General features: G+C 40.5%; 2 protein-coding genes across 6 annotated transcripts; both read left to right on the plus strand.

Annotated features, from left to right (window-relative positions):
• Window positions 1–2213: 2213 nt before the first annotated feature.
• Window positions 2214–54744, plus strand: syt3 (synaptotagmin III). Its single transcript, XM_041816965.1, has 13 exons — window positions 2214–2378; window positions 9506–9861; window positions 12491–12908; window positions 17273–17665; window positions 22750–22858; window positions 25621–25794; window positions 32615–32741; window positions 38673–38891; window positions 42220–42340; window positions 45632–45803; window positions 46460–46589; window positions 48953–49046; window positions 49504–54744. The coding sequence occupies exons 3-12, from the start codon at window positions 12758–12760 to the stop codon at window positions 49040–49042; spliced, it is 1686 nt and encodes a 561-aa protein (XP_041672899.1). The 5' UTR covers window positions 2214–2378; window positions 9506–9861; window positions 12491–12757; the 3' UTR covers window positions 49043–49046; window positions 49504–54744.
• Window positions 54745–64304: 9560 nt separating this feature from the next.
• Window positions 64305–96470, plus strand: med25 (mediator complex subunit 25). 5 transcript variants are annotated; one of them, XM_041816704.1, is made up of 20 exons: window positions 64305–64440; window positions 66907–67056; window positions 67139–67184; window positions 67259–67383; window positions 67501–67599; window positions 68125–68245; window positions 68426–68582; window positions 71861–71979; window positions 72109–72184; window positions 72388–72650; window positions 74246–74347; window positions 79167–79249; window positions 79331–79388; window positions 79479–79586; window positions 80090–80266; window positions 88078–88194; window positions 88411–88482; window positions 92671–92841; window positions 92929–93049; window positions 95913–96470. In XM_041816704.1, exons 2-20 carry the CDS (start codon window positions 66932–66934, stop codon window positions 96014–96016), a joined length of 2244 nt encoding a protein of 747 aa, XP_041672638.1. In that variant the 5' UTR covers window positions 64305–64440; window positions 66907–66931; the 3' UTR covers window positions 96017–96470. The 5 variants fall into 5 exon arrangements, with proteins under 5 accessions (XP_041672638.1, XP_041672640.1, XP_041672639.1 ...); XM_041816706.1 differs by having other exon boundaries at window positions 88081–88194; XM_041816705.1 differs by having other exon boundaries at window positions 79170–79249.
• The last annotated feature ends 12853 nt before the right edge of the window (window positions 96471–109323 follow it).

Consider the following 109323-nt stretch of genomic DNA (forward strand, 5'->3'; position numbering starts at 1 on the left):
GCCTGAACCACCTCAACTGGCTCCTTTCGATGCCAAGATGCAGCGGCTCTACTCCTAGCTTCCTCTGGATGTCTGAACTCTTTATCCTATCTCTAAGGCTCAGCCCAGCCACCCTCCGCGGGAAACTCATCTCGGCTGCTTGTATCCACGATCTCATTCTTCCGGTCATTACCCAGAGTTCATGACCATAGGTGAGGGTTGGGAGATAGCTCAGCTTTGCCTCTCGGCTCAGCTCCCTCTTCACCACTACGGCCCGGCACAACGCCTGCACCAGTCTTCCTGTCAATCTCGCACTCCCTTTTACCCTCACTTGTGAGCAAGACCCCAAGATCTCCAGGAGTTTGGTTTCGGAGCCAGAGCTGTCTAGTCAGTATCACTCCACCTCCTGCTCTAGCTCTGGCTCTTTCCCCGCCAGAGAGGTCACATTCCATGAGTCCACTGCTAGTCGGTGCTACCGGGAGTCGGCCCGCCACGGCTGCCACCTTCACCTGCCATGTGCATTCATTCACCCTGCCACCTTGCCTACTCTTAACCAATTTTTCCTTTTTTTATCCCCCTTTGGCCACTCTTCAACTTCTTTTCAATACTTTATCCAGCTATTTTTGCTACATTTTTGCCTCTTTAACCCCTTTTCACTGTTTTTACTGCCAGATTTTGCCATTTCTAACCCATTTTTACAATTATTTTATTATTTATCTCTATTTTCTGGCATCTTTATGTTTGTGCACATCATGGCTCAGCTATGTAGTCTAATATTACAGTATGCCCATTTGCATTGTTAGCATAATTAAGAAAAGGTAGCTCTGTTTAAAAAAGGGAGTTTACATTTTGAATGATGCTATTGTACTACTGCAAAGCTAAAAAACAAAAACACTTTTGTTGCTGTGATAAGTGTTACAGTTTCAGTCAAAACTGTTGACGTTAATCTCAGATTAACTATAATAGACCTGGATTTTGCTGACCTCCATGGCCCCCCATTGGATGGGTCCCATAAAGCTCTCACCTTTATTCTGCCTTGTTGGTCAAACTGGTATGTATAGGTTGCAACCAACTCTTTATACACCATATGCTACGGCAAGTACTGGTTGTTACTCAACTGATTTGGAACCAATTTTTTAATATATAAAATGGTATTTCGCTGCAGCCATGCATTGGGATACACCAGATGGATCCTTCATTGGTCGGGGCATTTGTGTGACACAGCCTCTAAATTGGACAGCCTTAGCTCAGCCACTCTAGGATGTAATCGGTCTTTACTCCAAAGGATGCAGACCCTGAAATGGGGCATAGCTCATGTTCACTTAGGATTGAACTCTCACCTTTTGGTGAAACTCTGTGCTGTGTGTCTCAGTTGAATAGTCCTCATTATCCTACTGGTGACCATAAAACAGAGAAACATTTTTATGGGCCTAGTCTTTCCTTATATGAGACCTGCAGGAATATCATAATCCAATCATGGCTCCAGTAAGACTGTGTCTCCTCCTAACTAGATCACAGTCTCTGTATACCTCAGCTGCTCTTCTCATTGGGGTCTACACATACATACACTTACATCTCCCTCAAACATACAAACAGGCGAAGAGTCATATCCTTTTCTTGGCTCTGAGCCGAGCAACACTGGCCCTGATCTCTGCTCTTCCCCGCCTGGCATCCAAACAACACTTTCCCCAGCTCCACCTGCACTTCCTCCTCCTCTAATTCCAGGGATGCTACCATAAAAATAGCCACATTTTATGTGCCCCCAAACCCACCAATCAAGCGATCCACCCACAACCACCAGCGCCACTTCTCCAGGGGCATCTGCAGAAGTATCATTATCTAATCACTGCTCTAATAAGACCAAACCCACCCATGTACCCTCCAGGTTGAAAGTGGCCATTACCCTCGACACCCCCCCAGGACAGACTCACACTTACTCACTCACTCTCTCTCTCTCTCTCTCCACACCCCACATACATCAGTGTGTCTTTAGCACTGACCAGGCTGCTCAGGCAGTGAGAGGAGAGACAGAGTATTAGTATTCAGAGCACAAGGAGGAAAAAGGAGAGAGAGAGAGAGCGAGAGAGAGAGGGAGGGGATAGTGAAATAGAGAGGAGGAAAAAAAAAACACAAGGAGGGGGGGGGAAATATAAGAGAAGAAACCGGGAAACGGGAGGGAAAAGAGGGGAGGGCAGGGATATCATATTGTTCATTTCTCCCTCTCAGTCTGCCATCCCGTTTGCGGGGCTTCTATCTCGGTGCATCTTGAGAGAAGAGACAGAGAGGAGGGGGTGGACGAGCCAAAAAGAGGGCGGAATGCCCCTTTACAAGCGTCGCATCTAACTAAAACAGCGGAGCGGCTCGTAAATCGGAAATTGGGCAGAGAAGGAGACGCCAAGGTAGGAAGATATTCCCTTTGTAACAAACATGCATTCGGGTCTGTGCTACCTGCGATGTGCGCGTTCTTCACATCGCATCTCCTTTGATCCTGCATCCCGCACTGCTGAATATGCCCTAAATCTAGCAGCGTGTGTCTGTTTTCCATTAATATTTAATGGATATTATTTGTGCATCACCCTGCCGCTTCCATATTGCATTTCAGTGAGCGGAAGGTTTCTGTTTCGAGCCTATAGTGGGATGCATGTTGAGTGGAGGCAGTCTATACAGGCTATGTAGGCAGATAACAGGCTCGTATCTCCGGCAGGAGTGTTATAGTGCACACTCATGATGGTTATTTAAGTTTTTCAAAACGCTTTTGGATATATGAGGCGATCAGACAGAAGGGTGCGCGCACGAGCACGCAGGAAACACACAGAAGACAGGTTGACGTGCGTAAGACGTGCGTAATCCCCCCCTCCACCCACACCCCCGTACACCCCACCCCACCCCCACTCCCCCTCCATCACCATCAAAGGCACAGTTGCTCCGTCTTCCTTACCACAGAGAAACAAATTCTGCCAAAATACCAAATCAGTGTGACTCACTGAAATGGACATAGGCAGGTGAAAAATGAAGCAAGGGCTGCCCATGTCTTTGTGAGATAACACTCCCTGTCTGTAAATAGGTCCTGCTCTGCAGCTCCACTGGCTGTGCAAGAGACAGGAAGAGCAGCAGCGATATCCCAGGGTTACTGGCTGGCCACTTGCTTTCTATTTCCTGTCCCATGTTATAGATAATTTAGACACTTGCAGCTCCAACAGGCCTGGATCGGTGGGAAGCTGTGAAATCCTGAACAGCAACCTTTGATATGTGTGAATGTAGGCTAGAAATAGGTAGAGATAAAAGGAGACAGCGTCTGCTGGGTTGTGAAGGGGGTGTTTGATTGCATGTTTATAGAGATATATGGTCTTAAGCAGATATTAAGGCCCACTCTTTCCCACTTCATGTTATTTATTTGCTGAAAGGGTGTCCAGGAGCTATTATAGGACGGGTGAAATTGGAACAACCTCGAGGCTGAGGCTCAGGAAAGCTATTACCTCTAGTCAATAGACATTAATATCCCCACGCTCAATCTTGGCCTCATACGGCGCCGTGTCCATCCCAGCGAAACACAGAAGCGCCTCTCCCGGAGTAACCAAAAAGATGTGTTGTAGTAGCCCTATCTGTTTACCCCTGTGCATCAATCTGTCACAGCCCAATGAGCAGAGAGGAGCGATGATAGCATTGTCTCAGCCAGACACCGCTGTGGCCTCGAAAGGAAGTGATGCAAAACAAAAAGCAGGATGTGCCAGCGTCGCCAGAGAGGGGTCACAACCTCTATGAATCAGGGGGTGATCCTGACGAATGCCGGATGATCTTTGGGTACATGAGTACATCGATACGAGGTGGTGCACGACATGATACGACCCAGCGGGAGCAGGCAGGCATCAAAGTCTGGAGCCAGTTGCCTGTTTGATCGGACACCTTCTCTTCAATGGAAATGCAATGAATTCCATAAAAGATCAGACATGGGGAGTGTGAAATATGCTTAGCTAATTTGTAGACTTTTGAACAAAAAAGCAAGAGTGAAAGTTTCCAGGGCAGGGATGAAAAAGTCAATTTAAGATGACTTCCAGGTACAGATGAAAACAAAGAAGCATGGCAGCTGATAGGAAGACTTGAAAGCAGGTTGACTGAGATCTGACTGAAACATCCTATTAGGTATATCCAACTGATTAGTCTCCTTTGTGTGCAGAAGCTTTACGCTCTCACATGAAAAAAGGCTCTGACTGTTCTCAGTGAAATGTTGCTATTATGAATGTATTCATTTCTTTCTATGATGATAGCTGGACAATTAAGCAGCAGTCGCTTAATCTAATCAGTGCAATATAGGATGAGGGGGCTGAGAAGAAATGAGCAAAGATATGATCTTAAATAAGGAAAGGCAAACTGAAAATAACCCTTTCACTGCCACTTTCATTACCGTTATAAATAAAATTGATGGTTGAAAGTAAAAAAACAAAATCAGCAGGCTCACATTTGTCATATTTTACTCAACACAAAGCCAAATTTTTTATTGACCAGAAAATCAAATGCCAGATGATGATATGGAGCTGCAATAGATCACAGGTTTGTGGTAAAGCATCCGAACGTCTCCTGCTTCTTATTCAGCCGACAGCAGCGTTTCAAATGCCTTATCACTGTAATTCCCAGACCCAGCTGAGGTGTGTGATTCATCGCTGGGAGACAGATTGCACATACAGATTTCAGATTCAGATCCTTGTTACTGAAAAACCAGCCCCCCCTGGGTTTTATCAAATTCGCATCAGCCCAGCTCGAGGATTTCTTGTTTGTTTGCAGCTGGTTTTTTTGGTTCGGAATTTCTGGGCAAAGGCGAAAAACCCCAGGAATACTTGTATTAAGAGTGCTGAGCCAAGAAATCCAATACAACTGCTCAGATATGAGTGCATTCGATATTGGATAAATATTTATTGGCTCCTGCCTCTGCAGTACAGAATGATAGTACTGAGTGTCATGTTGTTTTTGGATGTGCTTCCTTACTCTAATTTGTATTGGATTTTCCCTACAAACCTCAGGGTGGCTCCAAATCTACCCTCTTCTGTGCAAATACAGGAATGATCCCTTCATTATAAGGGGATACAAGCATAAATGCCTCATCTGTTTCTTAGCCCAGAAGCTAGATTGAGGATACAATGTCTGAACAGCTGGAACGAACCATTTAAAACGGGACAAGTGGCCAATCCCTTGTAGTTAACAGGAGAGGGAAGCCTTGGAGAGTGCTCACGATTGGTCAAGGACACCAAAGTGTGGCCTTCCTCCGACTCACGAACCCTTGAATTTGGCTTTATTGAGAAGTACTGGATTACAAAGGGATACAGACATAATCACTCAATCTGCTTCGTCACCTTAAAGATAGATTGAGGATGCACAGTTGAAGTGTACAATGAAATGAAGACATTTAAGGATCAGAGTGCTGGGCAAGGGCCCAGAGTGTGGCCTTCGTTAAACTGATAAATCCTTGAATTTTTTTAAATTCAATTGACAAGCACACGATTCTAAAAGAGTGCAAACCTAGATGCATTTTTACTTCTTCACCAAAAGGCTGGATTAAGGGCGTGTAGTTTGATTAAAGCATTAGAAATAGGCTCATCCATAGTGACTCACAGGAAAAGGCCATTCTTTGAGAGGGCTCAGTCTTGGTCAAGGACCCCTAAGTGTGGCTTTTTTCTAGCTGGTATATGCTAAAATTAGTTTTTAAAAAAAGATAAAAGTTAACAGCTATTGGATTGCTTGAGCAATAGCATTAAAAGCTAAAATATTATTCAGTCAGCAGCTCTGACAGGTAGGGAAAGATTTTGAGAGGGCTCAGTCTTGGCCAAGGACCCATCAGAGTGGCTTCTTTTCAACTGATTTACCATTGAATGCAGTTTTATACCATTTGGCAAGATCCAAAATGACAAGAGGAATATGAACATAAATGCCTCCTCTGATTCCTAAAAGCAAGATAAAAGGTGTAAAATTTGGAGTGAAACACTAAAACTGAACAAGAAGCCTGTCCTTAGTCGATTAGAGAAGGAGAAATCCTTGGAGGGGGTTCTGAGTGTTGGTCAAAGACCCCTATGTGCTGTCTTTTCCCCAACCACTATGACTCTAAATATGGAGAGGGCTCAGTTTTGATCAAGCGCACCTAAGTGTGGCCTTTTTCCAACAGATACACCTTTGAATATGGTTTTATATCAACTGACAGTCCCTGAAGTGGACACACAAAAAAACACCTCATCAGATTCCCATCCTAAAAGCTAGGATGAAGATGAAACAGCTGGTCTTAAGCTTTAAAAAAGAGGCAAGTGGGTGATTTTTAGTATATAACTGGTCGGGCTAGCCTTGAAGAGGGCTCAGTCTTGGTTAAGGACACCTAAGTATGTCCCTTTTGAACAAACATAACTTTGAATATGGTTTAATACCAACCTGCAGGCTCTGAATAATAAGAGAACACAAAGCAAACCCCTTCCTTAAAAGCCTGAATTAAGATGAAACAGCTGGAGTGAACCACTAAAAAAAAAAGATTTCTTTGTGGTTTACAGGAAGGGCCAGCCTAGGAGTGGGCTCAGTTTTGGTGAAGGAGTCACAAGTGTTGCCTTTTCCCCCCACTGCTATAACTTTATATTTTATTTTAAAGAATTCCTGATGCTTTTCGCCCTTTATTTGAATAGGACAGCTGAAGAAAGACAGGAAATGTGTGGAGAATGTGCACCAAACAATGTGAGACCGGGAGTCGATCCTTGGACTATAAACTCGACTGTATGACTAGAGACCCTGCATGAAGGGGCCTGCTCTATCCGCTGAGCTAAACCAGCACCCTTACATATGGTTTTATACCATCTGACTGACCATGCGTTACACAAGGATACAAACATCTGTAGATTGGTAAAAGGAGAGGCCTGCCTTGGAGAGGGCTCAGTCTTGGTCAAGGACACACACATAAGTGTATCCTTTTCCCATCAGATAAACCTTTGAATATGGTTTTAATGCCAATTGACAGGCTCTGAAAATGACCCATCATATTTCATTCATGAAAGATGGGATGGTGATGAAACAGCTGGACTGAGCCTTCAAAATTGAGACAATTAGGTGAGTCTTTGTGGTTTACAGGAGAGGCCAGCCTTATAGAGAGCTCAGTTTTGGTCAGAGACACCTTCGTGTGACCTTTTTCCAAAAGACATACCCTTGAATATGGGTTAATACCGATGGACAGGCCTTGGATTACAAGAGAATACAAAGAAAACCCCTCACCTAAAAACTAGAATCAAGATGAAACAGCTGGAGCGAAACACTAAAAAAAAACAGACAGTTGGGTGGTTCTTTGTGGTTTACAAGAAGGGCCAGCTTTGAAGAAGGCTCAGTCTTGGTGAAGGACATTTAATTGTGGCCTGTTTCCAACTGAGACACCTTTGAAAATTGTTTTAGACCAATCAACAGGCCCTGAATTAAAAAAAAAATACAAGAAAAGAATGCCTCAATGGATTCTCCTATCTAAAAGCTAGATAGATAAAAACACTGGTGTTAACCATTAAAAAAGAGACAATTAGCTGATCCTAAGCGGTCAAGGTCCCTAAAATGTGGCTTTTTCTCCAACTGTAATACTTTTAAAAACAGCTTTCTGGTCAGACACAGATATACAAAGTAATCTCATGCTCTTACATCAAGCTTGATTGAGGATGCGACATCTTGAGCAAGGCACTAAAAATCAGATGTGTAACTAATCCTAAGGGGTTAATAAGAGAGGCAAGCTTTAAAAAGGGCTCAGTCTAGGTCAAGGGTGCCTAAGTGTGGCCTTCTTCCAGCTGATAAACCTTTGGAAATTGTTTGATACCAATTTACAGAAACTGACCACAATAATCTATTTCCCCTTTGGACTCCCCCTCATAATCAGCATGCTCTCCCACGACGCCCTCCAGAGGTTTCAGTTTCCAATTGGACAACACCTCTAATACTCATTTCTTCTTCTCCACAGTGTGATTAGACTGTGACCTTGCATGCTGTCCTGTCTCCCCTGCCCAATCGGACAGTGACCTTACTGGCCGACTGGTCGGTGTTGTGGTGTATCCATTCCCTGAGAGTATTGATCCGGGGCAGAACAGCAGTCAATGGAGTGTCTGTGGGAGGTTTAGTGTTGCTCCGTGCTCTACAGTAAGAATGTGCATTTCTAGGCATGGCGCTGTCAGAGCCGACTGACTCGTCGACATGTTTCTGAAGGCATCTTTATCCGTGGATAACCAGCTTCTGTAAATATTTTACTCTGCTAAATTGCATCCCCAAACCCTTTGATTACCGTTGTTGCTGTGTCACCCTTGCTGCCGGCTTCCTGTGCTTTTCTCTGCCCTTCTCTGCTCCGTTTTTTTCCCCCTCCCTCTTTATCTGTCTCGCCACCAATTTAATGTCAGCATCTCTTTTATCCCCCTCTCTCTCCGTCTCCCTCATCCACTTGCTACACAATCGTTCTGTCTGTCTGTCCGTCCCTTCCATTTCTTCTTCGCCTCTCCCTCCTTTTTCTGATGCTCTCGCTGGCATTTGAGGCAGCCAGTTTTGTGCCAGACAGCCATTCCTCAGATTGAGATATCCTGGGTTTTAAAGTCACTCAGACAGATTTACTATCTTAATGGGAAGAAAGTGGAAGGGGGGGCATAAAGGAGGGGCAGCATAGGATGTTGGGTCTGGATGACATTTTGATTCACTAATTTCAGATTCCTTTCTGCAATTGTCTGAGCTAAGATGGACAGATAAATAGAGTCTGCATTATCTGAATTTCCCTTAGACTGATGTGACAGTCTGCTTCTCAAAAGAGACAAACACAAAAGGCGGACAAGAGAGAAATGTGTCTTCAAGAGGGAGAGGGGGCAAGCTAGAAAGCTTTTCTTGTTTTGGATCTTGTTCTGAGTGATATACGTCTCAGTCTTATGCCGTGATTGATTGGCAGGTGGAAGACAGATGGACACATAAGGAGTACTTTGCCGGGGAGGTTCCACTCAATACACAAAGACTGGCGCTGATGTTTTACAGAACAACATACATCAAATGATCAATAGTCCTTCCGCTGTCCGACGAAGCACCTTGCTTGAGAAATTGGTTTGTGGCTTCACAAGGATGAAGCAGCTTTGACCTTTCACCATGAACATTTTTTTGATTGTAATTAATTTACAAACCCTGATAAGACTTTTGGCAAAGATAGACTCCAGGTTTCACAAAAAGGTCTGTATTATTAGGCACAACTTTGCATACATTCTCCAAAGTCAGAGTCCCCGGAGACTTGCAGGCTATGAGAAACTGGATTTTGGGTATTGACCTGCTTTATTTAGACAGAATGAGTTCAAAAATAAAGACGCTGTGTTAAAGGAGTCTGGTTTCTCCTCGATGAAAGGACAAGGAGCACACACAGAAAGTAGTCAGATTTAATACATCTAATTATACCACTGTCTGGTGTTTTCATAGCTTTATTCCTGAACACAGAGAGCATTTTTAGTCTCTTGATGTCCTTATTGCAGTGTCTTTTCACCTCATTGATCGATTGATTCTACTTGAATTTCAGGGGATGTTGGAGAGCTTCAAACAGCGTCTCTTCAGAGCTGACAACGAATTCCAATCCTGATGAGTTGGATGGACCGCAGATGTGTTCCACTGTTTCCTGTTGGACCTAGATGACCGAAAGCTCAATTCCACTCGCAGTGAAGGAAAAAAAAAAAAAAAAACGTGTCTGCAGGCAGCTGTTAGTGGTCTTGGAAACATTAAGAAAATAACAAGCTAAAGGTTATGCATGCACTGCAGGCATAACTGTGCATTTCTCAGCCAAATCTGTTTGCAGAGACAATTTCACATGTAGTGTGGCTCCGCTCAAGCTTCCAAATTCAACATGGACCACAACCTTGGCAGTCAAGGTTACTAAAGGTAAACACACAATACATGACTTCATGACATAATTGAAGGAAAGGAAACAGTTAATGTGATTTCATCCTGTAAGCTAAATCCATGACTGCATAAATATTCACCAACTTCAAGTCAGTATTTAGTAGATTCACCTTTGGCTGCAATCACAGCACTGAGTCTGTGTGGAAAGGTCTCAGCCAGGCTTGCACATCTAGACACTGCAATTTTACTTCTTCTTTGCAAAACCTGCTCTGTCAGGTTGCACAGAGATTGGGCACGAACAGCCCTTTTCAAGTCCAGCCACAAATCCTCCATTGGATTGAGGCCACTCCAGAACCTTCACCTTGGTGTCTTTAAACCATTTCTATGTAGTTTTCACTGTATGCTTGAGGTCAGTGTCTTGCTTGAAAATAAATCTCCTCAAAAGCAGTAGTTCTCTTGCAGACTGAAAATGGTTGTCCTCCAGGATTTTCCTTTTTCATTTTTCTGCATTTATTTTACCCTCTACAAGCCATCCAGGGCCAGCTGCTGAGAAGCATCCCCACGGCATGATGCTGCCACCACCTGTGCTTCACAGTGGGGATGGTGTGTTCGGGGTGATGTGCAGTGTTTGGTGTTTCTTCCACTTGACCATGGAGTCTCCCGCATACTTTTTGGCAAACTCTAGTCAAGATTTAAAGAGTATTCTTCAGCAGTGGCTTTCTCTTTGCCACTCTCCCATAACTGACTGGCAAAGAACCCATGCAACAGTTGCTGTATGCAGTCTCCCATCTCAGCTGCTGAAGCTTGTAACTCCTTCAGTGTAGTTCTTCCATTTCTTTATGATGGATTTAATTGCTCTCTGGGGGATGTTCAGTATCTTGGATTTTTTTTCTACCTATTCCCTGACTTACACTTTTCAACAACCTTTTTTTTGAGTTGCTTGGAGTGTTCCCTTGTCTTCATGGTGTAATTGTTGTCAGGAATACTGATTATCCCATGACTGGACCTTCCAGATACAAGTGTCTTTCTGCTACAATCACTGCACTCAGGTGATCTGCATTTCACTAATTGTGTGACTACTAGCACCAATTAGTTGAGGTTGAGGTTCCTCCTCTGTATTTAGGATGTCTTTCCACTCATCAGTTTAAGAAAAATATATATAAAAATATATTTTCATTCATTAAGCTTTACCAAAGTTCATTATTTTAATACTTACTTTATAGTTCTGGCTGTTAAAAATAACCAATAGGTACATGCACAGGATATCAGTATTTCCACTCTCAATCAGAAAATAACAAAAGACGATGAGTAGACACACTACTTAGTTCTGCCCACCTCCACCATTAACTCTTTGTTTTGCATAGACAAGTCTGTTCAGTGAAAAAAAATACACTACACTCCATAAGTTGTATTTACTTAATGGTAACCCACCTTTTTTGTTTCATGGATGCATTTCACTTGTTGAGGGGGGAAAAGCTGTTAAAAATGGCCTTCCTGGTTAATACTAAAAGCGATTCCAGGATGTTCTGCATGTAGATCACAGCACTAACCAGATTGACCTTTTTGACAGCTTTTCTTCCCCATTATTTGAAATACAACAATATAACAAAAATGGTGGTTCACTTTTTAGTAATACACCTTATGGAGTTTGCTTATTTTGTTGAACGTAGTCCTCAATTCAAAATAACAAAGCAAATGTTTTGGGTGGAGCTGACGTGTCTTGTATATAACTGGTTGAGCCATAGCATTAGGATGCACACCCAAAGGCAGAGAATAATAGAATGGCAGGGGCCGTTTACACTTTCTAATACATCAGTATTTCTAATACATCCAGTATTTTTAGGGCAGTAATTGACATGTCATGTCTGCCACAGCAGGTCTGTGACAGTGACCTCCTTGACATAATATGGACTGTTATAGCTATAAAATTACGTTTCAGCTCCTTAAACCCCCAAGGTTGAAGATAAATGTACATTTTACTTTGCTTTATTTCAAAACTTGGTCAATTTTATGGTTTAAATAAACTTGCTGTATATATGTAACTGTTTTTCATGTAAACATTTTCTAAAATTTCATGCAGTGAAGGATTGATCGTACTGCCAGTCAACGCTGCACGGCATTGTGATTCAAAATCCCTTTTTTCTCCTGTTCAATCGATTTAATTGAAAAGATTTTGTCCCTCAAGGTGTACATTAAGGCCCATTAACTAATTGGTAGAGCTATTTTGGCTTCTCACATACCATATGGGAATTTCTTTTGCCCCAGGAGCCTTCTACTGAAGTTTTTTGTTTTATTTATTTAGAGGCAGAGGGTTAAATGATGTAGCTTAGTGATAGATAAGTGAAAAATGTTTTTCAGAATATGGGTAGACCTTGATTGTTATTTTTGCCAATTTAAAACAAAAATAGTCAAGCTCTAGCTTTTCTGTGGCCTCTCGATACACATCTTTTTTCATCTCTTACATAACGGCAATTTTTTAGTACCACTCTTCACACTGTAAATGGGTATTATGTAGCACCAGAGCCAATGATCTATCAGGGACACACTGATGGTTTTGGCATCAGTGTTCTCACTTAATGGTTAAGGTGACCAAGCTGCCAAAATTTGATTTGTACACTTTTATGTCCTCACACTCACGTTGCCAATTTTTTCCTTTTATCTCCTTCAGGGAAAGTGAGAGGGGTGGGTGTCGCTCAGGCATACATGGGCGTATCAGTCTGGTCCTTGTGATCCAGACCAAGACACCCTGAAGAGCCTCTCATTTTCCTCCGTTATCACCACTGCCCCCCCCCAGCTTCCTCATCCTCCTCTTCCTCAGCTCACACCTTGAAAAAGGTGGACGGGCCAACACTCTACATACCTGAGCGCCGTCCGATCGGTGAGGGCTGAGCTGTCATCGGCTGACTTCTGGTGAGAGTGCGATGCGGATTGGAGGATGTCGGGGGACTGGGATGAAGACCTGTGTAAGAAGGCGCTGGTGTTGGTGGAGGAGCTTTGCTTCAACTCCCAGAGAGGCTACAGCCAGAGTGAGCGCTGTGAGGAGTTCAGCTACCTGCTGAGAGGTCGCAACAGACAGCTGGACACAGGTAAATGACACACCTGGAGGCAACACTTTCATCAGTCAAGAGTCTTCATATGCATACAAAGAAAGTTTTCTCATAGGAGTCAGCAGTTTAAACGAGAGTCTAAGGCCATGCTAACAGCTGTGTGAAGGTGTTCATTTTTTTTTTTGCAACAGAATATGACCTCATATATCGCTACTGTAAAAAGACTGGCAGTACTGTGCTGTGATTGGCTGCTTCTTGATGCTTCAGAGTTTGCCTACAGGTCTTTCTGCCAGGATGCTTTTCAACACAGAGCACAGATATTTGATGTATCACATTTTTATCCACATCACAATGGTTTAAACTAGTGGTAGGGTCCCAAAGTAGATCTTTCTAGTGGGTCGGGAATAATCCAAACAGCAACATTTTCCATTAAATTCATTTAAGTGGTTGAATTTAGAAAAATGTGGGAGTCAAGGTTTGGGTGCCTAACCCTAACCCTCTTTGGGTTTTTCCTTAGTTTGTCGTGTGTTATTGTTAACTTCACCCCCCCATAACCCTAACCCTAACCTTTAGGGTTCAAGTACCTACCCTTAACCCTCTTTAGGTTTTTCCTTAGTTTGTGGTGTGTTAAATTGAAATAAACCTCCTTCAGTAAATGTTAAGCAGAATGGTTACCAAGCATCTTATGGTGCATTTCCACCAAGTGGTCCAATTTCATTCAGCACAGTTTGACATAGTTTGATATGGTTAACTCTGATCATGCTTGCATTTCCACAGCCAACTGTACCCTTACTTGTTGGTATGCAGGGGTGTAAGCCAGTAAGTCCAGCTCTGCCCTTGAGGGTTGGACAGGGATGCTTGGTACCCCAAAGAAGAGTACCCAAAAAAGGACTACATGGATTGGTTATTTTGGTACCTTTTCCACTTTTTCCAGTGGAAATGCCAACAAACTGACCTTAACCGGATCACTTAGTGGAAACACATCATTAGTTTAGTGTGATAAAACACTAAAATTAGCCAGTCAACAAAAGATACGATGACTGAATGCAACTGATGGGACTGGCATTAGTTTTGCAGGTTTCTGGACATGCACGAAAGTGCTTGATATCGTTGTACTCTGACCTGCTGATAATGTTAGCTGAAAAGTTGTATCTGGCAGTGGCATGAATGTTGCATCAATACCCCCCAAGAAAACCTTCCCTAGAGCTATGCCTCTGGCATGGTTTGAGTCCAACAGTGAAACTTGCTTAACCTTGTCTGTGAGAAGGCAATGCTTCTGCCAAAAGGTACCATTGTACCATCACCCCCTGTACAGTAGTAAGGTTTGTACAAGCTGGGGGTGTTATCTTTCACACAGAGCAGAAGGCATTGGGAAACTTGATTAATATTGTTAATTTTATTGTGCTCAACAATCCACAACATATGCCATGAAAATCTAGAGAAAAAGAAGAGTTAATTTAGGTATAATGCTAAATGGTTTCTACCATTACACAGTACAAGAATTAGCATAGATTTCAACCTTTATGTGTCCAATCTGCTGAGGAAACTTAAGATAGACCTCTGTCTCACAGTGAATAAGTCCTGCTGCTTAAGAGAGATGGGAATCACTTTAAAGAACTGATCACCCACTCAAAAGAGAATCCTGCAGAAGGAAAAATTTCCGGTTTGGCTCCGTCATTTGGGGACAGGTACAGCAACGTGACAAATGTGAGAAGGAAAACGTTTAGAGAAGTGCTCGTGTTTAAAGATGGTTAGATGTACTGTGCACTCACAACAACAAACCATTAAATATTCATCTGCATGACTGAAATGGTTGAAATGTACAAGTCCATCCCATTTCTTTTACGAGTCCCAAAAGAGTCTCGGGAGAATTCTGGGATTGTTATCTTAGAACTGGATTATAAATATGCATTTATATGTTTTCCACCCAGTTGAGTAGATGTATACTGCTGCATTGTGTTCAGAGTATTGTGTGTGGGTTCTCAATGAAGCATTTGGAAGTGCAATGCACTGTTATGCAGATTAGCATGGATATCTGTGGCTCAGTGTAGATTAGCCTGGATTGGCTGCATGTTGCCTCTGGAGCTTTGGATGGCTCTGTTCAGAAATGTCACGCCATGGTTTAAGGCGTTGGCCTCCTCGCTTACAAGCTGTGATTTTTGGTGTGTGCTGACGGAAGCCCGCTAGCCCTCCCAGGACCGCCGCCGCCGAAAGCTGTCAGAGGAATGGCTTGTGTAAGCAGCCGAGATGTGTTTGATGTGGAGCGATGTAGGACTCCCAGTGGGCTTGCATCAGCTGCTGATTGACAAGAAGTCTCGGTCCCTCTTCACGGTGCACTTCAGAGGCCTCCTACCCACCTGCCTACTCGCCCGCTGACTCCCTTCTTTATGCTTTGTGGATTAGCCATGGATCTTTGGCAGGATCAGTGCTCGGGAAGGTGCAGTGGCTGCCCTAAAGAGAGACAAATGGAGGCGAGCGGTTTGGCCCCCGACCGTCCCCCGCACGTTTGATCACAGCCGTGTCTTATCAGTGCACCCTGATCTGCCAACCACACACTACCTACTCCTCTACCTCCTCGCTTTGTTTTTCCCCCTACAAATCAATACATTAACCTTTCCCATCCTTAAACCCCTCCTCTCTTTCGGTTTCCCTGTAAATCATTGTCAGCTTGTTTTCCTCCATCTTTCTCTTCCTTTTCTTTCTCTACAAATGCTTCTTTTGTTTCCACTATTTCACACATGCCACGGTGGCTGCATCGACTATATCAACCGTCCTCCCTGCCGCCTCTTCCTTTTTCTCCTCCTTTTTGAGGAAATAAAACCAAGTCAGCTTATGTGTCTATTTCAACACGTGCTCCAATCTGTAACAGCCATTCAGTGGTTTGGATCATTTTTCTCTGACACCATTCTCCTTCTTTGTGACGTTGTCTATCTCATCTTACCTTCCTTTGCCCTCCTTTCCTCCTCTCCCCTCCTGCTCCATCCCTTCATCCCCCGTCTCCTCTTCTCTGTCGTCACGTTCTCTCTTCTGCCCTTCCTATTTTCTCTCCATTTCCATCCCCTTATTCCTTGCTTCCCACCTTGTCCTGCTCTCTGTGGCGACAGATCGATGTCCTCTTGCCCATCCCCCAACCCTCCACGGCCCCCCAATCATATCTTTTGAACAAGTGCTGATTAATGACATACACAGACCGATGAATAATTCACCAAAGAGAGAACGAGGAGAGGCAGAGGAGGAAGGAGGAGGAAGGGGGTTGACGAACAAGGAGACAGCCAGTGAGGAGAGGAATAAAGTCAAAACGAGCCGAGGCAGAAAGCATGGGAAAAGAAATGACAGCGAGGAATCAGGGGTGTTTAAGGGGATTATATAGAGGAGAGAGTGAAAGAGAAAAGGAGGGCGGGTGGAGATAGAGCGACGGCGAGCCGAGCTCCAGAAGATGTACCCCAGGGCTGGAGGCTTGGCTGCTGTTTTCTTGTTTTCTCTCAGTCTTCTTGTTATCAGCCTGTTACAGATAAAATTTCAATCTTTTTTGTGTGATTTAACAGTGTTTATGTCTGTCTCATGCCCAGAAAGATGCTCTGAAGTGTTGTAAATTGAAGGAAATGTGGGTTGAAGAAAAGGAGGTCTTTGTGTCATTCCAATAGGGGGTCTAGGAAACGCTTTCCTTTCATTATAAAAAGGTTCTGCTCTGGACGAAAGACATGACTGGCCTCCCTGCAGACGGAAAGGGCTGTTAATTGGTGGCCTTTGGGTCTTAATGGAGCCCAAGATGGCGGGAATTTAGGCCTATCAGGGTGAAAAACTGTAAACAATTGCCAAATCTGCACACTCAGTCCTCTTGGTCTGCTTACAGCCCATGAATATTCATATCCAGGGCTCTGATTGGTCTTTTTGTCAAGGCAGCCTTCAGACTCAAACCGTGCTATTTATAACAAGACTTCAAATGGTTCTGGATAATTATAAATATTCATTGTATATTTAGACTATTTATTTATAAAGCCTCATGGAATATTTATAGAATAGTAACTAATTTATGACTTCATCATGAAGTTACGTATTATAAGATCTGACACGTGGAGTTCTGAACACAACTACAAAAGTTCCAGAGATCTGAATCTGACGACGACTCTGTTTAGTGAGGGCTGGAGCTGTCCAGCAATGTGGTGCTGAAATTGGGCTTTTTCTTCTATTCTGTGCACTTTGTCATCCGGATGAGTCATACTCTACCCCCCCATATCCTGACACAAGCCTACCCCTAAAATGCAATCCTCTATCTCACACTGATTAAAAAGCTAATAGCCATAAAGAAATGCTTGGTGACATTGCATAAAGACGTCACTTTTGGTGCTGTTTTTTTTTTTTAAGCGAATCTCCCTTTTTTTTCTCCTTTTCCTCATCTGTAGAGATCTCTGTGAGTCTGCTGTCGGTCATCGTGACATTCTGCGGCATTGTCCTGCTCTCTGTCTCCCTCTTCGTCTCCTGGAAGCTCTGCTGGCTGCCATGGCGGGACAAGGAGGGCGGAGGTCTGAGCCTTACGTCAGGGCTGCTGCCTGGAAGCGCCGGTGTCGGAGGCCTCGGAGGCGCCGGCGGATCTTCGCTTCTGCCCCCGCTGCTGCAGAGGAAGGATGGCCACTCTTCGTCCTCGCTCTACCCTACGTTGGGCCAGCAGGGCCAGCATCACCCACATTTCTCTGACCTAGTTGGGTTGGAGAGGGGGGAAGGGGGTGTGGTTGGGGGGCCACATGAGACCCAGGAGCACTCATACCTGGATATGGACTCGTACCCCAACAATGCAGGTAAGGACACAATTTGTCCTTGACACAGTATAGCGTCATCTGACTGTTTGAGCTATGTAGTGCTTTGGTCACTAAGGGTGCTTCTACATTAGGGGCCTGGTCCCGGATGCAAGTGCACTTGAGCCCAAAGTCCGGTTCGTTTTGGTTTTGTGAATGCAAACGAACCGCGCCTGGGCATCAGGTACCGGGCCCAGGCCCACTTGGGTAGGTGGTCTTGGGTGCGATTCAAGTCGACTCTGGCACGGTTTGGATGAGATGTAAATGCAACCACGCTCGGATACAGGACAAAGCAATATATCAGCTTTATGACGTCAGCGTAAAAACTAAACTTCTTTCAACAGCGTGGCAATTTAATCAAATTATTCCTCAATAAAAAGCGGAAATCATTAGAATCCAGTCAATAAACGGTCTGTTGTGACTCACCTTACGGATGAACACAAGTTGGAGTCAGTGAGAGGAGGTGCAAAGGCAATGAAAGTCTCTTGTCACCTCAAAAACCTCTGTATTTGCACAGCGCAATCCCATTTAGTCCTCTGAGATGTGTAGATACGAAGAGCAAAGTTGCTGGGTTCTTAAAAGTGATTTTAATCATACATGGCTGCAGGATGGACTTTTTGCCGGGTCAAAACAAAAATAATCTTCGCCCAGTGGATGCCATGGTAGCTTCTTCTTCATTTTTCTCCTCCTTCGCGGGGTTGTAAACCAGCTATGTGCATACCGCCACCTGCTGTTTCAGACTGAGTAAATACGCAAGTGCGCCCTGGCACGGTTCGATGTTGCTAGTGTGAAAGCAAGCCAGGGGGAAAGGGGGAGGGGGAGGATTTGCGCTGCACTGGGGTTCGAAACAACTGGGCCTAATGTGAAAACGCCCTGAGACTTTATCTTAATACTAATAAAATGCTACTCACTTTTATACTTAACTCTCAATATTGGATTTTCTACTGATACCCTACAGTATATGCAGATATTTCTTAAATCCTTTCAGCTGAACCAATATTGATGGACATTTTAATGCAGTCTAGACCTAAAAATGCAGTCCTTAAAGTACATCTCTATCTATAGCTGCTAAATCTGTTTATCAAGAATTGAATTTTTAAGCCCTTTGATTAATTCTAACAGTCATGGTCAATATAAGTTGGCTTTTTTTTTTTTTTTACAAAAAAAAAAACCCTTTATAATGTCAAAGTGAAAACAGATTTCTACAATGTAATGTCAATTAAACAAAAATATGTAATGTAAAATAAGAGACTGCATAAATATTCACTTCCTTTAAAGTCAGGTTTAGCCAACTGGTGCTAGTAGTCCAACAATCTGTGAAATGGGGATCACCTGAGTGACTGTTGTATAAAAACACCTGTGTCTGGAAGGTCCACTCACTGGTTAATCAGTATTCATGACTATCATTACACCAGGGTGACAAAAGAACACTACAAAAAACAGAGAAAAGTTTATTGAAAAGTATAAGTCAGGGGGTGGACACAGAAAGATCCCAAGGCCCTGAACATCCCCTGGAGTTTAGCTGAATCCATTGTCAAGAAGTGAAGGAAGAAATGACACATGTGTAAATCTGCTTAGATCAGGCTGTCCTCACAAACTAAGTGACCATGCAAATAGGAGACTAGTGAGAGAGGCCACTAAGACACCTATGACTACTCTGAAGGAGTTACAAGCTTCAGCAGCTGAGATGGGAGAGACTTTGCATACAACTGCTGCCTGGTTCTTGACCAGTCAAAGCTTTATGGGTGAGTGGCAAAGAGAAAGACACTGTTGAAGAAAACTTATTAAAGCTGGACTAGAGTTCACCAAAACACATGTGAGACTCCATGGTCAAGTGGAAGAAAAGTCTTTGGTCTGATGAGACCAAAATGCTCCTTTTTGGCCATCAGACAAGATGCTTTGTTTGGCAGACACCAAACACTGCACATCACCACAAACACACCATCCCCACTGTGGAGCACAGTGGTGGCAGCATCATGCTGTGGTGATGCTTCTCAGCAGCTGGCCCTAGAAGGGCTTATAAAGGTAGAGGGTAAAATAAATGCAGCAAAATAAAGGTAAATCCTGGAGGACAATCTTATTCAGTCTGCAAGAGAACCAGTAAGACAATGACCTGAAGCACACAGCGAAAGCTGAACAGAAACGGTGAATGTTCTGGAGTGGCCGAGTCGAAGCCCAGACCTCAGTTCAGAATCTGTGGATGGATTCGAGAAGGGCTATTGAAACCTGATCCCTGTGCAAGCTGTTAGAATTTGAGCAGTTTTGCAAGAAGAATGGAGTAAAATTTGCAATCCTGATTGAGACCCGTCCACACAAACTTAGTACAGTGAATGCAGCCAAAGGTGCATCTACTAAATCCTGACTTGGAAGGGGGCTGAATATTCATATTTATCCCTTATTTTACATTACCTATTTGTATTTAAGTGACATTACCTTATGGAAATCTGTTTTCACTTTAACATTAAAGAAGTATTTCTTGTCAAAAAAGTTAGAATTTATTTTTTGAACAGCTGTTTTTTTGTTTTTTTGTTTTTTTTTAAGATTTTTTAAAAAAGTAGTTTTTAAAATTGCTGCATAATATGGAACAGTGTTTTGGCCAGCATTAGGGAATTAGAAATGAATAAATAATAAGTACAGTCAGACTTTTGGTGCTCAACCATCTCTAAAGAAATGGAAATCCTGGTGTAATATATTCAGAATAAGAGAAAATGTAAAAGAAAAAGTTGAACTTTCATTGCCATTACCATTTTTAGAAACAGTAAAGCACAGAGGAATATAATTTTTTACATTATTTGTCACACATTCTTTTGGTAAGAACCAAGGTTAAATAAAAGTAACGTAACAAGTGAAACTAGAAGGTAAAAATTATTTTAGTTAACTGAAACTAAAATAAAAATCAAAGACTAACCCAAACTTAATTTGATGCTCACAAAACTTACAAAAATGCAATAATATTAGAAACAAAACCTCTTCAGTTTTAATCTTTGACAGCAGCAGACTGACTGACATGTACACCCAAGCCAAGAGTATAAAATGGCCTGATTTGATTGAAGACGATTTCAAGATATAGTGGGTAAAATTGAGAATATTAACAACATATGGCAGTAGATTCTAGATAGTGATGTTTACTTATTGTGGTAACTGGCAACCTGTAATGTTATATGTAAGGTTGGGTTTTATTTTTTTTTTAAGGTGCCAGTGCCTGAAAGTGCCTGAATCAATACTTAAGAGAAAAGATGGGTTTTAAAAGTCAGCAGCTGAATAAAAGCAGTATTTTAAATTACTTAGAAATAAGATGCCAGCATTTAAGTAAGGGAAACAGGTGTAACGTCTTCACGTAACATTTTTCCTGCCTTCCCTTTGGAATGATGGGAATACTGTTGGGATGGTGAGGTACCAAAATGAAGCACCAAAATGTTTCCTTTAATTTGATACAGTAGGTATCAGATGTGTTGACACTAGGAGTAAGTTGGTAACGGATTTCAATACTTATCCCTAGCTACCTGGCTCCTTATGTGGTGCTGTAGAAACATGCAAGATGTAGAAAACCAAGATGACAGAGTCAACAGTGTGGACCCTCCCTATGTATGAATAAAATGCTTGTTCTTAGTTAAAAGAAAAAAATATTTTTTAATATAAATATATGAAATTATATATCCAGGAGATCAAACACAGGCTTAGAGAGGCCTACTTATAATTGTAATGATTAATTTTTTACCAAGTTTGTTCTGCTAAATGCCAAACTAAATATTACACACTGCATCTTTCATAAAATGTAACTTTAGTTTGGTAGTTATATTTAATACAGAAATGAGAAATAAAGAGTGGTCTATCTAAATTATATTTTCTACATTGTAAGATTTTTGACAAGTATCTCATATTAGTGAGAAAGTTAACACTAAAAGTGATAAAAATTGAACCAAGGCATTTTTGGAAAATTAAAAACAGAACTAACCAAACAAACCAGCAGTAAAAACTTACTGAAACTAAACTGGACCTGAAAACAAAAACATTTTTCTAATGAAAAATTGAAACAACCTTGTGAGAACTTAAAGCTCCTGTTAGAATTTTTTGATTTGCATTGATTTTGGTGCCCCCTTTGGACAAAGTGGTACCTCTTATCTCTGCTGCTTACTGATCTTGTTTTGCACATTTTGATAATCAAAATCATTCTGTTGACTTGAACGCTCTAACATGTCACCGCTGCTGTGGCGTTTCTCCTGTGTTCTTTAACTCACTTCATCTGCTGCCTATCCCGTGTCACAGGTCACGAACGTTAAATATAGTCAGACTGAAGTAATCAATCTTGCTGCTGATGGTCTTGTTTGCTCATGTAGGTCACTCAGGGACATCAGTATTGATTTAAGTTTGTTTCATAGCAAGATAACAAGTTTGTATAGGAGCTTTAACCACTTCTGAATAGACTCTTGAAATGTTAGGTATTATACATGAGAACCAACAGCTTCTGATGGGCTTTTATTGTAGTTACTTTAGTTTGGGATTATTGATCAGATGCTTGAATTCACGCTGAGAAGTCAATTTTTGAATTGCATCTGTCACCTGTATCTATCATTCTTCTCTTGTATATGAACTACTATAGCTATATAGTTTTAATAAGTGTTGAAGGGTATTTAATGTACTGTAGCTTTAAAAGATCACTTCTAGAAATCATGAGCTTTAGTCAGAGAAGCTAACAAGGAACCAAATTAACTCAGGTAACAGCTATCGGCTAAATGCCGTCATATTAATGCTGTCTGTTGACATCTGTACAGGTTGTTTTTCATTTTTCAGAACCAAATGTTTCCCATCTGCCTTTGCTGCAGTGGAATGGACCTACTATTATATCTGCTTTCTTTATTCCTTTCATGCTGGTTCATGTTCTGCTTTCATAGATATATTGTCTCACCCTCTCTTTGCTGTTTTAAATTGTAAAATCAATGTAATCCAATCAATAGGATCAATACTGCCGACCCTGCACCACAGAAAAAAAAATAACATTGCTCTTAGCTGCTGCAACATCTCAGGCCACAATAGCACAAACAAAAGAGACATGAGTCATCAAGGATTGTGTTTTCTGTCTCTGTAAGGAACTCTGAAGCTGAGTACGACGTCTCCAGATGTTCCCAACTCAGAGGGGGGAGCCCATCCTCATAAAGACCTGCCCAACGCTCACTCTCAGCAGCAGGTCACCGCACGGTGAGTACTGGCCATCTGAGACCACTCCACTTGTGTCTATGTGTCCTTTAATAGGACCGAGTCCAGGTTTCATAAATCAGGTTTCATTAGGCAACAGGAGGCAACCATTACCTTCAGCAGTCCTTAGAGAAAAATAGAAAGAAAACAAATCAGTGAAAATTCAGAAATGGTGGATGCTACCGGCAGAACAAACAATACCGGCTTTGATCTTTGACCAACTTTTAACCTCTGTCTGGTCCACCTCCTTTTCAGACAGATGTCCATCCTTTATTATTCAAGCCAGGCCAGTTGCAACCATTTATTAAAGGCTATGCAAGCTCAGGCACCATTGAGATATTTTTGTCAACAACCAAGATGGCTGCCGCTGATGTGCAAAGCTCTGAATCTGCCGCCATATTATAATTAAAATAACTGGACTATGGCTCACATTTGATGCGTTTCCAATGGTTGTTGCTGGAAGTGGTACCTTGGGCTCTATTGTTGTTATTGCCAGTTGTAAAATAAAAAATAAAAAGATTCAAACCTAATTCACAATTTAAAAATGGCCAGGCAAGTTACAGATCTTAATTTTGTAAATTTCAACAGATATTAATTTTTACTGCAGACGATCACACTAGGCTGATTCACAGTGCCATTTCAGGGCATGACATTTACGTCCCCCTTCTCTATGAACGTTGCAGAGGTATGATGGGAAGATGGCACAATTCAGTACGATACAGACGTGCACTGAACAAATACATGTGGAGCAAAGCTCATAACACGGATGGGAAAACGGGAGCGCAACCCACAGCAAACGATAGCGACAGCCTGAATATCTCAAGCAAAAATGCCTCCTATTTGGGAACACTTTATTTCCCAGAGAAATAAAACAGCTGACAAAGACGAGGACAAAACAGAAGTAGTGCGGACATTCTTGAGCGGGTGCATTACTTGGAGCACGCCCATCGGGTCAATTAAAAATGCACCACACAGACATGAACGTCACAGCATGAGGAGAAAAATAGTGCAAACATGCTCTGTTTGAAAGTTTAACAGCCTCTTTCTGGCCATTTCTGGGAGGACAAAAGCATTGAAAATTAATTTTAAAGCAGCCGATCTACAACCATTTAAGCTGCTGAGAACAAAGGATTTAAAAACCCGTTAAAGTAAACTGAGCCAAAGTAAAGAAATTCTAATCCTCCACTTTTCAACAAAAAAGTCTCAACAGCCCTTTATGAACTTCCTGTAATCTAAGGTCCTTATTAAAAGCAGTGGTGCTCTGGTTTTGTGGTACCAATTAAACAGAAATGCGGTACCTTCTGCCTCGGTGGAGGGGAGGGACGGGGGGACTCTGTCATGTCAGCAGCTGTGTGGTTGTATTGGAAACAGTTATCCTCAGACTCCAGGCAGACTCCAGCCTCTTTATCAGCTCAGATGGGCTGTGAAAAATGCTCCCAAACTCTTAAGTAGGTCCCATTGGATAGAAAAGTAATCAAATGCAGAAGTAGGTGTAGAAATAGACAGGATAGATTTTAATTAGTGCACTTAATGAGCTAACTAACAGTTACAATATGATGTGGTCACGGTCAGCAGGGAAATTTAAAAACTAGAGGAAAGGGTGTCAATATGTCAAAATATCGATAAAAGTAAATATCCTAGTGTTTGCAAACTATATTTTAGTATTTTTATTGGTTTACTGAAGACCTTTTAGAATGAGGTAACAGCATTATTCCTAATTTAAATGTAATTTTTCTATCCTATTTATTTTGACATTTGTATACAGTGCTTAACAAATTTATTAGACCACCCTAACCCTAACCAAAGTAAGGTTTATGCCACAGCTGCCCTAAATTAACAGCATTGGTAATTACCAAAATCATTTTTTATGTTTCTGCAATGGTTAATACACCAATATGTAGAGGCTCTTTAACCCAAACGATATTTTTAATGCTAAAATATAATTATTATTGTCATCCATGAATTTTCAAATTTACTGATTTACAAAAAAACTAAAAAAAATAGTAAAGCACATTAATATTTCTTGATTAATATGTCAAATTATAGTCATATATTTGCATTCCTGAACAGAAAAATGAGTTTTAGTGGTTGAATGTTATGCTTGATTAATTTGGGACTTCTCAGAGAAGCCCAGTGAGCTGGCTGAAATTTGGATGAATTCAATTTGAAATCCCTCATTCCTGTTCAAAATGGTAAAACGGGGAGAGCTCACAGAAAATGAAAGAGTCCGCATTAAAGCACTTCATGATGCTGGATAGTCTTTGAGACAAATGTGACTGGTGGTCTAATAAATTTGTTAAGCACTGTATATTCTTTTCAGTAGAAAAAGCTAAGTAGGACTGAAAGCCTGAACTGTTCATGCTGCCATTTAGAAAATGTGTACAAGGGAAGTTTCAAAGTTCCTGATTAGAAATAGAAATTCTGTGTTGTGTTTGCTTTACTTACTGCACCGAAAATGTACCAAACTGAAATTTTTCTTTACTTTTACACACCTACTCTGTACGCTTACTAAAGAAAAGCTGCCAATATCTTAAGGCATGATAAAGATGGAGCTTTGTATTGGAAATGCAGTATGAAAACACCTACTGTATCACAAAAAAAAGGTAAATATTCTACATTTATATGGTTTACCTAGTTACATTACTCTAAAGAAGCTGAATCACACTGTTACATCGTGTGCTTTTGTTCTAAATGTGCATACGTGTGCTTATGAGCTGTGTTCCTTACTCAGTACTCACCCGCCGAGCTCTTATGTGTCTCTTCAGGCCCAAGCCCATGACTCACCAGCTTTCCAGTCCTGATTTCCACGAGGAGAAGGAGCAGGTTACCAGCATTGGGCAGATCAAACCGGAGCTCTACAGGCCCAAAGGCGACCAGGGTGAAGGCAAACAGGGCGACAACTGCGGCAAGATCAGCTTCCTCCTGCGCTACGCCTTCAAGTAAGTCAGCAAGTTTATGCTGGAGCATCCTACACGCTTTGTCAGTGTCCAGCGCCTGGAAAAAGTTTTGAATTTTAACTTTGCTGATGCATAGCTGCTGTAAATTTAAGACTCTCAGTTTGATTTCAGATCCTTGTGGGCTGGAGTTCACGAAAAAAAATGTCTTGATCAAATTTGAGAGCTAGCGCTGTTACTGTTTTGTGTCTTCAGTAAAAAATAAGGAGAAACGCTTTTAGGGTTGATAACAAACTATAAAAAGACCCTGTAAAGCCCTTAAAAAACACATTATGTGATGTAAACTAAAGTTGAAAGCCTGGCCAAAGGGTTGTTCACACCTGCATGTATCACATAGCTTCCAGGTCTCCACCTGACCACTCATATTCATACTAGTAGGTTGCTACCTTTTTCCCTTTGCCATGAAAGTCAAAAGAGTACACACAGGTTAAAAAAACCCAGCCTGCATTCAAATAGGTCCAAGATTTGTTTCAGCAGCTTGGAAGGCAGATATATTTACATCTAAGAATACAGAATGGGCCTTTGCTTGGCGACATTTGTGTCTTTAAAGTCATGATACATGACTTTAAAGAGTTTAGTGTAATAAAGTATTTTGCCTTTTTTACCGTGAAACCTTTGCAGAATTGTTGCTAAAATGTTCATGAAAGTAATTAAATGGAGAAAAGCCCACTTGGGTTTACACTTCATAAGACAAGTGGGTCAAATGTGTTTGAGACCACAAGGCAAATAGCAGCATGATGGAATCAAATATGTGTTGATGGCCATTTAGACTCATTATTTTAGCCCTTTTTATTATGATATAATCACCGAAGACACATTTTGTAAGTAGGGTCTAAAATACAACCTATACGGAGTGCTCTGTGAAGCTGTACCAGAGAACATCCATGCCTAAGCTGGACGCTAACACCACTATGCTGACAAGCTCATATTAATAACATAAAAACAATAAACATTACTAACATCATGCTAATACTCCAAAAAAATGTTAAAAATGTTAACCATATAATTTTTCATATTTATGAGCTCTAGCTGCGACTGAAACCCCAGCTTTGGAATAGATCATGCTAACAAAGATACTATACAGAGCTTCAAATAGACACTGTACATTTACATGCAGTTAGAAAAGTCAAATTATTGCCTGGCAAAAAATTGGTATACACATCAATCAGACCAGACTGGAGTTGGCGATCTCTACATGCTCCACAGTCTCTGTTCTGGACTTAGACCTGGAAATTGGGCAACATAAAAGCTGAGCGTAACTGTTAGAAAATTGTCCTCTGCCTTTGTATATTCCAGTTGCTAGAGGTATGGCTTTCATCTCATTTGTACCAAAAGTAAAGCAAAAACTGTGTGGGAAATTTATGGAGTTGTTAAATTAGTCAGTTTCTTCTCTGTTCAATATAACGCAGATTAGCTTCTTGCTATTTTGGTAGCACAGTCAACCATAATAAATGCATTTGATCATGCTATACAGTATTCCCTCAGAGCACCAATTAGCATAGAGGAAGTGGCTTAGTCTTCTGCCCTTGGATATTGCCATAGGCTAGGGATAGCATGCATTAAATTAATGTCAAAAGTACAGCGTTGAGTATGTACAGATTGCACAGAGCTGTTAAGTTGTCCATGCTTTCAACGTTCGACAAGTTGCAAGTTATCTGCTTGCTTACTTGTTAGCACATTCAACCAGAAAAAGGTCCTTCTAACCTTCTAAGGCAGATGGATTTGCCAGACTTTCCGTATCAGGCAAATAAATAGAACTTACAAGCTTATGTCTCCTCTTCTTGCAAAGCTCCAATCAACAAAGTTTATGCCGAACCCAAAAAAACGTTCAGACCAATCAGCGTAATTTTAGGAGAAGGAAGGGGTAGCTATGAGCAGGGTTTAGTCGTACTCAGTAGCAATGGCTGCCACCAGTGCAGGGATTAGCTCGGATAGTGTAATGGCAGTTTTATCTTTGTTTGGAACAAAGACCAAATAACAGCACTGAAACCTTGATGAAAAAAATGTTGTCGCTCTTTTGCCGACCTGCTTCAACATGAGTCTGTGAGAGTTATGGGGGTACAGGGTTAGTTGGAGTGTGAGTTTATAGCGACTGCTAGTGGAGTGATTAGCTTGGATGAAACCTCAAGGCCTGTTTTGCTACAAATGTTTTTGCTCCTCTCTTGGCCTGTTTCGACATGAGTTTGCTGTCGTTACAGATGGAGTTTGCCCGTGTATACAATGGTAGCTGCCATGGTAGCTCAGATGTAGGAAAGTGGCAGTTTAATTGGAACTGGACTGTGACTAAAACTAACTTACATTTAAATCTAAAGACTTAGGCTAAATTTAAGATAGATGCCAAAATGAACACTGGTTCAGAGAAGCTAACTGAAAGGAGGCAGATCACCCTCTAACGTTGCAGAGAGGGTGTACTCCTTCAAGGGCAATGACAACAGTTTCCTGTTATAATGATAGCTTCACTCAACTATATATGTACTGAGTGATTTTTCTGTTTTCTTTAATGTTCTTTTTTATGGCACAGAACAGAGGGATTCTGCCTCTGGGGGAAATATCTTGAAGCCTGTTTGGACACAAGTAGACACTAAAAGAGAGCCTCATTCAATAAAAGACAAGCTAACATACCATTAGCATGAGATATGAGCATTTACCCGTTGTCTCGACTGTGGTCTTGTTTGTTTATGTAACAAACACTGAAATATTCATGTGTAGATATCAGGATGATAGTAAACCATTACATTTTCATAACAATGATTGTTTTTTATGTGCTGTGCAGCAGCTTTCTGTACTTACTTTCATTTTACTCCTTTGACGATTCTCTGTTGAATATTCTCTGTCGACGTACATGATTTCAGATGTCTTGCTGTGAGGACTGGGAGATGAAGGGAGTGTGTATTTTACCGTGAGTGTGTGTTCTGTAACTAAGGCTTGATGTGGGTTGTGGCGAAAAGTGTGTGCGCGTCTGCGGGCTCAGCTGGCAGTCCCCCATTTCTTCGTGGCCCGACATGGAGAAACATAACAACAGGCGAAAGTGCTGATGATCAGAAAAGAAAGGGAGCGAGAGGCCGTTTCAGTCATGAATTATAAATGGCGAGTCACTTAAACAGCATCCCTGTCAACACATAATAACGCCGGATTGTGTTAGAGCTGCAGTTACAGAAACAGAGAATTAGCAGGGGAGCGGGACAGAGAGCAAGGTTTATGATTAAAACTGTTAGCGGGACCCTTTTTTAACATTTATAAGGTCACAAGATAATTTAGGCTCTGTCATGCTGTGGCTGCCCGCTACATTTGGAGGCAACTTTTTCGTACGCACCTTTCAACAACAAGCCAGTCACAGTGTCTTACATAAGAAAGGAAGGCATTAATTAGTTAAAAATAGTCCAGAGTGGGAGTGATGAAGAATTACAGAAGGTGAGAGCTGAGGCTGCAGAAAGGGTGTGCAAGCAGCATGTGGATGTGCACACTAAGGTAGAGGTGTGCTGTCACCGTGACTGTGATAAGATTTGTATGTTAATGCGTCAGCCCCCACTGTGGGGAGTGTAACAGTCGGAACAACAATGTCAATCTTCCTCAGATCCTCTGGGAAAGCCATTTCTATTGACAATCCCATTAAAAGCTGACACATTTCCACTGTGGGAATAACAGCTAGCTTTCGGGCATTGTCTGCCAGGAATAAGGCCGTGAATTTCGCTCTCTGCTCGAGCAGTAATAGGTATATTCTCGGCAGCATGCCTCACAGATTGTGTGAAAACCTTGGTTTCGGTTCACGTCGTGTTCAGTAATAAGACACGTGAAGAGGAGCAAACCTTCGACAGTGTCTGTAGGAATAACAAATGCAGAATGAGAGGCTTCCTGCTGTTTTTATTAGTGAATTTAACACAGATTTTTTTCAATTAAGATGTCTTAAATTTATACTAGATTAACAGTCATTAGATACATTCTGAAATTGGTCAAGGTTTTCTTGTTAAATATTTATCTGGTCGAGCTGGAAATGTAAATCCCTCCAGTAATTTGCCCGGTATATCATCTCCCTGATTCGATGTGATTGCAGAGTAGGCATGTTTATCCAATTGCCTTAATTGGATGTGATTCAGAGGTAAACACGTGTCTGGATTGGCCACGGTCGTATTGTCAACAAGAGCATCTTGTTTGTGATTGGTACACATGAACAATAGATGGTATAACTGCCGAGGTCACTATTGGCATTTGCCCTATGTGTCCTCTCTGTGCCCCAAAGTGCATGCTGCTCGCCTTTAGCAGCTAATGAAGTGCTGACACGCTGGTTAACAGGCAGAGACACAGTCTAACGAGGTCTGATTAAAGGCCTCCGAGCTGTCTTCATCTTCATCTGCTAATTAAATACATAATAAACGGTGCGTGAGAAGCAGCCATGGCTCTGGATGGCTCATTCTAATGTAAAGATACACAATTATGTGGATATTTTTGTGTTGTTAACAATGATCAGTCACTTTTACTTTTCTTAAAACAATTTTATCCTGATTAGAAAGAAGAACAAGAAAAATACAGCTGATGTGATTTTCTTTTCATTTTGATTTTTTATCCGTGTCAGTTAAAATTGAAATAATTAAACTGCTCTACAATGCCAAATCAGTATTTATTTGCCAGCTTGTATCATTCAATAACACATAACGAATGAGCTTGACTTATCATTAGGGCTGAAACCATAACTGGATTAATAAATAAGCTTCTTGCAAGAAAAAACAATCTGCAACAATTCAGATAATCATTTCTGCCTATTTTTAAGCAATATTCATTGGTTGCAGCTTCTGGCATTTCAATATTTTCTTCTTTGTTCTGTTTGACATCAGGTTAATCTCATAAATTTTGATGCAGGGTTAGATTCACCTTGGACTCAAGTTAGCTGCTATGGCTATCAGACTTTGGATATCTAATGTTTTCTATCATCCCAAATATTCTGGAGGAATTGATCTTCAGACTGCATTTGCTATAAAATGTTTAATTATGGTCATACATTAAACGGAAAATGTCTACCTGACTAATAATGCTCTGTATAAAAAGTAGGGATTAAAATAGGATCCAATCAAAGGTCTGGACTGCAGACTGGACAGTTCAGCACCCAGAATCTTTGCTGTGATAGATGCGGTATGTGGTTTGGCATTGTCTTGCTGAAATATGCAAGACCTATCCTTAAAGAGACATTTTCTTGATGGGAGCATATGTTGCTCTAAAACCTCCATATACTTTTGAGCAATGATAGGGCCTTTCCAGATGTGTAAGCTGCATACGCCATGGCTTTTGAAGTGTGCTCTGATAACAAGCTGGATGGTCCCTCTCATCTAAGAAGAATTCCAGATTTTGATGCCTCTAGCCACAGAATGTTTTATGTTTTCATCTTGGTCCATTTGAGATGAGTTTTGGCCCAGAGATGATGGTGGCATTTCTGGATTGTGTTCATATATGGCTACTTTTATGCTTAATACAGCTTTATCAGGCATTTGTGGATGGCTTGTTGAACTGTGTTGACAGACAATGATTTCTGAAAGTGCTCCTGAGTCCATGCACTGATTTCCAGTACAGAATCATGCCTGTTTTAATGCAGTGCTGCCTGCCTTTTAGACACAGTTTTCGGCAGATGGTGAACCTCTGCCCATCTTTACTTATAGGAGACTCTGCCTCTCTTAAATGCTCCCTTTATACCCATTCATGTAACTGATACGATTGCCAATCAAGCTAATTAGTTGCAAAATGCTCATCCAGCTGTTTTTCATTATGCATGCCTTTGGTTGCTTTGTTCCTACATTTTTGAGATGTGTTGCTGCCATCAAATCCAAAAGAAGTTGTTTATGTTCTATTGTGAATAAAATGTGGGTTCATAAATTTGCAAATCATTGCATTCTTCTACTTTTATTTACCTTTAACACAGGAATGGGGGTTGTATTTTAAATAGTGTAAGTGCTGAACTGAAAATGTACAAAGCAGTTGGCTGTTTTAACTTTTTTTTTTTTTACATCAGAACAAAAAAACCAAACTGTTTTAGCTTTTCATATTTAATATAATTTAGAGCCCAGACAGAAGAGATAGAACTTGTTAGTGTTTCAAGCAATTTCTTGGATTTTTTTTTTTTTTACTGTAATTGGAAATAAAAATAGAATGCACTGATTTGCAAACCTCATAAACCCATACTTTATTCACAGTAGAATTTAGACAACATATGCAGATGTTGGAACTGAGACTTCCTCAGTCCTAACCATCTAGTACCTGGTGTATTATTTTATTTAACATAACTCTGCTTCATTGCTTAAGGGCCCTGATGGGCTAATAACGTGCTAAACATAACCGATAATTGCACAAGACAAAGACATGAATGCTAGCGCAGCTTAAGTCTTTGTATATGTCTCTGCGTTGTGTTAGTAACTCAGAGTGAGTGTAGAATATGGAGAAATGTGTTAAAGATTATTCATGAGCTCAGCTCTGACCAGACTCTGTGCATCTGTGCTTACTGTGCTTACATTTAACATCGCTGATAGTGCAACCATAAAACAGCTGCACAGATGACACACACAAACTCCAGTTCACACTCACACATGCTATTCTGGCTCGTCTTTGCTTCAGAGACACGGAACCTCCCACGCTATTATGTGTGCACAAAGCCTGCAAAGGTGTGTGTTAATGTGTGTGTATGTGTGGGCTGATCCTGTCTGGGTCTCACAGGGTGTTTGTGTAAATTTGTGCGACCCCGGCCTTTAAAGCTTTTTTTTTTTTCTTTTTCTTTTTTTTATCAGCATGTGAAATTCTAATGGGGTTTGATGTGTGTGTGTTGCAGTACGGAGCAGCTCGTGGTGAAGATCTTAAAAGCTCTGGACCTGCCAGCCAAGGATGCCAACGGCTTCTCCGACCCCTACGTGAAGATCTACCTACTGCCAGACAGGAAGAAGAAATTCCAGACCAAGGTAATCCTGACATTCACCTGTTTCCTTGGTTACGGACTGCAACAGGAAACAGTTTTTTCTGCTTTGCTTCCTCATGGGAAATCATTACAGCTTCACTTATGTAATCTAATCTAATCTGGGGTGTAATTTATTCAAGATAATGTGCTTCACACCATAACAGAGCGCCACTTCTCCACTCTGGTGTTATTCTGCTGTTTGACGATGGTTAAGTCAATATTTAAGGTTCATTTCAGGATGTTCTATATGAGAAACTTACCCTTAGCCCTGCAAAAAATCCTCTTGTACTCTAGTTTAGTCTCTGAGGAGAATCTCAAGATTTACAAGCTCAGCGTCTTCACAAATGGGAGTTGTAGTTCTGAGTTTTTTATCCGTAAATATCACAGGTGCTCTTTGTCAGCGTTTGAAATTCCTCCCTTTTGGTTTCCCCCCCTTTTATGCGACTGTCTGCCGTTTCACAAAAGCCTCCTCGCTCATTGAGAAGCGTGAATACTTCAATCATTTGCATAATACAGCTCCTCTTTTGTTCTGAGTGTAGATGATTGTTTAATTTCAATCACTTTCTCATTAACATGGGATTTTTACAGCACACACATTTCGCCGCTTTTTATCCCTCAAACTCCATTTCCCAAAGGAAACAGATTCCACCTATTTGAGAAGATGTTTCACTCCTTGCACTTTTTTGGAGGGGGAGGGGTTTCTAAACCATCAATGGCATGTTTAATCCAAAGCTAACAAGTAATCATCAAGTGCTAATAAGCCGGAGTGACAGGCCCACTCATGCAGCCGCAAAAGTTGGATTCGGAAAAGCCAGAGTGTGTCACATTTTAATTATCTCTGGCTTTATTGCATGGCAGAGTTTATATCGAATGCTTTCATGGCAATTAAATCCCAGCAGCGAATCAACAAATAGTAGAAACTCTGTTTTTTTTTAGATTGAAGGCAAATAAGATTTTTTAAAATGTGACGAACAGGAAATTACTGCTCACTTTCTGTCAGAGTGCATCCTCTGATTTAAAATGATCCGTTTCGTTCAACTTGTGCGAGGAAAGCAGATGGAAAAAAGGAGAAAACAAAGTCAAAAAGTGGTGAAAATGTGTTTACGCCTTTTGAAATGTTTGAGAAGAGACATAAATCTTGCACCTTGTATTTGTTGTGGAAAGAAAATATTGACTTTTGAATTTACTTGTAGGGCTTTATTCGATTCCTTCGAGTTTTATTTGATTCCAGTTTCCCTAAGAAAAGGTGAAATTCACTTGTTTCCCCCTCAGGCGGAGGAACAAGGTCAGCATGTGTGGTTCGGCTTGATTATGTAGCTCAAGGACATGCCGGCATTTACAGCCACTCGATTTATCAAACCTGTCCGCATACGTCTTCTTTTGTTGGAATGTGGGCCCATTTGAAAGCATGACATTTACATGTTAGAATGTCAGCACAATTCAATTCAACCTACAGGGTGTTAATCAAAGCTTTTATATTCAAAACAAGTCAAGCTCTGAGAGGGAAGAAAGGCTTGGTTCACAGAAAGTGAGGCCTTTTATGTTTTCTTATTTGCTTTCTGGTTTAAAGAAGAAGTGGCTGGCACAGACAGCAGTGATAGAAGCAAAAGGCTAAAGATGTTGCCAGAAAGAAAAAAAAAAAAAACAGCTTATTTTCGATTATGTCTTCTAGATTTGGCTCCAGCTTTGTGCTGCTTACTTTCTTGATTTTCCTTTTGTTGTACATTTGTGCCTTTTTGGTTTTCAGTTAAAGGCAGAAGACAAAATCTAACAGCATTCACTCTGTTTCCAAAAACTGGTCCATGTCTATTTGGTTAAAGATAAAGAGAAGCACAGTGTAAACCAGGTAGAAAATGTACTTAACTTTGCAGTGCATAGAATATTTTTTTACTGGCAGAAATACACACACAAGTCTTTGAGGATTCTGGACTCATCTTCAAAACAGCATAAAGAGTTGTCAAACAAGCTGCTGGGCTTTTTCAAATCTGGCTTGAATTTATGTTTGAGTAAACCTTGTGTTGTGTCTGTGACGGGAATGCAGTCATCAATGTTAAAGTCTGAAATGTAAAAATGATGGTTACATGGAAAGCCCAGACTGGGGCCAAGCCAAGAAATAAATAAGCTTTAGACTACACACAAACACCAATTACAAAGAGCTATTCAAGTATGCAGAATAGACAGTGAATGCATAAGGGGGCTTTTTCACACCTGGATTGTTTGGAGAGCAGTGTTGGGTAGTGTTATTTTAGTAAGTTGTTATGTAACAGCATTACCTACCCAGAAAAGAAATGATATAGCGTACTTAACAAAAGTTGAACCCTTTAACCACGACTAATCATGTCTGCCTTTGAATGCATTGACTCTACCATCATTCAACAGCTACATTTGCAGCAGAAATCTGCTGTTTTGCTGTTTGATGACAAGATCAACAGATGTCACATGACCTGTACTGCTCTATAATATGCTCCCAATCTGAAAACAAACTGGTTATGCAGTATTACACACAGGCTGTGCATAATGAGCATACCCCATTGAAAAATACTATACAGCTCAAGGTTTTGAACCTCAATTTCCTCATCAGCTTGTTCAACTTGTTTAGTTCCAAGAAATTGTGCACAAGAATGGCACGGTATTGTTAATTTCATGGTATTGCACGAAGTGTCTCAGTACAGTTGTGGACGTCTTTCAAGCAACAGGTCTTCAGGGCAAAAAGTAGTGTTTTTTTTAGTGGAGCAGGCTGAAAAGAAATGGAAATCACTTTGTCAATAAACACATGATTTGCAGATAACAAATTATCTTTATAAATCAGCAGTTATTAATTTGCTGTCATTGCTGTTATTTACATATAGTGGCGTGCCTGTTCTGTGCCTGTAAGGAAAGCCTGAGGCAGGGAGAGAAGCAGCAACAAACCCAGATCAGAGCAGGCATCTATTACAACGGAATGACATTGATTAAAGCATGGAGGAGGAGCTAGGGTGGAGGAGGGTTACAAAAAGCAGCTTGTAGAGGGAGCAGCGAAACATAGCCAGGCTAAAGCAGTTCAAATATCGCAGCAGCGTGCAGTTAGCCAATAGCGTGCTTAGAGTGGATCAGCTGGCTGCCATCTGAGGTGGGCATGCATGAGATCAACTGATCTCAGTTATATGGCAGTGCTTGACCACATAGCCTGCCTGAACCGACCCTATATGCTCGATTTACCATCAGCCCTCGCCTACCCATCATCCTTTGATCCCCACTTGCTGGCTTGATCTAACAGCAGAAAGTTTGTGAGATCGTTGAGTCTCCAGCGGCTGTTCAATGTGACGCGTGGAAGCAATTTGGTTTCACTGTGTCAACAAATGAGAAAGGAGAAAAGGTGACGGACAAACAAAAAATACTGCAATACTGCTATAAAAACTGCACCATGGATTTGTTACCAAGGTATTATTGTAATGTGAGATTTTGATACCATTACATCCCTTCATATCACTTGAATCTCAACAAACTGTCTCTACTTTTACTGAAAACTGTAAGAGCTTCTCTGCCAACACTGCTAACAGATGTTACAGGTTAAAAAGACAACCGTAAACTGCCTGGTGTCTGTGTTTGCTGTAGTTACAGCAGGTGTTGGAGCTGGCAAGAATACTCAAGATGGCCTCTTTTTTCCTTCTTCCATTAAAAAAAAAAAGCTAGTTCATCATATTTGCTTGGAATGAAAACAAAGAAATATTAGTGAAGTACGCCAATTAGCATAGTCACATGATAACATTACACCAGCAGAGTGTTGAGAACCCCTGCTGTTCATGTGTTGAGTTTGTTAGCTTTATTGGTAGGTTAATTGGCTATAGCTTCCTAAAAATGCAGTTTGACTGGTCTGCTCGGCATTTGTTTACCTACACAGTGAGAAAAAGAAGCTGCAACGTAATAATGTGAAAAGAGCCCTCTGTTGGTGTGAGCTTTACAATATTTCACTGTGAACACAAGACAACCCATGGGAAACTTGCAACAATATTTAATTTTACCGTCTAAAAGAGAAAAGAGAAATGAGCTATAGAGGAGAAAGCACCCTAAAAGTACATACTGAGTATCTATACAGCTTAAGGCCTCCAAAGCCATAAATGATAACCTGTGTGTTATGACTGATGATGAAATAAGAGGGGAAAAGATTAGCTTTGGGATTCAGTGTTGACTTCATCTGATATCCAAATCTGATGTTACAGAAAAACAATTTGCACGTCAGGCTCAGAGCGTTACATTATCACACATCTGAACATTTCTTATCTCTATTCAGTAAATATTTTTTCTCTGCTTCTTACTGCGATGCTCTTATCTCTCCAGCTTTTAAATTCACTCACAAATACACCATTTTGAATAGGCTTTATTTCATCTTTTTTATTCTGTTTTTTGATGTTTGTCTCCTTACCTCTATATTCATTGAATCACACCAGTGATTAGTCCTGAAGAGAAAACAAGGGCTTGATGTAATCTAATTAAAAAATAAGCAGCTTCGTTTTCCCCTAATATGATTTTTAGCCATTAAAGAGCCACATGGAGATATTCTCAAAATGAGTCTGATTTAGTTATTTTTATTTTGTGGAAAAGAAACCAATTAAACATAGCTAAGAAATTAGGATTAATGTTATGATGGAAATAATGAGCCCACAGTGTTAACCATTTTTTTAAAAAGAAGACGTAGATGCAAATTAAAAGTATCTTTTAATATTGCCACAAGGAATATGATTATTAAAAGCAATTATCATTTGTGACTTTTTCCAGATAAAAGTTAGTTTTGCTGAAAGACACAGGTCTATGGTAGTTATCCTTGCTAATAACTTCATTGTAACTCAGATTTGCTTTTTTTATATTGATCTCAGGCTAAATGACAAATTGGAAAGATGTTGTAATGTTAGTGACCCTCAATGGATGTGAACCCACATGAAGTCTCTCCCTGGCAAATAATTAGCCCTGGTCCCACCCACTTAACTCCTACATGAGGACATTAAATCTTGGCTTTATGACAACATAGCAATTATTTCTGCCATTATATTTTTAGGACTGTCCAGGATGTCTTTTTAAGGTGAAGTACTTTACTGAAAATGTTGAGGGAATTTTCTGTTTGTATATTTTGGGGAAATGTCTTGGAAATTGGTGTCTTTTCAAAGAAGTTTAGGGGGCGTTTGTAGATTTTGGAGTTTCATCAGAAGATTTGGGGACGTTTGCTTTGATTTTTCCAAGGCATTTTGGTGGAATTTGGGAAAATCATTCGGATGTTTAGGGAAATTTGTTTTGAAATTTTTGTGCATTTTCATGGGAATTTGGGAAATGTACTGTACATTTTTTGGGAATTGAATCAGGAATTTGGGGAATGGGGGTTGTCCTTTGGGGTTTTTAATGTAAATTTCATGGCATTTGTCAGATGTTTCCTTTATTTTCATTGTATTTTGGGGAATGTTTTGGGAATTTGCAAAGATATATAAGGAGGAATTAGCTTGAAATTTGGCAAATTTGCTTGAAAATTTTGGGGATTTTTTTTAATGTTTGGGGTTTATGATAAAGTTCACAGAAAAATTTGAGGTGTATCTGAATAAATTTTTGGGTATGTTTTTAAAAATACGTTTAAGAATTTTCACTGAAATTTTAGGTAATTTCTTAGAATTTCTGGATTTTGTAAAGGAAAAGCTCCAATGAATTTCAGTTCAAAGACAAGGCTGATGTTTTAACTTATCCAAAAACTAAAAATGTGCTAAAAACAAAGGCTCATGTCTCAGGGGGTTAATCTAACTCTGAAAGCTGCATAGTAAGCATTTAAACAAAGTATTCCCTCCTCTTTTTACAGTATTATAGTGGCATTATAGGCTAGGTATGCTGTAAAATATTATGGTATATTATAATAGTAGTGCAGTAAGGTAGAATAGTACAGTAAAAGAGATCCTGACTGTGTATGTATCTCTTCTAGGTTCACAGAAAGACCTTAAATCCCGTGTTCAACGAGACCTTTCAGTTCGGCGTGCCGCTGAATGAGCTACATTCCAGGAAGCTGCATTTCTCCGTGTATGACTTCGACCGCTTCTCCAGACACGACCTGATTGGCCAGGTCGTGGTGGACAACCTGCTGGACTTCAGTGAGGGCAGCGGGGACAAACCCGTGTGGAGGGACATCGTGGAGGGTACAGCGGTAAGGATGAAGAAAGAATGCACATTTATGAGGAGTGGATGACTTCTTTAGAAAAGTTTGGATTAAATCTGCATGAGCCTTCTGGCAATATTTGGGCTGTTGCAGCAGGAAATTTTAGGCCAAGGCAAGGAGGGATGGATGCAGGAATTGATAATATCAGACTAGGGATGGAGTTAGTTAATCTTTGTTAATAATGATACCGTTACTGAAACTCATTATTGACCCAAGTCCTTATCAGTACTTTTCTATTGTTTGTTGGAAAGACAAAATAACAACATGTTTAACTGAACTGGTATAAGCTGAGTAGAGTTTGAGTTAAAAATCTATTTTATATTGCTGAAATAAAAAAACACATTCCAAGGTATTGCTTCGGGTTCAATGTCTTGCTGGAAAATATCTTCTCCAAAGGCATAGTTCTCTTGCAGACTGTATAAGATTGTCCACCAGGATTTTCCTTTATTTGCCGCATTCATTTTACCCTCTATCTTTAAGCCTTCCAGTGCTAGCTGCCAAGAAGCATCCCCACAACATGGTGCTGCCACCACTGTGCTACACAGTGGGGACTGTGTGTTTGTGGAGATGTAGTGATTGGTGTCAGCCAACCACTTAATGTGTTGTATGATGGCCAAAAGCACAGTTTTGGTCTCATCAGACCAAAGAACTTTCTTCCACTTGGCCATGGAGTCTCACACTTCCTTTTGGTGAACTCTAGTGGAGATTTATTGAGTTTTCTTAGACAGTGACTTTCTCTTTATCATTTTCCCATAAAGCTTTGACTGGTGAAGAACCAGGCAACAGTTGTTACATGCAGAGTCTCTCCCATGTCAGGTGTTGACGCTTGTAACTAATTCAGAGTAGTCATAAGTGTCTTGGTGGCCGGTCTCACTAGTCTCCTTCTTGCTGTCAGTTTATGAGGATGGCCTATTCCAGGCAGATTTACACATGTGCCATGTTCCTTCTATTTCTTGATACTGGATTTAACTGAACTCTGGGAGATGTTCAGTGCCTTGGAATGTTTCTTTGCCCATTCCCTGACTTATATTTTTTGATAACCTCTTCTTTAAGGTGCTTGGAGTGTTCCTTTGTCTTCATGGTGTAATGGTTGTCAGGAATACTGATTATACCATGACTTGACCTTACTGATACAAGTGTCCTTATGCTGCAATCACTTGGGAGACATTCACTACACTCATGTAATCCCTGTGTCACTAATTGTGAGATTACTAGTACCAATTGGCTGGACCTCTGTCGAATTAGGTCACTCACATTAAAGGGGGTAAATATTTATGCAGTTACTTATTTTACCTCACACATTTTTATTTCATTTATATTGCTTTGCAGAAATCTGTTTTCACTTTGACAGTAAAAAATGTTATCGGCAAAATATTTCTGTCAAAAAGCCTAATTCTATCAACCGTGATTGATTTTAAAATCAATCTGTTTGTTTTTGTACCAGTTTGTACCAGGACAAATAATGTTATGTCACAGAACCTATAATACTTGATAGCAATATAGATTAATTAAAACAGCTCTGATTTGTGGGTTTTGAAAAAACAAAACAAAACAAAAAAAAAAAAAAACAGAACTGGGATTTTAAGTACCCAGGTTTTGATCTCTATCCCTAAGGTGATGTTAGAGTTTCCAGAGTGATGACTATGATTTTTTTTATTCACCTCTTTAGAACTGATTGATTTCATGTTTACATTTAGGCTTTCAAATTTAGGTTAAGAAAGTGTTCAGTTCTTAAGAGCTTAATACCATACTGTATTCCAGTTTTATCTTCATGGAGCCTAACTTTATTCCATGTAGGACATGGTATTAGCAGCCAATCATACCACTTTCTCGCAGCACAGCAGTTTGTATAAATATGACATACTTCTCAATAATCCATGCTTGCATTAATGTTGCTGCTGGCAAAGCTTAACCTCCTCCACCCCAGCCTCCTCCTTTATAGCATAAAGCTTGTTGCACCCTCATGTTCAGATTCATGCTACTACGGATTAATTGCTTTGGAACTAATTGTATTCAGTACAGATTGTTATAAATGTATCCATCCATATGGGGGTTTCTGGCCATGCCCTCCCTGGAAATTCAAAGCATGCTGCTTGGCTAACCCAGGGGACAGAGCTTTCTCCGCCAAGTAAAACTGTGTATCTATTTTGCAATGGAATGTATGATGAGAGTGTTCCTGACTGAACTGTTTTTATGGATCAGGACAATTAAAACCAAATAAAAATATCCAATCGCTCAGACTGAAAGGGAGACAGACACTGGAATTCAAAATGGAAGTTTTAAACGGGCAACCAAGGATGATCAAATCAACCTTAATAGAAATCAATCACAGCTCTGAATGATTCAGATGAGTAGATGGGGAAACGCAAGAACAGCAAAACTTGATATGACCTTCAGTCAGTGACAGAAATTGGAATTCAAACAACTTAATTCACCTAGATGGTTTTAAAAATATTTCCCAGTGCCTTCACTTAGTTGTATTTCATTTCTTTTTGTAGAGCTTATTTTCTCTTTTCTTGCATGATTGCATGTCTCAAGGAAGCTTATGCATCACGGCTTGTTAAAAGATCTTATACTCTACTCACACTGAATGCACAAAATATCTTGCATGCTGGAAGTTTCTCTGCAGCACACAGATTCAGACTGCTTTAATGTAGAAATGCAGCAGAGGAGAGCTGGGATGGATTACTGGAAGGGCACCGCTGCCCATATCCAAACTTTTTATTACGCTGCGTCCGAGTAGATTTATATGAAATATTCATAGAGTGCTATTAGCAAATTAGACGGAGCAAAGTCTTAAAAAATTTGGCATGGATGTTTCATTTATTAAATAAGTTTAAAGCATTAGCCTCTTGGCGTTATTTCACTGTTTCACTCTGGGATGTATTGATTAGCAAGGCTCGAAGCCACTAAGGAGTCATCAGGCCACAGTGTGACCCGAATACCACTGGTGTCATTACAGGCAAGACCACAGACAGACAGAAGAAGATATAAAGTGTTTGGGGAGATATAAAAAGCCCTGAGAATCATCACCTCTTCTTAACACTTTCCCTCCACTGGGGGACACAGACAGATTGGCATATGATTCATTTACTGTGACGGCACTTCCCCTGTGCCTAAACACTCTGCCCGTCCACATTAGGACGTCTGCTGTCACTGCCGTCACTCAAAGACGTGGCTCTTTTTCCAGCCACAGACAAACCGTCAAACTGGAGGATATCTGTCTGTTAGTGTTTTTTTCCTGTCTGACTCAGAGAGTCCATGCTCTGTTTCTGATCCCTGTTCGTGTGTCTATGTGTGTGTGTTTGACCCACAGGAGAAGGCTGATCTCGGGGAGCTTAATTTCTCGCTGTGCTACCTGCCCACTGCAGGCAGGCTCACCGCTACAGTCATCAAGGCCACCAACCTCAAAGCCATGGACCTCACCGGCTTCTCAGGTAAAGGATTAACACATGCACACAAAGGGAACAAATCACACTGCTTTCAGAAACTTGTTAAAAGTAAAAATATAATATAAAACAGATTAAATGCTGAAAAAGCAACAGCTACTTGTGATGCATGTTGCCAGTTTGAATTCTTTTAGAGTTTCTCTTTCTTTGCCTGGAATGAACTGCAATAAGATTTGAAATCCCTGTAGAGTGAAATCAAAAATTTGTCTTAGTACACTAAATATGTTGAAAGGCAGACATGTGAAAACACTGAGATCTATGTGTGACTGAATTTTGGATTTAGACCGTTTGCCCCCCACTGCCCTTACAAGGATATAAAATCACAGAGCAGTTAATCTCAATACAGCTAGTGTTAGCCTATGTCATTTCCATCATTGAAAGTTAACATCCAATTGCATGCTGTGTTTTTGTTCATTATGAGGTAAATTTACTAAATCCACCAGTCAAAGTGGCCTACTGGTCATTAAAAGTAATAAAACAGAAAGATTTGTGCTGTGCTCTGGCCTTAGTTCACCATAAGGTCAGGGGGCAGGCTAATTGCTGGAGTGTCTGTTTTTTACTTGAACCAGCTGCAGCAGGAACAAACATCTTACCTCCTGAAAGTGTGCTTAAAACCATATTTCACTTGTCTTTAGTCCATCAGAATGTGGCTTTGTCTCTCTCAAAGCAGCACAGTTCAATCCCTGCTGTCTATTAGCATCACTAATCATCATTGACTACTTTTATTTTGAAGAGCAACATCAGAAAATTGAGAGTTTTCAGCTACAACTTAACATAGATGAACGGGAGAGAGAAACTTAACTTCACTTAACTCAGAAAATGAGATATAAGGAATACCTGATGTGTTAATTACAGGATGAGAAAATGAAACTGGGCCTTTTTGTCTCTAGACTGTCTGCCTTTTACAACATCAATATGATTGCTTCTCTTTTGGGTTAAAAAGAGAATCATAACATAGCAGCAGAGAAGACAGAAGATTCCTCCATTCAGCTTGAACCATTTTTAGGGGAGTGTATTTCTCCTAAGTGGGCGTGGCTTCAGCTCATTCAACTGACACGCCCACACATCCTAGAGCAGATAATACTGCCTCATTTTCCATGATTTTGAAGTTTAGTTTTATAAACTTACGGATGTTTCTCATGACTGATATTTGGCCTGGTGATTTCTAACAGTAGCCTGTCACGCACCAAACCTTAATTACAGATTTCATTTTATTACTTTAAACCTAAACCTTAATGGTCTGGTCTCATTGGGAGCTTTTAAGAAGAAATTAAATAACTTGTTTTTCTGAAACTTTGGTGCGTGTGCTGCTTGAAAAAGAGATTTTTAATCTCAAGAAGGTTTTTCCTGGTTTAATCAATAAAATGAAAAATATAAAACTACCAGTTTATCGGATATTGGCAAAAAATTCTATCCCTACTAGAGCCATTTTCTTGTTTTAAAATAATCACCTTAATGCCAAGGAGCACAAAGAATAGAGAGCAAGACTCTTTCACCGAAAACAGCCTTAGTTTACCAGAATGTTATGCAGCTGCATGTAGGGATGAAATGGTTCTAATGATAACCGTGATACAATATCTCCACAGTTATCAAACCATAATTGTCATCAAAAATGGTAGCAATAACCACGCTTTAATATCACAGTAAATAATGTCTGGACAGTGTGCTGCAAAGGCTTGGTTACCAAGGTAAATGGAAAAAAAAACGCAGGTTGGCTGGGGACAAAGAGTTAAAATAACAGAGTGGAGACAGTGCTGTTTTTCTCCACTGCTCTCTCGTCTGCAACACAGTACGTAGCCTACCCTCAACAATTGGCTTGATTTATCAGGGACAGTAAAAAGCACTCAGGCTGTGGGAATCACATGCACTCGCTGTCTTCAGCTACACCTCATCTGTTTAGAGAGGCAGTGATAGGTGCTCCCAATCTTTGTGGAAATCCATGTTAAAATTGGCAGAAAGAAGTTCATTAGTTCACTCAACAACTGCTGTTTAGTGACAGTTCTGCTGTGATGTGTTAATGTCAGCTCAATAATATGTCTTAGGCAAATGTAAATACACTATATGGACAAAAGTTCAGAACTCATTAGCTATGGGATCAGCAGAGTGTCTACGCACTATGCACCTTAGTTGACCCTGCGAGTTGCTGTTGTTCCTAAACTCCTCCAATTTGTAATAATATTACTGGCTATTGACTGTGGAATATCCAGCAGGGATGACATTTCTTAAACCATCTTATTGCAAAGGTGGCATCCTTCACAGTACCACACTTGAAGTCACTTAGCTCTTCAGAACTACACTTCTTTAACTTTCAGAAAATTATAGCAATGCATGGTAATACTGATAACCATGATGTTTTAGGTCACTCTAATTGTGGTATGAAGTTTTAATATCGTTAGATCTCTAGGTGCAAGATATTAAATGTTGCATCTTGTTTGCTTTTAGCTGCAAAGTCTCTCTCATCTCTTGTCATCATCATTCTGTTTCCCTTTCCTGCAAGCAAACCTGACAAGTTTGTACACGAAGATTTTGCAGAAACACATTTTTCAAAACCTAATAAATCACTGACACTGCACTTACTGACGCATGAAGTGCAAAAAAAGTAAGTAAACATTAATCTTTGCTAAATAATTCCTGAAGTTCATCAGACAGATTGATTGCTCCTAGCAGAGTTACAGCTTCCAGAGGTGGATTTTCCCCTTTAGGTGGTGAGTTTAAGTTTTAACATGATAAATATAGATCCCAAAGCAAAAACAGCTGTTACAGTGTGCTTTGTTGCAAACAGAACAAACTGCAGGTGTAGCAGGTGTAGCACCATTCATGTTTGAAAAGTTTTACCATCTTCAACATGACTTGTAGCGCGAACATCATTCCAACAATCAAACCCTACTGATTAAATGAGATCCCATATGGTGATGACCACTTGCCGTGATTATGACCACTGTAGTTTAAAGAAGATTGCAGTGCTGGAAGGACGTTTAAAAATGCAGCTTGAAAATAGAGCAGTGTCTGTGTGTGTGTTTTCCCTGGCGGCTGTCACCTTGCTGCACATGTTGAATGGATAACTGAAGTGATTCAACCAGTGCTGCTGTTCTCCCTTTGTGTTGCTAATCCAGCTTTGCCAAGGTGACTTGATTTTCATGCCTTTTATGTGTTACAGATGAGGAATACCTGTGAGCAATAACATCTGCAAGTCTCTGCTTACCTTTTTCTCTTTGCTTACCTCCCCTTTTATCTCTCCTCCTTCACTTTTTCCTCTTTTTCTCCACGCTTCTCCTTCAGACCCGTACGTGAAGGCCTCTCTGATCTGTGACGGGAGGAGGCTAAAAAAGAGGAAGACATCCATTAAGAAGAACACACTGAACCCCACGTACAACGAGGCTCTGGTGTTTGACATTCCCAATGAAAATATTGAAAACGTCTCTATCATCATCGCAGTGATGGACTATGACTGGTGAGCGGGCCGAGGTGTTGTTATGGAGTTGATAAAAGTGATAATTACTGTGAAGCGTGCTGCTTGTTGAATGCCTGTTTGAACATGTGGTGTGATGTTTGCTGTTGCTTTTGGGTTGTCACATTACAATGGTGTTGCTGCTGTGTTGAACACAACCAGGGCCTCTGTCCTGGTGGACACTCCCTGTTTTAAACTGACAGGCAGGCGCTTCATGAATAAACATGATTTATGCAAATGGTAAAAGAAGAAAAAGAAGAAATGTAACCCTGACAGTGTTCGTCTGTCTTCTGCTTGCAGCAACTCTTGGCTGCTTGACGTGTTTGTGTTTAGATGCACCGCCTCCCTATTATGTAGTCTGCCCTCCATTTGGCATCTCCATAGGTGTGTGCTTTTGTATGTTTGTGCATGTGTCTGCTCTCGCGCTGACATCACGCCTTTCTGTAGGCCTGTGTGTATTTGTAAGCTGCTATTCAATATCCTTCCTCAGCCGCTTTACTCTTCCCCCAGTCCTCAAGGTTGATAAATGAGATTCTCTCTGCCTGTTTCTTACAAGCCCTGTCTCCTTCTCTCCCTCCCTCTCTCTATGTGCTTTCATATATCCTCACTCTCTCTTTCTCTACCCCCTGTTCCTGCCTCCATCCCTTGCTGCGTGTCAGTATCGGTCATAACGAGGTTATAGGGATGTGTCATGTGGGCAGCGAGGCTGACGGTCCAGGGAGGGAGCACTGGGCAGCCATGCTGGCCAATCCACGCAAACCAATAGAGCACTGGCATCAGCTCGTGGAGGTAATGAGCGTGTGATCATGTGTGTTCATGTGTGAGCATGACTTTGTGTGTGAGCCCATGTTTCATAAGCTAATCTTATTCTACATACGTTAAGCGGAGCTCTTCAGTAAGTGGCTGATAACCAAAATGATTTTATCATATGAGGATTATCATAAACACTGGCAGTAGTAGCAGCAGTGCTGTATTAAGAATTGCTGTTGTAGTTGTGATAGAACCAGTATTACAAGTCTCTTCTGATGATATATTTTAAAAGGTTTTATATTCCACAAAATTTAAATAAATATGAAATATTCATATACAGAATGTATTTATAAATTAAAGTGCCAAAATGTTAAAATATCAGAATTTAATTTGCTAAACTGTCAAAACAGCTCATTATGCATTACAAATTTTAATTTCTCCTTATGCTGTTGGTTAATCAGTGAATAACAATGCATAATATTTTAAAAAGTAATTATGTTTTCTGAAAAAAATGAAAGAAAAATGATTCAAGTAAAGCTGCATTGGAGTTTAAATTCTGAAATATAAACAAAATATTTATATTTCTTATATAAGTATGATATTCCTATTTCTTATCTTTATAATACTTGCAATGCCACTGTTTCTGTGCAAGTACCAGTACTGTATGTACGGTTTTGATTCTGTGTGCCATATTTTAACCAAGTGTTCCCAGACCACTACTATTTCTTCGTTAAATATGTATTTACAAGTCTCGGGTAGAAAATGCTCAGAAAGCATCACTGTGTCAGTGAGTATACGATGTAAGCCCAGCTGAGAAGAATATGGCTAAAGTTAGCAGCTAGCTCTGCCAGCCGTTGTTACTTGTTGCACATTTCCATCATTCTTAATGTGGTTGCTCATCACTTTGGTTGAGTAGTACATGAGTCTAGCCCTGAAAAGCCTATACGCACTTTTATTTCCATTTTCTAGTTCAAAACAGTGCCATGACGTGATGATCCTATGACACGCTCAACACTAAACTTCTCATGCTTATTGGCCATTAACTGAAGCTATATTGACTACTAGTGGTAGGAGGCTTCATGAGTTTCAAAAAGAGCTTTTGACAGGCCCGTTTTTATAAACAAAAATGACAGATGATTCATTTAACTGACTTGTAAATCTAGCACTAGCTAGTTTGATGTCTGAATTCAACAGATAAACCAGATAACAGCACACATTCCTATTTTTAACCTTAGTTTTGTTACTTTTATATTTCAGTGTTTTATTGAGCTTTACTCATACAGTGCAATTACTATTTCATTGTATACACTTGTAAACAGACAATGCATATCTCTAAGTGTATACTTGTCAATCTTAAAAATGGTGCATGATTATAAAATGAATTCTATAAGGTAAATATAAAGCTAACCAAGGCAAACAGCTTAGTAGATTAGCTTACTTGTTTAATCACAACTCTGTGGTTAAAAAATCAAGCCTATAAGGAGATGCAAAAAACAACCAATTACAGTCATTTACTATGATGCAACAAGCTTGGAATTTGCCATTCTTCTCTGCAAAGCCTCCCACGCTCAGCCATGTTGGATGGTGGGTGTTGGTGGGCAGCCATTTACAGGTCTCTCCAGAGATAGGGTTCAGGTCAGGGCTCTAAGACATTCACAAAGTCGTCCCTAAGCCACTCCAGTGTTGTCTTGCCCTGTGTTGTCCTGACTAGTTCCCAAGCTCTGCTGCTGAAAAACACCCCCACAGCATGATGCTGCCACCACCATACTTCACTGTTGGAGTGGCACTGGGCAGGTGAAGAGTGGTGGCTGGTTTCCCCTGGACATAACATTTACAATTAAGGCCAAACAGTTGGTTTCATCAGATCAGATAATCATATTTCTTTGTTTAGCTTTTTAATAAATTTGCCAAAACTTCTAAGATTCTGTTTTCACATTATGGGTTACTGAGTATAGCTTAATGAGAGAAGAAATTACTTTAACAAATTGAAGCATCAGGCTGCAACACAACAAAATAAAAAATGAAGAGGATTTGAAAACTTCCTGAATGCAGTGTAAACGGTATGGCTCTGCAGTGGTACACCACTTAAGTGTTTAAATGAATAGTTGGGACATTTCCTGTGGACCTGTGTGCATCCTTATACAATTACCGTCACAAATGTCTGCAGGAAGTGACCTGGAGTAAACATACACCGTTGCTTTCCCACCTCTAGGGACACAGGTCGTATTTAAAGCACAGGTAATGGTGGCACTCTGGCTTAACAGTAGGCTTACAGAAGCAATTAGAGGAATGATGTGTGCATTTTGTGTCATTTTAAAATGTCATTTATTACATTTGAATGTATGAAAATGGTCTCATTTGTCTTCATGGATTAGAAGAAATAAAAGCATCTCTCCCTGCAGGAGAAAGCAATTGGTACATTTGTGTCGAAGACTCCAATAGCATCCTCCCCCAAACCCCACATCGTGGTGGACAGTCCTCACTCCGATTAAAACTGTGAGTCTTATTTCTTTATGTTATCAGTATGCTTACACCTTGGAGAGATTATTTCCCAGGCAACAGAGGGTTTTCTTTATCATTTTTCTGCATGTAGAACCCATATCTCCTCGATTCCACTTTCAAACAGAACACCCTGTTCTGGTATCTTAATGTTTAAATCCTCGGACGGTGCAGCAGATGCTCTCCTGTCAGATTTACACAAAAAAATGGAAGTCTTTAAAAGCATGTCTTAACTGTGAGTGTAAGATAAAGTGGAGGCTGTGGAGCTGTCAGATGTCGGAGCTCTAAGGCAGAAGCATCTGTATAATCTAGATGTTATGGGTTATGTAATGCATCTCCCCCCTCCTCCACCCTATCTTACAGTACTGCATACTGTTTATATATTCTCTTACCCCCCTACTGTCTCTCTCTCGCGTAATCTTGCCTCTTCTCCTTTATTCCCCTCTTTCCTCAGGTCATTATCATCTCTCCAGCTCCAGACTTTCCCTCCCTTCCTCTCATCTGTGAATAATTCTCTCCATCAGAAAGACAGAGAGACATGGAGACACTTCGAGTGTCCAACTGCTAGTGCTGTTTTGCTCCTGCTGATGAGTCCTCTGAGTTCTGTGCTGTCTTTACCGAGCCAGAGGAAAAAAAAAAAGAAAAAAAAACATCCATCATGAGCTACACTTTGAGCATCCAAATACACATTGACAAGCACTCCAAAAGGGACTGAAATCAGGTGTAAATTTAGGATCTAACAAGGGAAACATACATGCATACATACACATTGACACACAGGAATACACACAGAGTTTGTAGTATGTGCGTAGTTCATGTGTGCTTCAGAGTAGTGTAGTATTTCATCTAGGAGGAGTGTGATGTGACAAACTGTTCTCTCTCTGGAAAACAAAAAAAAAAAAAAAATAAAAAAGAAAGCCATCCTAGAATGGTCATTCCAACCAGGACCAAAGGTTCACGCCCTTGTACAGACTTTAAAAGAAGAAAATCACTATGTCGATATTTTTCTTTGCAACATTGGTGTACAGTATGTGCTGTACTGTATGGGAAGACATCTCATGTAGTACTTAGCAGGACAAAACATCCGAGGTGGATTCTTTTTTGGCCATTTTGGATGCCTCCTGCAGGCTCCGTACCCTCTTATTTGAGACGGAACTCGCTTATTTTTTCCCCAGAGGAAAGAGCGTCTTTATTGATGTCAGTAGAGCTGAAAATGAGGACGGACTCATTGGTTTAAGCATGTTACGCATCCTTGAAATGTGTCCCTCTTGCTCATGCTTTTTGTCACTGTCCTCATGGTGCTCATCAGTATCAAACTTTTATTTTTGGTTCTTTTTCTGTGTACTACTGTATACATTTAATCATCAGGAAAGGAGTTGCCAATTTGGACTGTCCACATGAGCATCTGAGAGGGATGGACTACAGACGGGACTACATAGGCTGATGAATCCTGCTTTAAGGATCAGACCAGCATTTGTTTGGATTGCACTCACTGGAGGATGACTTCCACAGGGAAAGGAAACCACCACTGTATTTTATTTTTATATCATTAAATACTTTTTCTTTTCTCAAGAAGTCACCGTCCAGCTTCAACTGAGAAAAATTCCACATCATGTCTCTGACAAGACTCAAGAAGGACACACGTCTGTGTTGCTTTTATCAGTGCGTGTTATTTCCGTGTTTGTGGGCGTGTTTGTTTTGTATTTGTGCGCGTCTGTGTGTATGCCTGTGCGTGTGTCACTGTGACCTTCTGTGTGACACGTCCCCGCCTTCCCTCTCGTTCTTTTTTTTTTTCTGTCTTTGCTTTCCTCACTTCCCCTGAATCCAAACCCTGGCATCCACTGACTGAAATGCTTGTCTCAGAGCCAAACGTGTCTTCTGTCCCATGTATTTACAAGGAGCCATTTTGTGTGCGTGTGATATGTGTGGGAAAGCGCGTGTGGACTATACGTGCCTCATTGCACTAGGTGGGGAAACACTGTCTTTCATAGGCATTAGTTTGTACTGTCTATGTCGTCTCTGAAATCAGCTGCCAATCATCCAGCCCTCCTCCTCTTCTCTAACCCTTTGCCTGATGTAAGTAACTGTGTTGATCGTGTACCTCTTTCAGTAATTTGTGCACTGTATGTCCGAGGGAAAAAAAAAACAGATGGCACAGTGACTGAAAACTAAACTGTTGGGTGTGTTTTAAATTCAATTTATGAGAAGGAACACAAAAACAAACAGAAAAAAAAGATGAAGAAAAAAAACATTCGAGGCTCATTTCTTATCAGTACAAATTTAGATCCCCCTCAGAGAAAGACAGCAGGGAGGAGGTGTTGCGAGAAAAACAAGCGCCTGGAATTTTCTGCACTTCCTCTGTAAGCCGATACAGACTTATAAAGCCATGTCTGTCACCGCTACTACAACTACTACGACTGTAACCTCAGCAAAAACAACAGTACAACACCTCACTACATTAACTCGTATTGCTATCGTTGCCATTTCTCTCTCTTCCTTACACACACATGCTTTTAAGAAGGTGTATGTGTTTCAGGGGAGGGCTCTAGTTTCTACCTTTTTACCTTTGGATCATGGAAGAGCATTGAGACTTTTAAGTGGGCTTGATAGGCAGGTTGCACTTCCTGCACAGTACCTTCTGTGAATTTTTTTTTTTTACACTATTCACAGGGTGGTCATTTTCCTCTGATGTCATGCTCAAAGTGGGCAGCTCACATACTATTAAAGTCTTACACTGGGTTCCAGGTTGTTAAGTCACACAAATGTGCAGTGACTCACTATTATCATTATTCCATTACTTTTTTTATTAATAAAAATAACTATATGATAAGAGGTTAAAATTAGGGGATGTGGCTAAGCTGCGGTTTCTAGTACACTAACTCTCAAGATAACATTAACAAGAAATGGCCTCTAAATTTCTATTTAACAGTAGATTGTTGGCAAGCTCCTATCTAATACACCATAACCCATTGCTAATACTTGTGGGTAAGTCCTATTTAACATTATGTTACCCATAGCTAATACTTATGGGAAAATTCCCAGCTAACATTATGTTACCAATAGCTTTTACCTGTGGGTAAACTCTTGCTAACAAATATCAACCATAGATAAACTTGTGGTTAAGTCCCTAGCTATAATTATGTCGTGCTTAAGTGATTCTTGTGGGCAAATTCCCAGCTAAAATCCATTACCTGTAGGTAGTGCTTCTGGGTAAGTTCCCAGCTAACATTATGTTATGTATAGCTAATAATTGTGGGTAAGTTCCTAGCTAATATCATATTACTCAAAGGTAATACTTTTGGTCAAGTTCCAGGCTCACATTATATTACCCATTGCTAAAATTTGTGGGTAAGTTCTTGCTAACACTACGAAACCCATAAGTAATGCTTGTTGGCAAGTTCCCAGCTATCATTATGATACCAATAGCTATTGCTTGGGGGAAATATTTTGCTAATATACATTACCCATACATAATACTTGCGTGTATGTCCCTTGTTAACATTATGTTACCCATAGGTAGTACTTGTGGGCAAGTTACCAGCTGGCATGTCACCCAAAGCTAATACACATAGACAAGTTCTCAGCTAACATTTTTACCCATAGGTAATAATTGTGAGGTAACTATTATTATATTATGAATAGCTAATACATGTCGGCAAATTCCCAGCTAACATTTTACCCAGCTTATAGCTTATAGTTACCCATAGCTTATATTTGTGGATAAGTTCCTGGCTAGCGTTATGCTACCATAGGTAATACTTGTAGGTAAGTTCCCAGCTAATATTGCTACTCATAGTAAATTCTTGTGGACGTGTTCCCAGCTAACATTATGTTACCCATTGATAATACTTGTTGATTACTTAACAGTTTTATGTTGCCCAAAGGTAACAGCTGTGGTATGTTCCTAGCTTATATTATGCTAACCTTAGGTAGTACTTGTGGGTAAGTCCATCTCCAACATTATGTTACCAGTAACTAATACATATGGGTAAGTTCTTGCTGACACTATGCAACGTATAGTTAATACTTATAGGCTAAATAATGCTGCCAAGAGCTAATACTTGTGGGCAAGTTCCCAGCTAACATTATGTTAGCCATAGGTAATACCTGTGGGTAAGTTCCTAGCTAATATTGTTACCCATAGCAAATGCTTGTTGGTAAGTCCCCAGCAAACATTATGTTACCCATTGATAATACTTTTGGTTAAGTAACCAGCTTTATGTTGCCCATAGGTAACAGTTGGGGTATGTTCCTAGCTAATATTATGTCACCCTAAAGTAATGCTTGTGGGTTAGTCCATCTCCAACATTACATTACCAATAACTAATACTTGTGACCTCGTTACTTACACTTGACCACACATTGCCAGTACTTGTGGGTAAGTTCCCACTAACATTACTTTACCCATAGGTATTACTATTAGGTTACTTTTGGTTGAAATGATGTCAATATAACATTAGGTAAAGCTAGTACATAACTTTTTAGCTAACATTAGTAATCACTGAAGTAGGCAACATTACAACAGCTAGTAAGTAAGTTCCAAGCTAGAATGATAAAGCTTCCAAATATCACTACATAGCTTATTTCCTGACCCATATTAGTAATGCTTTGCACTGGTTGACACTATCTACTAGGTGACTTGTAGCAGCTGCCATTAAGCCTTTCCTTTCTAATATTATCTGTAGGTAATGCTAACTCCAGCTATTATAAAATGTGTTGTTTTTACATGATATATGGCCCAATTCCCTCCACTTTCTTAAATGTTCCTTGTCTTCTTAAATGCTAATCAATCAAAAATGTTACATGGTCATTTCCATTATTCTTTGAACTCATTACCTAGAACAAGGACACTACAAAAGCATTTTCCTCACATTGAACATGCTGTCAGAGAAAAATGGTGGCAATGTGAATTTGCTCGATTTAACAAACTTTGTTGGTAGATATGGTATTGATCCATTGGTCTTGAGGCCTTGTTACTGTCTCTCTCTGCTTGTGTCTGCCTTATTTAGCGCTTGTGTTACAGCCTGGTGATGGATTACAAAACTCAGTCAAACCAGTACATTCCCTCATTCCCCTTCCCTTCTCTCTTTCTGTTTCTGTCTGTCTGATTACTGTCTGATTACTCATTCTCTCCTCCAGCAACTCTTACCTTTCCTCCCCCACCTCCTCCGTCTCCCCCTCACCTATCCACTCGTCGCTCTATTTTCCTCTCCAGCAATCCCTCCATCTTGTCCTCTTTCTTTTTCTGTGTACGACGACCCCCTTTCCTCCCCTCTCTATTCTCTCGCTGTCTTCTCGTGTTAGTGCAGTTCTGAATGGTCATGGGGAAACATGTTTGCATGCTTATATTTACATGAATGATGTCAACTTGATGCAATGAAAAATTATATAAGTGATGCTTTAAGCAAAAATCTGACAATGAACTTGATACTAATACTACTAATGACGACTAAATGGAGACCTAGCAATTGTTTATCTCTGTGGTCAAAAACAACGATGATGAAATAACATTGTTTATGCTGTATTTATCTTTCTCAAATTGGTATTCTTTTCAATTGTTTTTTTATATATAATTTATTCAAGAGGTTTACTTTTTTATTGGTTAAAGCTGAGAAACTGAGTGAGGGGTTCAGTCAGGACAGCAGGATATCGGTGAATGTGTAAGTAACAGTGTGGCTGAAGCAAATGATAAAGAAAATAAAGGATATGTATCATCCAGCGTTGTTTCTGACTTCTTTTAATCCAGCGGGTTGGGAGCTAGAAGAGGTGCTGAAGCTACTGTCACACATTTCAGGCTGAGTGCTAAATATAAAGTGCAGAGCCCTGGGCATTTCAGATGTACACAGTCTATATTTAACCCAGGCTTGGAAGGTAAGACACTTTACCTGGACAGAGGCGACTGAACTTTTTCATCACCAGCATCTCTGACTTTCTGCTGTGCATTAAATCGTGTGTAATTATTCAGCCACTTTGTCATGAATTCTTTATTGTGACCGCGTTTTCCCCAAATGCAAAATGGAGCACAGCTGCCTGCCCTCATGTATGTACTTCAATCCATCTGGCCTCCCTGCTTCTATATCTTCCCTTTTTGCATTTAAAAACCCTCATATAATTTGTCATGTGCTTATTATGTTGCGTTCAAGCAAAGATGCACGACACCGGTAGCAATCAGCAACTCCCGCGCTTCAGCAGAGAGCAGAGGGAGGAGGGAGGCCGAGCTCAGATGTGCAGGGGAATGACAGGGAAGGAGGAGTAGGAGAGGATTAAACAAACGAAGGAGGATGAAGAGCCGGAGAATGCCAGTGAAGAGGAGGAGGAAGAGGAGGAGGACACGAATTGGAGGAAAAAAAGAAACCTGGAGAGGAGAGGGGATAGCTGCATGCAGGATGTGTGGAGAAACAGAAGGTGGAGGAGGATAGCTCCGTATATAGCCACACTCATCATGGGGCACCTGCAGCATACTGACAGTGTTAACAGTTCAACCAGAGCGAAATACACACATACACACACGTGACGACACACCAGTTAGCACAGCTTTATCGCTGTAGACTGTTGAGAGAGGAAGGTGGAAGGAGGAGGGGCTGAGGGGGGGCTGTTGTCTCCATGGCAACGTTCCCACCGTGCAAAAAAAAAAAAAATCATTTAGTCGGAAAGACATTTCACTCAGTTCAGTGAGCTGAAAGAGGCAGAAAGGGAGGGGGAGCAAGTTAGACTGGGGGAGGTGTGCAATATAGAGCTGTTTGTATCACACTGGAGGGATTTAGCTAAAGTAAGCTGACACAAACACATTAGCTTAAAGTGCTAATATATCTCATTATTAAACATAATGAATTCTCCTGCATCATTTAAGATGAATGCAATCACTTTAAATGTCTCTATTATTACCGTTTCCTTGAGCATGTACATACTAGTACATGTTTATGCAATATTCTGAATTCTTCATTAGCTCCATTCACGAAACCTTGCGTGACTCCAAACTTTTTTTTCTGAAAAGTGCTGCACAAGATTATGCCACGTACACAGTTCTTAACATTTTATCCCAACACTATAAACAATACCCCAAACCTTTCAAAATAATGAATTCAATGAATGCATGCAAGTGGAAACCTCAAACAGCAGGAGTATTAAAGCAGCTCGACTCTGCAGGGGGAGAGAGTATTAAAACAGAAGCTGGGCTCCAGGCCCTGACCTTCTCCATAAATTCCTCTCATAATGATATTCACCTTACAAAGTGAAACTTTGGCGAAACATCCTTTGACATTATTTCTCTGCTTCAGATCAGGAATACTAAAGAGATAGTGTGCATTTCCTTACAAAATTTTGCCATTTAAGGAGCGGAAGTAAAAGTTCTGCACAGCACAGGCGTCACTCCCAATAAAGAGGTCCCTCCAGAGACTGTTAGGGGACTATCACAGCATCCCAAACACTCTTGGTAGCTCTGGTAGGCCATTTGTGTGGATGTCAGTGTATCAGCACGCTGGCTGTGATTACCTGTTGTGAACAGACCATCTGGCCCTCAGCGTCCCAGCTGGGTACCACAATCATGAGACGGATTGTCTTTACCAAACCACCTGGACCTCGCAGACACGGAGCACCCAGGGACCCTGCATACCTCTCATTCATATTTTATTATGTCATTCACTGACCAAACAAAAAAACAAAATGGAAAAAGGAAAACACTGTTTTTTTTTTCCAAAGGCAAACCCGAACAGAAGCCTTCCTGTAATTGCTTGGCAACCGCTAGCAACGCGTGTGTTGAAGTTCAAAGCAGCGAGACGTACCGTTATATCCCTCTGAGCCGCAGAAAGCCTCAGAGTTGCAAAGTAAAAGGGTGCCTACGCATGCACATTCTCACATAAACACTCACAATCCGGTCTGTCAGTTTAATTTGGCCACGTAGCTCAGTCAGAATAAAACGCTCTGTGAGGGGTTTATTATTTGCATCTTGGGGGCAGCCTAAGGCAGAATCCTGCTGATGAACTTTCCTTGGGTCACTAAAGACCGCTCTGCTCACCGACACCCAAATGGGAGAAAAGCTTCTTGTTGCCCTCCTCAGACTTTAGGTTAAATTGATATAGAGCATTTATTCAGTTGGAGGTATTTGAGTTTGATGAGCTGTGAAGCCCTTCGCTGAATGCTGCGCTGAGCTGGCTGGCTGGCGGGGCCACAGGGGACAAGATGCTATTGTTGGACCCACAGAAACAAGTGCTGTGATGTGCTACTAGTACAGGTTGGCCACTGGAGTATTGTACTGATTTGACAGCAGGGAACAACACTGATGGCTGCTCTGATGGTAATTAATATCATCTTGTTTTCATCCTTGGGATTATCAAGGGGAAAACCAGGATATAGAAAACATGAGCAGACAGCATGGTTCAGGATTTCAAGAACCAACATCTTAAATTTATTTTAACGTTGTTAAGAAAATGGTGAGAGGACATTCTTTTAGAGGAAAGACAGACAACTCCACACAACGGATATTGTCTCTGGAGCTTTCCTTTTATGTAACTTCACTCATTCTAAATATAGACCTACAATTGTACTGCAGATAGAGAATGTTAAGGCCTTTTACGTTTTAATCTGTAGCCTCGTCTCTCTGATGAAGGCCAGACATCTTCTACACTTACTGTAGAGAACTGCTGACATCTCCTGGAGACGAGCTTCAACAGCACTTACAAATCTCCACATTTGCTGCAGAAATTAATTTTTTGTGAAAAGAACCTGAACCATCCAGAATTTGTGTACAAGAAATGAGGATGAGGAGGAAGGAAAAGACTTCAGCTGACATAGCTCTGCTCTGCCTAAAACCCCCAAAAGTTATTTGTACCAGCAGGTATTTATCGTCAGCATAGGTCAACATTTACAGCTGATACAGAAAGTACTCAGACCCCCTTCGCTTTTTCTAATTTGTTACTTTACAACCTGATGCTACAGTTGAAAAAAAAAATCTCATCAATCTACACTCAGAACCCCATAATAACAAAGTGAAGACAGAATTTTAGAAATTTTTGCAAATTTATCGTAAACAAAAAAAAATAAAGAGAAACAAGATTCTCTGATCTGATGAAACCAAACTGGATGGTTTGGCTTCAATTCTAAGCATTATGTCTGGAAGGAACCCTGCCCAGTACCATCCCAGCAGTGAAGTATGGTGGTGGCAGCATCATGCTGTGGGGGTGTTTTTCATGATGAACAAGTGAAAACAGAATTTAACAAAAATGTGCAGCTCAGCTTCCTCCCGTTTCTCTTGATCCCTGCTGAGATGTTTCTACACCTTGATTGGAGTCCACCTGTGGTACATTAAATTGACCGGACAGGACTTGGAAAAGCACACACCTCTCTATGAAAGGCCTCACAGTTGACAATGCATATCAGAGCCACAACCAAGCCATGAGGTCAAAAGAACCCACAGAGTTCAGAGACAGGATTGTTGCAAGGCGCAGACATGGGGAAGGCTAAAAGAAGTTCTGCTGCACCAAAGTTTCCCAAGAGCATAGTGGCCTCAATAATTCCCAATGGAAGGCGTTTGGCTCAAGGATTCTTTTAAGAGCTGGTTGGCCTGCCAAACTGAGTGATCAGGGGAAAGGACCTTAGTAAGAGGTGACCAAAAGTTCACTGACTCAGCTCAGCAAGTTCCATAAGGACCTATTATATGTGGTTTTAAAATGCCAAATTATGATCTGGAGGTTAATTGTTTCTTATTTATGTGATCAGACAAAATAATAAACTTGAGAGCAAAACTTTCAAAGCAAGAGAGTAAAAATTGCAATCAATAAATGGATTCATGACCAAAACTTTCCAAACTGCAATAAAATACTTAATTGAATGCTATTAATTTAAGTGCTGCAGGATTTCTTAATAATGTACACTTGTATTTCCGATATAATACATAAATGGTACCATGAGTCTACTTGCTTGGTTATCAAGGAAAACACATAGAAAATGATGACAGTTTTGAAGTGTTGTTTTCTCAACTCAAAACATTCAAATATTAAGTAGAAAAAAAATACAAAAGCCTAAAGTTTTAATAGTTATATGTGTTCTGCGGTTATGTAATCCTGATGTCACCAATTGTGCAGTACTCATTAAAACTGAGATTTTCTTTTGTTTTTTTGTGTGTTTAAATACGACATACTTCTCACTAATCCCTGCTTGGATTAATGGTTATGCGCCATGTTGCTTCTCCTGTTGCTGGCACAGTTTAACCTCCTCCACCCCAGCCTCCTCCTTTATAGCATAAAGCTTGTTGCTCTCTCGTAATCAGATTCATGCTAGTATGGATTAATTGCTTTTGAACTAATAGCACTGAATTCAGTATGCATTGTCATAAATGTATCTATCCATATATATAAAAGGGGTGAGGGAAAAAAATCGATACAGCATAGTATCGTGATATTTTGAGTGGCGATATATATCGTATTGTATCTTCCGCCAAGTATAATTTTTTAAAATTAAATTGCTCATATGAACTGAAATCTATGATACTGGATAAATAGCATCAGTTGTAGTGTTGCCAACTTAACGACTTTGTTGCTATATTTAGCAAGTTTTCAGACCCCTCTAGTGACTCTTTTCAAAAAAGCGACTAGCAACAAATCTAGCGACTTTTTCTGGTGTTATTGGAGACTTTTGGAGACTCTGACGTGAAAGCACGTATCATTGTTGCTCCTCTCAGTGAGCAGCGGATGCTGCCGTGGGCACCTACCTGTCCCAAAGCACTCACAGGCAGCCCACTCCTCGTGCAGCAGTCCCTCTCAGCTGCAGTCGGAGCAGGAGATGCTCATGCCTCCATGTCCAGACTGCAGATTAACCTCGCTGTGAAGGCGCCTTCCCAGTTTTTTTCTATTGCATGTTTTTGGTCCATTTAGATTTTTAATGAAGACTCTATACAAAAAAAAAGAAAAAAAAAACCCATAAATGTTATGGATAAAAAGCCCAAGGAGAAGGGTTGGAATTGTGACGTTATAAAAACAAGAATCAACAGAAGCAAGTTCATTTGTAGTTCTACACGTCTTAAGGGTCTTTTTACTCACTTTTTGTTTCTCTCATGATGTTTTCCCTCTCTCCAACAGCGTCCATTACAATTAAATGCATACAGACAATTATGAATATTAGGTGATGACATCATTTAGCGACTTCTGGCGACTTTTAGGACAGCCAATAGCTACTTTGTTTACTGAGGAGTTGGCAACACTGATCAGTTGTTTTTCTGTCCACTTGATGATGCTGTTGCACCGTTACTAACAATGTGCTTTTAAACATTTTTGTTTCGTCTTGTCTCTTTGTTCGGTATGATTTTCTTTTATTTAGGATTAAAATGCTCATTCAACAAATTTAAGTGGTCATTGTCAAAAATCTAATCTAAAAATTGCAATTTCTCCTAAGGTGGTCATGGTGGGACCTGATTCCTGACCAGTTGAGAACCACTGCTGTAGAGAATAGTAAGGACAGTGAATAAATAGGCTTATGTCAGTATATTAGGGGTGCCAAGAGATTCTAAGTTAGATAAAGCATTCATTTAAAGTCATTTAATCACGGCCTCTACAGAACTGTAGCATGCCTTAAGGTGTATATCCAGAGTGGTCTGACCCTTGAATGGTGCATGTCTCTGACATCTTCTCAAGTTTCCAGTCTACCCTGAATGAAACATGTTGTGGATCAATATAATATGAGGGGGCTGGGTCCAGCAGGTCTTGTAGCAGCATCAATTCTGCTGCTGTCCACTTAATAACAGGAGCATGTTCAGGTTTTTGATTACAGCCTCTTCAATCCTCAGTTCAGACTAAGGCAGAACGGCACTGACTGCAGGGGAAAATCAGCCATGTTTGATCTTTATGAAACTTATCTGAACATAATTTTGAGATGATCAGTACAACAAAAACATGATGGGTATGTAATTATCATTAATTTGTTGTGTGATGTGCCTCTGTTTACCTCAGGATGGCTATTAGATGGATTTCAGGCAGATATAATAACAGATGACTTTTCCAATGACTAATCCCATTGGTGGGGCACTTACAAAGAGTGAGTAAGAGCTTTAATCCAAGAGAATATGCAGCAATGACCTGTGTGTGTCCAAGCATCTTTAACAATCAGTGTGGGCTCTTTAAACAAATTGCTAGAAAACAGTCAAAAAGAATAATGAGAAAGCTGTCAGATCATGTAAAGGACAGGTCTTCAGTCTTAATTTGTGATTACATTTTTCGAAAAGAAGACAAGGATGCAGTAAATCTAGATTTTGCTACTTTATCAATATTGTGTCTCAACAAGTCTGTGAATTAAAAGTCTGGAAGTACAGAGGAAGGTGAAAGATCTTGCTGAAGTTTTCAGATATTTGGTTTCTATCACGCTGGCTCTGGGCGAAATGATATTTCTGGTGGTTTACAAAGTAGTCAGTAGTTTAGAGCCCAAAAATAATTTTCTGGAATGAATCATCCAGGCATCTGGGACAGGTGTGCTTCTACCTACAGTCAAAACTTGGAGATCAGGCATTTGGTTTTTATATACACACACACACTGACACAGGTTTTCTTGTTTATACTTGCGTATGGTTATGGAGGCGGAAAGTCCATTCATTCCTTTGGGAATTGAACTTTTCAGGTGTGTTTTGGGCAGACAGTATTACAGTGGGCTAGCTAGGCAAAAAGCTGCTGACTAGCAAACAGGCAATGATGAGTCATGTATGCATCAGCTTGATATGAAATACTGTTGGATTCATCCCTTTGATATGTAACACAGCATGGTTTTTCTGTCAATATGAAGTGCCGTAAGATCATCTTGGCAGATTGAAATATATTTTGTAAATTTAAGTGAAAGACTGGTTAGTTAACATACACACAAGAATTAGACTGACAAAACAAGTTGCTTATCTTAGCTTGTTTGACCATTCATATGAACAGACTAATTTCTCTAAATATACGGTCATGTGCAAAAGTTTTTGTTGTGTAGGGCACTAAAGATTGATCACAGGGCCTGACATGCCACGATCCAGGGCTGGAGAGCGACCAGAGTCAAGCTCAACATATTTACACACGAGCCACTCCAGGTCAAGCTCGACGGCATGTTTTTACCCCCAGTAACGAGCCTGGAGACTGCCAAAGGTTTCTGGGTACTTAGGACTTCTATTAACCTTGCAAAGCAAGCTCCCATCTGAACAGACTGGGCCCTGTAAGAAAGTGACAGGACCAATCAGGAGAAAGAGGCAGTACTTTTGGGTGTGGCAGAGTCGTGATGCAAGCAGCGACAAGAGGCCGGTGCAATTAAGATTTATGGTAAGACAAAATGGTCACGCCCTCAGACAAAAAGTCACAGATTTTCACACAGGGAAAAATCACCTTCTTTTGGCCTTCCTGACACAAATTTGACATGGATATCTTGGATTGTCTTGAAACAGCAGCTTACACAATGAACCTTGCCATTTCCTTTCACCGTTCTGATCTGCATAAAATATGATCTGATAAATATGTGCAGACATGGACTGTTAGTAATCCTGGTAAGTATGAGTCAGATTGGGCAATCCACAGCCAAGTTATAAACAATGGATAAGGTAAGACTTGACCTCAAGTCAAATGCAACAGCTGTTTAGGATGAAATGTCCAATCATTCTCTCACAAGTGATGGGAATTAGGCAAACTGACTAATTCTAGGATTCAATGAAAGGACTCTGTTCTTACCTCTAAAGCCAGCAGCATCAAAACTGTGGTGAACAGCTTAGCCCTTAACTGTGCCACTGCCTGTGCTGATGTAGAGCTAGGCTACCTTTACATGAATATATCTTACAGACCTCCATGTCTGTTTAGTTTTAAAGACAAGTTTGGTGTCTTTATATCATTCTATATGTGACAGCTGTGGTCCTGACTGGACAGCACACCTGGCCTGTTCACCTGTTCAGTACCTGTCAGTCAGCTATCACTGTCTGCCTGTCAGCACACCGCGCTGTCCGTGGTGCTGAAATATTTGAACTGTGTTTTTGATCCCGTGTAATCAGCCATATCTGTTTATAAATTAAAAATTCCAGAGCATATCACCGACCATATTTCAGCACACATAGGTCCACAGGTAATATGCTACCGATCCCGTGCATCTCTCTAATTTGGGGTGGAGGTTTTATTATGGTGTGTGCTTTTACTGCACCTTTATCTGAGGGGCTGAGCCATGGGGTGACTTACTGGGCTTATGCCCGTAATGTTTTCTGAAAGGCCTAAATCTTTAAGTTTGGTAGAAGTGTGTTATAGCTGAGTGTTATGATTGATGAATTTAAAAAGAAATATGGACAATGAACAAAGGACCCTGCTGATCACAACATGAAACCTTGGGCCAAACTGAAAAAAATAATTCAATTTTTCTGTTTACTTAAGCTTAAACACATACTGCGGAATAAATAAAACCCTTAATATTTAGGCATTTTCACCCCAGAGTGGGGTGTAGAGTGATCATATATCCTGGACCTCAACTCATAGTCTTCTGATTGTTCCAAATAGCAGTGAGAAAATTAGAGAAAGTTCATTAATGTAACTGTATTTTTTTTTTCCTGTTCTGATTTCCGTCATAGGCGCTAATAACACCTCAAACAATGCTTAACAGACACACCTGTGCCATCAGTGATAATGGGAGAAAAAATACAGAGGATGCACTGATTATAAGGCAAAGGTGGGGCACATTGCTCACCAAATATCTTTAAAAAATAGTCCTGTTGACGCAATGATAATAGAAATGTACATAACTTTGTACAATCAGATCATTGGCCTAAACTTTACCTAATAGCAGATGTGCATGAAATTTGCACAAATGAACGTATATGGATGTTAACACGGACCACAACAGAGGGTGAAGTAATATTAAAATAGAATACAGATATCCTACATTTCTTCCCTAAAAAGCCCCCCTCATTTTCATCATCATTACAAATTGTAATTTCACTCAGGGTTTGTGAAAAAAAACCCTTTCATGTTTGGAGCTCTTGAATTCCATTTTCAGTGTCAACAACTGCATTTACACGAGGCTTTATTAAAACTTTTTTTTTTTTTAACAGAAAACGTACCTTGCATTACTTGCGAAGTCAAAGTATCTTGGCGCCATAATAACGTGGGTTTGTTCTTAGCATTTGGTCGAAATAAAAGGAAAGCTCTACGGGAAATGAGCTTTAGCTAGGATTTTGCACGGCTGGAGGCAGCACTTTCGTCCCGGATCATCTCCTGAGTGCGAGCGGAAGACACGAAGAAGAGTTCACCTACGTCACTTGTTGTGGGCGTTTCAAAATGTCACTTCCGTCGAACATACAACAAATGATAATGCTAGCAATGCTGTGAATTGTTGGCTAAAACGGGCATTTTGATGCTGTATGTGTGTGTAACTTAATCCAGGATATCGACTGGCACACCTACAACAACAGGTTAGTCCATGTGCTTTTAAAAATATGTGAAAGCTGGCTTGTTAAGGTTCCCCCCTGTATTATTAGCTTAACCGTTCACAGACGTCAAGGCTAACTAGCTAGCCAACTCTCAATTAAATTTTACAGAAACCATGTGAAATCCAGACCTTTCGTTGCCTTTCTGACTGACCCACCGCTACATTAGTAGCACTTTAAAAGGCGGTTTAATCTATCAGTCTGGTTTGACCAGCCAGTTCAGCAACAGTGCAACAATTCTTGGTTTCAGCTGAACCATTAGATTGGAAAACTGCTTTCATTTTTACTTTAATTTAGGCTATATATTTCTGAACGATTACAGTCTCCGTTATTGCTCATTACTGAAGCAGTCTGGGTCACTTGGATGTAAACTGTTTGCTAAAATGGTGAAACATAGCTGTTTTAAGTCTCATGCACTAAAATATAAAATCCTACTGGCCAATACAGACATAGTGAATGTAAAGGCTACTACGCATTTCTGTCAACACCTCTACAAATATTTAAAAGGAAATCCATTTCTGTCTCGTGGTACATGTATTGTGATTAATTGATGTGAGATTTGGATCGTAAAGACTGAGCTTTGTTTATGTTATTTGTAAATTACAAAGTGTCTCAGAGAGAAATATCTACTTTTAGTTGCAGATATCGCAATGCAATAAGAAGTCTTGATAATGGTTAAACTCCAATACATTTAAAGTAGTGTTGACTTCTGTTACATCTGCATGAGTTGAAATGGATTTTTGAGGGGTGTTTTTTTCCAGTTTTCAGCTCGTACACATTTTTTGTAAGTCCGATACTTGGAGGTACATTTGGTTTTTAAACATGTAATGACAGTCATTTTAATGGCTGATCATATTAAAAAAAAGTACTACGCCTTTTTAAATAATAAAGAACTTTATACTACTTTAACTAAAGCACATTTTGGTTTCAATTTGTGCCATTAAGACTGTGTGCAAGAGTTTGTCTGCATTTAAAAAAAAAAAATCAGAAAAAAATGTCAAAACCAAGAATGGTTTGAAAGCATTCACAGAGCAGCTTTCTCAACGAAAACAAAACAATTAAAAGCAAAAACACATTCCAGGCTCCTCTTCTTAAATGTGGCTGCTTGTGGTTTCTTTACCTCTGTCCCTGCTGCACAAGACTTGCGCTCATTTTGCCCTATCAAACAACCAGCACAAAGCAATGTTGCAACACTGCAGTGCAGGTAGCTTTCCAGTTTCAGAGAAAGCAACAAAAGGAGCACCCTCCAAGCAAAAAACTTCTCAAGGTGCCTGACAAAAAAGACTTACTAGAAAAAGAGAGGTGTCAGCACTGAAAATGTCCTTTTAGGTAGTTTTATTAAAGGCAAACAAGGCACAACGGATGCGTTTCAACGTAGTCTGCTGAAGAAGACTACGTTGAAATGCATCCGTTGTTCCTTGTTTGCCTTTAGTGCTGACACCTATCTTTCCATTTTCATCCTGTTACCGATTGTACACCCACCTCTAAAGCCAGGCATTCACTATACAGTTTCCACCCAACTCTCATACTGTGTGACTGAATTTTTTATAATTATCAATATCATGCACAATTTACATAAGTGCTCACACGATAGTGGTGCATAGCCTGAGGGCTTACATTGTATAAGTGAAGTTGGGACAGACCGTGACAGAGATCTGTGAGGTTGGAGTCATATCTAGTTATCTAGTGACCCCCTAAAGGTCAGTGGGTAGGCATATTTCCTGCTTGTCTATTTCCTTTATTATTGGGGGTGGGGGTATTGGAAAGAAATATCCTTAGAACTTTGGTTTCTGTTGGTTTCCAAGCACTACTACCTGCATTTCAGGGAATACACAGGCAGAAATGCATACAGAAGTACACATGCTCTCATGCAACAGGGAGTTGGATTTACTACAGCTAAACTATGGTGGCACTGACAAACTCTCAACGTGGTCTTCTCTGATATTGTGGGAGTGCTTTTATTACAGTGTCCTGATTGTTTTTTTTATGTGTTCAGTAACAATAAAACTAGAGAAGTGGTCTGGAGTTTGGTTAATATAAGAATAAAGTCTGCCATGTAAATACCAACATGCCAGCTGATAGGCACACCGGAATAAGAGGTGAGACCCCGATTAGTTTATGTGTTTCTCCCAAGACTGAACTAAATTACAATCAAGCCATTTAACCCAGCTTCTGTGCGCTCTGTTCCTGGCTTTGTGCCTGAATTGTGGCCCTTGTGAACTGCAGTATATAGATTTCCCAAATCATTCTGCATTATGAGCTTCAGACACAATCAGGCCCATGAAGAGACAATGTGCCAGTGTTTCCCTGGCTTTAAATCTGCTATACTTCATCCTACAGCCTGGGCACGCGAATTTCTCAAAGTGGGAAATTTAAATTTGATGCGCAAAGATTTGAATGTTTTTTTTTTAAAGCAGGGATGAAAGTTAAAGTTGTCTTCCTCTTGTCCAGATCCGTGGTGGCAGCTTCAACACTCATGGAGCCGTCCACAAAGCCTGGGAACAACCAGGTGGCTGACGTGGTATTTGTCATCGAAGGGACGGCGAATCTTGGACCATACTTTGAATCTCTTAGAAAAAATTACATCCTTCCAGCTATTGAGTAAGAGGACTGAATCACTCACCTTTCATGTCACAGCTTTGGTATTCATACTCTCATATTCTGATCCTCCTGTTTTTCACAGATACTTCAACGGAGGGCCACCAGCAGAAACAGATTTCGGTGGAGATGTGAGTGTTCCCTGCTTGTTTTCATGTTTTAGTTTTGTAATAAACACATAAATAAACACATTTTTTCCTTCTAGTATGGAGGCACACAATATGGTCTTGTGGTGTTCAACACAGTGGATTGCGCTCCTGAGTCTTATGTTCAGTGTCACGCACCGACAAGCTCAGCCTTTGAGTTTGTGTCATGGATTGACAGCATCCAGTGAGTGATCACCTCAAAGTTTTAATTCAGGGTGGTTTATATTTGCTGATTACATTGTAGGAAATAGCACTCATGTGATGATGTAAACATGAAACTACTCTGCTTTTTTCCACACAGGTTTATGGGAGGTGGAGCAGAAAGCTGCAGTCTCATAGCAGAAGGACTCTCTGTGGCTCTGCAGCTCTTTGATGACTTCAAGAAAATGAGGGAGCAAATGTAAGGCAGTCTTTACATTGCACAATGCTTTCTTGTTCCTTTAACACTCTAAGACTCTCTCTTTTCAGCAAATATAGAAAGTAAAACAAAGGGAAAATTCGTAGCATCATGCATATTGTGTATCCAGTGACTAGTGTCATTTGTTTTATCTTAATATTGAATCTTTTCCAACATAAAAGGAGCCAAAAACCAAGCTTTTTTTAGCTATTGCTTCTCTCTTTGTGGTGGCATCATCACTTAACAATCTGTCAGCCTGTTAGACTCTAGAAGAATGAACCCTTTAGTAATCATAAATTAGTCAGTAAGAGCTACACAACCTTGTTAATTAACCTAATTGTTGTCATTACTCTGATGGATAACAGTAAAAGTCGAGCCTCTGTAAAATGTGCCTTACTGCTTAATGAAAAAATACACTTTGAAGCAGAGTAAATAACATGAATTGCACGCTGGAATTTCACAATGAGGTTATACTCTGTAAAGATTAAGTCTAAGACTTTTCTGCTTTCTGTCTCTCTTCCTTGGCAGAGGTCAAACCCACAAGGTGTGTGTGCTGCTCTGTAACTCTCCTCCATATCTACTTCCTGCTGTGGAGAGTGTCAGCTACACGGGCTGCACTGCAGACAACCTGGTCAAAATCATCAGAGATGTGAGTTAGATCTGATGCTGTACCTCTCTATTTTATATTTTAAAAATGAATGAAACGACTGCTTTTATTATTTTCTATAAAAGGTGGAATTTCCTTAAAATGTTGTATGTACAAAATAACTTTTTGACAAGTAAAATGCAAAACTTAATCAGTTTTATCTTCTATTTTTCCTTTCCTTAGAGAGGAATTAATTTTTCTGTGGTGGCTCCTCGTAAACTGCCCGCTCTGAGAGCTCTATTTGAACGGGCGTCTCCTGTAGGCGGTGCAGTTGAACCCCATCCAGACTACAGTCAAGACCCTTTCCACATGGTCCTGGTCAGAGGCATCTCGCTGCCTGGTGAGAAAACACGATTTGACACCTTATTGGTGTGGGCGCTACTGCACTCAGACCAGTCTGTCCAAGTTAATAAACTTAACTTAGAAAAGAAACAAAAGTTCATTATACTTGGAAGATATGATTAACCTTTTCAACTAATGTTCCCATTGTTATTTGTGTACATTTTGGCACTTCTTTTTAAACTTTATCTTTGAATAAGACTGTTCTTTAGGCTTCACATATAAAGCAATTCATTTCTCTGAACATCAGTAAGGACTAAGTTAAGTTTGATATAATAAAACAGCAAAAGATGCCGTTCATTTTCTATATGTTATTGGAGAATAATTTGGATGCTCATACTGTCATAAAAATTTAAAGGTCCTGACCCCCCATGAAGGCTTTAGAGACAAATCATTTTGTCAGGAGGACTTGTTGACCTTTTTTATTATTTCTCTTGGTGCTTCTGACTGATTACCTCTACTTATTCCAACATGTCCTCGCCTTATCAGCCAGAGAAATTAAAAACATCTGTGTTTGTTCAGAGGCTTTATGTTCTGAAAGAGGCAGCTGTTTGGAGGAAGGTTAGCTGAAAAGGTTTAGTGCATCCGTCAGCTGATAGTGGAGGTCATTTCCTCAAAATTGGATCAGTTTAGCACTGATAACAGAAGCTACTTACTTTTTTATACAACTGCTGTGTTTGGGTAAATGTTCAATACTTGACACTTTTCAGGACCATGTCGTTTCAAATGATTCATGGCCTATAAAAAGTATTCACCCCTTTGGATATTTTACCCTTTTATTGATTTTCTAAATCAATTATGGTCAGTATAATTTGGCTTTTTTGACCAAAAAAAAATACAAAAAACCATGTAATGTCAATTAAACAGAAATATAATTTCAGATAAGTGACTTTATATGTATTCACCCCCTTCATATCAGTATTTAGTAGATGCACCTTTGAGGGCACTCACAGCACTGAGTCTGTATGGCTTGGTCTCAATCAGGCTTGCACACCTTGACACTGCACTTTTACTCCATTCTTCTTTGCCCTTTTCAAGTCCAGTCACAAATTCTCTATTGGATTGAGGCCTGGGCTCCAGAACATTCACCTTGTTGTCTTTACACCATTTCTGTGTAGCTTTCACTGTATGCTCCACCTCATTGTCTTGCTGGAAAAGAAATCTTCCAAGCTGTAGTTCTCTTGCAGACTGAATAAGATTGTCCTCCAAGAATTTCTTATGTGTTGCCGCATTCATTTTACCCTCTATCTATTAGGAGTGGGAGAAAAAAAATAGATACAGCATAGTATCGCGATATTTTGTCTAGTGGTATATCGTATCGTCTCGTCCACCAAGTATCGATTTTTTTCAAATTAATTCTAATATGAACTGAAGTCTATGATACTGGGAAAATGTGTGGAAAAATGTTTGTCCAGTGAGTTCGGCAGAGGTGATTGTCATAGAGCAGGAGGAAGTTAGTACAACAATCATGGCAGCACCGGGGAATGACATTAGGAATGCAAACAGGGCCAAATGAGATGGAAATTACACAAGGTTTGCAAGAAGTGCTACAAGAAAATAAAATACTGCGGAAATACGACAAACATGAGGGCAAGAATAATGCTAAAACAGCTAAAAAGTTTTTTAAAAAATGGTATAGATCACAATATATTTCAATATATGGTATCCCAATACTCACTGTCTTGCAAAATGTTTAAAATCACAATAATGTTGTATCCTGACCCTAGTATCGTGATAATATCGTATCGTGGGGCCTATAGTAATTTCCACCCCTACTATCTATACAAGCCTTCCTGGGCTGGCTGCCGTGAAGCATTCCCACAGCATGATGCTGCCACCACTGTGCTTCGCAGTGGTAGTGATTGGTGTCCAACCAAATGTAACATCTTGTCTGATGGCCAAAAGCACTATTTTGGTCACATCAGACCAAAGAAATTTCTCCCACTTGACCATGGAGTCTCACACATGCCTGTTGGTGAACTAGCTCAAATTTAATATGGGTTTCCTCCAACAGTGGATTTCTCTTTGCTACTCTCCCATAAAGCTTTGACTGGTGAAGAACCTGGGCAAAAGTTGTTGCATGCAGAGTCTCTCCCATCTCAGCTGCTGCTTCTCAGCTACTCCTTCAGAGTAGTCTCCTTCTTGCATGCTCACTCAGTTTGTGAGGACAGCCTAATCTAGGCAGATTTACACATATGCCATATTCCTTCCATTTCTTCATGCTGGATTCAAATTAACTCCAGGGGATGTTCAGTCCCTTGAATTTTGTTTGTATTCATCCCCTGACCTGTAACTTTCCATAACTTTTTTCCTGAGTGTTCTTTTGTCTGCATGGTGATATGGTAGCCAAGAATACAGATTAACCAGTGACTGATCCTTCTAGATACATGGGTCTTTATACTACAATCACTTGAGATGCATTCACTGCACTCAGATGATCCCCATTTCACTACCTGTGATACTACTAGCACCAACTGGCTGGGCCTCTGTTGAATAAGTTCAGTCAATTTAAAGGGCTGAATATTATGCAGTCACGTATTTAACCTTATATCCAGCATTCAAAATCTGAAAAGGTGACCGTCCCATTGCTTACATCAGGGAGAAAGAACCATAAGAAGAGTTTAAATTCATGCACAAAATAGCATTTTTTTATAATACACTAACAGTATGTTGTAAGGAAAACAAGGCAAAGTGGTGTTTTTTAGTAGAAACATCTGCATTCTTACCTGCTGCATCCTAAGCTTCTTATCTCCATACACACTTTTAATCGGATGTTGCACCACTTTTTTGCATTTGTTTGGGCTGGGATAAAACAAGTAGCTGGCAGAAAACCTTTATCTCTCTTGGCGTATCTTTTGTATATATGCTTTAACTTTGATGCTGTATTGCCTGTTTATTTTTTGTCTTCTTCCATCAGCAGACTTTCCTTCTGTCTGGTTTTATTTTCATTTAAGTTTCTTGTCACTACCTCCCTTCTTATATATAAAGACACTAGTTACCTGTTTTACATGTTAAAAGCTGCAGCAGATATTAGAATTTTCACACAATTTTTCTGTAAGAAGATTATAAACCAGGTTTCTCCTGAGTTGGTGGTGGCTTAAATAAAGACTTTTTCAGCTGCTCCTAATGGTGCCTCCTACATGTTCTATGTGAGTAGGAGTGAATTCCTGGTAAACGTTTTTAATCCTCAGTGTTAGGGAAGAACTGTTTAGCTCCCACATTACTACTACAGAGCACTCTTATGTATACATCTAAAAATATCTCATGTTCTTTCTTTAGTTTCCGCAGGTGGAGGTCCAGGGCCGCTCAAACCTGTCCTCCCCCCTCAGGCCAACAGTCAGCCTCTTGGTGGAGCTTCACAGCAACCTCCATCCATAAATGCAAACCACCCTTACCAGGTAGAAGAAGAAACACAGGGCACTTATTCCTGTCGTCTGCTTTTGGCTCCTTTTCAGAGGGTTGTGTTTCTGTTCCCTCCCTAAAATGTTGTCTAAGCATTGTCTTTCCTTTAATCTGCACGCTGACAGAATTCGGCCTCCATGAGTGCTGCTCAGGTGGCTGCACAGATGGCAGTGGAGGCAGCCAACAACCAGAAGAGTCGCTGTGAGTTACCAGTGGGCTATTTATGTTAGCCAGGCTTTTAGCAGTGGTGTCTGTATGTCTGTGTCCTCTGTGTGACTGTCTGAGCATCTTACAGTGAGGATTAGCGCTTCTTTCACTGGACTTTCAAAGATTGGTTTTCAAGATTTGTAAGTCTAATTTATTTTCACAAGCAATTATTTCCTGTGTTCCTCTCCTTCCTCCAGTCCCAGGAATGGGCGGTCAGGGTCCTCCATTTGCGGTTCAGCCTACCATACCATCAGTCTCTGGGGTGAAGCTCAGTCAGCCCAGCATATCCACTGTCACAACGGCAAACCAGCCCATGATGCCACAGCAGCAAGTTACTCCAAATCAACAGCAGCAAGTCCCGCCCCCAGGGCAGCCTGTGCCCAGTCAGCAACAGCAGGGTCAACCTCAGCAGCAACCAATCGCAAATCAGCCCACAGCGCCTTCAGCCCAGCCCAACTTGGTAAAGATAATTTATATTCAACCAGTAGAAGCAAAATGATCTTTTTCTATCTAATGAGAGTGATACAGACTTATATAGATGCTGCTCTGAGGTAGGTGAGGAACATGAATATAAGCACTGTAGCTTCCCCACCAAATTAAGAAGAGCTGTTAACATAGGTTCAAATTCTGTCTGTTTAAGAACTGAGTGGTTTGTCTTAGCACAAAGACTGGGAATATGGAAAGGGAAGTAGATGGCCTGTCTCTTTCCAAAGTTGAGAAAAAGACATGTACAGACAGCACTTAAGCTAGCAAATTAACATACTTTGTCTGGTGCGTTTCATCTTTACAATAACAAAAGCGTTGAAACCCAAAAGTTCTAGTTGAATGTGGGAAGTCCTGGAAAGCTCGTGTTCTTGTTAAAGAAACGGCTGCAACATAACTCCATGTAGAACCTCAGATAATCAAGATACAAGACCTAGTTTATAAGTTCTTTGATCTGTGTAGTGCTTTATAAATCCCTGTAAAAGTTTGTATTATTTTGCACAGAAAGAATGATCAGCAGATTCCTATAAGAAATTTCAAGTAGTTGAAATTAAAAATAACTCTATTCTTCTATTAATGATATGATTTTTGATTTGGACTGTAAACATTGTGTAGTGATGGATGAATTTGAAGGCAGTCTGGGGTTGTAGAATTAAAACTTGTAGAAACACGATGTAGTCCAGTGCCCATCCATGCAGTCCTTCAAAAAGCAATTAATTTAAATCTATATTTCACTGGCAGCCAGTGAAAAGAGGCCAGTACAGGAGAGCTGCTTTTTGATCTTCACTAGCTGCAGGCAAGCTGGGGATGACTGACTCACTCACATATACGCAGAGATACAGCCGTCTAGATGTGAGGTATTGATAGCACGTAAGACGGGATCAAACAGACCGAAAAGGATTGCTTTTCAAATTGATTCAATGGGAAAAAAATACCAACACTCCTAATGATTGAACAGATTGATAAAGATGATAACTTGTCCCTAAATGTCGATTGGATTCTCTCTTAAGTAGCTTAGTTAAAACAGTTCTCAGTCTGGGAAGTCTACCTTTTTTATTCTCACTAGGTTGTAAACACTATCAATGTTTAAATCAGATCAATATTTTCTAATGTAAGTGAGGAATCAGACTCTTTAATGTGTGCTGTGTAACAGCAGCAGCCCACAGCTGAGTGTGCTGTGTCTGAAGTCTAATATCAAAATGAATTTTAAATGTTAGTACTACTATCAGATCATAAGAGGACTATGTTCCTTTTTCCCTGGAAAGTCACTGCTGGTACAGTCAATGTTGTTTTTCTGTTGTACAATTCTTTCACCATTCATTGTTTCCTTTAGTGTGACAACATTCTGTGTCAGTGTAGATTAATATGCTCAACATTAGCCAAATCTAACACGAATATGTTTAATTTAATCAATTCTACTAGTCAACTTTTAAATTATTAACTTGTAAGTAATTTATTCATCTGTTTTTTCCCTCACATAGATTTGTAAACCACTAAAGATTCTGTCCTGGTCTTAAATCGTACAAATATGCTTCATGTAACACCATCTCTTCTCTTTTATTTTCTTGACAGGCTGGTGTGTCTGGAGCTCCAGGCAATGCAAATCCCATTGGACAGCCGCAAGGTGTAGCCAATAAGATTGTAGCTTGGACCGGCGTTCTGGAGTGGCAAGAGGTAACATTCAGAACAAAATACTACATTTGAACTGATGCAAAGTGGCAGATGTCCTAAAAATAAAACTGTGTTGTGTAAAGCAATGTAAGACACCATCTTAGGGTGAGGAAAGCTTTTTGGGAAGGATTTGTTTTGTTCCCCAAAATGCATGAAGCATTTAGGATTCAAAGACAGCATTATTGTTGAGGTTAAAGCCATTGTGGTTCAGTGAGGGGCAGAAGTCCATTAAAGGAACAGTTCAACATTTTGGCAATTTATTCAGTAGCTATCTTGAAGGTAATACCACCCTCATGGTCTTCCCTCAAGCAAAGAGACACGATAAACTTTGATTATGTATAGGCTACACTAATTCTGTCTGACTTTTGACCTGACTACACGGTCACAGCTAATCGTCAAACGTCAATCCCAGTTATGTGCATCAGGAAAAACAAATGGCCTAATACTGTGTCATAATTAACACATCCAAGACACCACACAATCACAATTCAACAAGACTAGCATGTCAACTTTTTTCTTGTATCTATGTCTAGTTTGACATCCTGGCCCAACATCAACGACTGGAATCCTGACACCTACCAAAAGGAGAGCATTTGCTCTTATCTTTGTATCATCATTTACCAGAGTGACATTAAACAAGACCCCTCTTTTTCACACACTTTTCATTACATCCTTGACATTTTATCACATTGATATCTCAAGTTTTATTTGAATGAGAGCTGGTCCAAATTGTCCTCCTCTTTATGCTTGTTTTTTCTTCTTGTAAGAGCAAAAGACCACTAGAATTATATAGAGTGCTTCTGTCCTTTAGAACTCCCACGGATGCCATTTTTGCCCAGTCTCTTTCTTAGTGTTGAATCATGAACACTGACCTTAACTGAGTCAAGGGAGGCCTGCAGATGTTGTTCTGGGTTCTTCTGTGACCTCCTGAATGAGTCGTGGATACATTATTGGTGTTTTTTTGGTAGGCTGGCTACTCCTGGGAAGGGTCACCACTGTTCCAATTTTTCTCCATTTGTGGCTAATGGCTCTCACTGTGGTTGGCTGGAGTCCCAAACCTTAGAAATGACTTTGTAACCCTTTCCAGACTGATAGATTTTCATCTGACTAATAAAATCCAGTTTAAAATGATAGAATTCCCCCCTTCTTGCCTGGTGTCCCAGCTGTGAATCCGTCTATATCATTCAGCTTAAATAAAAGCTGGGACCTTAGTGGTGATCATCAGAGTGGTAGATGTCAACACCTGTCATTGATTATTGCACAGTAAGATTAATTGACCATCATTTTAGCATCCTACTGCTATCGGCTTAGCTCAAGGTCAAATCATTGAGTCTACAGTTGCATTGCTGAGCCAGGAAAACGGACGACTAATAGCTTTAATGCGACACTCACAAAGCCCTCAAGTGTTTGTGTTTGTTAGACAGACTTGGATCGATTGCCTCTATCGACTAGAGGCCAGCCCTCCCCCTTCTGCTCGTCAAAATTATCTGAGTCGGTTAAATGGACAGGAAAAAAGCGTGGGAAGCTCAGGAAACTCTAAATCTTGTCTGTGAGATTAGGAGCATGAAGCATTGCTCTTAACCTAGCGTTTCCTCCTCCACTGCACTCATTAGGCTTTCAACTCTGGAGGACTCTCCACAGGAATGATCTGTAATGTTGAGGTTTACACTTAGAATACCACAGTTTTTTTCTTTTTAACAGAAAAAAGGCATTTTTAGCTTGATTTCAATCTGTCCTGATAGCTTTTCTTCTCTGATTAATGGGATGAATTTCCAGTAAGGTTTTTTGAAACATATTTAGATCCACCTCCAGTCTGAGGTCAATAAATTGGATTGTTTTGTTGCTGTCTACATCTCTGGATCCCTCTACTGACTAAGGTAACAAGCCTTGGAAACAAATACCCCATTTGTCTGCTGAGAATCCAACACAATACATTTGTAATGGGCAGCACAGAGAGTACAGTAGGCCTGGCTAATATGTGATTGATTGATCATTGATCCTGTATTGAAGCCTAGAAGATGGAGAGGTTTGGTGGTTTTCCCGGGTGGGATTGCAGTATCGATGGGCTTAGAAAGTCATTTTTTTTCCCTCTCTTTCCTGACATTTTGCTGGTAAGAGGTTATCTACGGGCCTTTAAAAGACCATCCATTCGTCCTTTTTTAATTGCTTGTCCTGATTGGGGTCAAAGATGAACAAAGGTTGAGCAGGGGACCCTGCATGTCCTTATCCTCAGTGATTCTCCAATAGTCTCTGACAGTTAGAAGATGTAATCTCCCAGCATGTCTTGGGTCTTCCCTGGTGTCTCCAGCTGTTTAATACCCATAGCTTATTCAGACAGACAGTTAGAAGGCATCCTTATGTGAACCAATCAACTCAATTCAAAGAGGAATACCATTCTTTTCAAGTCTTGCTATTTGCTTTTATTATTTTTCATTCATTGGTTTTACTGTTGAAGCTGAAATTGCCTTTCATGTATCACGCTAACCTGAAAAGTCCAGAGAAACGACTAATAATAAGACCTAAAAAGCAGAAAATTATGCATAATGGTATTAAGGAAAACATCTGCCAGTGCTCCAAGCAAATTGTACTTCTTTAAGGTACAATTTGGAGAGTAATTGCCCTTGGATGTTGATTGACAAATGACTATTCCTATGTCATATACTTTTTTTTATATGAACACCTAAATTACCTGATATTTCCAAAAATTTTCAAAGCCAGAGAAAGCCTTCATGTAAATAGTTGTAATTGTCAGTTTCTTGTCATCGTGACCAGCCAAAACAAACACAACATGCTTATCACTGCACTGAAAACACAGGATGTTCAAAGCCTGCTTCAGGAGGAAGTGGTAACTACTACTGACGGCTGCTGTTCAGTTTTTGGGCCGTTAACTTGTGATGGCTTACGATTATTTCCAACAGAAATGTAAAAAAAGGACACAGTCTTGCTTTTGGTTGATACTTATTGATATACCCAACATTTCGGTCTAACCGACCTTCATCTGGTATGATAGCAGAATTTGAACAGTTCAGTGTAAATACCCAGAGTGCCTTAGTATTCAATCACATACACACTTCTGTGGGATAGCATCCCATTCTTCAACCACTATTTGTGGAGCTGTTGTAGCTGTAGGGTTCTTCCACATGCTACAGATGCTCCTGTTTGTTAAATTAAAAAAAAAAAAATGTAAATCACCAGTTTGTCTTGTTTCATCAGGCTTCAATCATCTAATCAAACACCAAACACGAGTCAATGATAGAAAAAGCTCTTTGGATTTGGCAGAGAAGATTTGGCAGATTTTTAAAGCGTGCAACCCATATACTCAGCTCTGCTGCTCATCCTCAAATATGCATGTTCCTTACAAATGTGGCACCATTTAAAAGGGAAATAAACAGGCCTTCCAGCTGTATAAGATTTATTACCAAGAAGCATTGTTACCTCAAAGAAATAATCTACCAAACACAACTTTCTTTACTTTTTGTGCTAAGTTTGTGCATCCCACTTCAGGTGTTCCATATGCTTGCCTTTTTTGAAACGTATAGCCTTAAGCGACAGAGTTAAAACCCACGCATAAAAACATAGGTTTAAAACATTATAACATTTAGCTGAAATTCCTCATCCAACCACTAGGAGCTTAAGTCTGCAAGACTTACAATTATTCCCTGCCATCTGCTGTGTGTTCTAGTTGATTTCATCCAAACTCCTCTGATAAATTTCACAGAATAAGGGAGAAAAACGGTTAAAAAGGGCTTTCCTGGGTCATACTGTAATCGATCCTAGAATGCTTGGTTTGTAGCTCACAGCATGAAGCAGGAGAGTCTTGATATCAAAAGAAGAAGGAAGCAGCAGTGGTAATTCTGACAGCTATTTTTAATTTTAGTCTTATTCCATAAGAAAGATCTGTTAGCCTTAGTCTTTCTAGTGGAATAAAAGTAGTCGACTAACAATTTTAGTCAGTTTTAGTCGACAGAATTAACACTGGTTAACACTGGTCAGCGGAGCTGAACAGCAAGTCTTTACTCACTGTCTTCTTTTACTGTTTTGATCGAAAGCCTTGCCTTGGCAGTGGAATTTACAAACTCTGCATTTATGTATTGAGTAAAGATGTAGAAACTCGACAGGGGAATATGGGTGAGAAAGGTGGTTCTTAATTGGTGGGTCAGGACCCAAAAGTTGATCATGAAACTGTTTTTAGTGGATCCAAATGTGTGCCTGGGAATAATTATCAGGGCAGAAATCTTTGATGTATGGAAGCCCTGAGCTAGCATCCATACATATGATTAATTTTTAGTAAGTGTGGTTGTTTTCTTAAGATCTTAACTTATTTATCTTTTTATCTTGCAATAATAACAGCTGATAATGTGTGATAATGTGTTAATTTCATAGAATCTCTTAAATACTACAAAATTACGTCCAATCATGGGGAGCAGACGGTATGCACACGTCTGCCCAGGGCTTCTGTAATGATGTGCTTTTTAAATATGTTTTTCATAAATGTGGGTCATGATTAAGGGGGTGATGGTGAGTCCTGAGGCTAAACCAGTGGAGAATCTCTGATTTAGAATAAGCATATGAATCATTTTGACTGGAAAATTAGACTAATTCTTGTTTGCAGGGAAAGATGGGTTTTCCTGAGTGAAATCCTTCCTATATTCCCTTGATAATTGTCTTAAATCTCACATGTAACCTGATGAAACCTGCAGAAAACTGTTTTAAAGAATTAAAGTCTTACATGATGCCATTTAAGCCATTTTGGCTGTGTGTATACAGAATTACTATATAACTGTCCTGTCTTTATGCCACTTGTCTTTTCGCTTTCCTGCAGAAGCCCAAAGCCTCCTCTATGGATTCGACCAAACTGACACGCTCCCTGCCATGCCAAGTTCATGTAAACCAAGGGGAAAACCTGTGAGTAACCTGACATGCAGTAAAGACTTTGTATGCTATCCGCTCTATGTTATTTCATGGTGTTAATGTGTCTCCACATAGAAACACTGACCAGTGGCCGCAGAAGCTCATCATGCAGCTGATTCCGCAGCAACTCCTGGTGAGACCTTTTTGTGTTGTGCTGACTCGTGTTCACAGCAGCAACTCATGTCTGAATGATGCATTACTAAGTGCCCTTACTCTCTTGCAGACAACCTTAGGTCACCTCTTCAGAAATTCTCGAATGGTTCAGTTTCTGTTCACCCACAAAGACATGGAGTCGCTGAAAGGCCTGTACCGCATTATGGCCAATGGTTTTGTGAGTTTTTTTCCCACACTTTTCTTTTTTCCTAACTCTTTAAAGCATTTGTTCCCTCTGTGTCCCCAAACTTATCCATCATTTAGTACACCTCAATACATTTTCCATGAGTGCCAACGGAGTGCAGGTTCCACCTCTGGATGGTAGTTTGACTGAAAGACTCTTGATGTGTTGCAGTGCTGTGTTATGGACTCTAGAGGGGGTTCCAAGCCACTGCTTAACAACTTTAAAGCTTGATCATGTTATCTTAAACGTGCTGTGCCATCAGTCTAGACAAAAAAGTGTTATTTTTGGGTTCTGATTCAGTTTTAGACTCTCATTTCATTGAGAAAAAGCAGAGGTTTACTGTTGAGCTCTGCCTGAATTAGATGTACAGCGCAGTATTTTTGATGTCATTTGCATTCTTTTTATAAAAGCATTAATGTTAAAAACAGCCCCAGGTGAAAGTCATGTCCCCAAGCATATGTCATGCCAAGTCAAGTTCTCAATCTGCCCTCCCTTAGGCTGGCTGTGTCCACTTCCCCCACACCACCTCTCCCTGTGAAGTGCGAGTGCTGATGCTCCTCTACTCCTCCAAGAAGAGAATATTCATGGGCCTCATCCCCAATGACCAGAGTGGCTTCGTCAATGGCATCCGGCAGGTCATCACCAACCACAAGCAGGTCCAGCAGCACCGAGCGGTGAGTGGTGGAGGGGAGGGCGCGGTAGTGGGGGAGAGAGGAAGGTTTCAGTGTAGTTGAGGGGGTGGATAAAAAAGGAGGTGATAATGAGGAGGCATTATCGAAGGAGCACCCGGGAATTGAGGTGTATTGTTTACGGCGTTACGGTGCATTGTTATTGACATTTCATTTAGCGAGCCCAGTATCTTCAGAGCAGCCACTAACGGCTCTTTCTCTGGTTGAGGCTAATGGGGCTAGCATTAGCTCAATTCTTACTGCAACATTAGCAGTCAGTATCTCTGTTTAAGGGAGGGACATACATGATCTCTCTGTGTGATATTTCTACATCTCTATATGAGGTTCTGTTAAATAGTCTATGTTAACATGCTTTTACAGTGTGACAGTTTGAAAGCTGTCTTTATAGATTCTGTGTTCATTTTATTAGGAGGACCTTATAAACTGTGTAATGCAGGCTAAAACAACTGTTCTGCCATAAAGAACTCTTTGATGCCTATAATTTCCAGCTCTGACACCGTCAGGATGTATTAATTAAATTATGTTTTAGCGCTGATGTCAGAGCTTAGTGTCACACAAGGGTGCATTGCATGATATGGACCAGAAATCCGATTTCATTATATCTGAGTGGTGATACACAATACACAAGTGCATCTCAATGAATTAGACCATCATGAAAAAGCTAAGTTTTCTTTCTAACTAAGTTCAAAAAGTTAAACTTCTACATATTCTAATTTTTTTCTTTAAATCCTCATGATTGCAGCTTATAACTCACAAAAAAAAAAAATCCACTCCCTCAAAATATTACAAAGCACCACTCAAAAAGGGATTTGTCATGCATAATTGCAGACCTTCTTGGAAATAGTTCATTTATGCACCCAGTACTTGGTTGGAGCTCCTTTTGCACAAATTACTGCGTCAGTTCAACATGGCAAGGAGCCAGTCAGTCCATTGCACTGCTGTGGTGTTATGAAGCCCAGGATGCTTTAATAGCCTCAGCTCGTCTGCATTGTTGAGTCTGGTGTCCCTCATCTTTATCTTGTAAAGAGGCCAGAGATTCTCTACGGGGTTCAGGACAGTTTGGCCAATCAAGCACATGAAGACCATGGTCAGCGAACCAGTTTTTGCTAGTTTTGGCTTTACTGTGGGCAGGTGCCAAGTCATGCTTGAAAAGTAAATCAGTATCTCCATAAAGCTTCTCACCAGAAGGAAGAATGAAGTACTGTAAAATCTCCAGGTAGATGGCTGTGATGACTCTGTTTTCGATAAAGGAGATTTTATAATGGTTGTGGTTCAGGAGTGGCTCCACACTGAGAATAAGACACTTGTAGTCCATTTCCTTGACACCTCTATGTGGTGGCTCATGAGCCACTGACTCCAGCTTCAGTCCACTCCTTGTGAAGTTCCCCTACGTTATTGAATCTGCTTTGTTTGACAATCCTCTGAAGGTTAAGCCCATCTAGGTTGCTTGTGCACCTTTTTTTTTTTTTTTTTAACCACACTTTACCCTTTCAGTCAACTTTCCTGAAGTTTTTGGGGGGCAGCTGTGAGTGAAATGTCATTTATTTCACAGTACGTGCAGTGCGCGTTAATATTGGACACCTTTAAATAAATCAGCTCATAGAAGTTTACAGACAGACTTACCTCTTTACGCCGTGCAACAGGAAGTTTATATGTATGTGATATAATTATTGGTTCGTTACTACACCTGTTTGACTGTAACTTGTTAATGTCTGTACAGTGAAACGACTGCTGCAGCGTGCGCACAGTGCATGTTCAGCACATTGAGATGTTTTGATTTCTTGCACAAAATTAGTCTCAGATATTAATCCTGCTGTCTGACAGAGCAGGATCAGCATAGGCGCACAGTGATTTGGCGAAAATAAACACAACATGGGCCCTAGAATAATGTTATTTACCTGTAAAGAACACTGTAGTGTCTGATAACAGACTTGTGCTGTCTCATATTAACCGTCTGTTTGACTTGAGTTTTGACGTTTGTAGCCCTTGGATCCTACTATGTCCGTTTTGAGGACATTCATCATTTTTATCATCTTTTTGAGTTGATAGTTACATTTTTATAGATTGATGCATCACATTTGGCTGAAGTTATTATTTTTCTTCATATTAAAAAAAAACAAAAAACAAAAAAATGTGTTGCCCATAGAACTCGACTGACACCAAATAGCTCTATCCATCCTTGTTAGCGTACCTTTTTAACCCCTTCAGCAACACACATGCAGGACTTCTTCCATGGGCTCAGACTGTTTGAAGCGCTATTTCACCCACTAAACATCATCAGAATTAAATTAACTGATTCATGCCACTAGATATGGATGTCTGAGAGTGGGCTACATGTGTAAGGAAAAGTTTGTTTGCTTCTACGTGTGTGCTCGGGTGCGAATCTGCGTCTGTGTTTACAACCGGACATGCCGTAAGTGGAGTGTTTACAGTTGAAAATGCTACTTCCGAGTTCTGCAGTCTGCAGTCTTTTGTGTTTTTTTTTAATTATAAAAAATAACAGTGACATGGTATACAACAACTGTTATAAAAAGGGTTTAACATTTAATTTTTTTTTTTTTTTTTTAGTGGTCAGGGTTGAAGTTGTTGAAGAGATTTGAAGCAGTGAAAGTACAAAAAAGGTTGAAAAATTATTATTTTATTACCAGTTTCTGTTTGTCCAGAATATGGACAAACAAGGACAGATGGAGCTAAAAATTACAAGGGAGCGAGGGGTAGTCTGTTTCAGTTTAGGCTGCTGTTAATTCTCACGGAAAAAAAATCTTGAATGTTTGAACCAATTAATTAATAAAATATGGATTTATGCAGCAGGAAAGTTACTGCCATACAGAATAACTTGTCTCAGCTCTAACTGACCAATGACTGATTTCCAGAGCTGATAATTTGTCTATAGTAATTTGTTTTATGAGATAAAGTAACAACAGCAGAGAAACAGATGTATGTGTGCTGTTTTTCCTTTTCCTCCAGTCTCTGAATTGTACATATGTAATATTCATCTAATGTCCCAACAGGTGTGCGTTCTGCTGCGTATCTCTGCAGGAACAAGTTCTGTCTGAAGTTTGCAGTTTTCTTTTTTTTCTGTCTCACTCTGTTATTCAGGAGTTGGTGATCTAAGCGCACAGCCACTGATGTGCCACCCAGCCTGTGGCAAAATAAGCGCTAAATGCACTGGGCTGGCAAAATGTGGGCAGTTTTGCATCTGCATCTCATCAGCGCTAATTTTTTAGTGGATTAGTTACAAAGGACGAGCTAATTGTGGGCACAGTTCTCACACTGACGTCCACGCTATTAGTTCAGCACCAAAAATCTGGATCTGCCCCATAGCGGGGTCACTTTTTAATTATCATAAATTACAATGGACTCCTAAACACTGTCTAAATCACACTGCGGTGTTGCAGGATAATACAATCTGTATATTTAATGACTGATAGTACCAAAAAGTTCTTGAACTTTATATTTGTCATATTTTTTTTTTTTTTTTAAGATTTATTTTTGGCCTTTTTGCCTTTATTTGATAGTATAGGACAGGGGATAGAGTCGGAAACAGGGGAGAGAGCGGGGAGAGACATGCAGGAAATAGTGCCACGGGCCGGATTCGAACCCTGGTCGCCTGCGTATATGGCATGCGCCTTAACCACTCGACTACCGGCGCGCCGCCATATTTGTCATATTTTTAATCAAAAGAGGGAAACCTCTGCCTGAAACCCTCTCTCCTCGCCAGGTCCACTTCTCCAAATGTTGCCAATGTTTTTATGCAATTTAGACAATGTAATTTTTAAACAAATGAAAATATTACCTAATAATGATCAGTTTAGACTAAAGATTTGTGAAGCAACAAGACTGTTTTAGAAAATTGCAGGGGACAGTTGTAGTTGTCTGACCTGAGCTGTTGCAGCTCAAATCAAATCAAGCTGTTTGATGTTGTTTCCTGCGATTCAGTTTGTTGAACCAACTATAGCTAGCTTTTGATGTTGCAAGATAATAAATGGGAAATGAGAAACTCTGTTTGCCATAAACACCAACAAATATTTGTTCTAAATAGAATTTTTTTTTATTAGATAAATAAAAGTAATGCAGTGAATTTTGGAAATGATTATGTCTTTCTTTCTTAAAGAATTTCTTACATGAAAACTTCAGCAGAATAAACATTCCTGTTCCCTTCATGAACTTTGCACATAAGTAGGTTGGTGGCACTATACCTGCTATGACATAAGAAAGTCAAGGTTGTAGTGGCTAATATCACAGCCTAGCTTTTGTGCTACCATGCTGACATGCATTTCCTTTGGCTTATATACTACTAGTGTTTTATACAGAGCAAACAATGCCTCTTAATTGTTGTGATAGTTTGATAGTAAGGACTAAAATGATAACCTGATGAACTAATGTCAATATAAAATTAAACAATCAACAAATGAAAGTTTTTGTGTTTTCAAGCAGTTTTAAATCGCCTTTGTCAATTTTGATATTTGGTTGAGAGAATAAGCAATGTCTGTGCACCTCAGACTGTGGGTAAAGGACATATTTTAATGTTCTTTAATGATTATAGCAAATAATAGAGGGTAAAAACAAAGTAATCTGTTGTTAAAGTAACAGTTAGTTGTAGCCCTGGCTCCATTACAGCTTTCTTGTTGCACTGTTCCCCTACAGTGTAATGTCAGCCTAGCAGTTCTCATCAGGATGAAAGAACATCATTAAAACAAGATATTCAGACTATTCTCTCTTCACACACTTCTGTCATGTTAGCTATAGTCAGAAAATGTGAAATGTTGTACAATTCGGCTTTAATATGCCGCCCACAGTTGTACTTTGTTGAATTTTTCAGTCCGGGCTGCCCCGATGTTAACGTTTCATGACATGCCGTAGGCGAAGCGGCGGAGTGGGGCAACCTTTAGGGACGGGGTTAAGAAATCCAGAGTGTTCCTGCCTCTGCTTGAAGGTGGACCTGCTCCCGTCATTGGGTTCACAGCAGGTTACAAACACCACTTTCTTGCTCACATGACATAAAAATTTCACTGCCCCTCTTCTTCCCTGGAGTTTTAGAATATGTCCACTGAATTCTTCTCCATCGCAGCGCTGGGCTGCAGCTCTGAGAGGAGGAAACAATGCCGCATCTAGTCAGAGAGAAAAGCACTGTGTCTCCATTTAAAATTGAAGCCTGCTGTCAGCTTTTACATGACTTGGATTACATTTCTGCTCGCAGTCTGCTCACATCAGCAGTGATAGCGCTTGTTTGCTCACCCTGCTAATTTCATGTCTTCTTCGCAGAGAAGCGTCAGCGCTTACGCGACTCGGAGCTGTGTGTGTATGAGCATCAGGGCATTTAGAGAAGGCAGACGACATGAAATTGTAATGAAGCTTTTTTTTTTTCTCTCTGCCTCTTGTGTATCATCACATATTCAGTGCTGCATTGCTAATAGGGAAGCGCCACAGCAATCTTAACATAATTAAAATTTCAATTTGGACCAGTAGTTAAGGTTTCTCTGTGGAAAGCCTTTGAGTGGCTTTTGTTTGTTCTGTGAACAGCAAAAAAAAAAATTGAATATATTTTCCCTTGAAAAGAGCTTTAAATCTTGATTTGGGATTTTACAGGCTACTGGGTTAAAGAAATGAGATAAATCATATAGGAAGGTGCTTTGTTAGCTCCCAAAAAAGACTCAAAGCTGCATCTTGTTGCTCAGAAAACACCCTGCATTAGCGCAAACGTTGGGTGTTTTTCACATTCAGCAAAATGGGTGAGCAAGGTGTTTTTCCATCATGCTGTAGTTAATAATTTGTGCTTAGCAGAGGGATGAAACACACTTCATTTTCCCTTGTTTCTCCCTCAGTGTGGAAACAGAGGCCACTACAGCACCTGCAGAGGATGGCTTACTGCTTCCAGCTTCAAATGTTCTAATTTTGAGAAGTTACCCATCTTAAAACAGTGATTTTCTCTCAGTCTTTGGGAATAAACTAACCAACTTTAGATGTACAGTAAGAATTCAGCTAACAGGTGTGTTTCCAACAGGTCGCCCCCTTTCTTTTTTAAATTCTGCTTTAAAATAAAACAGCCAGTGGATACTGTATGACTTTTTTAAACTCCACACTTTGCTAACAGCTTTAGTCATCAAACTCGGGTTTGTTTTAAGCTATGAAATCCAAAATAGCAAACACAGCAGCAGGTGGTGCTTCAAGTGTCATCATGTCCGTGTTTGTTTTTGCTTTTTCGTCTGCACACGCACACTCGCAAAGCGAAGAAAGTGAGTGTTTGGTTTTTCAGCCCGACGCTCTCAAGGTTGTTAACACAGTAAACATCCATTACACGGGGAGAATATGTCGACTGAAGATATAGATAATGGATTCATTCAGACAGTGCTAAAATAGTCAAACATCAGACTTTTAAGTGTGTGGGGTGAGCGCAGGGTTCAGCTTTTTTAAAGTGGACCTGAACTTTTTAAAAAGTTTGGGTTGTATTTTTCAAAACTACTTTAAAAGAAATCATGTTTCATTTAAAAATAAAGCAAAAGAGGATCCAAATAGTCTCTTTTCCTTTGAATTTGCCTTCACAAAGGTTGCTAAAATTTTCAGTACAAGTATTTTCTATTCCAAGAGCATTCAAGCCATGAAATATGTATTTTGTAGTATTTAAAAGTACCAAAGCTTCGAAAGAAACCAAAGCTCTTCAGCCATATTCTTAAGCAAAAGCTGCTAAGAACTAATGAGAACAAGCAGCTGTGGTTCAGTCAGATTTACAGGTATTACCTTCATTTTAGCATCTCATAAAGTTGCAAAACATGCCTCTATGTCCCCTCTAAACCAACAGAGAGCAGAAGAGGTGACAGCAGAAATAGCACGTCAATGTGTTGTGCATTCAGAAAGTATCAAGACCCCCTTCACTTTTTTAAACTTTTGTTATGTTGCAGCCCAATGCTTCTATCGTTTAAATTCAACAAGGTTTGCACACCTGGATTGAGACTGAGGGATTTTCTGCCATTCTTCTTTGCAAATCCTCTCAAGCTTATTCAGGTTTGATGGGGACTGTCAGTGGAGAGCCATTTTCATGTCTCTCTAGAGATGTTCGATAGGGTTTAAGTCAGGGGTCTGGCCGGGCCGCTCTAGGACATTCATAGAGTTGTTCCTAAGCCTCTCCTGTGTCGCCTTGGCTGTGTGCTTAGGGTCATTGTCATGTCGCCCAGTGGAGGGCTGCAGTGATGGTTGTCCTTCTGAACCTTTGCACCATCTCCACATAGGATCTCTGGAGCTTATTCAGAGTGATCATCAGGTTCTTGGCCACCTCTCTGACTAAGGCCCTTCCCCCTAAATTGCTCAGTTTAGCCAGGCAACCAGCTCTTGGAAGAATCCTGGTTGTGCCAAACTTCTTCCATTTGAGAATTATGGGGACCACTGTGCTCTGAATAAAATGTACTTACCTTGTATATAATTAGCATATGCCTTAAAAGATCTGCTCTGTTTTAATGAAGCCATTCTGTATAGAGTGAACATGCTCTCCCTTTGCATGCTTGGGTTTCCTGCGAGTACTAAGACTTCCTCCCCCCACAATCCAAAAAAAGAAGAAGAACATGCTTGTTAGGTTCACGTGAGACTCTATATTGTCCCTAGGTGTGAGTGAGGTTGTTTGTCTCTACATGTCAGCCCTGTGATTGACTGGCACCCTGTCCAAGGTGTACCTCTCCCTCACCCAATGGCAGCTGGCTCCAGCCACCTGCCACCCAGAACAGGATGAGTGGCACAGATGATGGATGGAGAGGTAAAGCAGAGCTGCATTCTGCTGTCTCATATTGCCTTTGTGTGTCTTTCAGCAGCAGTTGGGAGGGGCTGGGAATCCAATGCAACCCGGTCAGGTCGCCCCCAACCAGAACTTCCTCAATAGGCCCGCTGGCCCCATCCCCGTCTCCCATGGCAACGTCCAGCAGCAGGTAACTGGTCTAACTCTGCGCTGGCATGTCTGCCTGTGTTTCCCTCACTGACACTGCCTGTCAGTGACACCTTTACTGCCCCCCAGTGCCCGCTGATCTCTGCATGCCTGACTGGTATCCCTTTCCTTCCACTGTCCTCCTTTTTCTTCCCACAATTCCACCATTTTCCCCACCCACCCACTCCTCCTCCCTCTCTCTGATCTGTCCTGTGTGCAGTCTGTGGTGGTGGGCATGCCCCCTGTTAGTCAGGTCTCTATGATGGAGGAGCAGCAGAGGCAGAACAACATGGTGAGACCTGCAGTAACATCTTACATACTAACACGATGTGTTCAGGGGGGGCTTTTGGAGGGTTTCATTGTTTTCAGTTGTGCAACAAAAGTTCTAAACTACAGAATATATGAAGTACAGTGTCCTATCTTGAAGTTTCCTTCATCAGTGGTAAAATTAATAATGAAAATGAATAAAAAGCTACTTAATTGTCATTCAATCATGTTAAAGATGATAAAATCTGCCTGGAAACACCCCATTCTTTCGTCTTTGCAAGTTTTTTTTTTTTTAATATTTATATTTTGTGTGCTAAACAGAGAGAATCTCTCCCAGCTCACTGCTAAGAATGAGGCTGCTGGACATCCAACTTCCTATCAGCATGTGTTGGCTCCAGTCCCTGTTGAATGTTCCTCTTATAGCATGCCATTTAACCAAACAAAGCATATTTCATTTTAACATGCATGCACAAGTGTGTGTACTTTGGGGAAGAGCTGTTATATATAAGTGAGAACTTCATCAATACCAGAGTATATCTTGGCACCAGGTTGTTCAAATATAATGGTACAATCAAGAGCAACACAAATAGTTCTACAGACATGTGAAGTACAAAAAAGGCGCATATAATGTGTATCAAAAAGTATTACGTGTATCATGTTCATCTTAAAATAGAGGTTTCAAAGTTGACCTGATAGTATGATGACTTTAAACAGGAGTTGTATCTACCCCATTACCACAAAGTGCCTCAGTTGCCTGAAAGGTTGAATAAATGTGTAAGTTGTGTGAAAAGAGTGAGATAATGAAACAGTAATGGCATTACAAGGGCCTGAGCACTGACTTAGAAGTGAGAACCCTATTGAAACTGTAGAAATTACCTTATTCCATCCATCTTCTTCTGCTCATCCGGGTCGGGTCATGGTGGCAGCAGGCAAAGCAAGTCAACCCAGATGTCCCTCACCCCAGCAACATTTTCCAGTTCCTCCTCCATGACACTCCCAGGTCAGAAGGGATATATATATATATATAAAATTAGGGCTGTAGCGGTATACCGGTATTGACGATAACTGTGGTATTAAAAAATAAAATTTCAATATTGTGTTAAAAATGTGCACATGATAATATCGTGTAAATGATCCAGTGCCACTCCAGCACCGTCATGAGCCCTTAACATTTTTAATAAGCCCATCAATGTAACAGATCTTCAACTCCTACTCTCCTCTAACCTCTGCGCCCCTCCTTCTGAAACCGTCCAGCCTCAATTCGCCGCTCCCCCTCTCTCTCTCTGTCTCTCTCTCTCTCCATGCGCACCCCCGGCATATGCACACTGTGAGCCCAGCAAGACGTTTAGAGAACACACGTTTTCTTTTTCCTTGTTCACACAGCTCTTAACAGACAGGATGTAGAGATAGAGACCTGCGTCGGACAGCTAACACCCTACCTGCCCATTCCCCCTGATATCCTGATCATTAATACCTGCTGGTGCGGTGTGTGCCATCCCTCTCTCTCTCACCTTAACGCACAACATGCGTGTCCAATTCCTCCTAAAGTCTGACCCTCCATGTAATGCACAGAATGACAGAAGCTGTGTTCAGGTTAAGAAATTATAATACTGCGTTCACTTAAGCACTGCCCTTGACAAATAAGGTTTTTTCACTGTTCTAAACCAAGTTTTCTCACTGAATGAAGAACGAAAGAAAAGTCTCACATCCTCGTCAGCTACAACGCTCCAAAAACATTGGCAGCTGGCAGCCTGGACTAATTAACTGGACAATATTGATAAGAGTAACATCAGGGTGATATTTACAGACTACATCCTTTGTTTTTTAAGCCTTAGGTGGAATTATTTTCCTGATCATTGTTCGCGAGCGTCAAAGAGAGCAGCGCTCCGCCAGCTCTCTCTTGAGAGTTCTTTTTTACTCTGTTTGCCCCTTTCTGTTCCTGTCCTTGTCCGTAAATTAAACGCTTTATGAAAAGAGGCCAATTTTTATGGATAGAAGGAATTTCCCCTCAAATAACAGAATGTTGGCTCAGAATCTCTGTGCCAGTGTCCCTTCCTGTGCGTCATGATGCGCATCAGAGCAGTGGAGATGCTGATTCTGTCTGCAGCGCTATGAGGAGCGTTAAAGCTTCTGTGTGCATTTAAAGAAATTAGTCTGTGCCTTGTTTGCTAACTTAAACAGTTTTAGTGCAAAAATTAAATTCAGACCTGATCCCAACGCAGCCATCTAACTCAGTTCTTTTAGAGCTAACAGGATAATTCTGGTTAAAAACTGCTGCAGGTGCTCTTGAAATATGTCTGTAATTGATTATTTCCTAAAGTGTTTATAACCCTACGTTTCTGACACTGGCATTATGATAATGTAAATCCTGTGTGGTGGATAAGTTTATCAGTCAGAGGTGGAGCCATGGGGGGGCTTGTGGGGTCTATGCCCCTAATGTTAACTCAAAAGCCCTGAATCTTTACCTTTGGTGAAAGTGCGTTATCTCTGATAACTGATGAATGTAAAAAGAACTATCTTGGATTTTGATAACAGATTGACCCTGCTGATCACAACATGGAAATTTCACTCTTGTTGCCAAACTGAAAAAAACCCAAATCAGACGTTTTTGTTTTTTTTACTTTGAAAAGCTTAAAAGCACATGCTGCAGAATAAATAAAAACCTTACATTAATATTTCTGCATTTTTTAAGAAATATGACCCTCCGCAATGACACAGCAGCTGCAGTACTTCCTTAGACAGGTATTTTGAGTGTAATTCATCTGCTAAAAGAGGGAACACAATATAAATAAAGTTAAAGACAAATTTGATTAATTGTCCCATTATTATTTATATTTTTATCAATATCGTGATAATATCGTTATCGTGACATTTTTTGCCCACGATAATCATGAAGAGAAAATCTGATATCGTGACAGCCCTAATATATATATATATATATATATAATCCCTCAAGTGAGTTTGGGGTCTGCTTCGAGGTCTCTTGCCAGTTGGACGTGCCCTAAAGACCTCCACAGGGGGGTGCCCAGGAGGCATCCTAACCAGATGCCCAAACCACCTCAACTTGCTCCTTTCAAAATGAAGGAGAAACGGCTCTACTTTGAGATCCTTTTGGGTGTCCGAGCTCCTCACCATATCTCGAAGACTGAGCCCAGACACCCTCCTGAGGAATCTCCTTTCAACCGCTTGAATCAGTGATCTCATTCTTTCGGTCACTACCCAGAGTTCATGACCATAGGTGGGGTTGGGGCATAGATTGACCGGTATTGAAAGCTTTACATTTTGGCTCAGCTCCCTAAAAATAGCCCTTATGAGATGGAACCGACAGAGTGGAGTAGCCTCACCCGGAATACGTCACCGGGCGACCACATGGAGCCAGACCTGGGATGCCACCAGCCTGTGGGCCCACCTCCTGCAGGGATAGGCATGAGGGTCGTCAAGCAAGGGGGGAAGCCTAGGAGAACTAGCCCCGGCAGCAGTGTATAATTACTTTAATATTCCATCAAATTAATCACTAGTTTTGGGTCCTTAACAAGCCCCAAAACTCACCAAAATTTGTAGACACATCATTCCTGCTGAAATTGTATTGGTTTCATTTATGTGCTTTCCTGGGTTCTTCTGCAGTTTCTGGCGAGACAACAGTACCACACTAAACACACCGGCATTCAAACATCTCATCATAGCCTACTAGCAAGTGACGCAAATGAGCCAATTCTTTATTCCTCTCACTGTGCTGAACCCATCAACATTAGATTTTAAAAGAATGGCCTTGATATTTGACCACACTGAGATGTTTGATTTGGCAAGCGTATCACGTCAATCTCACAGGAAGTTTTACACATTTTAATTTCATAATTTCATAATTTCATATAGAAAATTCTCAATATTTTGTATTTGTTGACAGTCCTGGGAGGATCTGCTGGGGTTCAAACTGAATTTCTGCTGTCCACATTATCAGAAAATGATTGCACATGACATGGAAATTTTTCAGTAAGCGCTGGGTCCAAGGCTTTTTTCCTCTAGACATCTTAGATGTTAGCTTCAGTGTTATTAGCCTGACATATTTTGCAATTGTTAATTTGAGATCAAAACAACAAAGAGGAAGTTGAACTGTGAAAAGTGTTTTTTACAGTGAAGAAAATTTTTATCTTTTCTGAATTTGTTGTTAAAACTGGCCTGAAAGTATTGTAAAACATGCAAAATTTTCCCTCAGATGACAATGAGAGCAGCGGGACCAAACAACCAACAGCCACCCGTCACTGGCGCTCCACCCAACCAGGTCGCACAAAGTGGACAAGCCCAGCCCCAAGGTCCCATACTCCGCCTCTCAAACCCAGGAGCCAATCCCCAACTCCGCAGTCTTCTCCTCAGCCAACAGCAGCCAGTAAGTCAGAATCGGCTGTAAAAGGTCCCTGACACTTTTCCTGCCTTTTCACTGAAGCTAATGATGATGCCTCTTCTGTCTCTGCAGCAGACCAATGTGTCCCACATGCCAGGCATGATGTCTCACCAGGGTATGGGGCAGCAGTTGGTCCATCAGACACCAGGAGGGGGGGCTCAAATGCAGGGCCAATGGAGGCAGCCATTGGCAGGTCAGGATGCACCCCCACTGAGGAGGAAGGAGTTCAGAGAATATATGATTCAAGAAATCATACACTTTAAGAATATAGGTCTTTTAAACACTCAATGATGGTTATGAAGCTAAAAAAGATAAAAAATTATTTTTTTCTTAAGCACATCTCAAAGATCAGGATGTCTGAAGTTTATACAGAATGATCATAAAAACAAACTCTAAATTATTTCCCCCACTGAGTGCCCTACTTTGTTGTTGATTTGTTTTTGGGTTTGTCAGTGTTTGTGTCTTAACTTTCACATTCAGGCTCATGTATCAGACAAAGATTAGCTCACAGAGAGGCATTTGAGTCGTATATTCCTTCCTGCTTTTTTGTGTAAATTGATTGAAAAAGTTTGAAGAACTTTTGGCGCATTAAATTATTGATGTGGAGCTCCAACTTTCAAGATTTCCATGATTGAAAGAGGACTTTCACTTAAAAAGACAGCCCCAACCAGACAAACACAGCAGACAGAAGTGCACTGATGAGTTAGAACCGTGGAGAGTGCATGAAGGCTTTTTTCACTTAGTCTTTGATGCAGATTAGGCTTTGACACAATTCACACTGTATATTTTAAACTTCATTATTGCACACTTCCTCTTATCTCTCCAGTGTTTATGACTAGTTAGCAAGGGAACTTTTTCATGATCCAACCTTATTTTCACCCAGCACAGCTTTTATTTTATAGTATGTAGTAGATAGAGTTTAGATGCATGGCTCTGCTCTGGAAACTGTAGTTTCCTTTTTGCCTGACTGTTATCATTGTGTCTACACTTATCTCAGTGCAAAGTCTATCATGGCTAGCTGTTATACAGATGCATATTAAGTGATTTAGTGCCACTACATAATATGAGCAGGTTCTTATAGATTTATAGATAGGATGCTAAACCAGTGCAGATTGCAGGTGCTAATGCAGCGTACACGGAGCTATTAGCAGGTAGCATCTATTCTTTGTGGATCTGTATTGCAGAAAAAAAATCTTTAAAGAACTACTGACTAAGCTTGATGCTCAATGGAAGGTTGCAAAATCAGGAAAAAATAATTTGTTGCTATGTATTTGATCTAACCAGGGTTCCTGCAGATGCTTGAAAGGTCTTGAACTGGACTTTTGAATTTTAAGGCATTAAAAACTCTTATTTTTTCTTGTAAGAGGTGTTAGATTTTTAGTTGCACTTTGCCTAAGATATCATTTATTGTTTTCTGGCAAACTTTATGTGATTTAATCATTCCTTTTTGAATATCTGTTTGCCCACATTACAATTCTCAGACCTACCAAGATACCAACTAAAAAACATGTGACATGACAAAAAGTGTAATTTTCCTTTTTTAAATACTAAACTGTTTAGTTTCAGTTAGGCTGAAAATGCGTTATAATCAATGTCACTATATTGTATATTGATAGAGTAGGCATTAAATGAGCCAGAAATCATCAGATGTGGGCATTTATGACCCAAAAATGTCCCTATACCATTTGATATTTAAAAACAAACAAACAAACAAACAAAAAAAAATGCATTGAATCGGGGAAATTCAGTCCTGGTCTGGTACACTAAGAAATCTCACATGCTGCACAAAAAGTGGTATTAACTTTCTCTGTTCAAGTCTTAAAAAGTCTTAATTTTGATGTGTAAAAGTGTGTAGAAACCCTGCTTTAAAGTCTGACTTCACAGGCCATATGGCCTACAAATAAATTCTCTTTATTTATGATTCCAATCTATATTATTTTAGGTTTCTTGTTGACAGACTTGTTTTTTGTTATCTTCTTACGGTAAGGGAAAAATCAATTCAGCATAGTATCGCGTAATTTTGCACGGTGATATCGTATTGTATCTTCTGCACATCTGTGAAGGCACCATTGATACTTTTTTTGCGCAAAATCAGCTCCCATCCAGATGAAGTATTTTCCAGAGATGACCCTGCTTATTTTGACAGTGTCAAGTCACATCCTGCCTAAGTTGCAACAGCATGGCTTCACAGTAAAAGGGTAGAGTTGCCTGCATGCAGTCCAGACCGGTGTGCCACTAAAAATGTATGGTGCATTAAGATGTGCAAATATGACACTGGAAACCCTGTACTATTGGGTAACTTACCTCATTCAAGCAAGAATAGGAAAGCTACCATTTTCAATACTTAGCTAATTAGAGTCTTCAGTCCCTAAACGCTTATGAAGTGTTACAAGAAAAGGTGATATAAAAAAGTGGTAAACACTCTTCTGTTCCAACTTTTTTGGTGTGTGTTTCAGGCATCAATTCAAAGTGTGTGTATATTTAAGTTAGAACTTTAAATATCCTTTTTCGCACTGCATTCAGTTGAATATAGGTTAAAAAGAATTTCAAAAGTCATTGCATTCTGTTATTTTCACATTTGGGGTATATTTTGAGAACACTGGTTCTTCATACAAAGTTTCTGACAGTAGATACAGAGCCTATAAAAAGTATTCACACCCTTGGCTATTTTACCTTTTAATTGATTTTATACATCAATCACGTTGGCTTTTTTGACAATAAGAATTACAAAATAACTTTCATGTGAAAATGAAAACCGATTTCTGCTTAGTAATGTCAATTAAATAAAAATATGTAATGTAAAGAAGTGACTGCAGAAAGATTCCTGTGTCCTGAAGATTCAGTTACTGGTTAATCAGTATTCCTGGCTGCCATTACACCATGAAGACAAAAGAACACTCCAAGTATGAATGGCAGGAATATATATGCAGTTGTTTATTTTACATTCCATTTTTTTTGATCAGCATTACTTTGTATAAGTTTGTAAATGTTTAAACAGAAAAGAAATGTATCCCTCTTTTAAATCTTCCTTGTTCTCCGCTCCCAAACCTGTGCAGGTCAGATCCTGATGTCTGGAGGTCAGAGAGGTGCTGTTCCCCAGCCTGGGATGCCCCAAGTCTCCTCTGTCATGGAGGATGAAATCCTCATGGACCTAATCTGAGTGAGCGTGCAGGACTCTGGAACAGTGTTTTTTATTTATATTTTTTCTTAGTGGAATCTTGGCGGCCCTTTTTTGCCAGTTTGGACACATGCATCCGCTCGGTTGCTTTATTGCTACAAATGTTCAACATAATTAAGGAACAAATCATGAGTAGTTTTCTTTTTTTTTTTTTTCTTTTCACGGGACTGAGCAGCTGAAGTTAATTAGGGGCAGACAATGCGAGCATTAGTTTTTCATGTAAATGGTCAAACTGACAGCACGCTAATCCTCCACGCTGAAGAAGCCAAACCAGAGGAAACAGATGATTATGTAAAGCTTCTGCAAACTCCACTTTTCTGTACACTGTATCAACATCTGAAGTCGTTTTTCTTTTTAATTGAGATATTGCTTTTTTTTCATTTCTTTTTTTAAAATCTTGATAAAGTTGTTTTATTTGGATAAAATAAAAGAAGGAGCAGAGATTTCTCAGTGTGAAGAGGTTTTTTTAGTCTTGGTGATGCCGTGCCTGTGATGGTCAGCCAAAGCCTCCACAGTCCCACCTCCCGCTGTGGGAATGCAGATTGGACCCTGTAAGGTGAGAGAGAGCTTGAAATAGACACTGTAATAGTTACTTCAGAGTCTTTTTTCTGCCAAATAGTGTCACTGTGTTAATTTTAACTACTCCAATATGTCGTGGAACCATAGAGAGACATCTTGTGCCAAGTAGTCCTACCAGATGGCGTCAGTTGGCCGTGCTTCCTTTGGCATAACGTACAATGAGGCTGACCGCATGCGCACACAGATCACGCTCCACATATATGCTCACAGTGTGCTCTCTGAACGTGCAGACACCATAGTTGGATCCACCACACGCTATCCTGTCAGGTGCCTGATAATGACACGGCTAATAAAGCTGCACATCTGAACCAATGAGGGAAACAAAAACACAAATTAACTCTGCTCAGCCTCACACATACGTCCAAAACACATATCACTTTAAGCTTTTTTTCACTCTTGGACACTCTGAACACACATATACACTCTCACCAACTAACAGGAAATGATGTCAGTCCCTGTCACCTGGGAGACAGAGACGGTTGCTAAGATACCGTGACAGTGGGTTCTTGTTTCTGAGTTTTTTTTTTTCTTCTCCCTCAGCCCCGCTTTCACATGGACTCACACAGATAGACACTAGTCCCTTAGTGGCTGCTGTTCATCCCTCCCATCCCTTAATCACTGACCGGCCCTCAGAGCGTCGCTTAGCTCCACTTTATCATTCTCTCTCTCTCTTCCTCCATCTATCTGTCTCTATCCAGCTATTAGCGCCTGTCTGAGCTCATAAGTTTTTCAGTATCTCTTCAATTAAACGTTCACAGGTCCATGTGATGAACTTCGGTGGTAAATAAAATTATGTCAAAGCTGACCTTCAATCATCACGGTCAACAGGCACGCATCAAGACTACATAATACCCAGAAAAAAGCATTTTTTCAATGTTAAATCATTCAAAGCCACATGAGTGTGATACCACGGCTGTAGATGTGTTTATTTTCTCATCTGGGCACATGTTAGAGCGCCGTCATGGTTTAAGCTGTACATTAATTCACACATGTCACATTCTTAATCTAACTTGTAGTTCTATTAAAAGCCCACAATCTGATTAATTTTTAAAGGGCCATGCTGCATTAATTAGCATATTAAAGAAGGAAATGAGATTAACATAAACTAGTGCAAATCCTAAATTTCTTAGGAGAGTTCAGTACATGACAAGTTATAACATCCTCTGCTGCTTATTTCTTAAGTTCCAGGCTCTCATAGTTTAATCAACAGCTGGCTTATAGCTAAGCCCCTCCCTCAAACCATGAGCCAATCATATCTCTTGCAGCTACATATTGCACTCAGACACCTGACTTGTAGACCTCCTAAGAGAAGTTAGAATATTTGATTTTCCTGTGGTTTAATTAGAAATTATAGAGTTGGAACCTAGAAAAACCATGGATGTGGAGAAAAAGCTACACTGATATGACTGGGCACTTTTTGCCCATGTTTTGCTTCTTTTTTACCCTTTTATCAATTAATGCAATTTTTGCCACTTTCCCCCATTAAAGCCTATTTTGCCACTTCTCTTTTGCCCATTTCTGCAATATCTTTTTTCAACTGTTTGTCTATTTAAGCCTCTTTTTGCAACTTTTTGCCCCCTTTTGTCTATATTTGCTTTTTTTTTTTTTGCCACTTAACACCCATCTTGCCACTTCTTTTTGCCAATATTACCCATTTTTGCTCCTTTTACCCACTTTGGCCACTTGTTGCTCATTTTTGTCACTTTTTTTTTACCCCTTTTATCAATTTCTGCCATTTTATTTGTTACTTGTCACTCATTTAAGCCACTTTTGCAACATCTTTTTGCCACTGTTTGCCCTTTTTATGCCTCTTTTAACCTATTTATGCCTTTTTTTTTACTATTTTAACCCAAATCTGCCACTTTTTAACCCATTTATTTAACAATTATTTTTTGTATTCTTTTTCCCAAAAGTAATTCATTTCATTTAGTTCAGTGTGCCCGTCCTCATTGTTCACATCACTAATGAAAAAAGTCTCTCAAGAAAAGGGGTTTTAGTATTGAAAAAGTCTGTATCATACAACAGCATAAATAAAGTGAATTTATTTTTTGTTGCTTTGAGAAGAACGGTTATTATTCAGGATAAAAAATATATTATCACAGCTTAACTTTACAGTGGACTTTGATTTTGCTGACCTTATTGGGCTCCCAGTTTGGCTGGGCCCCAGAAAGCTCTCCGCTTTATCGCCACTTACGTGCAGCCTTAATTCTGGGAGACTAGAGAACGGAGAGTATCCCATCCTGCTCCCTAAACCTCACTTAAACACAGCTGTGTCTGCTATGTGGTAGCTCACACGGTTTCTCAACGGAAAGATCAACAAGAATGTCTATATTTGCTCTTAGGTAAGGTAACATAGTATTAGCAAAGTTTGCTGCAAAGTGACAAGTATAACTCTGTTTTGCTTTAATCCAATAGAGAACCTGTGGGATGACTATCAAATCAGAGGAATTGTGGAATGTAGTCAGGTCTTCCTGGGCTTGAATACCTGTTCACAGTGCCAGAACTTGTTCGACTCCATGCAACACAGATGTGAAGTTGTTTTCAGAAACTGTAGTTACACAGCTAAATAGTAGTGGTTCATAGGAAAGCAAAATATTCAAGCATTTCTCAAATTATACAGTAAATGCTTGAGTTTGAAAAGAAAAATGCAGACACAACTATTTTTTTGAACAGCCTAATATTCCTTTTCTTCACTTTCTTTAAAGTAATAACAAGTTTGATAAATGCGCTAAGAAACAAGTATGGATGAAGTCATGGAGCTGGCAGGCTGAACATGTAGCACCAGCTGGAGGTATGTGGGGACTGACTTGCTGCGGTTTTGCTTCCTTCCTCAGTCAGCTTGCTTCTAATTGGCTATTTTTTCAGGCATGGGATCCACAGAATGCAAGCTTACTTTTCGTCTCAGGGATGACGGATTTGAAAATTCAGTAACTGGATCAGTCTCAACATGCCTCACACCTTTATAACCATTAAAATTTCTTCGGATAGTCAGAGGAAGGGATCTTGCCCAAAATAAGCCTGATTATCTTTGAGTTTACCCTTACCTATGCTTTTCCTAGCATCTACTTGATCATAATTGGTCATTTACTACAAAAGACCACATGGAGACACGACTGGATAACATCATTTTATTATTTAAGCCTCTCGCATCTCTCTTTTCAGCAGCATTCCTCTATAAATATGAATGAATGAGTCTTCTTAAAGAAAGATAATGCAGCGCTGTTGCTGCGGAACTGTGACTTTAAAGCCTGTAATTGCAGCTCCGCAATGATGCTATAATTATGGAAAAAATAATATCATAATTATGAAATAATGCCCTGGTTATTATAGTTTCCATCCACTGCACTCATCAGGAAGTGGGTCGCAGACACCGAGCAGCAGATTGAGCACCAGTTTGTCCTTTGTCTTTTCCAGAGGGGAATTCCCAGACTGTGCTGGGAATTCCTGATCAAAAACCTGAATTTCTGACCTTGTTGTGAGGGCATCTGGGGCTCTCTTCTGTTGTTGAGGGGATTTTTTATTGGCATGTTTGGGTCGAGATTTTGACAGTTGGGCACCTTTGGGAGATTTTTAACCAACATGTAATGACATGTTAGCCTTCACCTCATCCAAACACCAAATGGTGAATTATCTTTTGCCAAGAATGATTTTAAGCTCTCCTGTGGAGCTCAGAGACTTGAAGAATCAACACCAAACTAAGCTGCACTGAAGCTGTCCTGACATTGAACAAATGGCCTTAAATCTGTCCATCATTGTATGCTTTACTGTTACTCTAAAAATAACCTGAGACTGAAAAGTTCCTGACTATGGGAGTCATTTTACCACCAGCCCCAATAACAAGCCTCTTTTTTTCCCCTGGAGCATATTATTGTGGAAACAGGATGTTCGAAATTTCCCTTTATAGAGTTACCAAGTGGAATTACTGTTGGCATCACTGTTCAAATACAACCAGATTGCTTTCAAAATTCCTCAAAGCCTTAGAGATAACAAAAGCAGAACAGAAGAACCTCAGTTTGAACTATAAACCATTTTCCTGGTTCTTTGGTTGCAGCACAATAAAACAACTGGTAGTAATAAGTAAGACGGCTTTTGATACTTACTGATCAAGGAGACAGAACACAAGCTGAATGTTGGATAGAAATATCACAAGTCCTGCAGCTCTCTCCGACTTGTGAACGCCTGTCTGAAGTTTCCACATTTACCTTGATCTTTATCACTCCCTTTTATCATTGCTTTTTCTATCAGTTGGGTTCTTTTCCTCTTTAGATGGCCGTTTCTTGAATACCTCAGGCTGGACGGACACTGTACCGCTGTAAAATTGACATGGTGGATAGTCATCACACTCTGTTAGTTTACAACACACAAGAAAAGCTCATAAATTATGTGCTCGCTCTTTACGGTCAGATTGTCGGGCTCAATAATCAAACGATATGAAAATACAACGGCGTAATTATGGCAGAGCTTTGTCAGAGCATTTTTGTGGAACTGCAATCTGAAAAAGGATAAAAAATGAAACTTTTTAATAGTGTACACATGCTCTGAGTTAAAGAGCATCTGTCATCGTTAGATACTGACATAACAGCTCGTAATGTATCTTTGGAAAATGGTTAAAAGAAAAGAAATAAACATACATTTCAGCTGGTGTTTTTGCTTGTCCAAGAGTAAAAAATCACAGAGATCCACTGTTGTGCTTGATAGTGTGACGATGTCAGCGCTCCCACTGTATGTTTTGAATAAGGACCGGCCAGTGATGATTGTCAGAGTCTGAAAACTCCTAAAGATAGGAAAGCACAATGAGGAAATACGCTCTGGATGTGGGAGTTCGAGAGGGGAGCTGCAGACTCTGACAATCACTCTCACAGACGGTTTGTCTGAGACGCCGTATATCTCAGAATGGAAATAGATACAAAAAATTTCAAAATAAAATCAGATTAATCTTCTGTTAGGTTTAAGGCAAAGGTTAGGATATAAATAGTTAACAACCTGCCCTACAAAACCTACAAAATATTTAATCAAACAGAATAAACAGTATACTTACAGGAAAAAAGCTCGTCCTCCATAAAAACATTCTAACACAGCCAGCCTAGCTTACATAGCTCCATTAGGTGCTTAAGCTACGTAGATAAGACAACTACACAGGGCTACATAGCTAACACAGCTAAAGCTAAGCTCACAAAGCTACATAAGCTACATATCTATATTATCAATAGATAATGTAATAATAGGTCAAGGAGCTACATAGCTAACATAGCTAAGTAGCAAATGGAGTTAAAGCTAAGCTTAAAAAACAACTAATCAAGCGGCATACATATGTTATCTGCGTAGCTACGTCAACTTTAACTGTGTTTATTCAAGCTCACGTTGCTTAAGCTAACTTGAAGAATAGAAATAAATTCAGCTAAATTCACAAAGCTGCTTGTAAGCTACATTGGTATGTTATCTACTTAGCTACATAGCTTTAGCTACCTTCACTTAAGCTCACATTGCCAAATCTAACTTAGCTACATTGACTTATGGACTAACATTAATTACATAGCTAGTGTAGCTATGCTAGCTTTAGCTAAAGTGAAATAAACTAAGGTAACCACGGTTCAGGTAAGTGCTTCTAAAACAGGTCAATACACGATTTAACACCAAATTACTCCTGACCCTTTTTATTGTTATATTTATAAAACTCTGCTCAGTCTGGGATGTTAGCTGTGTGGTTATTTCATTAATGTAGCTGCCAGACTTTGTTTATAAATGGAGTTGGATTTTATTTTATTTCACAATTCTAAAATTGGAAATACCTTGTATCGGCAAATTTCAGCACTTCCCTTCTGAGATATACGGTGTCACAGGTGAACGGTGTGTGAGATTGGCTTTCAAAAATGAACGGTCTGCAGCCTGACACCTCTCACCAGGTATGAGAACAGATGGACCAATCAGCAGTCAGTTATCTGGATACTATAGTCAGGGTCGTCCCTGGCCAAAGTGAGGCCCTAAGCAAACTCTGACATGAGTTGGAAGTTTCTCATGACGGTCCTGATGACCTGTTGGCTCAGGTCTCAAAGTCATTCCTTGTGAAGCCAAATGTGAAGGTTTCCTTCATTCTTGGGTTTCTTGAGAAAAAGAACCAAAGTGGCTGATGTTCAAAGCCTACTCTGAGGAGGAAGGCATCTAAATGTGCTTTGTGGACTTGGACACCATGCCCCCTGGGCTGTCATAGTGGGAGGTTGCTGTGGGAATATGGGGGATACAGGGCTGTTGAAGGAGGAGTCATCAAAGCCATCAGGGCTTTGTTCACCAACAGAGAGTCATAGCATGTCTCGACGGATAGCAGGCTTTGCTAACATAACACATTCCTTCAGAAACATTAGAGCTTTATTTCAAATGATGGAATTAGAGGAAAAGCTTCTTTTTAATGGTAATAGTTCTGCCTTTTCTATGAGGAGGAACCAGAAGACAGCTATGAATTAAGTTTGCATATTTATGACTCTGTTAAATAATGCAAAGAAAATATGGTACATAAAGGAACTTTATAATCTCAGTAATGAAGATGCAATTTAGAGTTTTATTCCCGTCCACATGTGCTTTAAAGTGTGCCATAGGTGTTTAGAATCATAAACCTCACTGCACTTTGTTGACTCACAAAGTGTTGACTCACTGCACTCACAAAGTGTTCTTCAGACATGAAGTTCACAAAAATGGCCTGGAAAGACGGTCACATTTGATTTATGTAGCAAAGGATAAGGAAGTTTTCCAAATCTAGAAAACTTATTCTAATTGTCACTTCTGCAGTCAATCAGTTAATATTTATTTATATTGTAATTAAAGTAGTTTAATGGCCCAGTCTAGACACTCTCTTTGTACTGTTAGATACAGGGAATGACCTTGACCTTTGGCCTATGACCTCAAAAATCAGATCAGTTCCTTCTCAGGTCAAAGTGGACATTCATGCAAGGTTGACGAAAATCTTTTATACTGTTCTTGTGTTATTCCACTCACACATGGCCCAGACACACGCTATATGGACAAAAGTATTTGGCCATGCCTATTAATTATTTAATTCAGGTGTTTCAATTAGACCTGCTGCTACAGGTGTATAAAATCAAGCACCTAGCCATGCAGTCTCCATTTAAACATTTGTGATACAAAATGGGTCATTCTGAAGAGCTTAGTGACTTAAAGTGTGGTACTGTGATGGATGGTACATGCTGGATATTCCAAAGTCAGCTGTGAGTGATAATATTAGAAAGTGGAAGCGTTTCGGAACAACAGCAACTCAGCCATGTAGCAGGAGACCATGAAAACTCACAGAGAGGGGGTCAACGACTGCTTTGCCAACACTCTGCCGATTCCAAACTTCCACCAGCATTGATGTAAGCACAAAAACTGCACAGAGGGAGCTTAATGGAATGGGTTTCCATGGCTAAGCAGCTACATGCAAGCCTCACATCACTAAGCTGAACACCAAGCGTAGATGAAGTGGTGTAAAGCACATTGACACTGGACCGTGGAGCAGTGGAAACGTGTTCTGTAGTGTGTTTGGCAGTCAGATTTGGCAGATGCCAGAAGAACGTGACCTTCCTGATTGCACTGTGCCACCTGTAAAGTTTGGTGTTGGAGGGATAATAATGTGGGGCTGTTTTTCAGGGTTCAGGCTAGGATGCTTATCTCCAGTGTAGGGCAATCTTAATGCTTCAGCAGACCAAGACATTTTAGACTATGCTATGCTTCCAACTTTGTGGCAATGGTTTGGGGAAGGCCCTTTTCTGTTCCAACATGACTGTGCCCCAGTGCACAAAGCAAAGAATATAAAGACATGGTTTGATGAGTTCAGTGTGGAAGAACTTGACTGGCCCGCACAGAGCCCTGACCTCAACACCGTTGAGCACCTTTGGGATGAACTGGAATGGAGATTGCGAGCCAGATGGGGCCAGGTAGATGAATAAAAGTTCAGCTTTCCGATATTATTGCCTTCTTATTAATGCAACAAGTACTTTGACATTGTAAGGGTATAAACAAAGCTTGGAGAATAAAATACAGTTAGATGACATTGGTTGGTTTTCATAGATGGCGTTTCATGCAAATGTGAAAGCGCTTAACGATAGAAGTCACTACGTGAAAAACAATCAAATAAGCAGCCTTGACATGATAGTCCTGTAAAGCATTTACCAACTACGCACATGTAAGGGAACATGCCTGTCATGGCCCATAGAAGTTTATATTATCCGCACTAAAAATATGATTAAATATATTAAATGCCCTTAACCTTACTCATTACATCCTTGATCAAGTCCTCACATATGACCAGAGTCTGAGCTGTCTGACTTTTTTTGTTGCACACAGAGGTCGGCCTTAAATTAAAGGCTACTGCTCCATGTCATCACCATCCAGGAGAAGGCAGTGGACCAGTTTAAGGGCCCAGTTAGGGGAGGCTATGGGCTAAAGATGAAGATTATTCAACCTGGTGGCAGGAGTGCTGCTCGGCATTATGGGGGTTTTATAGGCCTGGGGCAGAGTTTGTTTTACGCCCTGCCTGAGGAGGTGTTGACAGGAGTGAGCGATGCAGGAGCAGGAGAGACGGTCTTATTATTATTGCGGAAAGTGAGTATTGGTGTTGTGATGCTGGTGGAGGAGTTTGGCCCAGCACATGGGGAGATTAGAAGGAGGACGCAGGCTGGAGGAGCATATAACACCTCAAATTAGATTTGTCTTCAGGGGCTGCTGGTCGGGGTCCACTTGGCCCAGCTGTGATGAGATCAATGGCTCCATTGGACCTAATGGATGCCAGATAGGGCTGTTTCTGATAAGAGAGGAGTATTGGCTACAGTGGTGGAGGTTCAAGCTTGGTTAACTTTGTGTTTAAAAGGAGCTTCTTCTTTCTCTGTGGGTGAAAACACATTGTTTTTCAGCGTGTACACAAGCAGAGGCGTCGGAGCGTTCAACCCTTGCTCGCTTGTCACGACAACCTGAATGTTCAATTTGGTATCACACAGGTTGGAATCTCTGCAGCCGGTGGCGTGCTGTTTTCGCCATCAGATACGGATCAGGGCTCAGTTAGGGCCTCGGAGGCTGCGGAGAGGAGTTCAGACTGGAGATAGCGTGTGAGGAAAGGAGGAGGGAGATGTAGAAGCAACGGGGAGGAGGCTGGCAGCGTTGTTGTCGACACCAAGGCCCGTATCTGCCCCACTTCCTCCGAAACCGTGCCGTTTCTGCAAAGCAAAGCACAGCACGGCGATGGCTGAGGTTTCACCCTGGGACCTGAACATAACCCGGGGCAAACAGAGGGGGCTTCATGTCTCTTAAACCCACACAGCAAAACATAGAACACCAAGTGGAAAGAGGAGAGGCTGAAATACTTGACTGGAAGCTCTCTGTCTTTATATGAGGCACATTAATCCTCACAGTGGCGCCCATCTTTATTCATTCATCGGCCTGTGGTGTCCACTCAATCAGTCACTTAAAGGCTAGCCCGACGGAGCGAGCCCTGCACCCCCACCCTCACAGGGAGCACAGAGGAGAGGCGGAGAGGTTATACTCCAAACCGTCTGAGCGCCTAAGCAGACACTGCAGCAACAGAGATACAAACAGAGAGGGTTGGGGGGAGGAAGAGGAGGAAATGTGAGGGGGCTCTTTTAAATAATGAGGTAAAGAGGGAGAGAGGGGTGGGGTGAGACAAGTGGAGGTGAAAAGAGGAGCAGCTTTGTATGAAGAGTGAGTGGTTCAAAGTGAAAAGGAGGGCGAGAAGCGTCAATATGAAGAGTAAGAAGCTGATGGTGGGGGAGATCCAGGACGACGACAACACCTCCACAGACTACTGAGGTATATGTGTGTAAGAGAGAGGGAGGGGGGGAGTGAGAGTTGGAGAGAGGGAGGGATATCCACTGCACTGTTGTGTGACTGGAAATTTAATAGAGAGGGAGAGGGAGGGAGGCAGGAAGGCAGCAGGGGAGGGGAGGAGAGAGGAAGGAGCGACGCAATGCAAAAGCAGTGAGCGGGAGACAGTGTTGTTGGAATTACAGAAGAGTGGGATGGGGGGGTGGAGGGGTGCTGACTGGACCCTCACTGCAGAGTGTCAGGGAGCGTGTGGAAGTGCATGCGTGTGCGTAGAGAGGGGTGTCAAGTAGGCCGTGCAGTGTGCAGAGAGGAACAGGTTGCACACCCTGTTGCTACACCCAGACGAAAAATGTCAGGGTCAGTCATTAGCCGATTCCCCGTCTACATCGAGCTTCTAGACACGTGTGTGAGGAGTATGTGTCAAACACGTGCCTGCCTGTGATGGAGAGCCGGCGTCGAGGTGCAAAGGATGCGAGAAAAGAGCGATCCTCTGAGTCTCGATATAGAACGTTATCAATCCAGCACTAATCACCCGTCTGAGCACCCCCAACCCCACACATTCACTCCCCCCTCCTTTCTGCTGCTAACCAACTGACGGACACTCCGCCACCCACTCTCCCTCCACACGTGTTGCTCCCCCCGAGGTGGTGATTGACAACTCCACCGTGATCAGACCTTTAACCTTAACCTGACCTTCAGCTTCACCCTGCTCCCCCTTTAATTACACACCCCCGCCTCTTCCTCCCTTGCCTCTCCCTCTGCTTTCCCCCCTCGAGAGTATCTGCTAAACTGTTCAATCAATAACAGAAAATTCTCACATTCATTAAAGAACAATTCCATTTCCTGTTCAACAAGCACACAAACAATCCCTCCTTTGGCCCCGCCTCCTCCAACCCAACATGTTAATCGATAAACACCTGCACATGCACAGTGTTATACGCAGTAAAGGCTGCATTTATGTACCGTACGTGTAATAGTGGGAGATACAATGGAGGCACATCCAATGAGGCAGTCTGTCGGTGCTGTACAGGTGGGGCTCCAGCAGCACTATGTGCTTGAGCGTTGCCAAGGGAACCGGCCAAGCAGCAAATGTTCCCTGTAACAAGCTGTAAACACCACCATCATCATATTATAGAGATTATATGGCCATATGAGGACACAAGAATAAAGTGCAGTTCAAATTCTTTTTTTTATTTTTGAGGGAAAGACAAAACTATGTCCTGAAATACATCTTTGAGTTCTGCAGATGAGATGTGGGAAATTGTCCTGAATTGGATGCATTTACTTATTATGTCTTCAAATGTTGGCTTATTAATATTTAAGTCTTTATAAAAGGCTGGCTTGGTCATGTGTGCAGAATGCATGCATCTACAGAATGCAAAAGCCCCTTTCTCATTATGCATTAGCCTACATACTCAAACATTGACTGCATTCTGCAAAGGAACTGGACCATGCAACAGCATGCCCTTTGCACCACCACGTAAAAAAAAAAAAAAAAATCAAGCCAGAATTTGGACATATTTGTCAATTGTTTAACCCTTATGGGGCATTCATTGAAATACTTTGAAATTCCAAATTTATGCCCTGGAACAATGATCCTCAACTGGGGGCCAGGTAAGGCCCTAATACCATTATGAAATTCAGAGCATGTGCAGAGGAAAAAATAGGGATGATTTTTTTTTCTGATATGCCGGTATTTACAGATTGATTTTAGCCAATACAATATTTATATATGTATTTCGACCTAAAATGGCAGTCCTTTGAACACATTTTAATGTGTAAGGATAAACAAAGAAACAAAACTGAGTACCTAAAGCACATTTTGAAGTTAAAAGATTGAAAATGAACAAAGGAAAAGACCTCAGATGCATAGGTCTCTTAACCTTGCAAAGCAGATCGATACACCCGTTTTGTTGTTTTTCACTGGCAAATCCATCTTGCAAAGCTCCCATCTGAACCGTTTGGGCCCGGTTAGAAGGTGACAGGACCAATCAGCGATGAGAGGCATGACTTTCAGGCGCAGCGGAGTCGTGATCTAAGCAGCAGCAAGAGCTGGTGCAATTATGGAGGAAGAGCTTAGCGTGGATGCTGCTAAAGCGCCAGTTTTATCAGAACTTGATGACATTTCTTGGTTAAAAGAAGAACAAAGAACAGTGAGTTATTTTCTTTTCCAAAACAACAAAAGTCAAGTACTTACATGTCAATAGTCACCATGTTTCGTGTTAATCCTCAGTAGCTGCGCATGCACAGCTCGATAGCTGATACGTCATGTGTTTTGTTGCTCTTATTGGCCCGTGGAGATGTGACAGACAAAACATTCATCCAATCACACTCCGAGTTTTTTTCAAATCCTCTGCCCTTTCTCAAACGTTTCCTATAGAAGCTGTGTTTCACACATCCATCTGGCGTGTCAGGTTAAGCAGCAACAAGAGGCCGGTGCATTTATGGCAGAAGAACTTAGCGTGGATGCTGCTAAAATGCCAGTTTTATCAGAACTTGATGACATTTCTGACATGTCAGCTTACTGCATAATAGCATCAACAAAGTGATGGACAAAACGAAATGTTCAGCTAAAATGTCTCAATCGCCCCCTTGTGGCTGCCTGTGATATGGACTGATCTCACTGTTAGATCCTTAATTTTACATTAATTCAAAAAAATAAAATAAAATAAAAATGTTTAAACAAAAATATTTTAAGAACATTTTTTAAAATGTCCTTAGTTTATTTGAAACTTCAGCCCCCAGAGTGTCTGTTTAGGAAAACGTCAGACACTGTTTAGGAAAAAGCTGGCCCTTGTACAAATACATGACCCCTCTCCTAAAATATTGCTGGTGGATATCCTTTAGCTAACGCTAACATAGCAAAAGTAAGGCATCAATCGTCTAAC

Source organism: Cheilinus undulatus, linkage group 21, assembly GCF_018320785.1.
Source record: "Cheilinus undulatus linkage group 21, ASM1832078v1, whole genome shotgun sequence".
Classification (NCBI taxonomy): domain Eukaryota; kingdom Metazoa; phylum Chordata; class Actinopteri; order Labriformes; family Labridae; genus Cheilinus; species Cheilinus undulatus.

What these genes read in the sequence shown, in the direction of transcription:
- syt3 (XM_041816965.1), top strand. Translation starts at nt 12,758, where the DNA reads ATGTCGGGGGACTGGGATGAAGACCTGTGTAAGAAGGCGCTGGTGTTG. An exon ending in CTCGTACCCCAACAATGCAG is followed by an intron (nt 17,666 to 22,749) that starts GTAAGGACACAA and finishes TGTCTCTGTAAG; the next exon opens with GAACTCTGAAGCTGAGTACG. An exon ending in CAGCAGCAGGTCACCGCACG is followed by an intron (nt 22,859 to 25,620) that starts GTGAGTACTGGC and finishes GTGTCTCTTCAG; the next exon opens with GCCCAAGCCCATGACTCACC.
- med25 (XM_041816704.1), top strand. Translation starts at nt 66,932, where the DNA reads ATGGAGCCGTCCACAAAGCCTGGGAACAACCAGGTGGCTGACGTGGTA. An exon ending in AAACAGATTTCGGTGGAGAT is followed by an intron (nt 67,185 to 67,258) that starts GTGAGTGTTCCC and finishes TTTTCCTTCTAG; the next exon opens with TATGGAGGCACACAATATGG. An exon ending in AAGAAAATGAGGGAGCAAAT is followed by an intron (nt 67,600 to 68,124) that starts GTAAGGCAGTCT and finishes CTTCCTTGGCAG; the next exon opens with AGGTCAAACCCACAAGGTGT.